The sequence below is a fragment of the Glycine max genome, chromosome 15 (assembly GCF_000004515.6).
Source record: "Glycine max cultivar Williams 82 chromosome 15, Glycine_max_v4.0, whole genome shotgun sequence".
Classification (NCBI taxonomy): domain Eukaryota; kingdom Viridiplantae; phylum Streptophyta; class Magnoliopsida; order Fabales; family Fabaceae; genus Glycine; species Glycine max.
Window position 1 is genome coordinate 50,070,354 of NC_038251.2, and position 144,179 is coordinate 50,214,532.

At 33.3% G+C, this 144,179-nt stretch overlaps 10 protein-coding genes across 14 annotated transcripts; 2 read left to right on the plus strand and 8 right to left on the minus strand.

Annotated features, from left to right (window-relative positions):
- Window positions 1–2,509: 2,509 nt before the first annotated feature.
- Window positions 2,510–8,465, minus strand: LOC100778032 (leucine-rich repeat receptor-like serine/threonine-protein kinase At1g17230). Of its 2 annotated transcripts, XM_006598114.4 has the most exons (4): window positions 4,545–8,465; window positions 3,946–4,093; window positions 3,704–3,747; window positions 2,565–3,013 (listed from the first exon to the last, which is right to left on the minus strand). In XM_006598114.4, the coding sequence occupies exons 1-4, from the start codon at window positions 7,483–7,485 to the stop codon at window positions 2,994–2,996; spliced, it is 3,153 nt and encodes a 1,050-aa protein (XP_006598177.2). In that variant the 5' UTR covers window positions 7,486–8,465; the 3' UTR covers window positions 2,565–2,993. The 2 variants fall into 2 exon arrangements, with proteins under 2 accessions (XP_014622912.1, XP_006598177.2); XM_014767426.3 differs by having other exon boundaries at window positions 2,510–3,013; window positions 3,704–4,093; window positions 4,545–8,460.
- A 19,974-nt stretch (window positions 8,466–28,439) lies between these two features.
- Window positions 28,440–31,155, minus strand: LOC100778383 (serine/threonine-protein kinase WAG1). Its single transcript, XM_014767509.2, has one exon. The coding sequence runs from the start codon at window positions 30,101–30,103 to the stop codon at window positions 28,667–28,669; it is 1,437 nt and encodes a 478-aa protein (XP_014622995.1). The 5' UTR covers window positions 30,104–31,155; the 3' UTR covers window positions 28,440–28,666.
- An 8,424-nt stretch (window positions 31,156–39,579) lies between these two features.
- Window positions 39,580–45,122, minus strand: LOC100779622 (kinesin-like protein KIN-14Q). Its single transcript, XM_006598115.3, has 18 exons — window positions 45,084–45,122; window positions 44,778–44,874; window positions 44,522–44,602; window positions 44,328–44,405; window positions 43,763–44,092; window positions 43,567–43,628; window positions 43,260–43,470; window positions 43,086–43,162; window positions 42,898–42,997; window positions 42,699–42,797; window positions 42,422–42,598; window positions 42,042–42,327; window positions 41,767–41,928; window positions 41,441–41,656; window positions 41,301–41,338; window positions 41,010–41,173; window positions 40,783–40,908; window positions 39,580–40,658 (listed from the first exon to the last, which is right to left on the minus strand). The coding sequence occupies exons 3-18, from the start codon at window positions 44,562–44,564 to the stop codon at window positions 39,837–39,839; spliced, it is 2,991 nt and encodes a 996-aa protein (XP_006598178.1). The 5' UTR covers window positions 44,565–44,602; window positions 44,778–44,874; window positions 45,084–45,122; the 3' UTR covers window positions 39,580–39,836.
- A 3,222-nt stretch (window positions 45,123–48,344) lies between these two features.
- Window positions 48,345–57,963, minus strand: LOC100778924 (translation initiation factor IF-2, chloroplastic). 2 transcript variants are annotated; one of them, XM_014767904.3, is made up of 13 exons: window positions 57,748–57,961; window positions 56,049–57,661; window positions 55,922–55,954; window positions 55,235–55,348; window positions 54,850–54,999; window positions 54,651–54,749; window positions 54,489–54,551; window positions 53,835–53,990; window positions 53,650–53,715; window positions 51,874–52,110; window positions 50,955–51,230; window positions 50,386–50,574; window positions 48,345–49,046 (listed from the first exon to the last, which is right to left on the minus strand). In XM_014767904.3, the coding sequence occupies exons 2-13, from the start codon at window positions 57,549–57,551 to the stop codon at window positions 48,885–48,887; spliced, it is 3,048 nt and encodes a 1,015-aa protein (XP_014623390.1). In that variant the 5' UTR covers window positions 57,552–57,661; window positions 57,748–57,961; the 3' UTR covers window positions 48,345–48,884. The 2 variants fall into 2 exon arrangements, with proteins under 2 accessions (XP_014623390.1, XP_040865456.1); XM_041009522.1 differs by having other exon boundaries at window positions 56,049–57,963.
- A 14,730-nt stretch (window positions 57,964–72,693) lies between these two features.
- LOC100780158 (uncharacterized) lies at window positions 72,694–80,005 on the plus strand. Of its 2 annotated transcripts, XM_003545853.5 has the most exons (7): window positions 72,694–72,935; window positions 73,112–73,313; window positions 73,401–73,521; window positions 74,516–74,862; window positions 74,984–76,736; window positions 77,142–77,392; window positions 79,636–80,005. In XM_003545853.5, the coding sequence occupies exons 1-7, from the start codon at window positions 72,853–72,855 to the stop codon at window positions 79,705–79,707; spliced, it is 2,829 nt and encodes a 942-aa protein (XP_003545901.1). In that variant the 5' UTR covers window positions 72,694–72,852; the 3' UTR covers window positions 79,708–80,005. The 2 variants fall into 2 exon arrangements, with proteins under 2 accessions (XP_003545901.1, XP_006598179.1); XM_006598116.4 differs by lacking the exon at window positions 77,142–77,392 and having other exon boundaries at window positions 72,720–72,935.
- Window positions 80,006–81,563: 1,558 nt separating this feature from the next.
- Window positions 81,564–86,209, minus strand: LOC100779452 (uncharacterized). Of its 2 annotated transcripts, none has more exons than XM_041009523.1 (7): window positions 85,996–86,209; window positions 84,254–84,364; window positions 83,890–83,952; window positions 83,748–83,795; window positions 83,614–83,667; window positions 81,968–82,022; window positions 81,564–81,845 (listed from the first exon to the last, which is right to left on the minus strand). In XM_041009523.1, the coding sequence occupies exons 2-7, from the start codon at window positions 84,341–84,343 to the stop codon at window positions 81,802–81,804; spliced, it is 354 nt and encodes a 117-aa protein (XP_040865457.1). In that variant the 5' UTR covers window positions 84,344–84,364; window positions 85,996–86,209; the 3' UTR covers window positions 81,564–81,801. The 2 variants fall into 2 exon arrangements, with proteins under 2 accessions (XP_040865457.1, XP_006598180.1); XM_006598117.4 differs by having other exon boundaries at window positions 84,254–84,370.
- Window positions 86,210–102,017: 15,808 nt separating this feature from the next.
- LOC100779992 (dnaJ homolog dnj-5) lies at window positions 102,018–108,495 on the minus strand. The gene is made up of 9 exons (XM_003546734.5): window positions 107,204–108,495; window positions 105,762–105,891; window positions 104,888–105,396; window positions 104,395–104,475; window positions 104,146–104,250; window positions 103,547–103,660; window positions 103,360–103,443; window positions 103,207–103,278; window positions 102,018–102,747 (listed from the first exon to the last, which is right to left on the minus strand). The coding sequence occupies exons 1-9, from the start codon at window positions 107,522–107,524 to the stop codon at window positions 102,478–102,480; spliced, it is 1,686 nt and encodes a 561-aa protein (XP_003546782.1). The 5' UTR covers window positions 107,525–108,495; the 3' UTR covers window positions 102,018–102,477.
- Window positions 108,496–127,030: 18,535 nt separating this feature from the next.
- LOC102665895 (cucumber peeling cupredoxin) lies at window positions 127,031–128,704 on the minus strand. Its single transcript, XM_006598118.4, has 2 exons — window positions 128,494–128,704; window positions 127,031–127,623 (listed from the first exon to the last, which is right to left on the minus strand). The coding sequence occupies exons 1-2, from the start codon at window positions 128,663–128,665 to the stop codon at window positions 127,298–127,300; spliced, it is 498 nt and encodes a 165-aa protein (XP_006598181.1). The 5' UTR covers window positions 128,666–128,704; the 3' UTR covers window positions 127,031–127,297.
- A 6,476-nt stretch (window positions 128,705–135,180) lies between these two features.
- LOC102664759 (uncharacterized) lies at window positions 135,181–136,038 on the plus strand. The gene has a single exon (XM_006598575.1). It carries the CDS (start codon window positions 135,181–135,183, stop codon window positions 136,036–136,038), a length of 858 nt encoding a protein of 285 aa, XP_006598638.1.
- A 3,226-nt stretch (window positions 136,039–139,264) lies between these two features.
- LOC100782320 (cold-responsive protein kinase 1) lies at window positions 139,265–143,568 on the minus strand. The gene is made up of 7 exons (XM_006598119.4): window positions 143,263–143,568; window positions 142,292–142,436; window positions 141,959–142,065; window positions 141,627–141,837; window positions 141,255–141,492; window positions 140,561–140,711; window positions 139,265–139,829 (listed from the first exon to the last, which is right to left on the minus strand). Exons 2-7 carry the CDS (start codon window positions 142,359–142,361, stop codon window positions 139,455–139,457), a joined length of 1,152 nt encoding a protein of 383 aa, XP_006598182.1. The 5' UTR covers window positions 142,362–142,436; window positions 143,263–143,568; the 3' UTR covers window positions 139,265–139,454.
- Window positions 143,569–144,179: the final 611 nt, after the last annotated feature.

Below are 144,179 nucleotides of genomic sequence, written 5' to 3' on the forward strand. Positions count from 1 at the left end.
AGTTTCTGTTTGCCATTAACAGCTCATGAGAACAACCACCATTTCCTCTTACATTATTTAATGAAAAGGTGATCACATTATTTATAGGACTACTTCTCTACTTTAAATTCTTTTATTGAGACAAAAGACAATAATTGGTCATCATCTACCTGAATAATTCGAAGTCAATATATAGCACAATAATCAACAGGTTCCAAGTTCATTTTGCAAGCTGAATAAATTTAATTTTCTATCTTCAGTGCTAAATAACCTACACAACTTGAAGACATTGGAGGTATCTTTTTATGATGCATTAAGGGTTGTTTTTGAAAAACAATAAGACACACTGGTGCTGCCCAGCACGACTTAGCAACTCATTTTTGGACTCTGATTTTAAGACGTGTACTAAATCTATAATATTTTTTTAATATAAGTAATAAAAATTTCTTACTTTTTTCTCAATTATAATTTATAACGAGACTCTCTCTAAAATATCTTTTATTTAATAAGATAAAAAAAATATATGCTTGATATCAAATTTTAATTAAAAATAATTTATAAAATATTTTTTTAATTAAAATAACACAATTTAATAAAATTAATTATTTTTTTTAATAAATACAAGTGTGTCTTTTGTTACTTATAACCAAGACAAGACAAGAAATTACCTTCGGAGTAAATTAAGATCCTTAAGGAGGTCCTCATATTTCAAAACCTCTACACAGTGGTTAATTGTCAATAGTCGTGAAAGCCTAGATCATGTGTTTCCACTTTCCGATCTCTGTGGCTGAGAGGCTTCAACAGTTCCAATGCTCAAAATATCCTAGTGATAGATAACATTATTGAAAAGAGTGACCATCATGATCATATATGCATGTTTACGTTGAAAATTTGAACGTACAAGGTGTCATAGAATGATTATTGAAGACTATAGTCTCATCCTTTATTCTATTTCAGCCTTTAAATGAATTATGGGTCATGGATTGGTAAATATATAACACCATCAACAATAACAAGTTTACCAAAATTTCGAATTTTAGCATATATTATTGTCGGGTGCTAGAGGAAATATTTGAAAACGTGAATGAGGACGATGCACTAGCCACTATGTAAGGTTTCCTGTGTTTACAACTCAGCAATTTGTTTATATCACAGCATCATATAGTGATTGTAAAAGCAAAATAAGTAATTTTAATTTTGATGAAAAATTTAATAGATAATAATACATCATTTACTATACATGATGATATAATATTAACAGTTAATTTTTCATGAACCACTAAAATTGAATACTTTACTTTCTAATAAGTTGTTTACTTTAGAGAATCCACATCCAACTTTAACTATATACATGTATTGTGATAGTGAAGTAAAACAGAGAAGTGCATAAAAGAGTATTGAAAAAGTGTAATTATTAAAAAGAAAGATTATGGCTTAAACATGTTAATAAGTGGGTCAAATGACATCTGTTACAGGTGCCAGCTGTTTAAAACACAATTCACATGTCATAATAAATTACACATGGCAGATGGGGAAAAGCGATTACTTTAAGAATAGTAATAAATGGCTTTGTATATGCTTTACTAAAACTAGTATTTTTAATTAGGACAAGATAGAAGCTTATTTTTATATAATTAAAATTTATAACAAATAAATATTTTTAATGTAAAAATATATTATAATTAAAATAATGGTATTTTAGTTTGTACATTATATAAAATAAATATTTATTTTTATATAATTAAATTTTATAATATATTTTTAAGTATATAAACAGTATTTTGAATCTATAATAAGTAAATTAAATTATGAAATTAAGTTATTTTTAATTATTGATAATTTATTTTTGATAAAAATGATTAAAAGTAATTTGGAGATAGAGATAAAATAATGTAGATAAGAGACAAAATAGGATAGATTGAAAGGTTAAGCAAGCGGTTAAGAATATTAAGTACACATAAAAACAAAAGAAAGATAGTTTAATATGATTAAAAGAAATTTTTGGCTACTTGGATGAGTAGTGTGTGAAATGTATCATTAAAAGAAAAAAATGAGATTTTTTTCAATAGAAATAAAGAAAAAAGGAAAAGAAATTCTTATGTAAATACGACCCGCTTAATTCAACTAATATTTATAGTAAAATAAAAGTGATTTTTACTTGATAGGATCTCATGGAAGGGAATGAGAGTCTTATTTTTAAATTGTATTTTAATTTATAATATAACAACATATTATATATCTATTGCATGTTTTAACGCTTTTATCGGTTTAGGGTCCAAAATAAGGTGGAAATTTTTTTTATAAGAAATTCTCTCATGTTGAATTTTTATATAACCATATTATGTAAAAAAATTATATTTATCAGTTTCATCTTAAATGTACTCAAATTTTAATATGACCCTTCATATTTAATTTATATGAAGATAGAGAGATAAGCACTGTTTTCACATTCGTTTGAAAATTGAAAACGAGAGTACCCCATTTCACCCAAACACTGACTGAAACACAAAAACCCTGTACAAAAGAAATATACATATAACTTTAAATAGCTTTAATGCTACAAATTAAAATCTCTACAAGGCTACTGAGAAAATTAGAAGGCGTAGCAAGAACTTTACAATTTATATGTTGCCAAATTTTGTGAAGTTATAAACAAAGATAGTCATCATTAGAAGTATTCAAAGCAGAATGAGCCTACCTTGGACGATCTTTGAATGTTCAACTCACTACCATAGACATCAAACAAAGGATATGATGCCTAGATAGAGAAGAGTGAGGTTTGTTGTGTTAATAGAATCATCATACATCTAGAAGGTACAATTGATTAGAGTAGCTTTACATTGTTGGGTTAATGCAATGCATTTGCTTCTCTGAAGCTGTTTGGGTCATTCTTTTAGATAAAGCAACTTATTAATTGAGCCAAGGGATATATGATTGTCCAAGACTCAAAAATGTAGAAATGAAGTTGTTGTACCAAAAAATTTCTCCATAGAGGACGAAGTGAGGCTTATAACTTACAACTCAAGACCACCATCTGCCAAAACCATGACAAGCCATTTAGTTGTCTAAATATCAATCACTGGTCATTAGAGGAACTTTGCAATAAAACAGAAGTTTAAAGATGTAGACAAATGAAACCCAAGAAAATATATATATATATATATATATATATATATATATATATATATATATATATATATATATATATATAACTTGAAGTTTACATTGCCACTTGCATGTTTCAGCTAACATGATCAAACTTAGATGTTGTGTGTAAAAAAGTGATTATAAGGGGGAATTAGTTCATGATTTTAATTTTACAAGTCTAGCGGTGTTTGAGGGAAGCGGTGTTATTGGCTTTTTTTTTTTTTTTTAAGTAAATTCTTGTTTGTGTGTGTGTATTCACTAGATAGCATAAACTATATGAATGATAATGAATTCTTTAACCTTCAGTACTCAATAGTTCAAGGTGAAGTATAGATTAGCAGATTGTAAACAGCAGAGAAATATCACAGCAAAATATGAAACAGCCATGACATGAGGAAGCTGAAATTCAAAATAATGCTATTGAATATAAACTTCAATAGCCTGCCCCCAGTATGTACCAAAATGCATTAGGTGAATTGATCCTTTTATTTATAAACACGTACCAGGGAACTGATAATATGAAATAGTATCATTCCACCAAAAGAAAGTATGATTATGAACATTTAAGTTTTCTAACCTTTGGAAGAAATGCCATCATCCTCATCCAATGGAGATTCTGATGTAGGAGAGGTTGGTGAGTTGCTGACATATTCCCTAGCATCAATTAACATTGCAATGACCTCTCTCATTGTAGGCCTATTAAGTGGAGATGTGCTGGTGCAGAACAGGGCAATTTTGAGAATAAGAGACATTTCTTCAACTGTTTTTGGTGCACTAAGATTCAATCTCTTGTCAAACAATTCAGATGTTGGTACTGATGCCTGAATTGCTCTTCTCACACAAGTCACTAAATCACCACCTTGTTCCAAAGGTTGAACAGGTGACCTCCCAGTAACTAGCTCCAGCAAAACTACCCCAAAGCTATAGATGTCACACTTCTCAGTCACCTTCATGGTGTAAGCATATTCTGAAAAAAGTAATCAAGCAATCATAAGAAAAACAGAAGGATTACAATGACTATAACTCTGCTGATGAAAATATCACTCTTTTTTTGTATGCATCAAGGGTATAAAAAAATAATCCCTTTTAAGGCAGAAAGATCACCAAAGCTTCTTTCGTACACACAGTCAAGTCTAAACTATTTACAAATTTTTCCAAACCTTGGTAAGAATATCGCATATTTAGCACATTATTAATATCAACTTTTGAAAATATCCATTTTAATGTGCATTTTAATCTGGAGATCAGTAACATTTTTATTGAAAACATCTCTTAATTTGCATTTTAATAAATTCTTTCCTCCAAAATCATTGTAACAATATTGGAAAGTAAATCACATCAAAAGATTAAAATGGGACTCAATTATTCTATTAAGTAAAACTACAACTACTGCACCAATGTAGTGAACTTATTCTTACCTGGGGCAATGTAGCCATATGAGCCAGCCACAGCAGACATAGATTTTGAGTAGGAAAAGTCAATCAACTTTGCCAAGCCAAAGTCTCCAACATGAGCCTGAAACATCTCATCAAGTAATATGTTGTTTGACTTTATATCTCGATGGATGATCTGAGGCTTACAATCATAATGAAGATAGCATAAGCCTTCTGCTGCTCCAAGAGCAACTTTATATCTACTACCCCAATCCAATGCACAAGTGGTTACACTTGAATGAAGTTGTTCTCCAAGGCTTCCATTTTCCATGTATTCATACAAGAGAAGATTAGAATCCTCATGGTAGCAAAATCCATACAGCTTCACAATGTTCCTGTGCCTGATCTTTCCAAGAGTTGAAATCTCAGCAAGGAAGCTTCTGTCAACATTATTTGCTCCTTCTCCACGCGAATTCAGCTTCTTAACAGCAATCACTTCACCATCACTCATAGCAGCCTTGTAAACAGTTCCACAAGCTCCTCTTCCTAGAACTGCAGCTTCCGAAAAATTTCCTGTGGCTTCCAAGAGATCCTGGTATGTAAAGCCTTCTTTAGGAAAGTAGTAGTTATCCAAGACATGAGTCTCTATTTGCCTTTCAAGTGAAACAAAAGCAGCACGGCTACCACGCCTCATGGCAAAACATATACACACTATGAAAATAAGAGAAACTAGTCCAACCACCCCAGAAACAATACTCACTATCTTTTCCCTTGATGAACCATTTCTGATCCAGCTATGTTTTGCAGCATGAGAGGGAGATAGAGATGGATGGCAGTGATTGGTACCAACACGGCACAAGCCGTTGTTCCCAGCAAAGTTTGTGAAATCCATCTTTCTAAATGTAGTGGTGTCTGGAACAGTTCCTACCAGCTTGTTGTTTGATACATTGCATATTACAAGACTGAGAAGGTTACCAATTGATGAAGGAATCTCACCAACAAGTTCATTGTCATTTAGATAAAGGGACTCTAGCATTTGCAAGTTCCCAAGGCTATCAGGAATTAAGCCAGAAAGTTTGTTGTGGCTCAGGTTAAGTGCAATCTGAAGAGCTCCAAGTTTTCCCAAGTGAAGGGAGATGCTTCCTGAAAACTGGTTGCCACCTAGTTCCAGGTCTGTGAGCCTAATAAGATTCCCCAAAGTGCCTGGTATTTCTCCTGAGAGCATGTTATCAGAAACTTTCAACAGCTCCAAGTTCACCAAGTTGCCAATTTGATTTGGAAGCATTCCAGTGAAGTGATTCCTGCTAAGATCAAGCCTCTGCAATCTTACACAGTTTCCCAACTCATGAGCTATACTTCCACTGAAACGGTTAGAGGAAACATTGAATGTCACAAGTTGTGTCAAATTTCCAATCTCAGGAGGGAGATAGCCTTCAAAGTAGTTAGCCGACAAGCCAAGCCTCTCTAGATTCCTGAGTTGGCCTATCCCCGGGTTTATTATCCCCGAAAATTGGTTCTGATAGAGTTCAAGTGCAGTGAGATTGTGAAGCTCATACAATTCAACAGGTAGGCTTCCTGTCAAAAGGTTGTCCCCCAGCATAAGCTGCACAAGAGATTTGCATGTTTTGAGGCTGTAAGGAATGTTTCCAAACAACCTATTTGAACCAAGGCTCAGGAATTGCAGCTTCTGATATCCACAAAGATTGATAGGTATCATACCAACAAGATTGTTTGCAGATATATCAAGAATAGTTAGGTTTCTAATAGCTCCAAGATGAGGAGGAATCACACCTTCAAGTTGGTTGTCAAATAGCTGCAAATCCTCCATGTATGTAAGGTTTTGAAACTCCAGTGGAATTGTACCTGTCAAGTTATTCAGTGACAGATCTAAATTTCTTAGCACCCTCAACTGACCGAGTTCCCTTGGAATATGACCCTGCAGATTGTTTTCAAACAGATGAAGCAAGCTAAGATTAGAGATCATTCCCAACTCCTTTGGAATGGTCCCAATCAAATGGTTCTCAGAAAGGTCTATCTCAATAGCTTTTGTGCAGTTCCCTAGCTCTGGTGGAATTGTTCCATTCAACATGTTGGTGTACATGTACAACCTCTTCAACTGCGACAGCTTTCCCAGTTCCTTAGGGACACCACCACTCAGTGAATTTTGGTGCAAAGCAAGCAGTTCCAAGCTACTAATGTTTCCAATCTCTGGAGGAATCTCCCCAGAGAAATAGTTTTGCCACAGAAGTATATTGGTAAGGTTCTGAAGCTTTTCAAGCTCCCTTGGGATTGAACCTTCTAGCTGATTCTGTGCCAACCCCAATATCTCCAAGCTCTGGCACTCACTGATTTCAGCAGGTATTGGCCCTGAGAGAGCATTTAGACCTGACCTTATAACTTTAAGCTGTTTCAACTTTCCTATTGATGATGGAATTCTTCCAGTCAAATTATTGCTATATATGACCAGTTCCTCTAGAGATACCAAATTCCCAAGCTCCGCTGGCACTTCACCATACATGTAATTTTCACACAGGTAAAGCTTTCTAAGTGTTGTGATTTTCCAAATTGGGTTCAGAAGGGGTCCATGAAGCCTATTTGTGCAAAGGTCCAAAACCTCCAAACCACCACAGTCAACAAAACCATCAGGAATGGGGCCAGAGATGAAATTTTTTGACAAATTCAACTCAAGAAGCTTTGGAAGATTACAGATGGCAGGAGCCAAAGTACCAGACAGATTGAGTTGGTAAAGTTTCACAGAAGTTACCACTGAACCTGTGCAATACACACCAGTCCAATTGCAAGGAGTCAAATCAGAAGAATCCCAGTTATAGAGATTGTTGTTTGGGTCAAGAAGGGAAGCTTTGAACCTCAAAAGACTCAAACCCTCTTCATTAACCGAATTTACAAGGACAATGCCAAGGCAAAAAAACAGCACCATGTAAACCCCATTTAGGAAGTGGAAACTACTACACTCCAATGCCATCATTTCTCTCTCAGACAAACCAAAACAGCACAAGGGGTTGGCTTTATTTGGCCAAGAAGAACACAATAGTTGAAATGATTAAGCTAACAAAAAGAGACAATAAGGGAAAGGTTTCACAGAAGTAGCAAGTGTTAACACGGGACAATTGAGAGGAGGTTCAAGACAAAGCAGAATATGACATAATAGAAAAAAAAAAAAAAAAAAAAGAAAATTAAGAGTAGTACCGTGTTGTGAAAGGAAGAGAAAAAAAACAAGGCTTGGTGGTGAGAACAAGTGAATGAAGCAGCAGAAGCCAATTTGAGAAATTATTAACACCCCATTTGGTTACAAAAATAAAAAATAAATAGACCCACAAAAGCAATCAATACAAAACACTAGGATAAGAGAGAAAAAGAGAGATAGAGAGAGACCACACAAGACAACTCAACACAGTGACGATAGAGAGAGAGAGAAAGAGAGTAAAAGATACATAACATTGATTGATGAGGGCATGAAAGTGGAATGAACCGTGACTTGAGGATGGTTGAAGTTTTGGGTCAACTCTACGTTGTTGTTGTTGTTGTGTTGAAGGCAATCACTTTACAGCGAAGTGGCATGAACTAGTTGTTGTTGTGGTTGTTGCTGTACGTGTGTTTAATTCTCTGGTGTGTGTGTTTGTTTTGTTGTGTCAAGTTTTTTGTTTTTTTCTCTTCTTTGTTCTTGCTTTGTGTTCTGGTAATCCGCCACCATAGACACTCCATGCACTGTTACTATCATTTCAGCGTTTGAAAGATTGAGTTGACGGGTTAACTATAAACGGTGCGGATTTGAGAAGGACGTGACATGTAGATTCCTTTGGATCATGATCCCCGCCATTGTTGCTGGGCCTGCCAATATGGGAAAATACTCATAACAAAGAAATTATGGGAGTTTTTCTGTGCTTCATGAGTTGAGTCAAGGGGTGTAATCATTTCACGTATGGACTTCTGTGGAGTCAGTGGCATAGTGCCTAATCACAGTTCAATTTCCTACCTATCTTTCCTTGCCTCACAAAATTGAATTTTTTTTCTTGAAAAAACATTAAATGTACACTTCACTTTAAGGTTGTATGTAGGGATGAATTAATGAAAGACGGGGAATCTCCATGGGGGGGTTGAGGAATTAGACTGTATAGTAAACTCAAATTCATTTGAAAATGCTAATTGAAGATAACAAGTGGTGCTAAAGGTTGCAAGAATAGAAGCTACATAACTCAAGATAATTGTCTTTAAGGAATTCTAGGTTTCGCGATTCGTGACACTTACTTAAGTCAAGTCTAACGCGCGCGTATATATATATATATTGAGTGAAAGTTTATGTTAACTTAAGTATCAGAATGTCTTTGCATGTATTCTCATTATGCTGCTTTCAATTAAATTCATGTCAAGTCAACCCCACTTGAAGAAGGTTCATCCAACCGTTTGAGTCACTAGCTAGCATTTGAAATATCACCTAGTACACCGGGAAAAAAATGAAGAAAAAGATATAAATAAATAAATAAATAAATAAAAGAGATATTGATTGTATAATAATCTTGTATACAAATATAATCACATGTTGATTAACATAATTTTTTGGGTTATGTATCCAAATATAAGCACATACGCTCATTATATAGTTTTAAGAATTAAGATGATGATGGCGAACTGCTCAGATAAGCGTATTAGAATATTATGTTATCGTGAGGTGAATTAACACGTATCAAATGTTAGGATTTTGAAGCTGGTTTTTTCCCCTCGTCTTTACGTTATTTAGAAGACGTACAATTATAGAAAAGTTAATAGTTAAATTAGTCTAGAGAAAATATAACACTAGTAATATTAACTTTTGAAAGATATAAATTATAGTATAAGTCTTTGACCAATATATTTTGACAGTCGAATTGATTTTACCGAATATTTCAATAAGTTAATTTCACACCTTTTAATTAACTACTACTAATTTCAAATTTGAACTAGTTAACAACTATTTTTGTCAATTACTATTATTTTTCTGAATATTTTTGTCAAATATTATGGAGGTATTTGATAGAGATTTTTTCATGCAAAAAATCATGATTTTTGGACATCATGAATCCTGATAATCATATTTGTTGGGGATGAGTAAAATCTATTTGTTTGGCCATAAAAGTAATATGATATTGTAAAAAAATTAAACTTGGGAAGTAACATTTTCATCTCTCCCGTGTAAAAGTTTTCGTAAGAAACTTGTTAAAGAACATCCTCAGACAACATTATTTTCCAAGAATCTTATTTTTTAAAAGGTTTAAATATGTTTTTCATATATGAAAAATAGATCATTTTCATTTTACAAATTAAACTTCATTTTTTCATCTAAGTATCTAATATTTTTTTATATTTCACTTTAGTACTTGTCGTCTGTATCATCCTGTGAAATGATGACGTGACAGACGGAATATCATGTCATCAATGCCCCTAATGACTAATCCATCAACAAATTTTCCACATGGATCTAGACTCCCAAAGAAGAAGTTGATGTGGCAAAAGAAGAAGAGGAAGACATACTAAAGGCGACGAAGGACCACATGGATTTGGACTCTCAAACAAAGAAACCCTTAGGCAGCCGCAACTTGAAAGGCATCTTCTAGTCCGTGGTTTCAATCTTCAGCCAGAAGCTCCAAAAGTGGAGGCAGAAGCAAAAGAACAAGAAGCGTGAGTGAAACGGTTCTCACTCCTGCGACACCGATTCGCAATTCTCACTCGACGCCGCCCGAATGTTGTTCAATTTCAAGGAGTTGCGCATTTCCTGGACAGTTATTTGATGACAAGAACAACGTTGTTGTTCGCTACAGTTCCTACGATTCAAGTTCTCAAAAATGATTCTCTTATCAGTGTCGCGGAGCCGAAATATGAGGACACTCTCACTCTCAATCTTAACCCTGATCCTTATGCTAACCTCCCTGGTGGTTCTGCTCAGACCAAGGAGTATTATTCATACTCTTCTTCGTGCAGAAGGAAGAGTCTTGATCGATCTAGTTCGATTAGAAGGATTATTGGTGTTGTTGTTGAAATGGATGAATTGAAGGTTGTTGCAAATGTTGGTGTTGGTGCTAATGTTATTGCAAGGTTTACTTCGGCTCCTTTTGTTGGTTATTGTGTTTGGCATTTTAGGGATCTTAATAAAATACCAATAATAATCGAAAACACATTACGTAAGATTATCAAGAGGGGTTGTGAAAAATATCGGGATCCATGATAAGTAGCGGAATTGATGAATCTGAGGAACTGTTGGTTTTGTGTTTTTCCTCAACCAAATCACCGTTTTCCTTTTGGGACCTTAGGTTTCTCATCGAATGGGGAGAAGAGAATACAATTTCTGATTTGGTGTATTGGGGACCACAACCTTGCTTTAGGTTTTAACCTGTTAGAGTTCTCATTATTCCCTAACGGGCCAAACTGGTTTCCGTTTATCAAGCACATATTAATTTCTGATGATAGTCCAATAGGCTAACCAAATTAGATCACTTTTATTGAGTCCATAAATGTAAATAACTAATATAAATGATAAATATAATATGTAGCTCACACTAATTAATTAATTAGGAATTATAAAATTCCTAACAATCTCCCACTTGAGCTTCATATTAACCTTAATCATTTATATTGCAAAAGTCTTTAGGCGCGCAACCGTATGTTATTTACTTTTAGACTTTTCATAAACAATCTAGTCCATCTTATATAGTAACACAAAACCATTGTAGTTTTCCTCACAATCCAACATGATTGAGCCACAATAATCACCAATGTCACATATACTTGATGACATAGATCAAATATGGATAAGCGGTATGAAAATAATATGCAATGTGATCTCATTCATGTTCATTTCCAACTAGTCCAAACTATATTCTTTATAGAGATCAATCCAAACACAATATAAATATTGCAAAAAAACAAGCTCAGAATGAAATGATAACCATCAACTTTATTTTATAGAAAATCAATCTATACAAATATCCGAAAAACATAAGGCATATATAGAACGTAAATGGGACTCCCACTAAACTAAGGTACTATAAGGAGTTACTCACATATGAGCAGTGTGCTCATGAAAAACTTTAGGTATCAAACCTTTCGTAAGTGGGTCAGCTAGCATATCATTAGTCCTTAAATGTTCTATGGAAATCTATCTATTTTGAACTCTTTCTTTAACAACCAAAAACTTGATGTCAATAAACTTTGATTTGGTTGCACTCCTATTGTTGTTGGAGTAAAGAAATGTTGAGTTATTGTCACAATAAATCTTTAATGGTCTTTCAATGTCGTCAACCACACACAAACTAGTGACAAAATTTCTCAGTCATATCCCATAAGCAATGAACTCTATGACCATGGTTGAAGAAGCTATGAGAGTCTGTTTAGCAGACTTCCAAGAGATAGCTCTTCCAGCCAACATAAATATGTATCCAAATGTGGAGTGTTTTCTATCTTGACATCCAGCAAAATCAGAGTCTGAGTATCCAATGATCTCCAAATTCTCAGACTTTTGATAAGTGAGCATGTATCCCTTTGTTCTCTTTAGGTAACACATCACATGTTTTGCTACTTTCCAATGTTGCATTCCAGGATTACTCAAATATCTACCCAGAACTCCTACTACAAATGCTATATTGGGACGAGTGCAAATTTGAGCGTACATTAGACTTCCTACTGCTGATGCATAAGGAATCTTTTGCATCTCTATTCTTTCAAGGTCATTATTGGGGCATTGTTTGAGACTAAATTTGTCTCCTTTAGCTATCGAGGTATCTCCTAGTTTACTATCTTTCATGCTGAATCTATCTAGGACCTTATCAATATAACTCTCTTGTGACAACCTTAGGATACCTTGAGAGAAATCTCTTAGTATCTTGATTTCTAATACAAAAGAGGCTTCCCCAAGATCTTTCATCTCAAAATCTTTTGCCAGAAATTTCTTAGTCTCTTGTAAGAAGCTTATATTGTTGCTGGTAAGCAGTATATCATCGACATATAACACCAAGTATCAGTATTTACTCCCACTAAACTTGTGGTATACACAATCATCAACTGCATTTGCCTCAAAACCATATGAGGTAATGACTTGATGGAACTTGTAATACCATTGACGGGAAGCTTGTTTCAAACCATAGATAGATTTATTTAGTTTTCAAACCATAGACTTTGGTTTTAAATATCCATTTTCAACCAATAGGTTTCACACTTTCAGGCAATTCGACGAGATCCCAAATGTCATTGTCTTGCATAGATTTCATCTCATCCTTCATGGTATTGATCCAGTTATGAGAGTTAGAACTACGCATGGCTTGACAAAAGTTAATCGGATCATCCTCTATTAAACCAATGACATCCTCATGTTCTTGGAGAAAGATAATATAATCATCAGGGATTGCACTTCTCCTCTCTTTATCAGATCTCCTTAATGACACTTCTTGAGGTTGTTGTATAGGTATTTGAGGAAGAACCTCATCGTTTTCTTGTTCTTGAACAATGTCATCAACAATAGTTTGAACATTATTTTCTATTACTAGATTTGTTTCTTTAACAGCAATAGGTATGAGGACTTGAGCACTGTCAATAACAGGTTCTTCCTCAAAGACAACTTTCTTATGTTCTCTTCCTTCCCAAACTCAACTTCCTCAAGAAATCTTGCATTTCCCATTTCAAATATTGATCTTAAAGTGGGATCATAAAACTTATATCCCCGAGAGTATTCAGCATAGCCAACAAAATAGCAGCTAATTGTTCTTGAATCTAGCTTTCTTTCATGTGGCCTATAAGGCCGCGCCTCAACTGGACAACCCCAAATATGAAAATGCTTAATGCTTGGCTTTTTGCCAGTCCAAAGTTCATAAGGGGTTTTATTAATGGCTTTACTTGGCATCCTATTAAGGATGTAAGTTGTGGTCTTTAAGGGTTCTCCCCAAAGTGACTCTGGCAAAGAAGAATGACTAACCATACTTCTTGCCATATCCTTAAGAGTTCGGTTTCATTATTCTGCAACACCATTCATGCTAGGTTTGCCTGGCATAGTGTATTGTGGAACAATTCCACACTCTTTGAGAAAAAGTGCAAAAGGTCCTGGACATGGTTCTCCTAATCCATCATATCTACCATAGTACTCACCACCACGGTCAGATTTGACAACCTTAATTTTCTTTTCAAGTTGAAGTTTCACTTCAGCCTTGAAACTCTTAAAAACATCTAGGGATTGAGACTTCTCATGTATCAAATAAAGGTAACCATATCTAGAGTAGTCATCTATGAACGAGATAAAGTACTGTTGCCCATTCCAAGAAGGTGTTGGAAAAGGACCACAAATGTTCGTATGTACCAGTTCTAAGATGTCTTTAGCTCTTTCGGCACCTAATTTCCTTATGTTTGTTCATTTTTCCTTTATGCATTTGACACAGACTTCAAAGTCTGATAAATCTAAAGGTTCAAGAATTTCATCCGACACAAGTTTCTGAATTCTCTGTTTAGAGATATGACCTAAGTGTTTATGCCATAAAGTAGCTGAATTCTCTTTTAATTTCCTTCATGTACCACGTGAATTTGTTTGCAGTATTTCATTATAGGAACAATTAACATCCAACATATATAGATTATCAATTAAGGAACTAGAACCAATCAAATTCGAATTCTGGTAGATACTAACTTTATTATTTCCAAATGAACAAGAAAAACTAAATTTGTCCAAACTAGAAATAGAAATTAAATTTCGTCTAAAAGACGGTACAACAAAAGTCTCAAACAAATCCTAATAAAATTCAGTCTTTAACTGCAATCTAAAATTTCATATAGCCTCCACTGCAACCTTTTTGCCATCACCAATAAATATGAATCTTTCATCATCACTTGGCAGTCGACTCCACAGGCAACCCCGCATGCTTACACTTATGTGAGTAGTAGTACCAGAATCTACCCATCAAGTATCTTTAGGTACGAAAGCCAAATTAACTTCGGAACAAACAAGAGCAAGAGATTTACCTTTCTTTACACGTCATGTGGTGTACTTGGGACACTCTTCCTCTTGCACACAGTGAGATATAAGCTCATTAAGGAACCATTTGTACTTCTGAGTGTTATAACTCACTTTGAATTGCCTAAAGTGTGCAGGAAGTGAGATCAAAACTAAATTCACGAGCAGGTCTTCACCAAGCTCTAACTTAAGTGCTTAGATACCAAGTTAGACATTTCCATTATGTACTCCCTTATATTACTTTTGCCCTTATACTTCATGGAGATGAGTTTAGCCAAAAGGCTACTCGTCTCCGCCTTCTCATTTTTGGCAAAGTACTGTTCAATTTCATCAATAAATTTCTTTGCATTTTCACCCTCAAAAATAGAGCCCCGAAACGTTTGTGGAATAGAGCGCTTCATGATCATAATGCACATTCGATTGGAACGATCCCATTTCTCAATTTTTTCCTCATTGGAGGCTTCCAGAGTGGAAGTGGGTTGTTTCGTTCTCAGTGTCAAATCCAAATCCATACAGCCGAGAACAATTTCAATGTCTTTCTTCCAGACCTTAAAATTTGTCTCATTTAGCATAGGGATATTGTTCACTTGAGCAGATACATTTGCAGCACTGGCAACAAAAACTGAATAATAATAAAAATAAAAATAATTACATGCTCACAAATAAGTCAATAAGTTATATAAAATATATACATAACAAGACATAGCAAAATAGTTCACATAACAAACTCATCACAAGATACCCAACACAACATTAATTCATAGTCTTTGGACAGAGAAATTAATTTATAATTGGTACTCTCAACGCAATGATCAAATATTGACAATAAATTCTATCAAATCATAGTCTTTCTTTGGACCGACTATAATTCACATGAAAATACCTTATAATTGTCACACATTTATCATTACAGGTACAAAATTATTTGGTCAAATTGTGTCTTCCTTTGGGCTGAGTTCAATTCGCATAAATAATTTTATACTAATATCTATGCAATTTTAATTAAATTAATTTACGCAATAGAGATTGCTTTGATAATATATTGTTTCAATCAACTCAATCAAAATTACCAAACATAATAAAAAAAAAAGAATAATTTTGAGAGTTTGTAATTTCTGAATTTACACCAAAACATAATGGGAATCACCAATTAATACACATAATTCACAAATAAAAACAAGGAAAATAAAAATAAAATGCAAAAGTCAAATTGTATTTACCGATACGCAACAAGGATTTTCTTATGATGATATAATAAAGCCAAAGATTATGTATCACATGTATATCATGTCATGGCATGTATGGCATGGATTCATGGCATGCATAAGGAAACAAAACCAACAGCCATAAAAAAAAAAAAAACAAACAAACACGTGAACGAGTAACAAAAATGGATGACTATTCTGGAGCGAGAAAAAAAATTTTATGGAATCCGAACGCAAAACATGAACGTGCATATGATGATTATTATATCGTGATCGAAAAGAAAACAAATTTTCCAAACTTACAATCATAATTATAATTGCAAATATAAAATCACAAAATAAAATTAGGGTTCGTGTAACAAAATAATATAGGTATAACACAAACCAAATAACTTTAATTCCCAATAATCTAACAATAATGATGGTTCTGATACCACTTGTTTGGCATTTTAGGGATCTTAATAAAATACCAATAATCACCAGAAACATATTACGTTAGATTATCACTAGAATTGATGAGTCTGGGAAACTGTTGGTTTTGTGTTCTTCCTTAACCAAATCACCATTTTCCTTTTGGGACCTTAGGTTTCTCGTTAGATGGGGAGAAGAGAATATAATTTCTAATTTGGTGTATTGGAGACTACAACCTTGCTTTAGGTTTTAACCTGTTAGAGTTCTCATTATTCCCTAACAGGCCAAATTGATTTACGCTTATCAAGCTCATATTAATTTCTGATGATAGTCCAATAGGCTCATCAAATTAGATCACTTTTATTGAGCCCATAAATGTAAATAGCTAATATAAATGATAAATATAATATGTCTCACACACTAATTAATTAATTAACAATTATAAAATTTCTAACATATTGTTCATAATAATCCTTCGAGGGACTCGAATTCGAATTTGAATTCATTGAGGGATGATGAGAAGGAGAGTTCTAAGAAGTCGTCGAGCCAGTACGGTAGAGCAAGAAGTCTAGTAGATAGGGATTGATACACCTGGTTCATGCTAGTGTGTTAGTGATTAGGTGTTGATGATAGGACATTATCTCTATCACGTCATTATTTCACTTCATGACATGAAACTAATAACAAGTACTAAAATTAAACAAAAAAATGTCAGATATTCAGATGAAAAAAATGAAATTTAAGTAGTAAATAAAAATAATTTATTTTTCGTATATGAAAAATATATTTAAGCTTTTTTAAAAATAAATACCAAACCATGAAAAATTAAAATTCCCAACTCAAGATTTTCATAAACCATGAAAATAAGTACCAAACGTTTCTTATATGCATAATATGTAAGTAAAACTATTTCTATATACCAATGAGATTGGACATAGTAAAAGAGGTCAATTTATGACTATGTAGCCGGTTAGTAATTTAAATCTCTTTTGAAGTGGTGTCACATTTAATATGCGACAGTAGTCAGTATATCAAATAAGATTTCTAAAAAAAATGAACGTGAGGGAGAAATTTTTTTCTAAAATAATGATTTAATATTTAATTTCCTAAGATTTTCTTCTTATACTCGTATAGGCAAATGAAACAACTTCAATGTCCATATATGCTTTACTCATTAGGTATTTACAACATGTTTTTGACGAACTAATAAAATATAAATGTTAATATTAATATATTACAATATAATAATAAAGATAGTATTAATTTAAAGAATCTATCATTTTATTCACGATTAATTTTTTGCAAAAAATTGAGAATTTGTTTGAAAAATTTAAGTCTAATTAATTTCACTCGGATAAATGACAAAAGAACTAATATTATTTAACTTCATCATAAATTAGTTAAAAATATTAATTCTAAACACATTTTCTCGGTTTTAGAATATGTGATATTTTAAAAAAAATATTCTAAAATATAAATCTTAATAAATACTTAGTGGAACTAACGTTAACTAGAGAGATAAAGAGATATTAAAAAATTATCTAATATTTTTATATTTTACTTTAGTATTTGTCGTCCGTATCATCCTGTGAAATGATGACGAGACAGACGGAATATCATGTCATCAATTCCCTTAATGACTAATCCATCAACAAATTTTCCACATGGATCTAGACTCCCAAAGAAGAAGTTGATGTGGCAAAAGAAGAAGAGGAAGACATACTAAAGGCGATGAAGGACCACATGGATCTGGACTCTCAAACAAAGAAACCCCTAGGTAGTCGTGACTTGAAAGGCAGCTTCTAGTTCGTGGTTTCAGTCTTCAGCAAGAAGCTCCAAAAGTGGAGGCAGAAGCAAAAGAACAAGAAGCGCGAGTAAAACAGTTCTTCCTCTTGCGACATCGATTCGCGGTTCTCACTCGACGCCGCCCAAACGTTGTTTGATTTCAATGAGTTGTGCGCTTCCTGGGACAGTTATTTGATGGCAAGAACAACCTTGTCATTCGCTACAGTTCCTATGGTTCAAGTTCTTAAAATTGATTCTCTTATCCATGTGGAGGAGCTGAAATATGAGGACACTCTCACTCTCAATCTTAACCCTGATCCTTATCCTAACCTCCCTGGTGGTTCTGCTCAGACCAAGGAGTATTATTCAAACTCTTCTTTGCGCAAAAGGAAGAGTCTTGATCGATCTAGTTCGATTAGAAGGATTGTTGGTGTTGTTGCTAAAATGGACGAGTTGAAGGTTGTTGCAAATGTTGGTGTTGGTGCTAATGCTATTGCAAGGGTTACTTCGGATGCTTTTGCTGATTATTGTGTTTGGCATTTTAGGGATCTTAATAAAATATCAATAATCACCAAAAACACATTACATTAGATTATCAAGAGGGGTTGTGAAAAATACCTGGATCCATGATAAGTAGCGGAATTGATGAGTCTGAGGAACTGTTGGTTTTGTATTCTTCCTCAACCAAATCACCGTTTTCCTTTTGGGACCTTAGGTTTCTCGTCGGATGGGGAGAAGAGAATACAATTTCTGATTTGGTGTATTAGGGAATAGGGACCACAATCTTGCTTTAGGTTTTAACATGTTATAGTTCTCATTATTCCCTAACGGACCAAACTGGTTTCCGCTTATCAAGCCCATATTAATTTCTGATGATAGTCCAATAGGCTCACCAAATTAGAACACTTTTATTGAGCCCATAAATGTAAATAACTAATATAAATGATAAATATAATATGTATCTCATACTAATTAATTAATTAAGAACTATAAAATTCCTAGCAATCTCCCACTTGAGCTTCATACTAACCTTAATCATTTATATTGCAAAAGTCTTTAGGTGCACAACCGTATGTTATTTACTTTTAGACTTTCCATAAACAATCTGGTCCATCTTATATAGTAACACAGAACCATTGCAATTTTCCTCACAATCCAACGTGATAGAGCCACAATGATCACTAATGTCACATATACTTGATGACATAGATCAAATATGGATAAGCGTCATGAAAATAACATGCAATGTGATCTCATTCATGTTCATTTCCAACTAGTCCAAACTTTGTTCTTTATAGAGATCAATCCAAACACAATATAAACATTACAAACAAAACAAGCTCAAAATAAAATGATAACCTTCAACTTTGTTTTATAGAAAATCAATCTATACAAATATCCGAAAAACATGGGACTCCCACTAAACTAAGGTACTATAAGGAGTCACTCTCATATGAGCAGTGCGCTCATGAAAAACTTTAGTTACCAAAACTTTCATAAGTGGGTTAGCTAACATATCATTAGTCCTTAAATGTTCTGTGAAAAACTGTCTATTCTGAACTCTTTCTTTAACAACCAAAAACTTGATGTCAACAAACTTTGATTTGGTTGCACTCCTATTGTTATTGGAGTAAAGAATTGTTGAGTTATTGTCACAATAAATCTTTAATGGTCTTTCAATGCCGTCAACCACACGCAAACTAGTAACAAAATTTCTCAGCCATATCCCATGGTTGGATGCCTCAAAACAAGCAATGAACTCTGTGGCCATGGTCGAAGAAGCTATGAGAGTCTGTTTAGTAGACTTCCAAGAGATAGCTCCTCTAGCTAGCATAAATATGTATCCAGATGTGGAGCGTTTGCTATCTTGACATCCAGCAAAATCAAAGTCTGAGTACCCAATGATCTCCAAATTCTCAGACTTCTGATAAGTGAGCATGTACCCCTTTGTTCTCTTTAGGTAACGCATCACATGTTTTGCTACTTTCCAATGCTACATTCTAGGATTACTCAAATATTTGCCCAGAACTCCTACTACAAATGCTATATTGGGACATTATTGGGGCATAAGGAATCTTTTGCATCTCTATTCTTTCAAGGTCATTATTGGGGCATTGTTTGAGACTAAATTTGTCTCCTTTAGCTATCGGGGTATCTCCTGGTTTACTATCTTTCATGTCGAATTTATCTAAGACCTTATCGATATAACTCTTTTGTGACAACCTTAGGATACCTTGAAAGCGATCTCTTAGTATCTTGATTCCTAATACAAAAGAGGCTTCCCCAAGATCTTTCATCTCAAAATTTTTCATCAGAAATTTCTTAATCTCTTGTAAAAAGCTTATATTGTTGCTAGCAAGCTGTATATCATCGACATATAACACCAAGAATGAGTATTTACTCCCACTAAACTTGTGGTATACACAATCATCAATTGCATTTGCCTCAAAACCATATGAGGTAATGACTTGATGGAACTTGTAATATCATTGACGGGAAGCTTGTTTCAAACCATAGATGAATTTATTTAGTTTGCAAACCATAGACTTTGAGTCACCTGATACAAAGTTTTTTGGTTGTATCATATAAATTGTTTCTTCAATATCACTATTTAGAAACACAATCTTAACATCCATCTGATGTAGCTCTAAATCATAATGAGCTACTAGTGTCATTATTGTTCTAAAAGAATCCTTTGAAGATACTGGAGAAAAGGTTTCTTTATAGTCAATACCTTCCTTTTGGGTAAATCCTTTAACGACTAGACGAGCCTTATATCTCTCGACATTGTCCTTTGAATCCCTTTTGGTTTTAAATATCCATTTGCAACCTATTGGTTTCACACTTTTAGGCAATTCGACAAGATCCCAAACGTCATTGTCTTGCATAGATTTCATCTCATCCTTCATGGCATTGATCTAGTTTTGAGAGTTAGAACTACGCATGGCTTGACAAAAGTTAATTGGATCATCCTCTATTAAACCAATGACATCCTCATGTTCTTGGAGATAGATAATATAATCATCAGAGATTGCACTTCTCCTCTCTCTATTAGATCTTCTTAATGGCACTTCTTGAGGTTGTTGAGGTTGTTCTATAGGTATTTGAGGAAGAACCTCATTGTCTTGTTCTTGAACAATGTCATCAACAATAGTTTGAACATTGTTTTCTATTAATGGAGTTGTTTCTTGAACAACAATAGGTATGAGGACTTGAGCACTGTCAATAACAAGTTCTTCCTCAAAGACAACTTTCTTTATGTTCTCTTCCTTCCCAAACTCAACTTCCTCAAGAAATCTTGCATTTCCTATTTCAAATATTGATTTTAAAGTGGGATCATAAAACTTATAGCCTCGAGAGGGTTCAGCATAGCCAACAAAATAGCAGCTAATTGTTCTTGAATTCAGCTTTCTTTCATGTGGCCTATAAGACCGTGCCTCAACTGGACAACCCTAAATACGCAAATGCTTAATGCTTGGCTTTTTGCCAGTCCAAAGTTCATAAGGGATTTTATTAACTGCTTTACTTGGCACCCTATTAAGGATGTAAGTTGCGGTCTTTAAGGCTTCTCCCCAAAGTGACTCTAGCAAAGAAGAATGACTAACCATACTTCTCACCATATCCTTAAGAGTTCGGTTTTGTTGTTCTGCAACACCATTCATGCTAGGTTTTCCTGACATAGTGTATTGCGGAACAATTCCACACTCTTTGAGAAAAAGCGCAAAAGGTCCTGGACGTTGTTCTCCTGATCTATCATATCTATCATAATATTCACCACCACGTCAGATTTGACAACCTTAATTTTCTTTCCAAGTTGAAATTCCACTTCAGCCTTGAAACTCTTAAAAACGTCTAGGGATTAGGACTTCTCATGTATCAAATAAAGGTAACCATATCTAGAGTAGTCATCTATGAACGAGATAAAGTATTGTTGCCCATTCCAAGATGGTGTCGGAAAAGGACCACAAATGTTCGTATGTACCAATTCTAAGATGTCTTTAGCTCTTTCGGCACCTAATTTCCTTATGTTTGTTCGTTTTCCCTTTATGCATTCAACACAGACTTCAAAGTCTGATAAATCTAAAGGTTCAAGAATTTCATCCGACACAAGTTTCTGAATTCTCTATTTAGAGATATGACCTAAGTGTTTGTGCCATAAAGTGATTGAATTCTCTTTTAATTTCCTTTTTGTACCACGTGAATTTGTTTGCAGTATTTCATTATAGGAACAATTAACATCCAACATATATAGATTATCAATTAAGGAACCGGAACCAATCAAATTCGAATTCTGGTAGAGACTAACTTTATTATTTCCAAATGAACAAGAAAAACCAAATTTGTCCAAACTAGAAATAGAAATTAAATTCCGTCTAAAAGATGGTACAACAAAAGTCTCAAACAGATCCAAATGAAATGCAGTATTTAATTGCAATCTAAAAGTTCATATAGCCTCCACTGCAACATTTTTGCCATCACCAACAAATATGAATCTTTCATTATCACTTGGCAGTCGGCTCCACAGGCAACCCTGCATGGTTACACTTATGTGAGTAGTAGCACTAGAATCTACCCACCAAGTATCTTTAAGTATGAAAGCTAAATTAACTTTAAAACAAACAAGAGCAAGAGATTCACCTTTCTTTACACGCCATGTGGCGTACTTGGGACACTCTTTCTTCATGTGTCCAGACTTCTTGCAGAAGTAGCAGGTAAATTCTTCATCCTTCTTTGGTTTCTTTTGCTGAGAAGACCCTTCAGTAGCACCCTTAGTTTTCTTTCTTTTCTTATTCTGAAAGGTGGAACTTAAATGAGCACTTTTAGATCTGTCTCTCTACAGCCTCTCTTCCTCTTGCACACAATGAGATATAAGCTCATTAAGGAACCATTTGTCCTTCTGAGTGTTATAACTCACTTTGAATTGCCCAAAGTGTGCAAGAAGTGAGATCAAAACTAAATGCACGAGCAAGTCTTCACCAAGCTCTAACTTAAGTGCTTTCAGTTTAGATGCCAAGTTAGACATTTCCATTATGTACTCCCTTATATTACTTTTGCCCTTATTCTTCATGGAGATGAGTTTAGCCAAAAGGCTACTCGTCTCTGCCTTCTCATTTTTGGCAAAGTACTGTTCAATTTCATCAATAAATTTCTTTGCATTTTCACCCTCAGAAGTAGAGCCCCAAAATGCTTCTGAAATAGAGCGCTTCATGATCATAATGCACATTCGATTGGAACGATCTCATTTTCGATTTTTACCTCATTGGAGGCTTCCGGAGTGGAAGTGGGTCATTCCGCTCTCAGTGTCAAATCCAAATCCATCCAGCCGAGAATAATTTCTACGGCTTCCTTCCAGACCTTAAAATTTGTCTCATTCAGCATAGGGATATTGTTCACTTGAGCAGATACATTTGCAGCACTAGCAACAGAAACTGAATAATAATAAAAATAAAAATAATTACATGCTCACAAATAAGCCAATAAGTTATATAAAATATATACATAACAAGACATATGCAAAATAGTTCACATAACAAACTCATCACAAGATACCTAGCACAACATTAATTCATAGTCTTTGGACAGAGAAATTAATTTGTAATTGGTACTCTCAACGCAATGATCAAATATTGACAATAAATTCTGTCAAATCATAGTCTTTCTTTGGACCGACTATAATTCACATGAAAATACTTTATAATTGTCACACATTTATCATCACAGGTACAAAATTATTTGGCCAAATTGTGTCTTCTTTTGGGCTGAACACAATTGGCATAAATAATTTTATAATAATATCTATGCAATTTTAATTAAATTAATTTACGCAATAGAGATTGTTTTAACAATATATTGTTTCAATCAACTCAATCAAAATTACCAGACATTAAAAAAAAGGAATAATTTTGAGGGTTTGTAATTTCTGAATTTACACCAAAACATAATGGGAACCACCAATTAATACACATAATTCACAAATAAAAACAAGAAAAACAAAAATAAAATGCAAAAGCCAAATTGCATTTAATGATATGCAACAGGGGTTTTCTTATGATGATATAATAAAGCCAAAGATTATGTATCACATGTATATCATGTCATGGCATGTATGGCATGGATTCATGGCATGTATAAGGAAACAAAACAAACATGTGAATGAGAAACAAAAATGGATGACTATTCTGGAGCAAAAAAAAAAGTTTTTTTATGGAATCCGAACGTAAAACATGAACATGCATATGATGATTATTATATCGTGATCGAAAAGAAAACAAAATTTCCAAACTTACAATCATAATTATAATTGCAAAGATAAAATCACAAAATAAAATTAGGGTTCATGTAATAAAATAATATAGGTATAACACAAACCAAATAACTTTAATTCCCAATAATCTAACAATAATGATGGCTCTGATACCACTTGTTTGGCATTTTAAGGATCTTAATAAAATACCAATAATCACTAGAAACACATTACGTTAGATTATCATCGGAATTGATGAGTCTGAGAAACTATTAGTTGTGTTCTTCCTCAACCAAATCACTGTTTTCCTTTTGGGACCTTAGGTTTCTTGTTAGATGGAGAGAAGAGAATACAATTTCTGATTTGGTGTATTGGAAACCACAACCTTGCTTTAGGTTTTAACCTGTTAGAGTTCTCATTATTTCCTAACGAGCCAAATTGGTTTCCACTTATCAAATCCATATTAATTTTTTATGATAGTCCAATAGACTCACCAAATTAGATCACTTTTATTGAGCCCATAAATATAAATAACTAATATAAATTATAAATATAATTTGTCGTCCACACTAATTAATTAATTAAGAATTATAAAATTCCTAACATATTGTTGATAATAATCCTTCGAGGGACTCGAATTCGAATTTGAATTCATTGAGGGATGATGAGAAGGAGAGTTCTAAGAAGTCTTTGAGCCGGTATGGTGGAGCAAGAAGTGGAGTAGATGGGGATTGATACACGTGGCTCATGCTAGCGTGATAGTGATTAGGTGTTGATGATAGGACATTTTGTCTATCACGTTATTATTTCACTTCACGACATGAAACTAATAACAAATACTAAAATGAAACATAAAAAAATGTTAGGTATTCAGATGAAAAAAAATGAAATTTAGTATATGAAAAATATATTTAAGCTTTTTAAAAATAAATACCAAACCATGAAAAATTAAAATTCCCAACTCAAGATTTTCATAAACCATGAAAATAAATACCAAACGTTTCTTATATGCATAATATGTAAGTAAAACTATTTCTATATACCAATGAGATTGGACATAGTAAAAGAGGTTAATTTATGACAATGTAGCCGGTTAGTAATTTAAATCTCTTTTGAAGTGGTGTCACATTTAATATGCGACAGTAGTCAGTATATCAAATAAGATTTCTAAAAAAATGAACGTGAGGGAGAAATTTTTTTCTAAAATAATGATTTAATATTTAATTTCCTAATATTTTCTTCTTATACTCGTATAGGCAAATGAAACAACTTCAATGTCCATATATACTTTACTCATTAGGTATTTACAACATGTTTTTGACGAACTAATAAAATATAAATATTAATATTAATATTAATATATTACAATACTAATAATAAAGATAGTATTAATTTAAAAAATCTATCATTTTATCGATAATTAATTTTTTCAAAAAAAAATTGAGAATTTGTTTGAAAAATTTAAGTCTAATTAATTTCACTCGGATAAATGACAAAAGAACTAGTATTATTTAACTTCATTATAAATTAGTTAAAAATATTAATTCTAAACACATTTTCTCCGTTTTAGAATATGTGATATTTTAAAAAATATATATTCTAAATATAAATCTTAATAAATACTTAGTGGAACTAACGTTAACCGGAGAGATAAAGAGATATTAAAAAAATATATAATATTTTTGAAAAAAAATTAACAAATTAATTATATTTCTTTATATCTGTACAAAAATCTTAAATATTATATATATATATATATATATATATATATATATATATATATATATATTTAGAATGGAAGAGAGTAATAAATATCTCAAACGTATAACATGCTATAATTAAATAATTACTCGTACTCAATCTCTAGACCCATTTAATGCATGTATATCCCTTTTTTTTTTACACAATGCATGCATATCCTATTCAATACGGGTACTTTTTTGCAAATACTGAGTCCTATTGCCACCTCAAATAAAATTGCATGACAGCATCATCTTTGAGTGTTATTGTTTGCATTTAACCACATTGGAACTTGCAACCAAAAGCCCAGTCGTGAATGCCGCAGTTATAGACCCGTTGAATATGCATAAGAAATACTCCTTCTTGACAAATCTCATAATAAATAGAGCAAACAAACAAAACTAAATTAGAGTCGTGTGGGAAATTTCTACTCTTCAACATAATTATAGGCCTTCTAGAAAATTTGAGTAGAATTTTTTCATTTGGTAAGCATGATTTAAAGCTTTCCCAAGCGGTGAAAGGTTGTAAAATGGGCTATATGCCTTAATGCGGGTTGCGATTTAGAAGAGGTCCAAATTTTTACTAAGCACACCCCTTCCCCTTTTATATTATTATTACAAATATACCCTTTTAAACCGTATTTTCACGCTCCTTATTTTGTTATTCTTTAAAATCTTACTTTCAACCCCCTTTTATATGAATTTTTTTCTATAATACTTGGGTAGAGCCAACAAAGTCTTGGAAAATACTAGTAGAGAACCACTGGAGGCTTAGAGAATACTAAAGTGACGTCTATAAATACTTTTTAAAAGAATACTTGGGTGAAGCAAGGAAAGACATTTTGGAAAAAAAAAAATACTTGGGGGATTCAATAGAGACTTGGAGAATACTAGTTGTAAGAGCTTGTGATGGCTTCAGAAGAAAGAATACTACAATTGGTGCATGTGTTAGTGAAAATTTTATAAGTGTAGGGATTGAACATTGATGTCCTAAGATTATGGGTGAACTAGTATAATTTATGTGTGTGTTTTATCCTTCTTTATTATTTTTTATTTGTTGCTTATTCGATTTCTATTTTAGAAAACCATATTTTACAAAGGTATATCATTGATATAACTCAAAATAAGATTTTGCAAAACAAGCTTCAAAGATCAAAAGCAACAACTACTTTTCTTGAGAAAAGATAAAATCAGTATCTACATTAGTTAGAGTATGAACTTTTAGAAGTAGCTTTAGAAGTCATATTTTATTATATAATCATTTTCATCCAAAGACTATATAGAAGGATAAGTTCCACTCCGAACAAAGCTTATGAAATTAATCCAAACTAATAGCTTGAGAATTTTTCTTTTATAAATTGTGTGTTCTTTTGTAAAGAAAATCATAGTCAGTCAAGTGTCATTATTTAATCTCTTCTACTGATCTTTTGATCCACTTCATTGATTATTTATCTTTGGTCAGGACTTGGTATCTTCTTTGCGTTCCTTTCTTATGAAATTATTCAAGTATATTGGAGAACTTTCAACTTTAGAATTAATGCTTCCAATCACTAATACATGTCTTCTAACTCGTAAGGTCTGGTGTGTGCTTCTAAGTAATGCAGACACGTCTGTTTTTACTAATCTTTGTTTCAGCTTCTATGATCCCTTAGTTATGTGTAGCTTTTGATCTTTATTCCTTGATTAAAACTACCCCAAACATCATGCTTTTAATCATATGCAACTTTTGATATCTACACTTTAATATGGGAAGCATAAGTGCCTGGTATCTACACTTTAACATGGGAAGCATGAGTGCCTTCGTAGCTTTTGAACAATTCTCCTTCTCATATAGTCCTGCTTCTGAACATGCAGAATCTATGTGTGAAAAGCTTCAATTGTAGACCTATATTTCACACCTTTTTCATGCTTTTGAATTTTAGTCTTATCTAATTAAGAATACTCAAAGCAATCATTAGTAACTAAATAACTTAAGGTTTGCTTCTTGATGATTTGACATTATTAAAACTCTAGCTTCTAGAGGAACTTTTTCTCAACAAGTAATTAGTACCCATGATAATTTTTTTAATAAATGTGGCATCTCTAGTAACTTTTGTAATCCAATAACAATCTTAATAAGCAAAATTACTTTTGTCTATGTTCTTGACTATACAAATATTTTCCAAAACATAATTTTAGGTGTGTATAACAGAGAAGAGAGTCCAATAAATAGAAGGAAACTCTAACTCAATGATTAAACTGACAGCCTTATAAATAGTTGCATTATCAATCAATTTACACCAAATCTGAGGCTCCAACCTTTATAATTATATCTCTCATTTGTTTGACAATGAATTCTTTATCTTTTACCTCGTTAGAACACTTTATAGCCTTCAAAAGCATGAATTCACTCTCTAAAACATCCATGAAATTTTCTTAATAGAGATTAGTAATTGATAAAAATTGTTGAATTGCGCACGATAAACCTAAACAACCTAACCTAATTACAAGTTACATAAAATTATTCGTAAAATAGCTAAAATGCTAAATTGAAAGCAAGAAAGAAAGAAAAAAAAAATAACAAAGACAAAGATATTAACAGAAATCAGTTTGATGTATATATATCATTTGTGATTCATGTACAACAGTAAACCTGTGTCACGAAAACTACACTCAATGCACACCCAAAATTGAAAACTATGGTCACAAACTATCCTCTATATCATGTATATGTATATATATATATATATATCTTCCAATGTCTATAAAACTCCATCCAAAACACAAACCGAATAATGAACGCAGAATTGCACGCTTATTACCTACCTAACCTTGTAATTATCATCAACAAAATGATAATAATTATTATTATTATTACTATAGTTTGAAAAGAAATTATATTTACCCCCTTTGGTCCTCACAACATGCCCTAGTCTCTTCCACCACCACCACCACCTCTTACTCTTGCAACTCACTTTTGACTTATTCCTTCTCATCAAACCCTTCAGCTCCGGTGGCCGATAAGTCCTAATCAAAGGCCACTTAATTCCATCAAAAAAACGGTGTCGTTTAATCTCAGTAGCACCCTTGGCGCATCCTAGCCTCTTCTTAGGGTCCTTCACCAACAACTTCTCAATCAAATCCCTCGCCTCAGTCATCCCAGGCTCCTCTCGCTCCGCCACGTGGACAAACCTCACATCCTTGCTCGACGCTATCTTGCGCAGCGTGCCCTCCTTGCTACACCCTTTAAACGGCGTCGTCCCGTACAACAACTCGTAAACGAAAACCCCAAAAGCCCACCAATCCACGCCGTTACCGTGACCGTTACCAGAAACAAGCTCGGGAGCTAAATACTCGTGCGTCCCAACGCTCGACCGTGAAAACGCCGTCACCGGTTCCGCCACGAACTCTGCAACCAATTTTTCTTTTCTCCTGTCTTGAGATCGATGACAGTTATAACTGAAACAACCGTTCGTGGGGCCCACTCGGCGTGGGGAGTGGGCCCGAAAGTCGACACAGGGTGCCACGTCAGATTTGAAGCACAAATCGAAATCTGAGAGCATGACATGGCCATCTTCACGCATGAGGACGTTCTCTGGTTTAAGGTCGCGGTAGACGATGCCGAGCGCGTGGAGATACTCGAGGGCGACGAGGACCTCGGCGGCGAAGAAACGCGCCGCCGCGAGGGGGAGGCGGAATTGGGGCTGCCTGCGGAGGAGGGAGTGGAGGTCGCCGCCGGGGCAGAAATCGATGAGGAGGCACGTGTAGTGAGACACGTCGATGCGCGCGTAGAGCGTGGGGAGGAAGGGGTGGTCGAGCGTTTGGAGAATCTCCGCCTCGGTCTGCGCGTGGGAGAGTTTCTTCGCTGTGAGGAGGTCTTTATCAACGACCTTGAGGGCGAAGTGGGCGCCGTCGTAGTCGCGTAGGCGGCAGAGGAAGACGCGGCCGAGGTTGCCGGAGCCGAGGTGGCGAAGGAGCTTGAGGTGGCGGAGGTGGAGGCGCCCGTCGGAGGAGAGATTGACGGCGGCCTGGATGGCGGACCAGTTAGGGTCGGCGCTCCGGTGGGGAAGGCGGTTGGTGACGGCGGCGGTGGTGTTTTCCGCGGCGGAGAATGTCGAGAGACGGTCGTTGAAGCTGAGGGTGAGGCTGCTGGTTCGGGCTAAGCTGGCTCTTGCACTGATGGTGGTGCGGTCGGTGGTGGTGCTGGTGAAGCTGAGATCGAGGTCGGTGTCGGGGAACAACAATGTGGGTTCGTCCATGGTTGTGGTTTTGGTTCTGAGAGATTAACGTTTTTTTTTTTTGTATTTAAAAGGACGGGAAGACAGACAAGGTGGGGCCGAAGGTTCAAGAAGTTGACCTAATTGGAGCATTATATATGAAGATATGACTTTTCTGTTGTTCCTCTTTATGTCCTTGTACTATCCCTTTAAAATTATATGGTTTTAATAATTTTTAAAATTAAATATTATTATTAAATATTAATGTAGCTGTGATCTAATGTTATTTTCATGAAATAACATCTAAATAGCATGGGAAGCAGCAGTATAGAAGCCAAATTCACATCGGGACATGCACTGATCATTCAGAGGTTAGGTTGACCAACTGGAGTTCACATACTCTATTGCTTTCGTTCTTATTATTATATCATTATGGAAGTTTGAATTATTACTGTATTTATTATTATTGTTATTAGCTAGTTTCATTTATTCATAAAAAACTAGGTTGATTCACTTGGGGTGAGAAAAAATTATAGGAGTAAAGATAAATTATTTTACCATCAACCACATAGATCAATTGGTATGCATACCAATTATTCCAAGCTTTCAGTTTAACTAGGTTTTGTGTTTAAATTCTAAATATGTAACTTGTTGTGTTAAATGTTTTTATTGCTCATAATTATCTTATTTAATTCGAATATGATTGTGTAAAAGAAAAATATTATTTTATGGTATAAGAAACGAGTGTCTATGATCTAGATTATTCTTTTCATGATATGTTGTTGAGATTTTTAATTGACAAGAACCTGTTAATAAAATTCTTTGTTTGCGTAGAAGGATACGTGCAGGGAAGAGAGAAATGATGGTGTAGTAATAAAATTCTGTATTTCTAACGTTGTTGTTGAATAGGTAATAGTGACGCTCGTAGTAGATAAATGCTGCTAGGTAGTGAGTAGTAGTAATTAATTGTTTGTGTTAGTTCTTTGGAAAATGGAATGTGGATCGAGTTGTATTAATTCTACAAAATTCATTTGAATATAATAGCTAGAGCAGATAAGGAGTTGGTATCATGTTCGAGGGTGGTATCTTGTTATACAGTGAACAGTCCTTAAGAATGGACTCAATTGTGATATTTTACTTCCATTGACATTTGGCCAAGTCATTCTTTTCCATTTTGGTATTTTGGGTATTAATTAAGTCATTCTTTTCTTTAAGGAGTTCTTACATCTTATCATATAATTTTGGTGAAATAGTTCATAATTATCCTAAATGCATGCATTGAGCTCAAACTATGATACCTTGACTTGAGTGACTCATCAATTATTAATTAAATAACTTATTAATTCTTTTTATTTTATGAAATTAATATAGTATACTATATTATAATGCATATAATTTGTAAAGTACTTTTTTTTCTCTCAAATATAAGCAAATCACATTTTCTTATATTTCATTTAATGGGACTATATTCAAAATAATTATTATTAGGATAAAAAAAATTATGTTTGATATCAAATTTTAATAAATGATAATTTAAGAAAAATATTTATTTATTTATATTGAAAATCATATAATTTAAAGAAGTCAATTAATTTCCTTAATAAACAAACGTAAAGTATGTCATTTTTATTATTATATATAATGGAGACCAGAGGGAGTAGGAGTACTAGTTGAACATCTATAAATTATATTTATTCTTTGGTGGATTCAATAAATTATCTTAATATCTTGATTTTTAATTATTTTTCTGTTAAACTAAACAACCATTATTAATTGTAACAAAAACATGATTAAATTAAAGCCTCAGTTGTATCTAACTAAACTATCCTAACCATTTGAAATACAATATCCTACAAAACAAGAGTAGAACAGTGGATTTACGATCAAAATCAACATGTTCGTAATTTAATATTGTTTTGTTTGTGACTAAGGTTAAGGTAATAAATGAAATAGGAAAATGGGTGACGATGATGGTCCCAAGTGACATGAAGGTGGGGTAACATGAAAGTGTTGAAGCTCATAAGGGGTTGGGACCTACCTGGGAAGAAAGGGGTTAGTGATGCTGTCTGGCACGTGGTCAACAATGGCCCTACATTGTCGCCTACACAATTTCATTATTCCAATTTTCCCCACTTATTAATGCATTAGTATTACTTGGAGCAAGCTTATAATTCAGAGTTCATAAATTAAAAAATGGGCTTCAACTTCCTTAATTAGGTAGCAGTAGTATTTAGTGCAGCTAAATTAGTAATGGAGGCTATACCAAAATTATGAACCTCCATCCCTCGTGATGAGAGAGATCCAAGTGGTATTCTTTAATGAGGAAATGTTAAATTTAAGAAAGTGTTAATATTCAATTGATAACAATAATGAAGGGGGATGGGTGATGTTCCCTAGCTTGCTCTTACTCTCTAGTAACCTTTTAGTCAACTCCAATTTTTTTTAGGGGATCTGATTCCCTCCAAAATTGACAAAATAAAGGAATTAAAGGATGTTATCTAAATTATTTTATACATATTAATAAAAATAATAATGAATAGATGAAAGATAATAATTATTTTATAAAATTAATCTTAGATGATCGATTTATTTTGTCAAACTCGTAACTATTAATTGAATATTAACCTTGAGTTTCATCAAACATGATCTGAACCTCTGGCTAGATGTGTATTGAGGTTAATTAGTATCTGATCTTGGAGGGTATATAACATTATGTGGTTGTAAGTGATAAAGATGCATGGACACCCCATGCTATTTAATATCTTGAGAGAGAAAGAAAAATAATTATAGGTATGATATATGATATGATTTGATAAAAAGAAGATTAAAAAAAAAAAGATCAAATAAGTATTTATGATATAAAGGTGTCTGTATATCATTATTCATGTTGTAAGTAGCGTTGGTGTCCATGCATCTTGTGAGATATATGGCTACAGGTTTCATTTTTTACGCAATTAATCAATTACTTTAGGGGGAAGAAAAAATTATTCGATGGCTATGCTAATTATATAATTTCTTTCACACTTGCAGCTAATTAAACTATAAATACTTTATCATAATGAACAATCCCCACAATATAAATCTGAAAACAAATTAATCATAATTTTATTATAATAAAAAATAAGCCTTAGAATTTAGAAATATCCTATACTAATTTGAAGCTAATTATTTGTTGCATGTCCTTTCTTTAACGCAGTGTTTAATATATATAACATCGGATTCTTCTTTTGCAAACAGTCTTCCGCGAATACTAAGAATAATAAATATCTCTTCTCTGAATGACCATATCATTGCTCAATATTTGTATAGACATATATTGCAAACAACTTAGTGCTTAACCATCCATGTGCATATGGCATGCCCATATATGTACACATATAAGTTTATTTATGACTGACGCATATTAATAGGTTCAACTTGCCCAAGTGTTTACTGGTATCCAAGGCAATGTTTAGTAGTTAATAATACTAATACTTATAATTAGTAATAATCAAAACATAATTCATAATACAAACAACAATTGATACCGATGGTAATGATTTGGATCATTAATCAAATAGTTTAGGGTTTAAATTTTAACTTTGGATATAAAAAACTGTACTGAGAAAGAAATATTCACCTTATATACATTCATGACTTTTAATAAAGACTACTTACAACTTTTGACAAAGATTATTTTATATTAATACCATGATTAAAAAAACATAATTGATAATGTATATCCAAAGCCCTCTACAATCTCCAAATATCATCATATATATGTCACAAAAGTGTTGTCCATAGTGCTCAAAATCACAATCCACCACGATCACTTGAACTAAACCACGATCTTCAAACATGTAAGGTCACGAACAAATTAAGTTTGAGACATGTGAAATCTTACTATCCTCAAGAACTTACCTGAGCGATGCACAAGTTCCCAAAGATTTAACAAGCTCTTCCTAAAATTAATTTGGAGCATCAAAACTAGCAAGTAATATACCAAGGAAAAGAGAAGGGAATAGACTAGACAACTTCAACTCAAAAAAAGGGAAAAACATCACTTTTATAGTTGAAAAATAGTCACATAAATCAATATAATAAAGATAATTAACTAAATATAACGAGCAATTATTACGTTTAAATGAGATATTAAAACCAATTTTTTTTATAAAAAAAAGCTAATTAAATGGTAAAAAGATGTCAAAAAATTGTTATTATATTGGAAAATATTCAAAGTTAAAAAGGAATAAAGAGTAACCTTTTGAAATACACAAATATTACAACAATCATCCACATATTTCTACAAGATTAAAATATTTCAAAAATTAAAAAGAAGTTTATGAATTTTCCTCTAGGATGTATTGTGTTGGACTTGGTGTAGTAAACTATATGAAGACTGATAGGAATTAACACAAAACATAGTTGGTGTAACAAGTTATATGAATAAAAAAACGCTTGATGTGCATTAGAGATCTACCAATCACATCACACCCCCACAATTCTTGTTGTTGTTATGCACAAATAAGTCATGTGCGTGTTCAATATTCATGAATGTTTTAGAGATCTTTTCAAAATCTCATACAAGCCGCCCTACTCAACACTCATGTAGGTGATTTTGTCAAGTGTATGCTGCAAATCATACATCGCCCATAAGAGATATAAAAATCATTAAAAGTTTCATAAGTTATCAAGCTCTCTCAAAACCATATAGAGCTTAACCTCTCACTAATGCAATACTTAACACTTTCTCACGCCATAGGAATGTACTAAAAATTAAAATCAATTTAGTACTAACAGAACTGACAATTGACTTGTTTTTTTTATTCATATGAACCTTTTTTATAAGATCTTCAATCACAAAGATTAAATTATCATCACTTGTTTGTTTTTAAGTAACTTAATAAAGTCTATTTCCCTTGATATTTCATACAATAACCTCTTTTCTGGGTTTAAGTCAAAGGATCAGCCAAATTTATTTTTCACTTCACATAATAAAAGGACTTCCATCTTTTAAGCATTTCTTTTTTTTTTTACAGAATATCTCTTTTCTTTAATTCCAAGATGTCCTCATGTGGTTATCTTTTGGAAATCAAAACATATAGACTACGCACTCTTCCATAAAGGATATTTGCTATGATATTTTCTTAGCTAATCAATCTCATATTCTACTTAGTCAAAACTCAATCTCCATAATAGATCAAATTATATAGGTCTATTTGGTTGAATTTCAAGTGACAACATTTCTAAAAGTAAAATAAATATTCTCATGAATTCTCTGTACCAAATTGTACAACTCACATATGAAATCATAAGCACTTTTTCAAAATAAATAGTGCTTTATCGCCTCAAAACACGTATAATCAATATGATCACAAACAAATTAAGCTTGAGACATGTGACATTACACTGACCTCAAGAACTTATCCACGTGATGCCCAAGTCCCCCAGGATTCTTACCAAAATTAATTTGGAACATCAGAACTAGCAAGTAATATACCTAGAAAAATAGAAAAGAATAGACCAGACAACTTCATCTCAAAAGAGGGGAAAAGCATCATTTTTATACTTGGAAAATAGTCACATAAATCAATATAATAAAGATAATTAACTAAATATAATGAGCAATTATTAAGTTTAAATGATATATTAAAACTAATTTAAAATAGAAATGATGACTAATTAAATGATAAAAAAGTATGACAAAAAAATTGTTACATTTCAAGTTAAAAATATTACAGAGTAACCTTTTAAATACACAAACATTACAACAAAAAACATGCGTCATTTTAACACTCCCAGGAATGCCCTAAGACTTATTGCCTTCATCTAAATGGACATAGCACTATGTGTGTCTGCATAACTCACATGAGAGCTAGGTTAACGTCTTTTGAACTCTTAAAAATCGGCGTGACCCATTTCGAAATGAATAAACTTTGGTCTATATAAAAGCAATTAATGGCATATATACGGAATTGATGCCATAACGAACTAATTCAAACTATGTGCCTGCCCTACACAGATATACCAGTGTTGTCTTCATTCATTTCGGATAGGACATAGTTGATAACTTAGGTGATGTACTTAATTGTCTATAAAATAAATCTTCAATACTAGCGGTGAGCTCTCTAGGGAGGTTTATAGTCTTTGGACGATTGAGAAAACCTTATACTAGCCGACTCAACAACTATTGCTTTATTTTGTTTTAATTAAGAAATTAAACAAAATTTCAGACAAATAAACATCCGATCCATTTCATCATTAGACTTTTATTCTCTTTCCTAAATAGTTTTTAAAATAAGAAAAAGATATATAAATAATTCTTCAAGTAAGTATTGATCCCCATGCTAGATAATTTTCCAAGAATTGAAAAATCTTTCAAATCAGTCCTTGATTTTTTTTTAAAGCTAAATATTTCATTAATAATATAAAATTAATCTTAAATTAAGCACGAGTTGTACAAAACTTAAGACTTTATGCAAGCATTAATACACACACAAAAAAAGCCCAAGTATAAGCCTATAAAAATGTGAACAATTAATGTATAATAATCCGTCCTTAATTATTAGTAAAATATATCAATTTAGAGACTAAATTGATTTTTTTAGAGAAATAAGATCGCTTTATTTCATTCATAATTAGAAGATACATACATGTTGGTATATGTTTAAAATTCTGGATGCTAGCATGGGATCTTGCTATCCTAGCCAACGTGTTTGTCTCCTATTAAAACTCACTAAAGAGTTTGGAAAATGAGAAAGAAGGACTCTGCATTTATTTAAAATACAATGAAAATCAAGAGACTCTCTAGGAACATTATTAACTCCATCAACTACCAACCCATTGGAGAGCTTGAAACAGTCCCCATGCTTTGGCCTCTTATCTCTGGTCCCACTAAAAAGCATGGGTCTAAAAGGTGATTAGTCAAGTTTTTTTATGAAAATTAGTCATCGTTGTACCAACATGGTAATCGAAAAAAGGAGAGTATCAAGTAATGTTTGAAATACAAAATTGATTATTTTTGCTCTCATTTCATTCACTTCTAACTTGGCACGCGTACAACGGTGAAACAAAATCATGCTGCATGCTGCTTCATGATGGATGGGCCGGGAATACACCTTGTATCCTTCATTTTTCGTAGACAAAACATGTCCCATGCATACATAGATTGTTGGTGCTTATCAAACATGCTAAACGCCACAGAAACACACACAAGAAAATAAGAAAAATTGATATCTAGAACAAAAAAAGTATAAACAAATAAAAAAATTAACTTTTAAACTAATCAGAATAAATTAATTATAAAGTAATCACAAATTTTACATCAGGTGTATATGGTCAAGGAGAAGTAGAACCTAAGACAGACATGCTATCGCCGACCTTTTTAATAAGGATTGATGCATTGTATTTGGCCATTATGCTAAAACTCCAATTATAATTGTTAGTTTTCATGATTATAAACAAAAACAATAACACCTGACCTTATTTCTTTAATGTTTCCAATTTCATCTTCTTTCAACACAGTCACATGCACATCAACTTCCATTGTCTAATATTATGCACCCTTTGGAGCTCTCAATCATTAACTCAGATCCCTTCACATTATTTAATCTATCATAAGTGTTCAAACAATCTTGAGAGAGAGAGAGAGAGAGAGAGAGAGAGAGAGAGAGAGAGAGAGAGAGAGCTCAATCATGTCCCTCAACTAAATTAGGGTACCCCTCTGAAACATAATGAAAAAAATGAGAATTGGTGAGATGATTATATACCTTTTTTGTATCGTACAGTTGGCCAAAGGCCCATGCTGTTTGATTCTCTATATTAACTTCCCCACTCCTTTATGTTGAAATGATTTTTCGAATAGACTGTGAAACTCTCGATTAATGTACGTTCTGTTTTGAAGGTTGGTATGCATCTATCATATGGATCTTGAAAGGCCATATGCAGATTTTAAATTTTGTGGAGCTTGTGATAAATAAGAGTAGCCTACATATATGTTTATTTTATGTCCCTCCATCGTGTTTTGACATAAGGGTAGTCAAAATTTTGCTTATATATAAGACATCTACTGAACCGAACCTAATTAACAACTAGTGTTTTATGTTGACATAGTGCTTTGAATAACTTCTATATTCTTATAGTAGTAAGTTTCAAACTGAGACATCAAGATTGGTAATTAAGTTGGTATTGTTTAGGTTAGGTAGGTTTTCAGTTTATTTGAACATGACCTACTCATGAAAGCAATGAGTTAGGTTGGAAAAATTTCTTCTATATATTTCTGACTTAACCCAACCAACCAATAGTTTTTGTGTAATCTAGATCAATATTGCACTAAATAAATGGCACCACGTAGCATAACTAACTTTGTCTTTATAGACCGTTGGGTTTTACATAAAATACATTAAATCGAATACGAATATTAAACTGTCCAAAGCCCAAACTCCAAATTACTACTTATGGAATGTATTAGAACGAGAATGGGCAATGATATGTTCTCTGATATATTTTTTCTAATTTATTGAAATTATATAAAATTATAACGACAAAGATGGTTATACACTAGTAGTGTAAAAAATTTTACACAATTATTCAATCACAACTCATCATGTATAATAAGTTTATTGATTTTTAAAATAATTATCTTAAAGTAATTTAAATAATAATTTGTGATTATATGATAACATAAAACTATTTTACTATGTCAATGTATAGATATTAAACTCAATTATAATTATAAGACACGTTAATTAAATAAGTGAAGATCACAATTTATTATGCTTATTTCTAATCAATTTTAGTGAAACTATAAAAATAAATAATTAATAATAAAGAGTGTGTTCAAAAAATGACATTAAAAAGTGTACTATCATTTATCATTTTTTTCTGTTGAGAATTCTATAAACACACGTACACGTTGATATGCAAGTAACATGAATGAGAGGATAATAGGGTATAGTGGGTATTGATCAAGGTATGTTTGTATTATTATTCAACAAGATACTTCTTATCAATAATTCACTTTTCTAGCCCCTTTCTCAAGGAATAAAAAAGAGTAGAACGTGGAGATAATAGTTTCTTGGGAGGAAAATATACCTAAAATAAATATTTTATTACCTCTTAATAAACATAAGAATAAAGTTACCCAACCTCATTTCCGAAATAAACCAAGATAACTTGAAACAAAAGCTCCATGTCATTTCTTCTCTTAACAAATGAGTTTCATACTATTTTTCATATTTCTTGAGAAGCCATTTATAGTCATTGCAAGTTTTGACACCATTGTACCTTAATGATGTTGGGATATGTTGGCCAACAACATACTAACATTTTAGTGTACAATGGATCATATTATTTTTACGAAACATTTCTTCATTTTATTATTTAAATAGCTATTTACATAATTAGCATGATAAACTCTTGAGCAATTTGTTTTTTACTGCAAGGCATCAAGTACGATTTAATACTGAAATGTTTTTGGCTTATTTAGAACTTTATTGTTCTTAGACATTCATAGACAATTACTATTGGAAATCAATCTATTATGTCGAGACTCAAGACTAGCATGTTTGTAGATAGATTGATTGTTCACACTTGTTATGGACGAGAATCATGAAATAAATTTTTCACATACATACACATTAAGGGGTACACAATAAAGTTTTCACACTTTTCTAACATTTCCCATATGAAAAACATATCATTTTTCACATTACTTGAAAGGGGTGACACACAAGAAATCAATTTCATCTATCCACACACACACACACACAAAAAAAAATGTAGATCAATGCAGCTTTTATATCCATCCCCTTTCCTTCTCCTTTTGACTATTCTTTTGTTGAATATCTTTAGCTCCTCCTCTTCTACCAGATCCTACTTGCCCCCTTGGTGCCAATCTCCCCCTACTTCCAATGGAAACTCTAACTTTCTCCATCCCTACATTTACACCAACCTTCCTCATGTGCTGCTGAAGTGGAGACTTAACCTGTATTTTCTTGTGAAGGCTTCTTCTTAGTATGCTACCAATCCTCTTAGCACCACTTCTAACTTCTTTGGGACTCTCACAATGAGTCTGTGCAGGCACACAGTTGGTTTCTGATTCCCCATTGGCATCCTTCTGATCAAATTGGTTTGTTAACTTTGGTAATAATGGTGATTGGAACTGTGTTAAGCTAGGTATACTTGGGAGTGGAATCAGAGAGTTTCTCCTTGAAGCAACAGCTGAAGGAACACGCGGTGTCATCATGCAGATAGAAGCTCTTCCAGGCCTTTTTGGCAGTAGGGCTTTGTCAGCCATGTCAGGATTGTTTTCTTTCTCAGCATGATCAATGCACTTGATGGAGCTCTCCATTGTAGAAAAAGGTATACGAGGTTTCAAGATGTTGTTCTCAGTGAGTGGTTTAGCTGAATTTATTTGTTGGTCTTTGAACCACCCACCACTAACTGGATCATTGAAATTCTTGAGACTTCCTAGTGGTCTACTTGCAAGTGCTGGTCTCAGAAGTGTATTGTTTTGCTCTTCTTGATGTTTCATTTGGTGCTGTTCAGCTATCTTTGAGTCTACATGTTGACGCGCCAGCTTTCTCTCAACCAGAAGTTGTGATTCCAGTTCCTTGACCTTAGAAGTGAAAACGGACAATGATGAGACATTCGCAAGTGAAGTCCAAGAGAATCCATCTACTTGGGGAAAGGAAGACTACTTATAAGGATATAAATTATAAATTTGTGCTTTGATATGATACCTTCTCTTGGAGATTTTTGTTCTTACTGTCTCTTTCCTTCATCTTGGACTCCAATCCATGGATTGTTTCCTCCAGCTTCTTGATTTGCAAATCTTTCAGCCTTACCTCTTGTTTGACTTTCTCAACCTAACAAAGGAGAGTAACTTATTGAAAATGAAACAGACTATCACAGTTAAGCAGTGAAATATAGGTACTTTATAAATACAACAGCATTACATCAGTCATACCATTTGTTTGTGTCTCAAAAGTTCAACAGTGTCTAACTGCTTTCTTGCAGGTCCCAATTCTATTCCTCTTACTCTACTAGCAAAGTTCAGAGAGCAAATTGTCTCACTCAAATCATTTTCATTAGGACTGATCTGTACAAACATGAGTGCCTTTGAGTCTCCTCCTAGAAAAACAAGATTGTCCATCAAATTTTCTAGTTATATTTGCATACATGTGGAGGATAGAAGTCAGGCATACACGAGCAAAAGAAGCAACCCTAGATAAGTTTCTTTGCATGGAGAAATAAGTACCTAATGAGTCTTGTAGTAAGTGTGTAAGCTTGGAGTTCCTGCAGCATGAAGAACAAAAATTTCAAAACCAACCAATAGACCAAAAAGATATTTCAGCATTTGTAATCGAAAACATGAGCTAAAACTTATGTTGACATAACCTGAAAGGAATGTGTGAACTTTTTGTTGCAAGAGCTGATATGACATCACCAAGTGCAGAGAGAGACCTATTAATATTTTGTGTCTCCTTTAGTCTATCGCCATGCACTTCTGTCTTTGCTACTCGCTCACTGCCTGCTAGGTCCACCAGCCATAGCTTGCTTCTCGTGCATTCCCCATTCAACAAATTCTCCCCCTTAACCATAACACAGTGAATGCTGTATACAGAAACAACAGGCCATCATAAGCGGTGTTTATCCAACCAGATGGTTTAGAAATATGATTCAAATATGGTTTAGGAATCTAATTAAAAAAAGTTTAAGCTGACCAGTGAGATCGGCTGCTATGCTCATTGGAATTGGTTGAGCTTACTGCCCTCGCATTGCTACCGGTTTGTAGGACTTCCCAGACTTCAGTCATATTGTTCACATGTGCCTCAACCAACCCTGGAATGTGATGCATTCCTTCACCAGCTTGCCTTATCTCAAGTCTACAATTAACCACATTTTAGTGACTATATCAGTTACTATTCTGAAAAACTTATAGAATAAGCTAATACTAAGTTTCACTTTAATTTCCTTGTCCAACTAATTTGTGGTATACCTTTTTGCAGCTGTTCCTGGATGATTTCCTGCTACCAGCAAATCTCTTATTTGCTCATTGTACACTTCTAAGACACTTACAGAAATATCATAACAGTAGAGCTTCTGCCTCTCCTTGATTATGTCAAACATTTTCTCAAGAGTCCTGAAATTAACACCTCGAGCCTCTTCTGTGCCCTCCATTGTGAAAGTTTTTCCTGTCCCAGTCTGACCATATGCAAAAATGCATACATTGAACCCATCTAGAACTGAGGTTGCAAATGGTGCTGTGTCTTTAAAAATATCAGCTATAAAGAAAACAATACAAATCTGTCAAAATGAGCATTTGTGTTCATTTCAGAATCCCATCTTAAAGAAATCATGGCATGAAAGCATCAATACCTTGCTCAGCTTGGGGACCAAAGACAGCATCAAACTTGAAAGTCCTCTTAGGAGCTCCATTTGACATTACAGTTAAATCACCATCTTTCGCAGATTCAAAATCTAAGGCCACTGTTGCTCCTGCATATATCTCGTCGGTGTTGAGAGGCCTACAACGGCAAAAGACCCTTATGTTTCCTGTGAAGAAGGATAATTAGTTAGTGATCAATGATCATGCATATTATTTATATCCCATCCAATCCAAATCTATGAAAACAAAATCAACTGCACAACTTACCTCTCAACTCCAAAACCTTATTGTAAAGATCTTTCCGTTCCGTAGCCCCTTCAATATATTTGGACTTGAGATCTTCATGTGACTCCAGCTGTTCATTTACTATAACATAAATAGAGGAATTAGATTATGCACAAATGCGGAACGGTAAACTATTAACGTGTGTAAGATTGAAAGCTATGTTGCAACAAAATCTACTTACTTTTGGACTTAATAATAAGCCCCATTTCTCTCATATCTGCTTGATATTTTTTGCTTGCCTCTGCTTCCTCTAATAGCTTGATGTGTTCCATTTTCATAATCTATGCAATGAAATTGATTAACATGTTATAAATATATCTTTACCCTTCTTAATTTGTTTGTCACTCAACTTTGTTAAGATATCAGTACCTTCAATTTCCTCGTCAAGTCTCTCAGTGATGAAAACCACTTACTTTTCTCCTTCACTTGCCCCTCAATGGCAAATGCTGCAGAGCCGAAAATATTAGTTGATCAGATAAAAAAAACCTCAAATGTTTAGTTTTATAATAGTGTAATAATAAATACAGAAAGGGTTATGCATACCCAAAGATCCTACATGCATGGACTTGCGCATTAGCTCATTTTGAAGCTCTTTCAAGGAGTTCCAAGCTTCTTGGCATTCTCTACTCTTCTGTTGATTCTCTCTCTTGATCTCCCCCAACTCCCTCCTTGTTTCCGTCAGCTCCTTTCTCTGACTGTCAAAGTCTCTTTTCAGCCTCTTAAACTTCGCTTCCATCCCAATATCCTCGGTATCCTACAAGAACATCATTGTAAATGAAAGCACATATTATCACCCTACATTTTTCCTGCTCAAAACAGCAAATCTATCCCTATTCACAAAGAGGCATACTTCGGAGGACTCCATTTCTGCCTCCTGAGACACTCCAATGTCTTCTAGCATCTCAGTATCTCCTGAATTTGAAGCAAAATGTTGTTAAATAAAAATCTGGAGTTTGGACTGTAACCAGCAACTTCACTTCATGTATAACCATGTTCAAATTTCAAAACCTTTATTCACAATCAGAGATAACAAGAGTTGAACTCACTAAGAGGGAGATCTTGGGGTGACTCATTCTTGGTTACAAGAGGTGGAAGAAGCTCAAAGGAGGCTTCAGGGGATAGCAGCTCTTCCTCTTGCTCAAAAGCTTGACAAAAGTTTGAGAATTTAACGGTTGGGATCTTATGGCCATTGTCAGCTTCAACTTGAGACCCCTTGATTCCATACTCTAGAGAAAGCTCCATAGATTGCTCCACATCCTTGGAATGTTTGTTCTTCAACAACTCAGGGGAATCACCATAGCTGATTCCAGCAATATCTGGTGAGCCACAAATGACCAAATCTGGGGATGTAAGAGAATACCCCAAAATTGATCTTCCTGAAACAATATATTCCCATTATATTTTATCAGATGATCAGATCCCAAGAGACACTCAAACACCACAAAAATTAAAAATACAACAAAAAAGTCTTATCCCATTAATTGAGGTTGGTTACATGGATCTCACACGATGTAATTCGGCTTAAAAACCGAAGTTTCAGGAATTAAAAAACCACAAAAAAAATTATAAAAAAAAATCTCGAATTGTGCTAGCAAAACCCAATCCCATTACCATCAAACACATTTTTCACAATTGGGTCATCGAATTTCACGCTGTTCCCTTCAAATCTTCCATTTTCCTGAGAAAACCCTGCAGCAGCAATTCACAACCCTCATCAAAATCACAAAATGGGGTTCATCCAAGACGAGAAAAGATTTAATTTTTAAACAAAATTTTTCATTTTCTCTTCAGTTCAGTGTCCTAACCAATGCTGGGGCTGTCACCGCGAGACACAGGCTTGTCCGCCATAGCCAAACTCCGAGAGCTCAGTGATGCTTGTGAAAGAGCTGTCGCGTCAAAAAGAAAACAAAAAGTGACAAACAAGACAAAAGGGTGCACGAGGATATCATCAAATTCAAAACTTGGAAGTTATAATCAATTTTTTAAAAAACAAAAATTTGCTGTTTCCACAAGAGAGAGAAAGAGAAAAAATTAAAATGAGAAAAGTTGAAGGGTTCTTACAACTGGAGCAGTGAGTATAAGAAGAGGATTCTTGTTGCAAAGAAACGTCTGTGAGAAGAAGTGGGTCATGGTCATAGAGACACCATTGATTATTATCCTTCATTGATAAAACGACCAAGTTTGAACGTTGAATTCAGCAAGAATAATAATTATAAATATAAAAATAAATAACAGCGTAAATTAAAAAGAGGGAGTTATGTAATGGTGGTGGTGACGATAATGATGATGAATAAAAGGCAGAAGGTTTTTCCGAAATGGAATATTGATTTCGTTACAGGGAAAGTGTGTTTGAAGATTGAAACTTGCCTTAATGAAAATTCGACCGTTGGAGGGTTTGAAATTTGAAATGCGGTAAGCGGGGCAATATTCGTAGAAATCACCTTACAAAACATGGATTTGGATTCTTGGTGGAATTTCTGCTTTCTACTTTGGGTTCTGACTTTGGACAAACCAAAGTTATTGGAACATAAGACACGTCAGTTTTTATTTTGGATTGAAAAGTGAGAGAGAGACTATAACTCTGACAGGCTAGTGGGGGGTAAGGAATGATGATGATAATTTGTTAATTAAAAAATTAAGGTAAACAATTAAGGGTGAGAAAATGATAAATTAATTTTTTTGAAAAGTGATAATTTTAAATTTAATTTTTGAATATGTAAAATATATGACAAATTAGTAATACAAACAATTTAATAATAAGTTAATTTTTAAACTTTTTAACATGACTTTATATTAGTCTTTAAAAATATAATTTATTGTCAAATTGATTCTTAAACATTATAATTTAATAATAAAATAATTTCACAATTTTAATAATAAAACTAATTTGTCACATTTTTTATACATTCAAAAGTTAAATTTATATTTTTTTTATCTTTAAAGACCAATTTACATCACATTACTCCAAAAAGAAATATGTCAAATTTTATTGGGTCTTTTGGTTCAAACTTGAGATAAGTTAGTTGAGTTGGTTGTATAGAATAAGTTGTTATACACTTTACAATATTATTGGAGTTTGATTCATCCCTTTAAATAAAATATATTTATATATTTTAGTCTCAATAATATTTATACCAACAATATATCAAAATAAAACTATTATTATGTTCCTAAATTTGGGAAATCAAGAAAATGTAGAAGGAATAATAAAGAGAAATCATTTTATTTAATTTTTCTAAGAAAAAAATGAAATATGGTTGTGAATTATTAATATGCTGAATTTATGATTTCTTTTTTTTTTTTTCAAATGCATTTAAGAATTTTAAAAATGTTATATCTGTTTCCATTCTCCCCCCCCCCCCCCCCACACACACACACACACTTCGTTTAGCATTCAATATTTTCCCTGATTTTGCTTATTCCTTCGATTTTACAAAAGAGATTCAATTCTCTTTGTTCGTTTTAGCTTATCTTAAGTTCCTCTTTTCTTTTCAAATTAATTTTTCCAAAAAAAGAAAGTTATCAAAACTAATATACTATTTTTGAATTTAAGATTGGACGGCGGATAATAGGAATGATATTTGAAATTTGTCAATGCTGAAATCTATTATTCAAGCTATCCCAGCTTATTGTATGAGTATATGCCAATTCCCTCCACCTCTTAGTCTTGGTGATGAAATTAAAAAATCATGAATTCTTACGGGTGGGGATCGTGCAAAAGAGAATTCAAGGAATTAAATGGCTAACGTGAGATAAAATGTGCATTGATAAGAAAAGAGGAGGTATGAGATTTCGCAACCTTTATGCTTTCAATGTGGCTATGTTGGAAAAACAAGGTTGGAGACTTTTGTCTAAACCTAATTCTTCTGGAGGGAGGATTCTCAAATCTATATACTATCCTACGGAGGACTTCATGGATGCATCTCTTGGTCACTACCCATCGTTCTTATGACAAAGTGTGGGGAACTGAGGAGGTAAATACGAGAAAGATTTTTTATAAATTGGAGTTTTACGGTTTTGAGTTAAGGTGTGGTGTCAGATTCATTTATATGGTTGTTCATGGTTCATTAGTATAAATCTTTCCAACGTTTATCCCCCTTGGTTCCCCAACAATTAGTATCAGAGATTCCATTTGAACACCGGAAAGATTTCCATCAATGGGTCCTGAATAAACATATAAATAAATTTGACACCACACCTTAACGCAAAACCTTAAGACTCAGGTTTATGAGTTTCTCCTCACTCATATGGTACTCAACTTTTTTCATTTCTATCATATATGGAATTCCATCTCATACTTGTACTCTAACACGGAACTTGTTTTCATCAAAATTGGTGCTTAGGGAAGGTTGGAGATGGGGTTTAGGCTTGGGTAACATGGTCAACATTTGGCAGGAGCCTTGGCTTCGAAAGCAAGGCCATAGATATGTGGAAACTCCTATGGTGGAGGGTTTGGAAGATATGACAGTTGCTGACATTGTTAGTCATCAAAATGATTCGTGGAATCTGGATATCATTAACCAGATTCTTATCCCTGATGATATTATTGATGTCACTCACACTATTGTGCCATCTTTGATGGCTGATGACAAGCTTAAATGAGCAGAAACAAATGGTGTTGTCTATACGGTCAAAAGGTGTTGCAATGTATTGACACAATCGACTCTTTTGCACAGTTCTATTTTAAATTTATGCAGATGTTGGATGAGCCAAATCAAGTTCGAGCAGCTATATCATTTGGAGCTTGTGGAGGTGTGGGGGAAAAAAGTCTAGATTATAAAGCAATAGTGCAGCATGGTGACTTCTTCTATCAGGATGGGATCAAAGCTCAAGAGAAGATAATCATTAGCCCAACTGATCCATGGGATCATCAGAAGCAGCATTGTGGAGCAAGCCTCCAACAGGTTCTTACAAATGCAATATAGACAACTTTTTTTGAGGAATATAACTGCACTAGTATAGGTATATCTATCAGAGGCAGTTCAGGTGTGTTTGTAGAAACCATCACTCAGTGGAGATCCCCTAGATTGTACGTTTTGGAAGGAGAAACCAGGACTTTGTGTGTTGCCCTTGATTTTGTCCTTGGCATGGGTCTCTCAAATGTAATCTTCGAGATGGACAAGACAATCGTTGACAAAGTGCATTACAACAGTCTTAATGAAACTGAGGTGGGAATATTTATTCGGGAATGCAGAATAATTTTGGATAGTAATCAAACCTTCAACATAGGTTTCTTGAGGAGACAACACAATGGTGTAGCCCATGCATCAGCTAGGGTTGCCCCATATTTCTCTTGTAGCCAGTATTCTAATCATGCTCCTACTTGTGTATTGATCATTTGATTATTAATGAAATATTATAGTTCTATTTCTGTAAAAAAAAAAATAGAAATGATAATTTATAAATTAAAAAAAAAAAGGCATTGCCTCAAACTCTTCCCTACCATCATTATCTTTTAAAAAAATAGACTTCCATCAAATATATTAATACTAGTATTTAATATTTCATATTTCCTTTACATTTTACATCCAAAAATTTTAAAAACGTATAAATTAATGTGTAGATTGTTAAAACATCAACCAATATGCTTTCTCAATTTCATTTAATCTAATCATTAGGAGACAAATCAAACTGCAAATATTTTTTAACCAAAGTATTTACATCGGTCCATAACCTTGGATCATCTAACTATATTTCATCTAGGAGCAAAACACAATAGAAATACAAATTTCCAGACCCCAGTGTAAGATGATGCACCTATTTTTTACCTCCTTTTTATCAAAAATAAGATGATGCATCCATTATAGAGCATCATACAAAAAATGAAGAAAAAAAAATGCAATTCTTCCCTTGTCTTATATGTGGTTGTTACAAGTATTTTTGGGTCAAGGCATTGAAACTTTTTCCCTCTCTACAAGGAGCTGAAACTGATATACTTTGTTATATACACTTTTACAGCCAACAAGGAACAAATCATTTTGAACTCAGATCTTCAGCAGTGGTACCCTCAATATCAATATAATGATGAGGGAATTGTTACCTTTCCACTTTCATAACATCAATTGGAGAGAATACATTGTTTTTTCAACTGGAACCTGGAATGCATTTGCACTGTGCTCAAACACAAGATAGGAACCAATCTCATAGTGGAATACATCATGGTTCATTCTACAATGCAACTCCTACTCCCTCCACAGCAGCTGCCATTGATGCTGAGGCCTCTTCAAGGGTCCTCCTCTTCTGAACTGTGTTGAAGACTTCAAGAATGTCACCCTCTTCCCAATCATCAAAGTCTTCTAACCCAAGTCCACACTCGAGACCGGCATTTACCTGCTCACAAGGGAGAGAAAAAGAATGTGCATTCAGGCAGTAGCTACAATGACATGAAGAAGCAACACCAAGATATTCAACACAGAAAAAGTAATCATGGTTAAAACAGTAGCAAGAAAAAGCTATTCTACATCAGAATGTTAGCGTCTAAACAAGAAGCTTTTATTTGATAGAAGACATCTTAGGAACAACAAGCAAAATATCATGAGTTTAAATCTGATTCACTGCCCAGGAATAACATAATACAAAACCATATATACGAAAGTGCACATTGTAAATGTTAAACTAATTAAGGCACTTGCAATAAAAACCTATTCCTAGTCCTTCAAATTCATGGCATCATATTTTCATTGACAACGCAAAACTTAACAATGGATTAAAATTGAATCCATTTCATTAATTCCCAGTTCAAAAGGTTTTAATACAATGTTGATTTTCAATAGAAGTCAATGAGTCGGATCCATATAATGGATCCCACCTAATGGAACTTTGTTGTTTGGTCTTATATCCTGGTTCTGTCCTATATCCTCACATTTTTCAACTCTGAGGAGCAACCATTTGACATTCATACCAGAGAACAAAACAAGGTAAATGAGAGATTCGACAATGGTCATCATCAAAAGAAAAACATCATAAAGGAAAATTGGGTAAATCAGAAATTTCTCTTACAAAATCATATGCGTAGGAGATAATGATTAAGTCTCAAATGTTAAATGAGGGAATTTATTTGATGCATGCGAAGTACAAGCTGCACTTGAATAAGATGATTCTTACTCTACAACATGATTGCAAATCCACAATTGCAATCATAATTAAAAACCCATTGCTATATAGATATACTGATTGAAAGCAATCAGTCGGAGTAACAACTATGAGCAATTGAGCAATATCGTCCAAAGGTTCATTAATGATTAAAATATATTTTCATTACCAAAACAAAGGGTTAAAAAGCAACTCATTTTTTGGGAATTTACAATCAACAATCTAAATTTAATTAATTAGAGTAGAATGTTGTACACAATAAAGCAGCAAATATAGCATTCTACTGAAAACCCCATATTATTATCACTCTCCATCACATATTTGATAGGTAAAGGTCAATATATTTACAGATGTTAATTTCTCAAAAAAAATTAAAAACAACACAGCTAACTCCCATTCATAATAGCCAAATGCAAACAAAAATGGACAGACAATAATTGGCTTCACAACTGGTAAGTTTTTATAGATTAAGGAACATTTGTCCAATAATCTACATACTTGTACCATGCAATTGTTGCAGTGATATTCTTATGAATGAATCCTAAAATGGCAAGTAATGCTGGAAGTGGAGTCTTACCTCTTTAACAATCTCCTTCACCCGTCTCAAAGAATCAAGAATACCAACATGAACTACTTTTCCCTTCCGCTTGACTCGAATACCACAGTCTTGTAGTATTTTTCCCTCTGTAACCATACATCCAGCAACACGACCACTACCGCTGCTAAATACGGCCCGTACTACTGCTGAACCAATTGTTACATGTTCCTACAAAAGATAGCAGTAAGTCTTGCAGCTGAAGCTTCAGTAACTCTTTCAAAAAGAATACAAAAGTGATAAGAAATGAAGCATGCCCTACTATGTTGGACCATAATTGCAAGGGAAGGACCAGTTGGCACTACCTAATGCACACTAGAGTACTAGACAACATATACAGTGACAATATTTGATTATAATGTCTTAGACAAAATAAAAGAGGAACTATAATGGAAATCTACAAGTATCCTTTAGAAACACAAATTTATGTCACTGAGATATTTTTACAAACTCCACTGTACTTAAATGTCATGTAATAATTTGTCTCGAACAAAAGCATGCATATGCATAATTTACACTAAGGTTACAAATTTTAAGATATCTTGATTTACCTCAACAGGTTCCAGGAGTCCTTCCATTGCATTTCGTACATCATCAATCAATTCATAAATAACTTTATATAATCTAATCTCAACAGCTTTGTTCTCAGCATAGCTTTTCACAGAGCCTGGTGCTTTCACATTAAATCCCAAAATGATGGCCTTGCTTGCAACTGCAAGGTCCACATCACTTGTGCTTACATCACCTGTTGCCTCCAACAAAAACTTCAGAGTGACATTGTCTTGTGGTAGAATCTCCAGAGCTTTTCTGACAGCTTCAATAGATCCCTAACCATGACCAAGAACAATGACATTAATTGCATGTGAAGCAATAAACACAGTGATGATCCATAAAACACATTGAAGTTGTAGCTATTTAGAACAATACAGTAAATGCAAACTTCATTGTATGTTTACCTATTGTGAACATTAGGCCAGGCATACAACAGATTTGCATATTTACCATAAATGATAAAGAATTGGATAGGTTATTGACACTTCCATACAGGCTACACTCAAAATTACATGAACACACACATGCTTAACACTTATTTCTTGATAGATAGATATCTAAACATGTCTAGGTAAGTAGCTTGTGTCAAAGTGTTGGGCCAGATCAACTTTGGCTAACTATTAATAACCCTATCAAAGTAGTCTTCTTTCTATTGGCATAAACATGTTTTCCTGCAAGAAAAAGCACTCAAAGCCCTCTTGGGGTAGTTAAATATGATAAGTTCTTAATTTAAATTTCAAGGTAAACTGGTAAGGTACATACTACATAAGTTATGCTCTTATTTCAATTATTCAATATTATATAAAATCACTGCATGATAATTGATTTCACTGACAGTCATCAATTAGTTCAACAAGGCAAATTTAACATCAACCGGAACTGTACAAATTCAAGTATCACTAGTAGCAGTGATCATACCTGAAGATCAACCTTCAAAATAATATTTAGTTGATGCAAATCTAGTCCAGACAGCTTTCCTGACGAAACTGCTGAAGCTAAAGAAGAAAGGGTGACCTTTCCATCCCCTGCCTTTGCTGAAATACGCTCATTACGCAATGACTCAGCACGAGTTTCTGCCCTTTCACGTGCAGTATCAAGGGATTCAATAACCTCAAATTCATCACCAGCAATTGGAACATTATTCAATCCAATAACCTGTAGAGAAGCACAGAGGACACAACAGAAAATTTTGAATTAGGTTAAATTTTGGCATTTATGAAGAGCCTGACAATTATGGCTCTTAAAAAGTGGCTGATGAAGGTAACTAAGAAACTTCAAAATCTAAATGTGTTTTATACTTATATTCTCCACCATCATAGATCTTTTCCCATGCTACTAACAGCAAAATTGATGCCACCAAAAGATTTTCATCATTTGATTCTTTAATGTGGAAAGCATTGGAAATAATGATATTAAATGTAAATAGGAAATAGTATGTCCATGTCTCTCATATTTATGTGCTGTTAGTGTTCACGGATATTAGTGTTGAGGAAGTTGCATCAGTTATTATAATCCTGGTGAATAGTATCCACTATGTCTATCAAGACTCTACATATTTGGATACCCATTCTACTGAATAAGAAGCTGTTTCATTCTCTAAGTTCTCTTTCTCTCTTAATTCTCCCCCTCTCACTAAATTCAACTGAGAACATTCCCTTTAATCAGTAAGTTGTAACATGACACATCAATCTTTGGAGAATTGAAATCCACACTGAGTGAGACGTTTTTATAGTGATTACTAATTCTACAGCTAGGCAGCTCCACTTATTCTTCTCAGGCCAATCCCTCTAGTGCCCCAAAGGAGAAGTCCAGGATCGATATAGAAAGAGACTGATCAAAGTAGCATTTGGTGTGAAAAACACATTGCAAAATCTTTTAACGACAGCCTTTTACAGGAATTCCTCACCCCACACCTTAACTAGACACAAAAGTTAGCCAGAGCACTCAAATTGAAGAAATGAATTGGTCATTGAATACAGGATACCTCACATTTGTATTCTCCAGCTTAATTAATTTGTTTTTGGTTGTAGGAACATTTGTGTTGTTCAGCACACATCAGCATATGGATGTAATTGTAAATGTACAACAATAAATATAATAGACATGCACATGTGCGAGGAAGTAATTTCCATTGCAATTAGAGAAATGTCATGTCAACAATTATACTGCCAACTAATGAATTCACATCAATATTCTAAACGAAGATGATAGAAACTGAATCAGAAACTAGGAAATAAATGAATTTTATTGAATAATCAGGGTATTCAAGAGACCATGTTCTCTCCTCTCACTTAACAGTAAAATCCTTTCTCAAATGATAAAGTAGCTCTGTCTCTCAACCTCCCTTCTTATAGGCAACATGCCTTATTCAAACTATTTCAGCCCACTAACTAACTAACTAATGGGTACCTAAAGGAAGATGAGTGAACTTATTCAGCATCAAATAAGCAAACTGATATTTGATGTATATGCAGTGATTCAGTGCATGTACATGTCGAGGGAAACCACAATACTGATGTAGCAGAGTAGTTGTCCACTTGAGCTTAAGATGCTTGATGCAAAATGATGTCCTCTACTTCACACCTCCCCCCCCCCCCCCCCCTCTCCCAGTTATTTTGTACTATGAATTCTTTATTTTCCTAAGCAAAAGTAGTAATGCATCATATGCCTCTTTTGTACTATGAATTTACAAACCTGTACAGGTATAGAGGGTGTAGCTTCATCAACCCGCTTTCCACCATCATCAAATAAAGCCCGCACCTGAAAGAAGTAAATAAAAGATGTTCACCAATGCACAGGGAAGCAAAGTAGAATGGCAGAATTCAGTAACCGATTGTTAAGATCATATAGTATTGGATTTTAAGTTTGTGTCTACCAACCTTTCCAAAAGCTTCTCCACAAACTACTATATCTCCCCGTCTGAGGGTGCCATTCTGCACAATAAATGAAGCGAATGGTCCCTTTGATTTATCTAGCCCCGCCTCAACAACAGTTCCCTTCGCACTTCTATCAGGATTAGCTTTCAGTTCTTGCAACTAAACCATTAATGCTAAGTCAGAAATAATACCAGAAAGATAAGAGAAAAGCCCAAACAAGTGTAAATTTTAACCGAAGACGTGCATTGTCAATTAGTCAATAGCCTTCTCAGTCCACAAAAGCACAAAAAATTAATCAAGGTGTCTCCGACATGGAGGAGACTTCAGAATGCTAGGACACAATAACTTAGTTTTATTTTATACAATATGCATCAAGGAGAATCGTATATTTATTAAATTAAATATGGGAGGTGAGGGTTAAACTCCATCTATTTTTGAGAAAATATCAAGACATTCTAAATGTGTAAAATTACTCTCAGAGATTTATTTCCATCTATTGATCACAACTTACAAGTATATGTCAAAAGCAAGATTTTCTATCAGTACACAATAACATAAGAACATTAAAACGTATAAATTGATCAGATAAAGGGATAAAATAGGTGTAAAGTGACTTAAGCTAGTTAGTAGTCGTGGCACCAAGAGTAAACAAGTTACCTCGGCAACAAGCATAACAGTTTCCAAAAGATCATCTATGTTCTTTCCTTTGAGAGCACTTATCTGTTGGACATAAGAGAACGAGAGAAAAATATAATTTCTTGAAAGTTAAAAAAGCATAAACAGGATACAAAATGGTAGCAAAAAATAAGAAATACAAACCGGAACCATTGGGATGTCACCGCCCCAGTCTTCTGGCATTAAACCAATTGAAGAAAGCTCTTGCATGACTCTTTCTGGATTTGCTCCATCTTTATCTATCTGTTTCAAATAAATAAATAATTGTCAACAATTCCTGAAATCATCACCAAGTAAAGCATAAAAATTATAAAATGAGGTTGGACACTTCATGTTGGCATGCCTTGTTTATTGCAATGATTATGGGTACTCCCGCTGCTTTGGCATGAGCTATAGCTTCATTTGTTTGAGGACGAATCCCATCATCAGCAGCCACAACAATAATAGCAATGTCTGTTACGCTTGCTCCACGAGCTCTCATTGCTCCAAATGCCTACAGGAATGCATATAATATATATCATCTAGACTTCTAAAGGAAATGAAAGTGAAAAGATTACTTATAGTTATAGTTAATAATTCAGTTAAAAACTACATGCTAGCATAAGTCAGCAAGTCATTACAAGGATTAAGGACCCAGCCATGATCCAGCAGAAGGAAATGAACAATTAGTTTTGCATATTTATAAGGGAAAAGTTTAGAAGTGGAAAATATATTAAAACTGAGAATACCTCATGCCCAGGAGTGTCAAGGAAAACACATGGCAAGTTTTTGCCATCAACAGGTACTTCCACTTTATAGGCCCCAATTCCCTGTGTGATCCCACCAGCTTCAGAAGCAGCTACCTGAAATTAGATAATTCCATCATATCCTGGTGCTAATAACAAGATGCAGCCAGCATAGCAAAATCCAGAAAAGGAAGCAGGGTACAGAATAGCATTTCATAAACACATAAAGAACATCTATTATGAATTATTGGTAAAAAGTGAAGCAATTGTCTCTTATTATATATTATGATTTACTAACTAGCAACCCTTTTACTTTTTCTCAACTCAGTATCTATTTTCATAAGGTCCCTCGAAATGCTTTGGTTTTGAAAGTTATACTAATCCCTAATCCCGTATTGAAATCCATGGATTGCATATAACTGGCTTGGAAATTTAGGATCATATCCATCCTAGAAACCCACAGCAGTCCAACCAGCATAGGGAACAGTTCTGTTATAGGTGAGACACCAAAAATAAAAAACAAATACGCATATGTACACTATTGTACTAACCTAATCATACAACATAAATGTTGTTTAAAACATGCTAATAATCACTCACACAAGTAAACATCCACATAAAATTTATATGCCCATGCTTGCTTAAAGATACTGAAAGAAGCATAATGATTTTATTAAATTTTCACCATACCTTGCTCTTCCGTATATAATCCAAAAGAGTTGTCTGCCAATTGATCACACCAAAAAATATTAGAAAATGAAAGACTTCAAGGTAAAAAATCAGAGATAAATGAAAAGTAAAGAGTGGCATCACTTACCTTGCCATGATCTACATGGCCCATAATAGTAATAACAGGAGGCCTGTCTTTGAGTTTGTCGAGGTCATCTTTATCAAGAATTTCTTTTTTCTTCACCAAACCTTCAACTTTGAATGGATCAGCATCTATGACTTCCACATCATACTCTTTACAAATCATCTTTACCATATCTTTGTCTATTGTTTGTACCCCATCTGGTTTAATTCCCTTGGAGTACAGATAACCCAGGATCTCACCTTCACTGGTTGCCAAACAGTAGGCTAATTCCTCCACCAGCATACCTTTGTCACCAACCTCTAGAATTTCTACTTTGACGGGAGCGGCATCCCTGGCAGCCTGGAGTCGTGCTGCCCTTCGACTTGCTTTACTCCATTTCCTTCCTTTTCTTGCTGTTGCAGCACCAGGAATAGAGACATTGAGTTCAGATGCGTCCTCATCATGAATCACATCATCCTCTAAAATCCGTCTTCTTGGTCCCCCAGTCGTAGCACCTTTCTTCCGGAAATCATCTTTAAACTTTCCCGGGGGAGGTCCCTTCCCTGGTTTTGGAGGGGCTAGAACTGCTTGCGCAATTAGAGGATCTACTACCGGTTTCTTGGAAGCAAATTTATCAATCAAGATGGGTGACTTCTTTTCTTTAGGTTTAACTGATGTTGTTTCAGATACTCCCTTGTCCCTCAAAACAACAGGTTTTTTGACAGGTGGGGGAGCTATCGAAGGTTTTGATAGCAACGCCGGTTGAGGTTGTGAAGGCGGTTGAGGTTTCAAAGGCAGTTGAGGAGCACGAGTTTGGGATACCACCTCCTCCCCTCCCCTTGTTTGAGTCTTCTCCCCTTCATTCTTGTTACTATTAGGCTTTGGCACTTCCTTCACTACCTTCTGCACCGATGCAACCGTGTCCCCTTTACGCCATACACTCTTCATGGTTTTAGACTTCTGATATGCCGCTGAATTCACCAGTTTATCAGCCCTAGGACTAGCATCTGCATTACTCCTTACCGGTTTATTCATTGAACCATTATTCCTTTCACCATTCACCTTAGAACTCCCCAGCTTTTCCGCCTTCTCCAACACCTCCCCAAGTGATTCAATCACCTTATTCTTCTCTTCCACATCCCCAGGGTCCCCAATAGTCCTTGAGGGCCCCAAAATGGGGTCACTCTTATTCTCTGGGGACTTCAACACAGGCTTAGGAGGAGGCTTAAGCACAAAACCAGCACCATCATCTCCACCCTTACTACTACTACTACTACTGTTAGAATCAAGGGACACTGAGTTCCCTTGGTCAGCAACAAAATCAGTTGTGGTCACTGAATATCTACACACAGACAATGACACACAATGCCATCTCTTTCTCCCCCTACAGTTCCCTCTTGAAAGAGAGACCCTCCTCACCATAGAATGGGCCCTTCCAGATGAACTCACACCCATGAGGCTCCCCAAACTCACTGGAGAAGCAAGAGAACTCATTGTTCCCTGCACGTTCCCCACCAAAATTAACATATTGAGCCCCACCTCACTATACCAAAACACTAGAATGTTCCAAAATTAAAGTATCTTCTAAAACCTCATCAATACCCCATTACACCACACACTTCAATTAAGAACTCAACCTACCCAGAAACAAATTTCAATCAAAAGTAACAAATAAGAGTAATACAAATACTTCTGGCCCAATAGAACTAAAAGGGTATGGTACCTCAATTCAAAGACAGAAACTTTGGATGTCAAATTGAGGTAGAACATGCAAAAGGGAACTTGTGAGAGAAAAAGAGAAGAAGAAGATGAAAAGAATGAAGTCAGGAAGTGATTTTGTGGCTATAGAAAGTGATGAGTGGTAGGCTTATGGCATGTGTTCGGAGGGGCATGTGTGGATGGTTTTGTGCCTGTCGAATTGTGTATGTGATAAGGCTTTTTTTTAATTTTCTTTTTTCTCTTTTTTCGTGGTTTTTGACGTACTTCCCTCATACAAGGCAAATTAAATTAAGCATACGTTGGAAAAGGTTTCTAAACCAAAGATATAAAACGTTGTGGGGAGGGACACGTCCACTGTCGTCGTGATTGTGGAGATTAATTATTAATTGTTATTATTTAGAGTTGTTAAAATTCCAATATTAACGTGAATTTCTTTTATCAAATTGCGTATATTAATTGAAGTGTTATTATCAAGTAGAATGACTTACACGTCATTGGCTGTAATATAAAATTAAATAAATAAAGAGTTCTTGTAATCATATATCTATATAACTAATGCAAATTAAAACCATAATATTGATGATTTATATGAATATTAAGATTAAGATTAGGATTTGGATTGCTCTGTTTATTTTTTTATGAATTAAATGGATTCATCATTTAATATAGTTGATAAAAGGAAAAAGATTTAACTTGAAAGCTTTTTTTTTCCTTTTGTAACAAGGAGGCCAAGACCACTACAATCTAATAGTATGGGGTAAAGACACCCCAATAAAATCCTGTCATAACAGTTTCATACAAAAAATAGGCGATTGGAAAAAGAAAAAAAAACAACCAACTTGAAAAGCTTAAAATTTGTATATGAACAAAAAATAATTTCTCAAATTGAAGAATTGAAACGTGAGGCCAAATTGAGTTGCCTTGTAACTCATTTAAAATTTGGCCAAAACTAAACTTGTTTAATATGTGGCTTATAATACCTAGAAAAATGTATGTGAGAGCTTGTAAAAAAAAACTTGAAGTGTCATCTCCACGGATAGGAGTGAGCAACAGTCGAGTTCAGACACTTTCAAACCATAAACTCCCAACCCAAGGCAAAGCAAACAAGTGAAAATCCAAATTGAATCTAATTGTTTGATACATAGATTTGATTGGGTGGTGGGTCAATCAGGTTACGAATGCATCATATGGGTATATGTGGGTTATAATCTTTGGAATGGTCACCTTGACATTTGGTGAAATAGATCAAAGAAGAAAAATCAACAAACATCACATGAAAACTCTAAAACCCCAACCAAATCAAAACTTACGAAAACTCATACCAAGAATATGAATGATAAAGATGAAGAGAAAGAATAGCTAAAATATGAAAGCATATAGCCTTTGTTGAAAATTGGTTGTACTGCCTTTTTCTTGGTAACATAAAAAGAAATGATGGTGAACAATGTTAGCCATATTTTTCGTGTGTTCGAGATTATTCGTGCTATCTAATTTGTCTACACTTTTGTGAAGTATAGACAGATATGAAGTACCCCACCTTTATGCATGTTCTTGTGTGAACTTCTATAATTGAATGCGTAAAAGAAGAAAAAGGAGTAAATGGACATTTTGGTCCCTGTCTTTGTAGTCATTTTACATATTAGTCTCTATCCTATTGAAATGTAAGAAATAGTCCTTATGTTTGCATAAGTCTTGCAAAATAGTCTTTGCCATTAAGTTCGAAGGCAACGCCATTAGTGAGGTGCATTGTTGGCAATTACAGTGCCACATAGACTGTTGTGTTGACTTTGTTCTTGAGGTTCACGTTTGGCCCATTACGGGTCACTGGACTTGTGTTGCGGCGGCGCCACGAGGCACGAACGAAGCACCATGCGCCATGAGGAGGGACTTGTAGATCTGGATGATGGCCAAGCCTAGCATCATCCTCACGTACGCATCCCGAACCCACAGCACCATCTTCTTGGGCAATGGGATTTTCCTGATTCGGATCTTGGGTGGGAGTCTGATCCTCCACCTCCAAAACCGACCCTTCCCGATTCGGGTGCTCCACCCAGTTCCTTCTCCTCCAACCCGTTTAGTATTAGCAACTCAAAGTCAATGAGGAATAGATATGTTGGTGATTGTTTTGCTAATGGAATTGGATGTTTGCAGGGTCAATACTTTTCATCATAATAATCAAGATTAAATAAGAGTATTTCTTTTGTTGACATCATATATTTACAATTATGTTGTTTCTATTTTTTAAAAGGAAATGTGATGCATGTGAGTAATACTCTATGATATAATTCTTTAAAAAATTTGATTTTCTGTTTCTCATTTTTGTACTTTAGCATCTACATTGGCCTTTTTTGCTTATAGAAAACGCCAGCAACAGGTTGTAGAAAGAGAAATAATAGTATAGCCCTTATAGTTTCTCACATGTCTATTAAGATTATATTAATTCAACGTTCTCCATTCACGTTTGACCATTTTCTTCTGGTTGTTGTGTTCCTGGCAGCCTGCATAAAGGATGGAAAGGAAGCATATGGAAGTGACTGCTATATCAAAAGACATGATCAAAGGAAATTTGTTATGATTGCCGATAAGTAATAGAGCATTGTAAAATTCAAGTAATTTTATTAATTTTCCTGAAGTCTTTTGAGGGTGTCAAATCACAAATTACAACGTCATCAACCTAAAGGATTCATGACTACCAAATTTATTTTCAATTCTTCCCCATTTTCCTTCATCTATATAATATGGTAGTCATGTTCAATTATACTTAACATTTATTGTGTCAATCTAATGGCATCCTTAACTCAAAATGTAGGAATCATTGGCCTAGTTCTCATTGTTGCCTCCCTGGTTGCACTATTTTATCTTCTTAAAAGGCCAACAAAACCAGGGATGTTTGACACAGAGCAGGCTTACTATCAAAACATTACAATCCCCAAAGCTTGTAAAACATGGGTGTGTTGCTTGAGATTATCTCAGGCTCAAATCAGTTGGATTCACCAACATTGGCCTTACAGTATATAAGGGCTGGAAAATTTGAAGAAATTATAGACCTATTTCTTTGCTATGATGAATAGCCACATTATCAGCAAGAGCAAATGCAAATAATTGCAGATCTTGCTACAAGCTCCACCCAGTTCCTTCCTCTGCCCTCACTCCCGCCTACGCTGCCAACCCTTGCCATTTCCTTGATGCACTCAAGGTGTTCGACGAAATGCTCCAACCAAATGTGGCATCTCTAAATGCTTCACTTTCTGGCTTTTCGCGAAACGGGCATCACGGAGAAGCTCTCCGGGTGTTCCAACTCGGTCACTATTGCGTGCATGCTCGACGTTCCTCGTGTGGGTGCCAACCACGTTAAGATGATGCATTGCTGCATGGTGAAGTTAGGGGTTGAATTTGATGCCTATGTTGCCACCTCGCTTGTAACTACGTATTGTAAGTGTGGAGAGATTGGCAAAGTACGTGAACGACAATGGTGTAACGGCAGAAGTGATCGAAGATTTTGCTGAAGCTTTGAAGTGGAAGGAAGATGGAAGAAATAAGAGGTTGGAGGAGATTGGTAAAGAGGATATACATTTGAACTAAGACTTGCCACATGGTTTGCTAACATGGATTCAAATTTGCCCCGTCATGGACTAAGACTTGCCACATAGACATTTGGCTAACAGAGGAAATTGGATTTTAACAGTAGGGACTTATTTGCATAACGGATGTAAAGATAGAGATTATTTTTTACATTTTAATAGGATAGGAACTAATATGCAAAATGACTACAAAGATAGGGACCAAAATACATATTTACTCGAAGAAAAAGTGTAGAATGTAGAATAAAAGAGTCACACTAAATGAAGATGGAGTGACGTGATGAATGAATAAAAAAATGGTGTGAAGTGAAATGTAGAGACGATGAAAGAAATGAAAAATGATGCATGGCAAAAGGCACAAGACTCCTTTCACTTTTGTCATGAATGTGTCAGCTTTGTGAATCCAATTGTATTCATAATCAACGTCTTAGATTGGATTTTATACAAAGTTAAGGAATTCAATGGCTATGCTTATTAAAATTTTAAACGCAACTATTTAGACAAGTGTGTGTTTCAATGGGTTTGTTTTTTCAAACCCGTATTCATCTTATATAAGGGGTGGGTAAACGGGCTCAGGTACATGGACCGGCCCGCAGAACCCACGGTCCGTACGGGCTATGGATCAATTTTTTAAAAAAATTCATGGCTATATAGGATTTTAGGCCCGTCCCGCATAATCTACGGGCTATGCAAGTTTGACCCGCGGGTTCATGGGTTGGCCCACAAACCCGCAACCACCAGTTAAGCCCAACCCAAACCCAATTAATCTTATAAGCTGGTCCAAAATTTCTTTGCATTTATGTTGAATATTTATTTGGTTGTGTTAAAACTTTTGTAATTAAGTATTTGTTAGAGATCTATTAAGACTTTTTAAAAAATACATATATAATTGAGTGTAATTGACTATTTTTTTAAGAGAAAAAAATATATTTATTTTAAAATTGTATCCAAAATTTGGTTTGCTTAAGCTAGCTCAGTTGCTTTAGAACTCTTCAAAGTTCTCATGCTTCAATTATAGCGCCTCAAAGCATCTCTCCAAAGTTTCCTTCAAAGTGATTCCTTCAAAATGAACCAGTTTGTTTGATCCCAAGTGCATTAGGTGACATGAGAATGTTTAATCACTAAACCAACTTAATTGTTGGAAATTTAGTGCTAACTAATTCATGTTAATTGCTATGTTTTCATATTATTATACTTAGGGGTGTCCATTAATTTTGATTTCAATTAATGAGTATTTATTTCTTTTGGCAAAGGGGTGATATAGTCATTAAGTTAAATTGTATTTTGATTCTTGCTATATGAAATTAATGTCCTTTGGTATGGTAGATATGCTTATCGGGCAGCTATGTTCCTTATATTTTGATATATGAGTTGTTGTTATCACGAGGTGAATTAGAAAACCTTGACCACTATAGAAAATTTTGTTGTTGATTTATTGATTGTTGAATATATTCAAGTGTGCATATATGTTAGTGTTTGGGACATTCCTTTTTCATTGTGTTTCAATGTCAGTGTCGTATATTCAATTTATTTTTTCGTTGCTTAGAATTTATTACTATTCTTCATTTAGTTGAAGATGCTTCAATATATAACATATATATTAAGACAGTTTAAGTACAAAACATGTTCGGAATGCAATTAATTAATGTATCACCAGTAAGGGTGCTCTTTGGTGATGCATTTGTCTCTTGATTGAGTCATGATTTAGGATAAAATAAAATTGATTCCTATGCAAGAATTCTCATGGGTTGTTATAAGTCGTTACCACCCAAGTGAGACCACTTGTATTAGTTTATGGAAATTTTTTGTAGCCTGAGGAATGCTTTTGATTTTTTCATGTCATTGTCTGCCCAAAGGGGGTTGTCACATGTCTGGGTCAAAAGTTAAGAATGGATGGAGTTATTGGAGAATGCACTAGGATAAGGGTTGTCCAAAGGGAACAATTTTCTGAACTTTGTCTGTACTCATGGATTAACCCATTTGAGGTGTTGACCTAGGCTATGATCTTGGTTTATGCATTCTACCAAAGGGGGATGTATTATTAAGTTATATCTTGTCATATTGCATGTTTGGTGCATTCATGTTTTGTATTAATAAAAATTTTTTGGTAGAGTTATTGTAGAACAGATTGGGTTAGGGAATTTGTTTGCCCAAGTGGGATAATTTTTTTAATCTAGTATATACTCATGGATTAACCCATCTAAGGTTTTGGCTTAGGCTATAGCCTTGGTTAATGTATTTAGCCCAAAGGTAAATGTGTTATTATATTGGCCTCATCATTGATAACTCCTTCCGTCTTACACTATATCTTGCAATAATATATATGTTCATATTAACTTTTTGGTAGGTAGTAGTGGTTTTGAAACCCATAACATGAAGAATATACTTTATGTACCTTCTTTTAAAGGAGTATTATGGTAAATGTGGTGCCATGGGACAACGTATGGGATCATTTATTACATACTCATAGGATAGTAGAATATTTCCTTTATATTCCATGCTTTGGAGTCTTTAGCGATGTTGTATGGTCGAAAGGCATGACTGCACACTCAAGGATATGACGAAGAACACTAAAATTGTGGAATATATCATGAAGCTCATGTTGGATCAAGTGGTCTCGAAATAATTAAGAATGGGGGGTTGAATTAATTATGAACGTGTCTTGACTAATTAAAAATTATCCTTCTTAATGTTATTAGATTCAATTAGGCTTTACTACTAAGTTATGAGGAAGTAAAGAACAAAAACAATCACTTAGACAAAAGAAAAGCGGAAATAAAAGTACACAACGAAAAAGTAAAGAGTATAGGGAAGAAGAAGACAAATACAAGATTTATACTGGTTAGGCCACAACCCGTACCTACGTCCAGTCCCCAAGCAACCACCGGTTCTTGAGATTTCCAATAACCTTGTAAAATCCTTTACAAGCAAAGATCCACAAGGGATGTATCCTCCCTTGTTCTCTTTGAACAACCAAGTGGATGTATCCTCCACTTGAACTGATCCATAAGAGATGTACCATCTCTTGTTCTCAATATTACAACCCAAGTAGATGTACCCTCTACTTGTACCACAAAGGATGTACCCTCCAATGTGTTAAGACAAAGAATTCTTAGGCGGTTAGTCCCTGAAATCTTTATAAGGGGAAACAAAAGGTATCTTAGGAGGTTAGTCCTTTGAAATCTTTTGTTTAAAGGGAAGAGGAAGAATCAAAAGAATTTTCAGGCAGTTAGACCTTTGAATCTTTTGACAAGAGAGAAGGAATGAAGAAGAAGAATAACACAAGTTTTTTGTCAATGAACTTTTCTTGAAAGAGAAAGTATTAAACAAAAACTTTTAGAAAGATGAAGAGAAATGAATGAAAGAAATTTGTTATGCATTCTTTGAAATTCGTGCCATGGTCACATATTTATAGTCATTTAATGACTCAAGTTAAAAGTTGTGACTCTTGGCAATTTCTTCAAAACTAGTCACTTCAAGAGTTGTGACTTTTGTGAAAACTAGTCACTTAAAATTTGTGACTCTTAAAAAATCTTCAGAAAACTAGTCACTTTAAGAATTGTGACTTTTGGTAATTTATTTTTCAAAGTAAGTCACTGGTAATCGATTACCATCATAGTGTAATCGATTATACATCAACAGATGTGACTCTTCATGCTTAAATTTGAAAATCAAAACGTTTAGAAACACTGATAATCGATTACACAAGTTTGAAATGATTTAAAAATATTTTATTACAAGTTGTGACTCTTGAAATTTGAAATCTAACGTTTTAAAACATTGGGTAATCGATTACATGATTATGGTAATCAATTACAGCATTGTAAATCAGTTTGAAAACAATGTTGGCTACTGGTAATCGATTACCAGAGAGTAAAATTCTTTGGTAAAATTTTTCTTTTGAAAAATTCTTTTGAACAAAATTGTGCTATTCAATAGTTTTTGAACAATTCTTTTAATACTTATCTTGATTGAGTCTTCTCTTGATTCTTGAATCTTGAGTCTTGATTCTTTACTTGAATCTTAAATCTTGAATCTTGATCTTGATTCTTGATTCTTGAAACTTGCTTGACTCTTGATTCTTTGGCATCATCAAAATAATCTTGGAAGACATTGCTTCCACAGATCAATGTAGTAGACTTTATCATTCCATCAAATAAATTAATGTTGCTTTAACCAATATTATTTCTCTATTGCTACATAGCCCTAATAGTAATGTTGCATCTATTATCCCTGATTAAATTTACATTTCCTATTATAGATGTGGGTAATCCTTGAGTTGATGATGTGGTTGACTTTTTTTTAAATGGTTGAGGTTTTGCAACCTATTTAGTTAAGTATATTCATGCAAAAAGGTATATTAGACACATGAAGTTTGCAATTGGTGATAACCTTATGGTCTATCTTAGTGAGGATGCATATGAGATTAAGATAAAATTGATATAAAGAGTTATTAAGAAGTAATTTCTTGCCCTCAACCTAAAATGTTAAAGTGTAGAATGACTCAAAAGGTGTAGTATATGTTAGTTAATGAGATATGTGAATTGATTGAGAAAAAAAAGTCATATTATTAAGTAACATTGAGAGATTTTAAGGTTATACAAGTCACAGGGTCTCATGTATACATGCAACAACATGAGGATTTCTATATTGATGACAACAAATAGTTTATTTGTGGACTAAAGAAGTTAGTTTATGGTTTGAAATAAGGTTTTAGATAGTGGTATCTAAAATTTAATGATGAAATAACTTCCATGGGGTTTAGAGAGAATAAAGTTGATTAGTGTATATACCTTAAGGTCAGTGGGAGCAAATGTATCTTCATGTTATATGTGATATATTGTTGCCTATTAATGATCTTAGCATGTTGCACAAGACAAAACAAATGTTGATTGGATCCTTGATGTGAAATACCTTGGCAATAATTCTTTTGTAATGGGGATTAAGATTTACAAGGATATATCATGTTGTACACTAGGGTTGTCTCATAAGGCTTGCATTGATAGATACTTAGAGAGATTTAGTATGTAGATTTGTAAACCCAAAGATGTGCAATCATTAAAGGTGATAGATTCAAGGTCAATGTCCTAAAAATGTAATTGAGTGAGTAAACCTTTTGGAAGTGTTTTGGGCAGTCTTATGCATACTTAGGTATGCACTAGGTTTGATGTCTTCTTCCTACTTGGCCTTCTTGGTAGATACTAGTCAAACTCTAGGAATGATACTAAGAAAGTGACGAGGTGCTTGTACAAGACCAACGAGTATATGCTTATATATAAGAAAGTTGATAACTTGGAGATCATGGGGTACACAAATTCATATCTTGGCAACTTCTGGATATTTCCTTGTGATGGTCAAAAGTGTGATGTCCTGTAAGAGTAAGAAACAAACTCGTGTTGTGTCTTCTATTACGCAAGTAAAGTTAATTGCTTCCTTTATTTTTGCTACTCATGTCGTTTAGTTGAGGAGTCTTGTGATGGGACCTCACATAGTGGACTATATTCCTAGGCCATTGAGGATTATATATGATAATGGTGTTGTAGTGTTATACACAAAGAACAATAAGACTTCTAGTGATTTTAAATTCATGGAATTGAACTTATTAACTATGAGAGATCTTTATAAAGACTATGCCATAGTTGTTTCACATGTAGGCACAAACTCCTTGCTAACTGATCCCTTAACCAAGGGACTCAGGCTCGTGATTCTTAAGAGACAAATAGATAATATGAGCATTATGAATTCTTTTAATCTTATAATGCTTGGTTATGGGAGTATGAGTAATATGTTATTTTCCCATATGTTGACTAATCTTTCAATTCTGGGCCTTTTTTGGTGATATTTTCATTTTATTTGAATTTTATTATTATGTACATCAGTGTGATAATATTAAATTTCCATGTCATTAAGACCACTATGTCGGTGGTCAACACTAGGATTGAAGTTGTGGCATAATAATGTGTTGATAAAATCATTATGCTGGTGGTCGACACCAGGATTGGAGTCAAGACATAATAATATTAAAGCTTGATGTCGTTAGGATCATTGTGGCACCGATAATCAACATCAATATTGGAGTTGAAATATAATGATATTAAAACTTGATGTCGCCAGAATGACTATGTCGGTGGTCAAAACCAAAATTGGAGCTAATGATGCAAGCTCCATTGGAGCATGTAGGCCTAGGATCTTCTTCATCAATGGATTCCTTTGCTTCTTGGAAGATGAATGACGCCACTTCAAGGAGAAGATGAGTCTAGAAGAAGCTCACCACCATAGGAGGCCATGGATAAGAGCTTGGAGGAAGGAGATGAATGAAGGGAGAGGAAGAGAAGAGCACGAAATTTTGTGCTCTAAATGAGCTTTGAAATCTGAATTTTAATATTCAAATGATCAAAGTTGAAAAAAAATGCACACACATGACCTCTATTTATAGCCTAAGTGTCACACAAAATTGGAGGGAAATTCAAATTTCACTTGAATTTGAAATTGAATTTGTGGAGCCAAACTTTGGAGCCAAAATTTCACTAATTATGATTAGTGAATTTTAGTTATGGTTCAGCCCACTAATCCAAGATCAATTCCAAGATTTTTCACTAAGTGTGCTTAGGTGTCATGAGGCATGAAAAGCATGAAGGACATGCACAAAGTGTGACTATATGATGTGGCAATGGGGTGTAGTAAGCAAATGCTCACCTCCCCCTCTAAAATTTAATTGGATTGAGCTTCCACCAATTCAATTAAATTTATTTCCAACCACACACATCAAATATCCACTTAGTGCATGTGAAATTACAAAACTACCCCTAATACAAAAACTAGTCTAGGTGCCCTAAAATACAAGGGCTGAAAAATCCTATATTTCTAGGGTACCCTACCTACATTATGGAGCCCTAAATACAAGGCCCAAAAATAATGAAACCTTAATCTAATATTTACAAAGATAAGTGGGCTCATACTCAGCCCATGGGCCCGAAATCTACCCTAAGGCTCATAAGAATCCTAGGGCCTTCTCTTGCATCTCTGGCCCAATCTACTTGGAGTTTTCTATCCAATGCCCTTGTGGGGTAGGATTGCATCAGCTAAGGCATAATGATATTAAAGTTTGGTGTCGTTAGAATTATTGTTTTGGTGGTCGACACCAAAATTGGTGCTAAGGCATGATGGTTTCTTGATCAACCATGTAGGGCTTTCAAGCATTTGAGAGATTGGGGACTAACGAAGAAAATGATAGTATGACTGTTTAATGACACTGGCATGTTGTTTCCTTGCTACACTCCACATTGATGACTAATTGATTAAATATGTAATATTTGTAACCACAAAAGGTATTGCATCAATGAGGGATGCAATTACTGTCATGATTTGGTGTTACATGGCTTTTGTTTAATAAAGTCTTAATTAGGTTTTGTATCTGGGGATCATATGTTTTGTGGTCACATTATGTTGTTAACCTGATAGTCATTTTCAAAAAAAAAAAATAGAAAAATTAAAGATACACAATTAATTTTGCCTAAGTGGGAAAACATTAGAATTTTTTCATAAATTATTGTGGACTATAATTAATTGTAATATTTTGTTTTGTAAAAAATTGGCTATTGTGATTTATTTGATGATACTCAAGCCCACAAATAATGTGATAAATTCTTGACGGGTCTTGAACACGTAATTCTAATTAGTGTGGGAAACAATATGGGCCTAATCTCTAGATCGATGATGGGAGGTGTCTAAGATTAATAAATAGTGTGGCTAGGTTCCTTTTGTTGTCACAATAATCAATTGTTCTCTAAGGGTTGTCCTATTGAGAACTTTAGAATGCAGAGCGTGTGATCAAGCAAAGGAAGACTTGACTACTTGATTTAAAGGATTTATGCGACTTAGACAATTTCGATACTTCCAATAATGTCTACAACAAGTAATTCTAATTTGTGTTATTCTAAATTCATGTAAAGTATGTGTTCTTGGAAATATTTTTCCTTACAAATTGGTCCAAAAGTTTTTAGAATTTACTAGAATATTTTGTGATTATTTTGGTGGCACATGTCGAATCTATTATGGTGCAGGGACAATTTTGTTTTGGGTATTGTTTATGCTAATTTAAGAAACTTAAATCTTGAATCATGAATTGGTACCTTTTTCCCTATTTATATATATATATATATAAAGGGTGCAAAACCAACCTGACCCCAAGTCCCTAACTCTCTTTAAGCTAAAGAAAAATTAAGAGAAGAAAACTATGCCTAGGAGACAATAATTTCCTTACTAGTAAGTTGATATATTGAGACCAAAACTGCCACTAATCTAAAATAGATTAGATTAAATCCTTTGGTGAGTCTCTAAAACCAAGTCCTAGTTTCATATACAATTGGTTTCATTCAATTTAGAGTTTCCTAAAATTTTTCGTATTTTTTGTACTAAAATAAAACATAGGACTATTTTGATGTTTTGTATCTTTCTAAGTGAATTTGAGTCTTGAGCTACTTGAGATACAACTCTTGAATGATTTCCTCTTGAATGCTAGCTCTTTTGATTTTGTTTTTAAGAAATCACTATACAAATACTCACGCTTTAAAAATTTGATAAAGATCTTAATTAAGGATGAAGAAAAATATTTGTGAAAAGATAGATATTTCATGGATAAGGGCTTATCTCTTAAAACCCATCTCGTGTCCTCTCATTGTGGTTGCTAGTAAGTACTTAATAATTAATCATGAATCATGTCATTCCATGACTTAATGTACACCCCAGGCTAGGTGCCACATCCAGGCTTAGTGCCACCCCAGGCGAGATCCTAGGCTTAGTGCCACTCCAAGTCTCTGGGTTATTCCACGGTTTAGTGCCAAAGGTGTCATATAAATACTATCATCTGGTACCCGCATGTATCATGCATTAATCACAAGATAATTACTGATTGAATCTATAATCATGCATAGCATTCATATTAGGTGACTAACCTCTATTAAATGATTGGATACCCCTATGTGTGATGGATGTATTTTGTAACTAGATTATATTATTCCATGTTGTTGATAAATGTGATGGCAATGCTTGTAGAATGGTATTGGTGCTTAAGGTGTTATGGTTGGTAGAAAATTAATTATGCTTAGAGAATTATGACCATGAATGATAATAGTGACTCATAACTGGATTTCGTACTATAGCATAACCTCTTAATGCTATGATAATCTTTGTGTGTTACCATGGTGATTAATGTATTATGCTTGATTTAAGTTTGACTAGAGCTGCTAGTTATTTATATGGAACCTAGTGATGGATGAAAAAGTATTATAAGCATGTTGCCATAAATAGCATTTTATTATTATTCTAATTATGTGTATGTGTGGGATTGCTATTAGAGGCAATGTCATTCCCCTAGTCACTAACTTAACTTAATTGGAGGACCATCACACATTCAACAAGACAACAAGGTACACAATCACTACTCTTCGGTTTGATAAGAACAATAATAAAGAATTTTCTTTTTCTGAGGTCATTCAATTTTAGAATTAAATAATAGAATACAAAATAAAAATCTAGCAAATAAAAAAGGTTTTTTTTTCTTGTATTTGAATTTAATTTTCAAGATAAATTTGGTGATTAAAATAAAAAGATTTCTTTCTTTCTTAATTAAAATTATATTTGATTTGATTGCAAATATTTGTTTGATAATTCATCAACACATTTGTTTTTTTATTATTTATAAGTTTTGATTAATTAATATTATGTTATTTTTTCTTTGACTGATATGGGTTTTAGATAATGTTGGATACAAATGTCTGATAAGATGAATCCTTTATACTTGTAAATTTCTTGAATTTATATTTAGTGATTTTGAAGAATAAAATTTACATTGTTGTCCATACAACAAAGCAATAATGATCTACATTGGTCTCAAAAAGTTATATATCATCACTTAATCATAAGTACAAAAAAAGAGAGAGACTATGTTATATGAGAGTATAATAGATAAATGGTGAATGAATACAATAAGACAAATGATGATGATGATTAAAATAATGTAGTGACGAACATGGTGAAATGTTCCATGACCTTGGAGAAGTATTAATATTGAAAGCATTATAAAAAGTAAGATAATAAGTTATATAATTAGCATAAATTATTTTATGATGTTTTGAATATTGATAACACTTCCAAGACCATGTAACATATTATGAAGTCCATCACTAACAATTGTTCTAATCATCATCTTTATCATATTGATGAGAATCATTCACTACTTCTCTATGATGTTCTTATAAAATATAGTATTTTTTTATTGTGATTATGATCAAGTGTTCATATATAACCTTTTGAGACCAATAAAGATCTTTATTGCATTTTATGTATGGACAATGAAGTAACTTTCTTTCCTCAAAACCACCAAATGCAAATTTAAGAAATTCACTTTCTAACATGAAGGAATTTTACTATCAAGAATATGTATCTAACTCTTATCTTATTGCACACAATGAATTTGTCAAAGCAAGTTGATTAAAGAAAAAAAAATGTTTTTTTTAATCTTATTGCAAAGAAGGTGTGTAAGATAGGAACAAATAAATGAAAAGTTTAACAATATCATAAAAAGAATGAATGAGAGTAGATGTTTCACCAATAAATTTTTCAAGAAATTGACAATTAATATATTAAAAATGAATCTATATTTCTTATAAACTGAAAAATACTCTTATTTATTTTTATATAAAAGATCAAAATACATTTTTATTTTTGTATTACATTAAAAAAAAACTAAAACCAGTAAAAAAAAGGAGTTCAAGAACTAAAACTGAAAAGTTTAAAAAATTATGAGACTAAAACAAAAAAACTCTAAACAAATACCTCTGAATATAGAATTATATAATAATTAAAAATTGTAATAAATGTTTTGTATACAAATAAATAAGTATGTTTTTAGCATGTGAATTAAATTTATATTTATGATAAATAATTTATATTATGATACTATAATATTATTTTAATTATTGATAATTTCATTTAAAAATATATTAAAAATCAAATTAGAACTAAATATATTAAAAATGATAAATTAAGAGAGACAATAAATTTTTTTTAAAAAAAATCTCTAAACATGTTTATTAAAGAAAAACTTTTAACCCAAAAGATTAATATAATAGTGTAAGATCATTAATATATATGAGAATGATTTATTCAAGAAAGAAATCATATTTAATGATAAATTAAGATACACCCATGATGTATAACTAAAAACAAATTTCTAAAAACACTCTCATTAAAAATAATTATAATAATTTATTCTAATTTATATATGCAGAGAAATTAATGTAAAAATGCATGAACAAAATATAAAAAAAATAATAATTAGAAGACAAAAAAATAAAATAAATTGTTGACGATCCATCCCCACAAGCCGCAACCGCAAGTGGGAGAGTGAAGGGAATTTATTTCCTACGTTAATAACGTGTTCCCGAAGTTCACACTCAAACAAACAGGGGTTAGAACTTGGAAGCAGAAGAAAACGAGAGAGAGAGAGTGACTGAAGAAAATTGAAGATGAACGAAGATGGCGTAACCTCTGCGAATCTCAATCCCTCTCTTCCCAAACCACCCTCTTCTCCTCCAACTCCTGCTGCCAGGTCTTTCTCTTTCTCTCTCTAGGGTTTCTCACTCTAACCTCTCTCTCTCTCTCTTATTTTGCATAATTAATGTTAACCGTAACTCGATTTCAAGCTCTGAAATTTTTAGGGTTTCGAGTTTTCGCCTTTTCCCTTTTTAATTTTCTACGTATTAATTTACTTTTTCTTCCTCTCAGCTCTGCGGGGGCGTCGTCGCCGGCGTTTCCGGCGAACGCCGGCAACGGAGATGCTAGCCGGCGCGACAAATCGAGCGCGGATTCGCACGCGGTTCTCGGTTCGGTGCTGCTAGGGGCTTCGGTTCCGTCCTGCCGGCCCTGGGAACGCGGCGATTTGCTCCGCCGGCTTTCGACGTTCAAGCTCGCCGGAAAATTGCCCAAGGTTGGCTTCTTTATGGTTGGATTATGCTGGAAAATGATGAGGTTAAAATAATCGGGGAAAAAATAATTGAGCTTGGCCATTTTGCAGGTTGCTGGCTCATTGGCTTGTGCCAAGAGAGGTTGGGTGAATGTTGATGTCGCTAAGATTGAGTGTGAGATATGTGGTGCCCAGTTAGATTTTGCTCTGCCTTCAGCTTCCTCTTTTGAAGGTGAGGCTATTATGGAAATGATAATTGTTAAAAAAGAGTGTTTTAGTGTGTTCCTAGCACTCCCCTTGTGTAAACTTGTGATGGCTATTTATTTGGTGTTCTTTTTAATGCTGGGGAATGGGGATTGTTGATTCTGCTAGATTACAGTCCAACTCGAAGCTCTGTTCAGTGTATTATATTAATGTAGATTGGTGTATGTGTTAGTCGTGGCGAAGAGTTTGTGTAATTTTTGTAGGACAGGCGATGTAATGTTTGTATGCATGTTTTGTGTCTGGGGTGAGGTGATTTCGGTAACTGCTTGCAGTGTATTGTTTATTTGGTTTTTAGCTCAAGTTTTATTTTTTTGGTTGTTAACTCAATTGGTTGTAATGGGCTCTTCTGGCAGATAGTTTTCCATTATAGCCGAAGATGCTTGATTTGCATGACTGCATGGATGAGCTCGCTCTAATTTGTCAATTTGAGTTTTTTCTTGTGAGTTACCAATAGAAATTGGAATGGAATAATATCAATTCGTATAGGCACAGAAGAAAGGGTTCTCTATTGAATAAAACCTTATACCCGAGATAAGGACAGAGAACAAGGAAAGGCCGAAAATTTTACTTGGTACTTTTGAACAAAAAATCAATGTGATTTATTTTGTACTTCTCGCTTAATGAGTGAACGATCATGTTCTATCCAGTTGATTTCATTGAAGAGACTTTCTATAAGGGTTATGGGGAAGCTTGTTAGGCATTAGAATTTCAACTAGATAAATTTTATTTGAGGTTGTTATTTTACCATAATGTGTATTTAGTAATTTGAACCCTTTATAGTGTCAATTCTAGTTAATATTGAATTAAAAAACCACACACTTCCTTCCTTCTTTTTGGGTAAACTTTTTTTTTTTAAATCGTCTGGTACTTCATCATAAGCCCTCTTTGTCTTGACTTTTATACCACTTGATTTGATGCTTCTTTCTGGGCCTTGATTATTGGTTCTCATATGTTTGATGAAGCTGATGCCTCCAGTGAAGAATTTTCTGAACAGCTTGATAGAGGACACAAAACCACCTGTCCTTGGAGAGGCAATAGTTGTCCAGAAAGCTTGGTGCAGTTCCCTCCTACTTCACCTTCAGCTCTAATTGGAGGTTTTAAGGATCGGTGTGATGGACTCTTGCAGTTTTATTCCCTCCCCATCGTATCTTCATCTGCAGTTGAGCAGATGCGGGTTACACATAGCCCTCAAATTGATTGCTTACTTACTCAATTGCAAATTCAGACTGCTGGAGAATTGGGCTGCAGATCAGAAAATGCATGTGGAATGGGCTTAACTGGTGAACAGGCTCCTCATCCATATTCTCATGTAAGATTTTTTTTGATATGTTGTTTTATCTTAATTATTTATCACATATAAGTGTATTTTTGCTAATTTGGCCTTTTGGTTTTATTATTTCCATTCTTACGTTAATTTTCCACTTCAATAGGCTCAAAAGCTCATAAGTCTTTGTGGATGGGAGCCACGGTGGCTTCCGAATGTGCTTGACTGTGAAGAACAGTCAGCTGAATCTGCTAAAAATGGTTACAGCTCTGGTCCAGCCAAAGGCTCTGCACATGATCCAGCTCCAAGCAAGAAGGAGTATTCAACTTCGTCCAGGAAAGATACTGGGGATAATGATGTACTGGGTTCAGAGTTTAATTGCGAATCTAGGTCACCTTTGTTAGATTGTAGTTTATGTGGGGCCACAGTTAGAGTGTGGGATTTCTTGACTGCCCCTCGTCCAGTTCATATGACTCCTTGTGGGATTGATACCCCTCAAACAAGCAAGAAAATAGCATCAACACGAGGAATAAGTGCAGCTAGTGGTATCAATGAATGGGCTACCACTGATGGTGTTGAAAAAGAGAGGACTGGCGACCATGATGAGGCTACAACATCTGATAAAAGGCAACTTGTATCTAATAAAAGTTTAGATTTAAGTCTTAGAATGGCTAGTGGGCCATCCTTTTCACCAATAAACTTGACTTCAACCTCAGGTCATGTTCAAGGTGCTGGTGAAGGGAAATATTTAATGATTGGTCGGCCTTCTGGAAGCGAGGTTGGTGACCTGGCAACTTATTATGAATCACAAGGCCCCAATGCACACAAACGCAAGTTGGATGATGGTGGAACAACATATGACAGGCCCCATCTAAACATGCAACAGGCAGACAGTGCTGAAAGAACTGTAACTGACTTTGATAATAATGAAGTCATGGGTAGTCAACAGTATTCAGCTCACCCTTTTAAGCGTGCCCGTGATACTAATGTATTGGAAACATCCCAGTTTCCATTAAGAAATTCTTCTGATGTACCTAGCCATTCACTGGATATTCAAATAGAGCCAGATGCAAACACCACTAACCAGTTAAACCCAGGAAGGGATCATGCTATCGGCATCCTGTCTACAAGAGATTCTGCCCATGCGTCTTCTATTATTGCAGTGAATACGGTTTATCAAGGTTCAGATGATGAATCAATGGAAAGTGTTGAAAATTTTCCTGTTGATGTTAATAATAATGTAGTCAATTTCCCTTCTGTTGATTTGAATGAAACATCTGAGTTAAATCAAGCACAACAGAGTGTTTGTTTCCAACCACTTTTAGAAAGGGCAGGAGGGGAGACAGGTGTTAGCAGTTCAAATGCTTGTGGGGAAGTTTTGAACACCGAGATATTGACTGCACATGCTAGAGATGGACCTAGTTTTGGTATTAGTGGGGGAAGTGTGGGCATGGGTGCAAGTCATGAGGCTGAAATCCATGGAACTGATGCCTCAGTTCATAGAGGTGATAGTTTAGGTGATGTTGAACCAATTGCTGAAGTGATTGAAAATCAGGGCCAAGCTGGTGAATTTGAGCCTTCTCATGGACTTACTGGGGATTTTGTGCCTGGGGAAATGAGTAGGGAAGATCCTCAAGGGGATAGTCAAGCTGTGGTGTCTCAATCTACAGCAAGGGCTGATAGTGGCTCAAAAGTTATAGCTTCAGCTAAGGTTGAATCTGTTGAAAGTGGTGAGAAGACCAGTAGTAGCATGCAGGTGCTAGGCCTTGAAAATGGTGCCCATCCCTCCCTTTCTTGCAATGCTGTTGTATGTTCTGCTTATGAAGTATCCAAGGAAGAAGTTACTCAGACTAGGAAGGCATCTCACATTGACGATGGTGCATCTCATGAATCAAGCCGTTTAATTACTGATGTTATGGGTATGTCTGATTTTTATTTTTATTTTTTTAGTTCTTTTTTTTTTTTTTCCATTTAACCTTGAAGATGCTCTTCCCTCTTCTCCTCATTCACTCTGATGCTCAATGTGACTGGTAAAAGCTGTTACTCTTTTCAATTTTGAATGATGTCATCGTAATATTAATATATTCACCAATTTCTCTTCTAATGATGTAATTATTTGATATTCAATTGCACAAAGCTATTTGGCTATTGAAGTATCCTGAGGTCAATTACAAACATCATAATAATATCAGAATACCTTATTTCAAATTGTCTAATTATTGTGCTGCGAGGAATAACTTATAGATAGAGCTATAGGGGGACAAAATGGGAAGGGAGGGGGAACTTGTTGTGCATTAACTAATGCACTTGGTTCTAATGATCAGGGACTCCTTACAGAGACAACAGTAATGGGGGTGTTGAATTTGATCCAATCAAATTACATAATGACTACTGTCCTTGGGTGAATGGGGATGTTGCTGCTGCTGGTTGTGATAATCCCTGTTCCAGTTCTGGTGTGGGTAGTGTAGCTCTATGTGGCTGGCAGCTGACTTTAGATGCCCTGGATTCTTTCCAGTCTCTTGGGCATCTTCCTGTGCAAACTCTTGAATCTGAATCGGCAGCATCCATGTGCAAGGTTTGTTCTGTATGTTTCACTGTCATATTATCCTTGATTTCATGGAGAACATTTTATTTAAATGTTGATATTTTAACGATTGTTTCCCATTTTCAAAATCCAAACAGTCCTTGAATAGTTGAATTTATGATTTAAAAAATGATTCTACAAGATACAACAACAACAACAACAACAACAACGCCTTATCCCACTAGGTGGGGTCGGCTTATCTCTTATTCTACAAGATAGATATAGATTTTATTCTATAGGTTGGAAATTTTAGCCAATCATAGGCAAGAGATGTACCCTATGTTAGGATGAAGAGAAAGAAATTTTTGAAAGTTGAAATTTTCTATTGTTTGGTTAAAGTGAAAATTACATGAAATAAGAGATAAAGGAACAAAAATTTCTGCCAAGTTTTCTCTCCAATGAAAATTTCAAAATTTCTCTCTCCTGTCATCGGAACAGAGGGGTAAGGAACACCAGAACATGTGAACAAAGATGCAGAACATAGTTAAGTTATTGCTTATGTTGACATGTTTGATATACCAGGATTCTCATATCATCATAAATCCTAATCTATAAACCAGATACTCCGAAATGCCAAAGTATAGGTGTCATGCGTGTCTTTGATACTTACACACATACAATATGCTTAGATACATATCCAAGAAGTATCCTCCTATTTTTACTTTTACCTTTAAATTTTATTGATACACTTGGGTTACACACAAATACATAGAATAGGACTAGAATTTTATGGCTCTTATATAGAGCCAATACTTCTTTTGAATAGGACTAATATGTTTTTTGTGACATTCTGACAATGGATAATGGATTAGTCTTACACAAAGTAGTCAATTGCTCCCACTATCGCGGGAGGACAGAAGTGGAGTGACTCCCTGCTACAACTGAGGCACTTGATGCAGATGCCTGGTTGTCATGGTTGCTGCAGTGTGATTCATGAAAAATCGCAGCAATATGCAGGCTTTACAGACGATTCTCCGTTTGTGCCATTTCTGGACATGCCCTGTGACTTGTGCCACTGCTGAACTGGCTCTGTTCTGCAATTTCTGGTGTGACAATGGTTGGGTGAGTAGGAGATGCTGGCTTATGAGAGAGAGAGAGAGAGACTAGATTTTTTTATTGGGGCAAGAAGGGGTGACAACAGTGGGAGAAACTAGAAAGTGGCTATAATTTCTTGGGTCAGAAGGAGTGTTTGGGCATGCAACCAAATTGGGCAACTCTCCATCCCAAATAGTCCTACAGTTGGGGAGTTTTTTTTTTTTTTGCTGTTTTTTTAATTATTAATCATTTACTAACATTATTCTATTTTAGTGCTATTAGATACTCTAATATTTTAAAATATATACGAAATATTAATACATAATGATATATTATAGCATAATATGTGTGTGTAGAATTTAGAATAGCAGTCAACCTGCTATAGTGTTTTTGGGTTGCTACTCCAAACTGCTATCTGCTATTGGCCACTATAGTCTTACAGATATAAGCGGTATTCTTTGCTTCTCAGTGGTGAGCTGTGAACTTCCTAGAATTTTGAGAACTCATGTCATGAGGTAGAGCCGAGAGAAGTACTTGGCTAAACATTTAAGTTTTGGATTTAATGCCGGGCAAGGTCTCCAACCATAGGCATGTCTTGATGTGACTTTTTCTAATGTCAACCTTCTCACTGTAAAATGTTATGTATTAGGAGGTGCCACCTTTGACAGTGCTTAAATATATAATGTTATTTGTTATTTATATTTTAGAATTTTATTTACTATTTATTTTGCTGAGACCTCTTGGGCCTTTTTAAGACTTAAGATTGTGGTTTCTTCTGTTGTCTATTATAGATTTGAATTTCATCGTACTTTTATTTTCAAAAGCTACTAGATATGATGCAAAAGAAATTGCAATGGAATTATTCAACTTATTTAAGATGTTTTCTATATGTTGGATGTGGAAATTTCATTTACAGTGCAAGCACTAAGCAGCTCACTGTAAAATCAGTAGTGACATATTCAAGTGTTGCTATCTTTGAGAGCTTTTTCGACTATATTTGTTGGCTTGGAATTTAAGATTTTTTTATGTACAATACAAGATTGCAGTTTCTTCTGATAAAGGGCTCCCAATTTTTCCATAAAGAAAACCATTTTGATTCTGTAGTAAGGCTTGCAATTTAATGGTGCAGCATGCTAGATTATATTGTCTTGTTGGATGTGTGGAAGATTCCTGCCTCTTGACATATATGCTTCTTGCAGGGTGATCGGTTCACTTCCAGCCAGAAATTGTTAGCACGCAACTCCTATGTAAGAAACCATGGAAGAAACTGAGATCTGTATGAAGTTGTCAAATGTTTTGTTGAGCTGTTTCTGAGAATGAGTATTATTCCTACATCGAGTTATGTTTTTAACAATCAGATGTCTATCCATTCTTGTTTTTTTTTTTTTTTTCTAAAGTCAGTTTTGATTATATAATTTTTGCTTTTATTATATTGGATTTTGGATTGTATTGTTAGTTTAATAAAAATATCATTGGCTCATTGCCTGAAAAGCCTCTTTGAACTGTAGAAAACTGATATTGGATAATAGAGAAATGTTAGCTAGTGATGAAGTAACCTTATTGCTGCAACTTCCAATGTAATATTGCAGATTTGCAATCTTGCCTTAAATGGCCCGTAGGATATTGTGTTCTATTTTGGAGCCTGATGCCTTTCACGTTTTTCAATCTGTACCATGGTTTGAATATCTTGTTGATGCTAGCTAATACCCTTTTTTAATGGTTAGCATAAAATTATTTGTGCAGCAGCAATAGAAGACCTCATTATACATTATAAATAGATCAATAAACCAAGTATCCAAATTACTAGCTTCAAATCTGTAATTTAATTGAAGATGCTAAATCATGTCAAATATTTTGAAATTAGCTAAAATCTACAAAATGAAATAATGTCATGCTTCCCATAGTTAAATTCTGTGTGTGAAGTGTTAAGCAGTGTGTGATTTGTGAAATGATGGAGAATCATGCTAAAATAGAACTGAGTCAACAGCTTGGTCTAATGGTTTCCACGCAGTGAAAAAGTGCTGCACTGTAAGTGCTAGGTGATTGCTCGTTGCTTTTGACCGGCAAAAAATACTGTTTGGAATAGATGTAAAATAGAGAAAAAAAAGTAGAAAGCTGAAAACGTATTGCTTGAATGGATGAGAGTAAGAAAAGATGAATTTCTCTTGTTCAAATGAACGAAAGAGTGTTGATAAATAAATTGTATAAAAAACATTTTATATTAATTAAAAAAAATAGATTTAACCAAAAAAGTAAACTTTCTAATATATTATCTTTTTAATATCTTTTTTTGGTATAAAAATATTTAAAATTTGAAAATACAAAACAAAGACTTAAATGGATCATGACACATTTCTCCATAATTAAATTTGTAATTTAATTGAAGATGTTAAATCATGGCAAATAATTTTTAATTTGATTATACGCAATTCGAAACTTGATCACATTTAAAGTTTCTTGTTGCTATCTTGTAATGTATTTGTTCCTATCTTGTAATGTATTCTTTAAGGTCCCTTTCCCACAAACCGAGGTGTGTTGAGCTGGGAAGAAATTTGCATAGCTAATTAAAAAGTTGCCTGAACACTAATTTTTTGCTCAAGGGAAAAACTTTAGTCCATAATGCTCATTATCAGTCTAATTTATACTAAAAAAAAATCACTCCAATACCTACACGAAAAAGTTCTTAAGTAACTCCTAACCGTCTAAAATCGTTATACTATTAAAGATTTGACCTTGCATTATTGTGGAGACATCTAACACGTATCACCATGTTTGGAGGTGAAGATGCAACTTTGCAATGATGACACTCCATTTCCTTGAAGGAAAGAAGAATGGAGAGTGACTGTACATGTTTGTTTTTCCGTTGAAAGTGCAGTAGCGATCATTCCAATGCATAAGTTACCAGGGAGGTCTTTTGGAAACGTAGGTTAGAGGCCGTTGAAGGTAACACAAACATGTACCAGTTTTTTCATGTAGAGACTAAAACGAAAAATAGTGTCAAGTGTAAACCAAATTTACAGTTAAATCTTTTACTCTTTTTATTCTTCTTATCTTGTACAGTTGTACTGCCTTCCTAAAAAAAAAAGAGACCAGGGTAGTTTGGGAGAGAAGAGAGTAACACAAATCATAATCCCAAGTAAATGTCTATTGTGTAGGTGTAGATCAAATCACTTGTCTTGTGCTAATATGAATACATGATAAGCTTCCTTTATTGTTGAAAAGGACAACAACACATGGCAATTTAGTTAGTTAATGAATACATGATAAGCTTCCTTTATTGTTGAAAACAACAAAAAGTGATACCTACTCACTCAGGGCAGGAATGAGAACAATTGTCAGCACATCATCAAAAGACTGACTACTGCTTACTCGTTCGAAGGCACATCCTCGGCTGGAACACTTCCCCCTTCTATGATAAGGACAACAAAACATGACAATTTAGTTAGTTAATTAATTTTGAAGATGCTAAAGAGAAATATTATAAGTTCAGCCATCTTAACTGAACACTGCACGCACCAAAATCAAACATACCTTCTCCTGAAGGAGCATATGGAGATTTCCGGTAACGTGTTTGCTGCTGCGTCGGCTGAAAAGCAGAAGCAAGCAGAAATTTGTCATGCACATTACATGAAAACAGCAGGTGCAATTAGATTTATTACAACAAAATTTTATCCCACGAGGGTGAGTGATTCATGTCTGGTATATTGACGGTTTTACGTTGATTGTCGCCTAACAACCCACAGGCCTTTTCTTTCAAAAAAAATAATCTGATCATAAAATTGTTTAGACAATTTTTAATTAAAAACTACTTTTTCTAAGAAAAAAACTTAAATAAACATGCCATTAATTTTGTTCTGCTATGAAAATTGCATGGGTGTTCATGGATATGGATTGCCCGTGAATCCGAATCGATCAAAATCAACCCAAACAATTTGGGTTGAGTATTTTTTTGTGATTGAGTCAAACCCAATTCAACCCATTGATCCATTAATTTGTATTAAATTATATATATATATATATATATATATATATATATATATATATATATTTTTTTTTTTTAAATAAAAAAAATAAATTACTATTATTATCAAACTTAGTAATTAAGCATGAGACCATCTTTTCTTTTCTCAGTTCTCACAAATTCACTCAGCCACTTTAACAAAATTAGGATTTCAACTCCCGGCTGGTTGTAAAACATCTATGTTGCTTTTTAATTTGTTTCAAACTATTTTAGATTTCGTTGAAGTTTCAGTTGTACTACTCATTTGACTATTTGAGTACATTGGACTTTTCAAACTATGCTGTAATAGTTTTAGTTTTTGGGTTTCTACGCTTCGCGGGTGTGGTCCTTGAACTTGTTTATTATATATCAATTTTTAAACCATGTTCAACATAATCTGTTAACCTATGTGATGATGATAACAACAATGCAATTCCTCCCCCGATCGTTTCTTCCACTATTTGACAACACGTAACAAATATAAGTAATGTATTCAATAATTCATTTAATAAAAAATTTAGCTTATAAAAAATATTGGATTTGAAAAAATAACAGACAAATTTAAATACTTTGACCCATTGACCTAACCCAAACCATTTACAAACGGAGTTGGTTTGGGTTGGGTTTTAAATATTTTTCTTGGGAAGCTGACCCAAAACAACCCATTCAAATTTGGTTGGGTTGGGTCACAGATTATGTCAAACCCAACCCAAACCCAACCCAAACCGACCCGCGTACACTCCTAGAAAATTGGAGGGATGATTACAGATTTGATGCTTTCACTTTTCAACAACCGGTAAAGAGGGCGGGTAAGGGACAGGGGAGGCTATGGAGCAGCAACTTTTATGATGGTAAAGAAGTCAGTGACTAAGGCATCATCCACTGGATTTTGTAATCCTAAATTTATTACCTATCTATTTTAATTGTAATGCAAAACAGTTAACATGAACAAAGCCCTTATATAGCAAGTGCTGGTCCAAACAGTTTAATTTTCTTGAGACAACCAATTGTTTTCTCTCTGTATTAAAGCAGCAAATGATATATAACATTTTCAAGAAACAGTCTAAGACCATCATCAGGTAGCACGCAATTCACACATCAGAAGAACAACTACTAATAAGCCATAGAAAACAGTGTCACTATATCTAGATCAGATAAGAGAATATTGGTTAAATACCTGTAATTTAGGCCGAAGAGCTTCAAGTGGCCCCTTAGGCTTGTCTCCGCCTTGCTGTTACAAGTGAGAGCACAGAAAAATGTCAGAAAATTCAATATAAGCAACCATTACAGAGGTGTGGTTTCCAGAAGTACCTTTCCAAGTGCCCAATCCGCAGAATCAAAGTAAGCACGCTCATGGTCCTAGCATAAAGTTGAATTTTAAATGAAAAATCAAATGATTTCCTAACGTAAGTGACAAACAAATTTACACACAGAAATATGCACATGCACGCACCTTAGATATGAGTGGCGGCTTTTTGGGCAGCATTCCTCCATACTTTTTCTTTACAGCCTCCTCCTACGAGGTTCATAAACTTGTAGGTCACAAAATAAGAAATTCTTTTGGCAGTAAAACAACCTCGTAATCTCATAAGGGCAGCCTAGTATGCGAGGCTTCCACCTGAGAGGATCTGGGGAGGGCAGATGTACATAGCCATAGCCTTATCGTACATGTGTAAAGGATATTCCCAGGATTTGAACCTGTGACCTCCACTTCAAATGGCAACAAACTTACCACACCCTTACTAAAGTGATTATCTCATCCAAAGTGAAATTTAAATTTAAATTTTAGCATGCAAAAAGGCAGATCTCAACACCACCTGCTTTTGGGATGATGGCATGTTAGCTGACTTATCAGATGCATTCACGTCCATCTGTCCTAGATATTTGTTCTCCTCTATGTTAGACATGAGGTCTTTTTGAGTGTAAAACTGCAGCTGCAACAATAGGCCATGTTAGAAGAAAAATCTCAGTTGCGCAAAATATCACATTTATAAATAAGTTCCACACTCTAGCAATGGTTAGAACTTAGAATACATAAAACTCTTCAGACTTCAGAGTGAAAACATCAGACTCTAGCAATTAAAACAAGATTGTTTCTTTAGAAGGGGAATTCGAACAAATTACCAATGTTGTCATACATGCAAAGCATCACTATCAAACTTCATTAAAAGGTTGTGCACAAGAGATATAAAGTAGAGCTAGGAAAACCAAAGACAACTCCCTGTTGACCCATTTCAAGAGGCATAAATGATCTTCAAATGTATAAGGCGACCAAACCACACACCTCAACAAAAGGAAAGATCTCTATGAACAGTACAGCAAACAAATATCTCGTCTAATTCAAAAACCCACAACTAAGATCAGTTATACATGTAGTACAGACTATACAGTAGAGAGATTCAGTAAATCAGTTCAAACCCTTAACATATAATCAGGAAATTTGGTTTGCAAGGCACAAGTGAGACAGAGAAAACATTGGCTGGAAACTTCATTAAACCTACCAAGTCAACAAAACGCAGTGCTGCTTACATTAAGATGAACTGGTAATAAATGCTTTGGAAAATCATAACATGCCATCATCCTCATTCAAGTCTAGTCATGTGATTTAAAAATTAAAAACACAGGAGAAAGCAATCAAAATTTACAAGGAAAACACAAGTCAATCTTTAGGAAGTGAGATTCTAACGATTCTACACAAGTTTCTTTCATTTTATTTCACCTTGTTTTGCTTCTCCACGTTGGTATCCACACTGCAAGGGAGACAAATGTAGAGACACATATTCTAATATCCTAATCAAAAGTTAAGGACTTAATGCTTCCTCAAAGAAAATCTGTCTGGCTTACAAGTTACAAGTGATCCACTTTAACTATAAATTTATAACTAAGCGTGGCTAATTGTGCACAACCACAAAAATAGCCGAATCATTAAATCAATCCAACAAGGTAGCAAAACCCATTAGCTAACTTGCTAGCACACACCACCCCACTCATCAAATGAAGCAAGTCAAAAGCTTTTTGTGCAAAGTAACACACACCTGAGCATTAAATAAACTGTCCGAAAATGTTTTTTTGATAATTTGATTAGAAGGCCAACTGCTCTTAAATAAAGTAAATTCCAAAACTACTACATATACCGTTAATTTCTAAAAATAAGGACCAATGATTTCCATACAGTAAATACAAAATCAAACACAATACTATTTAATATTGTCTATACAACAAGTACTCTATTCAGGCCTATCCTCAGAGATTCGGACATAAATATTGGTTTTTGTAGCTCAATAGTAAATAACTCCTCAACCCAACAAAAATTCTACAGCCTCCATCTTCCCTTAATTGTACCCGGTGGGTTGAAATCATTGCAATTAAATCATCAAAGTTAAATGGGTATTCAGCAAAACCCAAAAAGATTAAAAATTTTAAAAGAAAAAACTAAAATTTATAATGGAGTGTGGAAAAAATGGAGCAGCTACGAAACTGAAAAAAAAGGGGGCAGAATATGAATATGAAGATCAAGTTGAAGAAAATGGAAAGAAGAAGATCTAAAGTAGTCACTCACCGGAGCGCTGGGGCCACAACCGTATTCAGCTGAGCTCCGAACGGTGTCTCTGCTCTCTCTCTAACTATGTCTCTCTTTCTCTCTCTTAACTATTAGTTTGTTGGGTTTTTCTTTCCTATCTAAACTGGTTTTTTCAATTTAATGTTCTAAGTATGCTATCCTTTGAGTAGAGTTCTCTATCCTTTGAGTAGAGTTCTCTTTTCAGCATCCGATTTCCCATCTTTGTTTTATTTTTTATTTTAGTTAAAGGAGTCGGATTGGACCAACCCTTGGTTTTTTTTTTTTCCTAATGTTATTATATTAAATTTAATTTTAAAAAAATAATTTTTTTATATTATTTAATTTTTAAAAAATAATAATATTTTTTGTTTAATAATTTATTTATAACAAAATAGATTATAAATAAAATACATAAACAATATTATTGCCAAAAAAATTGAAGATGAAAATATGTTGGGATAATTTTTATCTGTTGTGGGATTTGTCTTTTTTGGTATTCCATTCAATTTCTTCGTCCACTTGTTGCCAACATATTTCACATTTATTTCTAATATTCCATTTAATTTCTTCGTCTATTTTGATGGGAATGCGAGATGTGAACTCAGACAATTCTTTGTACTTCTCCTTGGATCATACCCCACTGATCTCCTTTGAATTTTTGTCACATTTTCACGTGCTAGTAAACCACCAAAGAAGTTTTCGTAGGCGTGATGTTCAGTAAAATAAATAGTAGCGACACATAGTTCATGAGATCGATCAACATTGGTAGATTTATAGACATCTATTATGTGAGAACACAGTAAGTGTTTAGCATGATATTCTCACCATAATCACAATTTTGGGATTGTTTGTAACATGACCCTAAACCTTACAAAGGGCTTGGGTTTGCTACAATAAATGTGTGGTTGTGTCTATTTGTTAACAATGTGTCTATTTGATTATTGTTGACGACTATTTATTGCCTCAGAGGCGACCTTGGAATAATGCAAGCATAAGTTTATCATTGCTTGGGTTTGTCGACCTCTAGTAGCAAAAAGTGTTTCGAGGTCTTGAAGTATGTCTCCTCAACCAACGGTGACACTAACATATATCTTGTGCCTATGAATGTGGAATTTGTAGTCATGTGTCCCCAATGTTTCCCCTCATCGAAGCATTGTACCCAATATTTTGTTGGGTAACTGATCAACTTGTTCAGCTGCACTAGGCTTATTCGCACGGATATCCCTAAGATGTCGTCAGTGCATCTTCTCCGTGTACATGTACATGTAAATATTCAATCAATTTAATATGTCTATGAAATTTGAATTAAAATATAGTTTAACAAAAAAAAATAGTAAAGATTCTCAACCAACCTGCATGAGTGGTTTCTTTAAATGTTACTTTGCGGAGTAACACGCCTTCTCAAAATTCTTCAAGAAGAACCCCACACTGAAGTTGTCTCTTCTTCTACGGGGAAGATATGGTTAACATTGTCTTGTGCTATAGCCATCAATAATGTGTCAGCATACTTCCCATATGCCATGTACCATTTGCTTATACGATGAATTTACAGAATACAAACCCATTAATGCATGAACTGAATGACCAAAAGACACGTTTAAGTATTTTTTTGGCAGGTATCATTTCTCCCTATTCAAACACCAATATTATTTGAGCAGTGGCCACAATCATATTGCAAAGCTCCTATAACTTTTGGTCGCTTGAAATATGATTCTTCCTCGTTTGCATGAATCATCTCCAATGTTGTTTGCTTTGCTAAGCATGTCTTTTTGTAGGATAAAGTATAATTCATGAACGTTTTGATCTCTGTCATCAATGTTTTGATGGAGACTATTGGGTTTATTTTGACAATGGGTTGGATGATATGCGCTATTACGTGTTTGTCGAATTGCCTATGATTTTGTCTGAGCATTGGTGCGAGACATGTGTGCTAACATCGTATACTTTTGATAATTCATTTCTTATGCGTCTTTGAATTGCATGCACCTAAGTTTCATGTATAACCATTTTCATGTGATTTGCACACGAAGTTTAACATTTTTTGGTCAGAATATATTGTTTTGTAGTCAAAATAATTTCTGATGTATTTTCTGACTGCTTGAATACATTGTGCTCTTTTATCGAATGACATGCCAACCTTGAGTGCACCAGTTGGTGGCTGTACACGGTCTTGTTGTTGAATGAAATGGTGGTGATCAATCTATTGTGGTAAGTGGTCAAGGTTCAACTCCACTAGACACCTAGGTTTGTAACGCCCGAAAATTTTGATAGCTGAAAATAAATGCTTGATGTATTTCTTGTGTTATTTGATTATTTGATTAATTTGGATTAGTTGAAGTGTTGTGTGGATTACCCTTGTGCAACTGCTTGGTGTGGATGTTAGATTATGTGGAGTTTGATTGATCAGTGTTAGAACCATGTGATTTCGAGATTGACCCAAAACATGTTTCAGTAAAACCACGATCTCAGACTCGTTAACCGTTGGATCATCTTCAAACTTGGACTATAGTTTTGCAACCCAAGTTTTCACATTTGAACCATTGGGATTTGTGAAATAAAAACTTTGGACACCTCACTTAGCCTAACCTACTCACTAAGCACAATTTCACCCAAAGGAAATAATTTGCTCAACGAGACCACCTCACTAAGCGAGACTTGCAGACAATAAATAAGTCCATCAGAGGTGAAAAACATATTTTTCACCTCTCTCTTTCTCCAAACTCTCACCAAACCCTGGAAACCCTTCCTTCACCACCCATAACCATCCGTGGCTGCCACGAGTCATTGTCGTTTGCCGTCAGACCACCGCATAGAGAGGAACACTTTAATTGAAGCAAAATCTTCAAAACTCAACTTAAGAATTCGATAGAGAACAGAGCCTCCAATCCTCCCTTTGCAGTTTCTTCAAGGTAACCGTGATTTCTATGTTTTCTCCTAATTAGTTTGAGCTTTTTTTTAGTATCTTTTGTGATTTGGTTACTCTTATTGGATGTTTCTATGTTACCTTTGAAAAATCTTTGAAAATGAGACGTTGTAAAAGTTGCCTTTTTATAAAATTGATTTAGTTTTCGTGATCTTCGTTGAACCTCGGTCACAATGGCATGATTGAAATTTCAAAATGATGTTTCTTTGATGTGGACCCCAAAACACCATTTTAGCCCCTTTTAAAATCAAATGAGTATTTGATCCTGAATGTTAATATTAACCTTGTCTTTGAAATCTATACTAAATTGTCTTTCATTTGGTATATAGAGTTCTACATTTGGATCAAAGGACGCAAACCTAAGAGATCTCAGAACAACACCGCGAAGATCTAACAGAGATATAGATAGGTGAAAGGAGTTTATGGTTTGTTTAGAGCTTTTGATACCATATTTGGGGTCAAGGAACCCAATTATGAGGTTGTATGATTGTCCCTGTTCCATGCTGGTTTTTCAAGAAAAAATGTGTCTTTAACTAATGGGATGTGATGTATTTGTTATTGAGAATGATGTTGTTGTTTTAATTATTGAAATTTTTGGGAAAAGTCTTAATTACAGATTAGACTCTACCCAAAATTTTATATATGTCCTTATATTTACTTATTTATCAAATTTTAAATGGGCATAAGAGTTTGTTTTGTATACCATAGTTCTTCTCTTTAACTTAGAATTTTCCCTAAAATATCAGTCTCATGTATTATGGATTGTTTTTTATGAAATTTGTGTTGTCTGAAGACCCGAAATGTGAATTTGACATGAACTTATTGCATATATGTGGAATGAATTGTTGTGATGTTGATGATATTGAGATGGGATGATTGTTGATGTTGATGAAGATATTGAGATGAGATGATTGTTGATGTTGATGAAGATATTGAGATGAGATGACATTGATGTTGATGATATCATCATGATGGATGTATGTTGTGTATGTATATAAGGGGTGCAGTAATCAATTGGATATCCCTTGAGAGGGAATGAGATTGGTTTAAAAAAATTTCAAGCGTCTTTGGAGAATAAAGGAGATTGCTTAGGATTTTTAATTATCCACGATCAGTGCATTGATGATATCCATGTTTCATACTTCATAATTTCATGTCAATAGTATAAACTTTGTTAGTAAGTAATTGTGATTTTTCATGAGGAAAAATGCTGGTACTTAGGGACATATGACTCGATTTGAAACTCCCCTGAGACTCATGCTGATCAACATGAGGGGGGGGGGGGGGGGGGAGTGGCCTGTGCACGACAGGTTGACCTCAAAAGTGGTTGCCTAGTTTTCCCAAGTGAGAGTGTCATGAGGACATGTGCAGGCTATTTCCTAAAAAATGGTACCGCATTGCATTTAAGAGTTGAGTCAGATGCATACATTATTTTAAGCATAATCGATTGGAATTGTGGAAAAAGTTGATAACTAATTTATTAAATGTATGTTAAACTGATGAATTATTGAGAATGATTGTGATTATTGTTATTGTTCTCTTGCTAATCATTGTCATCTGGTGTTTGCTGATCTTTTATAATAAACTCACATTTGCAATTTTGTACCGAGTGGTTGGTACCTGTGATGATTGCAAACCTTTGTTCATGAGAGCAGATGAGCAACAATAGGTGATGTTGGAGGGAGATTCTTTTGTTGAAATAGTCAAGCCGACATGATAATATTGAAATTTATTTTGTGAGAGTTATGTTTTGTTATCAACTCTTCCTTAGTTAGTTCCTTGATTCTTTTTGATTGGGCATGTAAATCCCAAGTTTAGATACATCCAAAAACTGAATTATGTTTTGACATGTTAATTATGTATAATGATTTAATATATGTATGTATGTATGTATTTAGTTATGTATTTGTGCATTGTTTGGTGAATGTATATTGCGAAAAATTTACCCTTATTTTCATAATCAAATTAAGGGAATTTTCACTTAAAATTGAAATGTCGCGTTTAGAGTAGTGATATCGTAGCGAAAAAATGAGTCGTTACAAGGTTGGTTATATTGCAACAAGGGTGACGTTGGTACAAAAACACCCTCGTCATCGTTTTGGTCATTGTTGTGATGAAACAACTCTTGATCCTCATATTCACTAAAATCATCCATGCTTTCTTTGTGAAATCGTATGATGGGATCTTCATTGGTGATGAAATCTTCATTTGGGTTTGATGTTTGTGGTTGTTGTGATGGGGTGATGTTGTAAAATATTATGATGAATGATAGTTTTGTTGGTGAAAAGAGGTTTGTTGGGCATAAAAAAACATTTTGGGATAATAGTTGTGGGTATAAAGTATAAATGTCAAAGACGTCTTGTGTTTCAAGATTGTTGTATGACGACACAAGATCATTGACGTCAAGGTTATTCTACGATAATGGTTGTGGAGACGGTGGCTGTGGTTGAGGAATAAGCTCAATAACATCGTACAATTCGACGGAATTCAATTCTGGATTTTGGACAATTGTTTCCAACATGCTTCTAAGATCATCATTGATGTGTAATTGTGCTGAAATAAAACGTGTTTAGCCATGATGAAATGATATAGGGACATGATATAACAACTAAACAATTGTTTTTTTAGATTCCTGAGGAGGGAGACATTGGTTAATTTTCCGAATCAATTGTGTTAACGTAATAAACCTACTTATGTATAGAAATATTGGGTTTGTACATGAGTCTGCCCATCCATGAACCAAGTCGTCTGTAATCCGACCATGGTGGTGAATGAAAATTAATATTTCTTTATGTGGAGCCATGGATGGTGTTTGGGGGATGCGAGTAGGAAGGCTATGAGAGTTAGAGATAGATGTTACATTTGTGGGAAGGCTATGGGAATTTAATTAGATGGTTTGGTGGGAGAGTTAAGTATGAGAGTTTAGGGTTTAGGGTAAATTAGGTAGAAGAGTTTAGGGTAAATTATCAACACATTAATGTGGCTGTCAGTGTATATGAGTGAACAGTGTGCACCTGCACACATCACAGACAAAAGATTGTTCGTTGCATCATGTTTAGCTAGATTGACAAGTGTACCAATTCGTTCAAGTAGTAATTAAAACGGTAAGTCCGAGTATCGTGTCCACAGAGAATTTGTTATACTTAGATGTGCATATTCAGTTTGTAACATTTCAATTGCAGTAAATAAAGTGAAGAACTCATTCATGTTTCAAATTCTTGCATTAATTTTTCTAAACTTAAAAATGCATGACAAGACAAACGCAAAACTGTATAATAGAACAAATACCAAGATGAAAATGTCGGAGAGTATTCTACTAAACTTTCTCTTGCATAAATAAATAAGTTTTTCTCTATTTAATATTACTCTAATGTTCTTGCACCGTTAAATTAATGTAACCGTAATTCCTTATGTGAAAGAGTCTAGCCCTCCTAGTTTCGTTCTTGATTCCTCAACAAACTCATTCTAAGCAAGTTGCACTATGCAAAAGATGTAATATTTACTATATTACTGCACACTATTCCTAGAAATGCAGACTTCTAGTTGCTCTATCAAGTTTTAAGGAATTTAAGCATTTTCCAATACTCAAAACCTAACAAAGCATATAAATAGGTGATTAAGCCACAAATATGGAAAATAAACACAGATAGAAGCAGAGAACACTAGCAATAATATTAAATAGATAGTTAGAGTTTTTACATCAAGAGTGCTCAGTGGAAAAACTCCCCAACAATGAAGTGTTAGCCCTCCATTAGCAAGGAGGGACTCAATACAAGGGTGAAAAGATGTAGGAATGAATGATAAAGTAAAATGTGAAGAAAATGTCTCTCTTCAGCCTTGGTGCTTGTTCCTTCCTTCCACTGCTTGACGCTTCATTTCCCTTCTTTTCAGTTTTTAAAGACTTTTGGGCTTCTCAGCTTACGAAGGCGCGCTCAGCGAGCATGTCTAGCTGAGCGAGAATCAGTGGTTGTGCGCTAAGCGCGAGAAGAGACAACATCCTCGCTGGGCGGGTTGGCTGCGCGCTGCTCTCTGACTCAACATTCTCTAGGATTTTGTACTCGCTTAGCAAGCTGACTTCCTCGTTAAGCGGATGAGCCTTGCTTAGCCAATCTGACTCGCTGAGCAAGCCCTTTAGCAGCATTTCCAAATCTTTTCTTCTTTAGCCTAAAAATCCAAATAAGTTCAACATTAGTCATCAAAATGGGATTTCCACTGTATAAATTCACACAAGAATAAATTATTTACAAATCTCACAAAAGAAACCATAAATTAGAGGTACATTACTACTTTTTATCCTATTTTTAATGCATTTAATACTCATGAATAGCAATTAACACATCATGACCTCACTTTTCTGCATCGCTCATCGATTCCATGCGGATTATTGAGATTTGCATTAATGCGGTTGTTGGTGCATGTGAGTGAATAGTGTGCACCTGCGAACATCACAAACAAAAGCTTGTTCGTTGCATCATGACTCTTAACCACACTGCATCTCTCACCGAGCCCACACAGATTATTAACATATCCATTAATGCAGTTGTGGTTTAGTAAATGATCATATTATTAAAATAAATTGAAAATAACAACTAAAAAACACATAGACGTAACATCATTATCTCTAATTGATGACTGTATTGTGGTGATTATGTCTGACAACGTCATTGTTGGATTCAACAATATCGATTTTGTCTTGTAACCTTTGGAAACATCACTTGAACCATGGATGATCTCACCATTGATATAAACATACACACAAATTGGCTCTGAACTCATTTTACTTGCTCTCTCTATTTTCTCGCATAATGTGATTTGATACAACTATGTAAAGTCTATGGTGATATAATGTCTTTATATATACAATCAATCACGAATTTATGGTTCACATGATTTGGAATCTCAATGCATGACAATAAGACAGTGGTGTTAACGTGCCTTGAAATCTAGAGATCTTAGAATAAGAAAAGATGTAAACCTACCACATCAACAAAAAAGTGTTGCTTACACTAAGATGAATTGGTAATAAATGCTTTGAAAAATCATAACATTCCATCATCCTCATTCAAGTTTAATCATGTGATTTAAAAATTAAAAGCACAGGAGAAAGCAATCTAAGTTTACAAGGAAAACATAAGTCAATCTTTAGGAAGTCAGACTCAAACGATATTACACAAGTTTCTTATCATTTTATTTCACCTAGTTTTGCTTCTCTACTTTGGTATCCACGCGGCAAGGGTGAGAAATGTAGAGACACATATCCTAATCAAAAGTAAAGGACTTAATGCTCCCTCAAAGAAAATTTGTCTGGCTTACAAGTGATCCAAGCAAACTTGCTAGCGCACACCAACCCACCCATCAAATGAAGCAAGTCAAAAGCTTTTTGTGCAAAGTAACATACCTGAGCATTAAATAAACTGTCCGAAAATGTTTTTTTTTTTTTTTATAATTTGATCGAAGACCAATTGCTCTTAAATAAAGGAAATTCCAAAACTACTACATATACCGTTAATTTCTAAAAATAAGGGCCAATGATTTCCTTACAAGTAAACAACAACAACAACAACAACAACGCCTTATCCCACTAGGTGGGGTCGGCTACATGGATCAACTTCCGCCATAATGTTCTATCAAGTACCATACTTCTATCCAAATCATTAATTTCGAGATCCTTTTTGATAACCTCTCTTATAGTCTTTTTGGGTCTTCCTCTGCCTCGAATTGTTTGTCTTCTCTCCATCTGGTCTACTCTCCTCACTACAGAGTCTACCGGTCTTCTCTCTACATGCCCAAACCACCTAAGTCTATTTTCCACCATCTTCTCTACAATAGGCGCTACTCCAACCCTCTCTCTAATAGCTTCGTTTCTAATTTTATCCTGTCGAGTCTTACCACACATCCACCGCAACATCCTCATCTCCGCTACACCTACTTTATTCTCATGTTGGCTCTTGACCGCCCAACATTCTGTTCCGTACAAAATCGCCGGTCTTACCGCAGTCCGATAAAACTTTCCCTTTAGCTTGATCGGTACCTTTGCATCACATAACACCCCCGATGTTTTCTCCATTTCATCCATCCTGCTTGAATGCGATGATTCACATCCCCTTCAATTTCCCCATCATCCTGTATTTACAGACCCAAGATATTTAAACCGTATGACTTGAGGGATAATATGGTCTCCTATTTTCACCTCTGAGTTAGAAACCCTCCTTCTTTTGTTGAACTTACATTCCATATACTCCGATTTGCTTCTGCTTAGGCGAAAGCCATGTGTTTCTAGAGCTCGTCTCCAAGTTTCCAACCTCTCATTCAACTCCTCCCTCGACTCTCCAAGGAGGACTATGTCATCTGCAAAAAGCATGCATCTCGGCGCTATCTCTTGGATTTGTTCCGTGAGGACATCCAGAATTAAGGTAAAAAGGTAGGGGCTAAGGGTTGACCCTTGATGTAAACCAATTGTGATGGGAAAATCGTCTGACTCTCCACCCTGTGTCCTAACACTAGTCGATACCCTATCATACATATCTTGGATAGCTCGAATATATGCAACCCTAACCCCTTTCTTCTCTAGAGCTTTCCACAAAATCTCTCTAGGCACTCTATCATACGCTTTCTCCAAGTCAATAAAAATCAAGTGCAAGTCTTGTTGGGCCATGCGATATTGCTCCATCACCCGCCGTAATAAATAAATCGCTTCCATGGTCGACCTTCCCGGCATGAAACCAAATTGATTCTCAGTAACTTGAGTCTCCTTTCTTAATCTCCGTTCGATCACTCTTTCCCGTAATTTCATGGTATGACTCATGAGCTTGATTCCCCTATAATTTGCACAATTTTGTATATCCCCATTGTTCTTATAGATTGGCACTAACGTGCTTCTCCTCCATTCCTCCGGCATGCGTTTTGACCTCATAATTTCGTTAAAGAGTTCGGTGAGCCACTCAAGACCTCTATCTCCAAGAGTTTTCCACACTTCAATAGGTATGTGGTCTAGCCCCACCGCCTTACCATTACTCATTCTTTTCAACGCTTCCTTTACTTCCTATTTCTGAATCCGACGATAGTACTTATAGTTCCGGTCCTCTTCTCTTGTGTCTAGACTGCTAGAGTCATATCCATATCCATCATTAAATAAGTTGTGGAAATACGTCTTCCACCTTTCCTTGATATCTTTTTCATGCACTAAGACTTTGCTTTCTTCATCCTTAACACACTTTACTTGATCCAAATCTCTAGTCTTCCTCTCTCTACCCTTAGCAAGCCTATATATAGATCTTTCTCCGTCCCTGGTTCCTAGAGCTTGGTATAGTCCGTCAAAAGCTTGGGCTCTTGCCTCACTCACCGCCTTTTTGGTTTCATTTCTAGCTATCTTATACTTATCCCAAGTTTCAGAATTTCTACACCTAGACCACTCCTTGAAACACTCCTTTTTTACTCTAACTTTGCTCTGAACATTTTCATTCCACCACCACGATTCTTTACCCCTAGGTCCAAAACCTCTAGATTCACCCAACGTCTCTTTAGCCACTTTAATAATCTTTTGAGACATCTTGTTCCACATATCATTTGCACTTCCTTGTGATTGTCCACACCAACCCTCCCATATCTTTTGTTGGAAGATTCCTTGTTTCTCACCCTTCAAGTGCCACCATTTGATCCTTGGTGCTACCAGAGGACTTCTTCTCTTTGCCCTATCTCTAATTCTTACATCCATAACCAAAACTCTATGTTGGGTAGTCAAGCTCTCTCCCGGGATAACTTTACAGTTCAAGCAATACTTCCTATCAGACTTCCTGATAAGGAAGAAATCTATCTAAGAACATGTCCCTCCACTTTTGTAAGTGATAAGATGTTCCTCTCTTTTCTTAAACCATGTATTGGCTATAGAAAGATCCAAAGCCTCTGAAAACTCCAAGATGGATTTACCCTCCCCATTCATCTCTCCTAGGCCAAAACCCCCATGCACCCCCTCAAAACCTCTAGCCACGCTACCTACATGTCCATTGAGATCCCCTCCTAGGAAAACTTTCTCTCCTTAGGGTATATCCTGAAGTACCCCTTCTAGATCCTCCCAAAATTTTACTTTAAAGTGTTCTGCTAACCCAACCTGAGGTGCGTACCCACTAATAACATTAAAGGTGTCCTGTCCCACTACCAATTTTAAGACTATAATACGATCTCCTACTCTTCTTACATCCACGACATCCTTCTTCCACTCCTTGTCCACAATAATCCCTACCCCATTTCTTAATCTGATTTTTCCCGTATACCACAGCTTAAATCCCGAGCTGTCTAATTCTTTTGCTTTTTCACCTGTCCACTTAGTTTCTTGTAGGCACATAAAATTGATCTTCCTCCTCACCATAACATCCACTATTTCCATAGATTTTCCAGTAAGTGTGCCTATATTCCATGTACCAAAGCGAATCCTCCTGTCATGAACTAGCTTCTTTACCCACACCCGTTCACGAAAATGTGGGAACCCTTGCTTACTTTTCACTACATCCGGGCGGCGATGCAGCGGCCCTTGCTCTTTTGACACTGTACTCGAGCCATACAGCGCGTTGCTTCCGGGCAACTACCTAGCATTCACATTATTACGTAATTGATCCATGTCATAGAGGTTCGACAAAGTTTAACGTTGGCTGTCGAAAGCCTAACACAACCCTCTCCTTTTATCCAGGCTTGGGACCGGCTAAGAATAGCAAAGCTACCCTAAACAGGATTGATTTCCTTACAAGTAAATACAAAAAAAATCAAACACATTACTATTTAATAGTCTATAACAAGTACTCTATTCAGGCCTATCCTCAGAGATTCTGACATAAATATTGGTTTTTGTAACTTAATAGTAAGTAACTCCTCAACCCAACAAAATTCTAAAGCCTCCATCTTCCCTTAATAGTACCCGGTGGGTCGAAATCATTGCAACTAAATCATCAAAGTTAAATGGGTATTCAGCAAAACCCAAAAAGATTAAAAATTTAAAAAGAAAAAACTAAAATTTATAATGGGGTGTGGAAAAAATGGAGCAGCTACGAAACTGAAAAAAAAAAAAGAGGGCAGAATATGAATATAAAGATCAAGTTGAAGAAAATGAAAAGAAAAAGATCAAAAGTTGTCACTCACCGGAGCGCTGGGGCCACAACTGTATTCAGCGGAGCACCGAACGGTGTCTCTTCTCTCTCTCTAACTATGTCTCTCTTTCTCTCTCTTAACTCTTTGTTTGTTGTCTCGGTCTCAGATCCCATGCTCTTTTACATTCTATTATTTTTTGTCTTCTTTTATTTGCTTCATTTGATTTTGATCTTTTTCTTTTGTTCCATTATTGTTATTACTTATTAGTATTGTTTACTTACCAATGCAATTTTGTCATATAGAATGGTGTATTGCGATTAAAGAATTATTTTACTGTTTTCTAACAATTTGTTGATTACGCAACATGCAGTGCACGCAATTTTATATGGGTACGAAAAAAAATGAAGTGTTAGTTGTATTCATATTCATATTTTTCCTACCAAGGTGTTAGCACACTCATGTAAAGTCACGTATGTTTACACGAGTCAAACGATTTATTTAAGAAAAAAATTATATTTGATTTTTATCTAGTGTAGAATTTTCTTTATGAATTAACATCAGTCAGGTACTGTGAGATTAATTTAATCTCTAATCTAATAAGTTGGATAACATCATAGTCTTTAACTCAGGAAAAAAATATATTCATATGTACTTTTTTAAGTTTGATTAAACCTTAATTATAAGTTTTAATAAATAATGAGAATTAGTTAAGTGAGAAAATAACTTATAATTAATATTTTTCACAAAACTTATAATTAACTTTTTTTTAAAAAAACTTATAATTAAGGCTTTTAATTAAGGGTATTTAATTATAATGATAAGATTTTAAATCAAGTTTTTTTATCAAAATTATTGTCAGTAAAAGTTAATCTTTTTTATATAAAAATTTTTATGCAAAGGAGATGATATCCCAGTCTAAGACACTATGCATCAAAACATTTGCGGTATTTTTTTCAAATCTTATAATTGGTTTACTCTGATGACAATTATATAAGTAATAAAAAATTAATTGATAGGAAAATTAAATTTACTAATGATACACAAACATAGTGACCAATAAGCCTTAGTTAGTTGGAGTGGTACTAAATTTATTTTCCTTAAACAAGGTTTAAAGTTTGAACTTAATTAGATTTTCCAAAGAAGATTAATCTTTAATAAAATTGATGTATACTTTGCAATAATAAGAAGGTAACTAAATAATGCATCGACAAACTAACAACATTTTCTTATCAAAATAAGTATTTATTTTAAAAGTTAATAAACTTATTATATATGATAGTTTGTAATTAGATAACAATATAAAACATTTTTGTATTGCCAATACATAATTTTTTTCTCAAAAAAATATTAATATTTTCTTAAACTTTAAAATCATAATTAAGTAAAAAATGAAAAAAAAAACCTAAAGATAAAAAGCTAAAAAAACATGGAGGGAGTAATTATTTGTCAAATGAACATTTTGAAAACAAAATAAATGTAGTTTTCTTAAAAAATATATATATAATTTAATAAATCATTAATATTATATATTCAAAGTCATTTCTCTAGGAAAATAAAAAAATTACGTTTCATAATTTTTATACAGATTTTACTAATGAGTATTCTTAAAATACTAGCTAAAAATACTTAATATATTTTATTAAATATTTTACCTTTTATAAAAAAAATCTATTAGAAAATAAACATATACATCCATACTTAAAATTAGGAGTGTTCATGACTCAGTTTAGTTCAATTTTTCATAAAAAAAGTCACCCAAATCAAATTTATAAAACATAAATGATTTAGTTTGGTTTAATTTTCATTTAAAATAAAGTCTGAACCAAACCAAACTAATATTTTGTAGTTTGATTCGGTTTGGTTTTTGTGATTTTTACTAAAATGTTATTTCATTAAAATTTATATACTTTTTTTTCATCTATTAAATTAAATTAAATTACATTATAAAATTAATAACAATTTATGAAACTTATTAATATGTTAAATATTCTACAATAAAAATATATCAAATTTTCATTTATTTTAAATCAAACATATCTTTAAAAAGTCATCTAAAAAAGATACATTATTTAAGTTTCATATACATAATACTATAAAATAATATGAAATTCAAGGAATATACACATAAAACGTATAATATTAAAATAATATAATTATTAATTTAAGTATTGTGATTTGATTTGGTTTAATTTCAAAATCACATATCACAAACTAAACCAAACCGGTTAGAAAAAAATCATTCCAACAAATCCAAAAATTTGATTTGATTTTCATTTTTTAGTGGTATTTACAATGTTTCTTTTATCTACATGCGATTATCAAATGCGTTAAATATCATTTTAATCTTTGTAATTTAATATATATTTTTTATTTTTAGTCTTGTAATTTTTTTATCCTTTACATGTTTATTTTATTTTTAATCCTTAAAATATTTTAAATAACACTTTTAACGATATATACTTTGGATCCATCAAGATAGCTTCAAAGAGTCTTGAAATCCTCATGTTTTCTTGTAGCGAAATTGTCCATGTTGTGATGACTATTCCCTTGATAATATTAGATTAAATAACACTAAATTACAAAAACTAAAAAATTATTTTGTTCTTAATAAATTTAGATAATGTTATACGTACAAGTGTTATGTAACCTAAAAATATATATTCATGCAAATGTTAAAGAATTTCCACCAACAACAGATCCAATCCAATGCATCAAAAGCACTTCGATCGATCTGTTCAAACCGACGGAATGATAAACCAAGGAGATATCTGAGTCATATTGAATCACTTTAACCATTTAAAATTATATTTAATAAAATCATTACAAACATTATTTACATGCAATAATATAATTTATAAAAAAACATGGGAAAATATTATAAATAATTTAACGAAGGTAGCATAATAATAAACAACTTACACTCACCATAATTCAAGTTTTATAATATATCATATTAGTTAAATTCTATAATGTAGCATATTAGTAACATTCTTTTTCTTTCAAAATTCCTCTGAAACATATAAATCTGAATCAGAAAAACAATTGAACTTGGACCGTAGACAGGATTGCAGATTTGCAGTGAAATAAAGAATGGGTCTTATTTCACATGACGTCAGTTCTATAATTTTGCTGAACGGATGCATATTTGGATACGAAAGGCTGGTCTAGTCTAGTCACTCACTAAATGAATTATAATAATTATTTTATTTTATTTTTCAAAAATATTTCTTAAAAAGAATTGGTTCCCAAACATGTCTTTAAGAAAACCAAGTGGGAGCAAGGAAGGAAAACAATTATTTCTTAAAAACAACAGTATATTGAATTTAAAAACATTTTCTATAAAAAAAATCGTATTATATGATGAAACTTACAATGATAACAATTCAACATTATATTTTAAAATTAGACCAATTGAATAATAATGTGAATTCAAAATTGTGAAAATAGCTCAATAACAATACCTAGTCTGATGGCATTATACACTTTGTCACCATGGTAGTGCAAATCTAAAAAGGAACTCATACTCAAAATAAAAGGAGTATAGAATCTCCCTTGCTAACACACTTGTAGCTCCCAAGATAAACTTATAACAAACAAATTCTACTTTTGACTTCTTTTTGAAAAGAATATATGCATAAACGAATATATTCTCTTCCCTTCATTTGTATTGCCGTATTGTATTTGCAAGTTGCAACGAACAATCCCCAAGTTTCTCTTTTCAAATACCAAACCAAAGCATCATATACTTCATTTTCTATGATTTTGAATCCACTAGACACATAATATCCTAAAAAAATGAAATTACAAACATTATGGAACAACCCATCATTATTTGTTTTGAGAGTTTACCAATCTCTATAGGTGGAAGCACTACCAATCACATATGGAAAGCACTGTGTTTCATCAGATCCCTCTTCTATTAGCTCCAAGGATTAAAATTAAGAAAAAATTTCTTTTTTTCTTTTTTCAAAGTCATGGATGTTACATGGTTCTAAAATGAATGCTGATAATCAAGTAGTCATTTACCAAATGAGAAATTTTTATTAGCCGTATGTACAAAGGACCAAAAGTAGGAGTCCTTTCCTTGGTAACCCTAAAAAAACCCACCTTCTAATGAATGTAACAAGAATACACTAAGCCACAGATCCATGTCAACCAGCTCATGCTGGATTCTGTAAACCTGAACGAGCAAATGAGCAATGAGGGAAAAACCTAGAAACCAAGGTTCTTTTGAACTTCTAATACCTTAGTACATATATGGGATGTGGTTAAGTAACTTGCCAACCTTGGTTCTCTTCTCATAATTTAACCCATGGCTCTCATCTATCTTTGATAAGGCATCTTTTTGAGTGTTGCTAGTCCTTGCTACTTGTTTTGATATCAGCAATGCATCCATCACTTTTCTTATACAAAATGTTTAACTCCATCAATCCCTTGAGGACATGCAATGAAATATGAATTTTCCCAACAGACTTCAAGCTTCAGCACGATGTTCTTCTCCATTGCTTCTTCCCTTTCTTTTGATGCAATTTGAATGGACTCCAACTCTTCCTGCGTTTAGAGGTCTCGCAGAAGAGACCAGATGCCAGAGCCTGCTCAAGCCACAGGTCAAATGCCTCTTCATCTTCATCCATCATTTCAGCATCAAAATCCCACGGGAATCTACTCGAGTTGCAACGTTGGCTTTTCTCCAAGCCAACCATGTTTACATGGAAACTCGGTCGATGGGTATTTGGCCTGCAAGCCATTCCCTGCAAGAAATAAAATAAGCTGTCAGGTACATAAGTGGAGTAAAAAATGATGCTTTTTAATCATGATTTCTCTATTTTTAGCACAGAGATAACCACTACCTTACATAAGAGACCAAAAGAAGGAACCCAATGAATTTTTATTGTCAGTATAAGCAAGAATTCCTAAGTTTTCACTCTTGATAAGATGTTTAGGATTTCTATAAATTTGTAATGTTCACTATCAAAAATAGCCAAAATGCAATCAGTGTAATTCCAATCAGTTGGAATACATCAAAGAATTTAATGATTCTCCTCATTACTGTTCTTAACCATCAACCTTACATTTGCATGTTTTGCCTTTTCTAATGGCATGATGTTTTGATTTTCTTTTTCTCTATTTTTGAAACTTTAGATTAAGCGCTAAATCGGATAAAGATGCATTGTATGTATGCCAAAAAATGCTGTCAGGAGGACACTAACCTGACATATAGCCCATTCTGACACATCAAAAATTTTGCTCTCGGCACAAACAAAAGCACGTGGAATCTCCACCTATGAAGACATGATCAAAATTCAGAAACTAAATGTAAAAAATATAAGATGAAGTCAGGAAAATTCTTTGCCATGAGCAACCTTTTGGGGCCTGTCAAAAACCAAAGACCCTTTATATTCAACCCATCCATCTCCATCCTTGGCTTGATGAAACTGACAGCAGTCCTGTTTCCAGAGGAGTATTGAAATTCAGAAGACAAAGTAAGCATACAATAGAGAGAAATAGGAAAACATGTAATACTCAATATGTAAAGGAAAGAAATCAGACCTGACACCATCTTGCTTTGGCCTTGTTCCTGTTGGTGCATACCCAAATATGTGAATTCCCACACTTGGTGCACTGTATTCGTCTGGATTCTTCAGAACGATAATCAGCATTATCCTAAGGAGAATACATTACATGTATCATCACTATTTTGTTAATAAGTACTTAAAAACATTTTAGAGATAATGGTTCATATAAGAAACATGAACACAGTAGATCAACAAACCAACATATTAAACTTCAAAGCATCCAATTAGAATTTTATATGATTTGACTTGGACACATATCTTTCCTCTATTAACAATCTTAAGGAATTGAAAGAACAATTTTGAAAAATCTAGTAAATGTAAGAATACTATGTCTGAACAAATAAAGGAGCAGCTTAATTATCGCAATTTATTAAGGAACAATTCTTTCGTAAAAAGAGGGTGAAGAAAACTCTAGGCATTTAGAATCCATGTCCATAGATTTAAAAACTACCAAAACATTCTCGATTTCAAAAATAAAAAACTACAACTTATAAGACGTGTGGACTAAATATACACAGAACCTGAGAAGAACATGTCCGTCATTTACAATTACAAGAATATCATTATATTTACCTGATGTGAACTACTATGGGATCTCTGGCAGACACTCTTAGCCATGGATTCTTCTTTTCTTAATTGCTCATCATAGTCTCGCTTCTTTACGGAGTCAGAAAGAACCTGGAAATTTGATATAACTTGTTAATAGGAGAAACCAGTGTGAGTGAAAATTATTCATGTTTTATACATTATATATCAAATATGCATTAAATGCTTATCCATCAACTATAAGAGAGGCTCTGCAGCTTATACATCGAAATTTACCTCGTATGCGCACTGAAGCTTCTTAAATGACTCACTTGCCAAAGAACTGCCCATATTTTTATCAGGATGAACAAGCATAGCCTACATCATTAAAGGAAAAAATGGGAATATTCCACATAAAACATCAGATGATCAGGATATAAGAGGTGTTTTTTACCTTGTTTTCAAATGATGTTTTAACTAATAATAACAACAACAAAAAATCATCATTTTGTTTCTGGTTTTCAAGATTGAGAAGCAAATGGTGAATACAGAAAACAAAATGAAGACATGGTGGCATTTTTTGTAATTAATAAACGAAATGAATGAAAACAGAAAACAAACCAAACACTCTTTAAGTAGGCTAGTAATCACATTATAAGTTAAGTCCTAATGTGATTCCTTATTCATTGCAATATGATACTGCTTAAACACATAATAGCAGCCTAAATAAATATTTTGTAACATTGAAGTAAAATAAAATAGACAAAGCAAAAGAAAACTAAACAAATACCTTTTTCCTGTATTCCTTTTTCAAAACAGCGGCATCAATCTTCTTGTGGCGGCTAAATCCAAGGGCATCATAATGATTCAGACTCTTGAGGATCCTTTTCATTTCATCAACCGAGCTTGTTGTTGTTGTTGTTGTTATTTGCTCTTTAACAACTTTGTTAACAGAAAGTTCTTTCTTATTATCAACAACTGCTGTGGTAACAGCAGGTTTACTGGATGATTTACATGAATGCAAATTCTCAGATTCATCAGTAGGGATAGGATATTCACACTCTTCAGAGAAATCATCTTCCACAATTGTTTCTGATTGCTTTTGCTCTTCAGAATGTGAACTCTCACTCACATTATCAAACCATTGGAGCAGAAAATTCAAAATGTCATTAGAGAGGAATGCAAGGTTAATAGCAAGAAAAACACCCAGCCATCCCACTCGTACTTGAACACAGTATATAGCATATATAGTTCCAATTAATACCACCAGGCGTGCATGATTTAGGGAGAATAAATAACCTGCACTTGTATAATTGAAAACAAAATTTCAGGATTAAAAAAGGTAAAATATTCAATTAAGGCAGCAAGAATAGGAGTCCTACATTGCCCTTATAGAATGTCGAATGAATTAATTTTTATGCCAATGATAGCCAATATAAGAGCCTCTTGATTAGAGGAAAATTAGTGAAATGAGGAAAGAAAATAGGGCAATGGTGCGGGATCATAAACACAACTGAAAAAAAATCACCATAAGTGTGAACAGATTAATAACAGTGTATACATTACAAGAGATATAGAACAATAGGCAGCATGCCTCCTCTCTTTTATTCCGATCATTAGGAGGATACATCTTGTAACACAAAAAACAAGAAGGAATATCATACCTCCAACTACGAGTAATGTCCCGGTTATCCAGAAGTTAGCATACATCCACAAAATAAGGATGGCAAAAAGGCCCACAATAAAAAGCCCAGGAGTATAACCCAAGTATTGGACAGCTACTCCAGCAACACCCTGAAGCATTCAAATGAACTGTGGGAAGCAATGTATAAAATTTTATATGCAAAAATTATTTGTAACTGAATTGAACTGAAGCAATCAAATACTACAGAATAACTATAAATACAAGTCCCAACTTAAGATGGTAGATCACTAATGAAGTGCAGCGTTCCTCTTAAACTAAAATTTAAACCAACGTCAAATTGCCAACAGAACCTAGAAGCTGAATAATGCAATTCACATACACACTGTTAAAAGCCAGGTTTTTGTGTAAATGAACATGTTCATACAATGAATTCAAATAAAGGTAAAAAGAGTTAGTAATTTTGGAATAGAATATTAGATGGAAACAATTAGTAATTATCATGTTTAGCTCAAGCCAGGAAAATAAATAATCCCCAGTTATACCATAATGCTTCTCTTCCTGTCATCATATGCAAGTTCTACATAAGGCGATAGAGACTCTACCGGCAAAAAGAAATTCCATCAATGTGTTCTTGTAAGGTAGATCAAGTAGTAAGTGCTCAAATTCATATTAAAAAAATCTACCATAATGTTTTCAACCCACTTTAGAAAAAATAAAAAAACATTTTCCCCTAGAGGGAAATTAAATTCAATGCAACTGAATAAACTCAGAATCAATTGACTTTAACATCTAGATAATACTAACTATCACATCCACATTGTTCGTTACTATCCCAAATTTTGAGAGTCTAGTTTTAATAAAAAGCAACACCATTCTTTAAAGCTTGAAACTTATTTCTGTCATAAAATTCTTATAGAGCATTCCAACATTTTTAGAATGACTATTAAAACCCATAGTAAGCTCCATGTACCAAGCTATAATTTAGAATGACCAATAAGATAGTTGTAAAAGCCATCCCATCATACCACTAAATGATAAGCTAACTGCCACTACTCTAAAACTGGTATCCAACTGACGTATGCAATAGCAATTACTCAAGGAACAGCTAAAAGTAAAAATAAGGACAAATTACACTTAAACCCCCTAAGTTTTAGCAAAATTTGACCCGAAATTCTTCCCTTTTTTGGCCATATGCAAACCTCCTTAATTTATAGAACAACATAGCACATACACTTTCTGCTAAAACAGAGCTACCTAACTTCATATGCAGTTATATAGATCGAGGGAGATCAAAGTAATGTCAAAAAAGAGAGGGGCAACCAGTGTAATTTCATTAAACCTCAGAAGAAGTGGGTGTAATTTTCCCTAAAAATAAATAACTGGATAACATACATAGACACACAGATCAGAAACCCAGAACTGCAAGAATGGAAATTTAGACAGGTTAAAACAAAGACATACCATGCTAACAAGCACGTAAACCAAGCAATACATCGAAGTCAGACTCAGAAAGCAGCTCCACATTATAAGCAGAAGCATCACTGGACCAAACCTAATGAAGGACTGAAAGCCCCTCAGAGCAGAGTCCTTCCAGAAAATCACTGACAACCTCAGTAAGCTCCCCAATCTGGAGCAGCCCCTGCACACCATAGGCCAATGCCGTTCAATGAACACAGCAGTCCTATCTCTGCACCATGTCACTGTGGTTCGAGCACGCCAGCCGGCGTCCTTCTGCGATCGAAACCATTGCCAACACTGCTTGAACAACCCTATGTCCTCCATCACCAAGGCCTCCTCAAATTCCCCAGAATCTTGGTGAAACCTCACTCCTATGACTACAAATGGAACCTCATATCATCATTCCTAACAAAATAACAAATGGCTAATGCTATTGATTCCCATCACCATCGATCCAATGCCCCATATATCCAAACCATTGTGACCCTAAATCATCAATGCCATCCATAAACAAACCACCACCCTGATCTACCAAAATTCACTAAATAAATGAAATAAATAAGGCCTGCTACTCCAACTCCCTACATAAATCCACCAAATTCACGGGTTTCACAAGTCCAATGGCTCCTCATCAAAAAAGGGAAAGAAGAAAAAAAAAACACAACCCCCACTATTGATAAGACCAAAAGAGAACATTGTGAGAGTCCATGAGAGCACTAAATACAATCACGTTCAAAAGGGGAAGAGTAAATTGCTTCCAAAATAAGCTTCCAAAAAGCAACCACTGTTCACAGAAGCCCCACAAAAAACATAAAAACACACAAAGTAATAAGAAGATAAAACCCCTCTCTTTTTGACAAATTTAATGCGACGACCACCCCTTTTCTGTTTTCCACGCTCCCACTTCAACTCACTCCAGCCTCGACGACCCTTTAGCGGGTTCAAGACCTAGCACTACAGAATGGGGGCGAAAAACACCGAAAGGAACGAACTTGAAGGTGGCCCAGTAACCATGGAAACCCTAAAACAAAAGGGTATGAGCCATTTGAGGAGAAGATCAAAGTTGAGACTCTGAAGCACCGACGGAGAATGAGGAAAAGGGAAGAAGAAGGGGTTATTGGGTTTTTTTTTTTGCAGAGGAGGGAGAAAACCTTGGCTTTTCTTTCTCTTTTTGATTTTTCGTTTAATGAGTAACTTTTATTCCTCTCGTATTGCTTGTGATAAAGAGAGAGTTTGTAAAAAGTTTCAAAAAGTTTCGTAAAGGGTGGAAGGAGGAGTGAGAGAATTGTTTTGTTGCAGAGGAGGAGAGAGAAAGAGTGAGTAAGAGAGAGAAAATTTGACATCATTTTTTAAATATTATTTATTTATTTCTTCTAAAAATATTAATTGGCTTGCTTTGTGGATTAGGGCTGGAGAGGTGTGTAATAATGAGGTAGTGGGGTCCATCACACAACAATTGAGTTTTGTCATTCTGTAGATTTCATTCTTAAAACCTTTTCTTCAATTAAAAAAATTAAGAAAATTAATTGATATTTTTTTGGTACAATACGTTAGCTTTTTGTTACAGAAAACTACTAATTGATTTAAAGTATTAAATTGTCAATAATGCATATATATTTTTAAAATTTTAAAATTATTAAAATTTCATTCTATTAGTTCTGTTACTTAATTAGTTAATATATTTGCAATCAAAATATTTTTTAAAAAAGTAATTAATATAGTATATAATTTGAAAGTAATCCTGTAAAAAATTAAGGTAAGTTTTCCAAAAAAATCTTATAATAAAAATTAGAGGTATTAATGTTAAATCATATGTAAATTGGAGGAATACTATTTATTGATTGACAGATGGTTTGGTTTTAGAAAAGAAAACAAAAAGATGATTTAAGTATTATTTTTTAAATGTAGCTAATTTGAAGGCAATTCGAATTGGATCATGAAGTTTTTTTTTATATTTAGAAGTATGAGTTATTCTTATTTTTATATATAAATAAAATAAAATAATAAATGAAAGGAGAGATTTTAGCAAAAATATTATAAACATACACTTGTTTTCTTTTTCTATATCATTCTTTTCTCATTTGTTCTTATTTTTATATCATATATACCACTTATATATCACATTTATCATTTTCTTTTTTCTTTTTTTCTTTTAATTTGTCTAATATTCCCATTTCAACCCACCTTATTTTGGAATAGATGTTTATCATGACTGAATTTCAGTAAGCAACCAAAGTACTACTATAGTTGTGATCTAAAAAAAAAAAGAAGACACTACAATTATGGTGAGGAAAAACATGTTCTTACCATATACATCAAATTTCCTCAAATGCTTACTATGCCCTTAGATGCTTGTTTGTTATCATAGATGCTGTGTGGGGATTGAAGAGCATAACAAAACTACTACGTCAACTCTGAAATTACTAGTGGCAGTTTGGAAATTGCAGAGCCACTAGAATTTGTCATTACAAATCTGTTAAATTGGTGACACTCGTGACAATATTTGCACTCATTGTAACAATCACTGGACACTAGTAGTCGATGGTGTCGCTGTAGTGGAGTTGGTTTTGTTGGTTGGTGGTCAAGCCTGAGGTGTTGAAAGAATTTGGTTATGTTTAAAAAATAATAGTTTAAAACTTGTTTTATTTAATCAGCTTGTTCTTCTGTCCAAAGGTAAGAATTAATCTTTAATTTTAAGATATTGAGATTTTTGTCAGAAATTAAACTCATAACTAGATACTGACAAAGTTATTTATCATCCATATTAATAGTTTAGAACTTGTTTTTGTTTGAATAAAATATAACTAAACTTGTGTTTCTAAAGATGAAATTATAAAAATATTAGAATAATGAAGAAAACTACTCTTAAAAAAAAACTATGATAAAAATGAAGAGAAACATGATCACGTGTTATGAAGAGGTAACCATGTGAGTTAAAGATCACGTGTTTATATATATATATATATATATATATATATATATATATATATATATATATATATATATAAAATATTATGTTTTATCTTAAATAGTCTCATTTATTTTGTAAATATAATAAAGTCTAAGTTTAATAAGACTTATTTGAAGATAAGTCATGACTTTTTAAAAGTTTTAGTTTATTATTTTTTGGGTTAGATAGATGTGTTTTTAATCTACATGGTCAGACATTAATCATGTTTATTATACACATGGTTGTTGCTAATTCAAAATTTTTTACATAAATAAAAATTGAATACAAATTTTTTTGTTAGATAAATTATTCTCACAAATATAAACGCGCTTACACATTAAGTTAATCCTTTGGATTTTGATTTTGAAAAGTCTATTTAAATGTTTATTACGTAACTAGGCCTTTTAAATAGGTTGTTATTCAACTGATTTTTAAATAAGCTAATAATATTTTAAGTAGATAGCTAAGACAAATTGCATTCATACTATCTTCAGCTCAAAGTATTATAGATTACTACTGTGATAATAATAATAAATAATAGTAATAAAAATATTTTTTTTGTATTTAATTAAAAAAGACTAAGTTTAAGATTTTTTTAATAGCTTTTTAACTAAATAGACAATATAAATCACATTCACACCCCCTTGAACTCAAGTAATATTGCATCTAATATCCTTTTTTTTTTCTTTTACTTTGCGTAGACCGGCTTAACTAATAGATTAGGCAAAATTTGTGTTATAAATTAGGAGAAGTTTGTGTTAATAGAAGGAATACATAGTGTTGTATGTTGTTATATAAATTAAAGGGATTTATGTAAGGTAAAAAGGGAAAGGTATATCAAGCATAATTCAATAAGTTTAAGGTGTGTCAATGTAATTTCTCCTTTAAAAAAGCATTAGCCTAAATATTTTGTTAATAACTTTAACTTGATCTAGGCTTAATGTCGGTCAAAGCATAGACCCCTCATAAGCCGCAAAGACCAATTCGATTCCTAATGGCTTTTTAAAAAATAAAAAAGCTACTCATAATATATAGTAGTATCAATTATTGTCCAAAATTTGGTTGTGATCAAGTATATAGAAAATATTTTATCGAAAAAAGAAAAAGTCCATTTCGATAATCTCTAAATTTTGAAGAAAAATAAAATCTTCAACTATTAATTATGAGATGTCCGTATAAAAGAAATGACTATATAATTATACATTTACATGTGTAATCAAGTTAAACATATGCCATTTTAAAATTATTTTAAGTTACACAGACAACTCACTTCATTACCTACTGACAAGCCTAAATTAAAAATGGTCATTTCTAAGGTTTGATCAATAGCTGATTTACTGACTTATGAAAAGAAACAAATGATGAATAATATGAAAATATGTTATCTGAGATACCCACTAACTATTAGCACGCAAAATGGTCATTTCTATGTTTTGATCATATTTGAACATTAGGAGAGAGAAAGGGAACATGGTAGCTGAGTTTAACTATTGGGTAAGTAAGGAAAGAGACAAATGATGAGCAACATGGAAATATGTGTTAGGTGAGGTATCCACTAACTATGGCAAGTAAGGAAATAAATAAATGATAAGTAATATGGTAAAAAGATAATGAACATTTAAACAACAAAAAGAAATATCTCTGCCTATGATGCCTTGAGTAAAATTCCTTTAACTCACTACAACACACTTCTAATTTTTAATTAGTGCAAATTTTATGTAAACAAAGTAAAAGTTTTCAACTCACATTTACGATAATCTTAAGGTCCAAGAAATTAAATCAAATAAGTATTAAATCTAAGGGTATATTAAAAAACAGTCTCCTCAAACTAACAAAATATATGTTTGAATCAACCAAGTTAAACATGATTTATACACAATTAAGTGCATGTACGTCTAATTTGGTGGTGAAATTAAATCATGGTGAGTCAAGTCAAATTTGGTTTATATAGCAATGTTACCAGAAAACTGAAAACATTTTGATCCATGTCGAAAATATTTTAGGAGGTCAAGAACATCTTGGTCCATAAGAATGTTCCTGATCCATTTAAAAATAAGACATTAAGATGCTCTATTCATCTTATTGGTATAATTACCAAATAAAATTATATTAAAAAAGGTAACAATCACAGGGATAAGGTTCATGGATCCCTTGGTTCCAATTAAGGTTTGTAAAAAAGAATTACATTTGCAAGATAAAAAAAAACTGTTGATTCTCATAAAATTCAAAATTTTGAATGTAGTCTCTATTTTTATATTTTGTGAATTTTATAAGAATTAAAAGCATGTTTTTTCTAATTTTAGGATATATATATATATATATATATATGTATATATATATATATATATCAAAATAGTTTATTAAAATAAAAAATATATATATAATTAAAAAAATTACATATGGACATTTCATTAAAAAAAATACATGCATATTAAAACCATTTTGTTAATTACACATCGAAAAGTAATTTTCTTTGAGTATCCGAACAATAATTTTAAAAAAAAAGACTTAAATAACATATATTATCTAAACAAAAATCATATTATTTTAAACTCACTTTTTATATATAAATTCACATTCATCCAAAATTAATTCTATCAACACACACAATCAATCAATCCACATCGTGCTCCAAATTCTTAGAGTCTCGTGTGATCCTTTTCCTTTGAATAAAAAGAAGTGTACTAATATTCTATTTGATCCTTCCCATTCCATTGAATAAATAAAAAAAGAAGTATAATTGTATAATAATATTCTATTTAAAGATCTTGTTTCGATTAAGTACGGTTCTAATTCAACCTATACGTTATATATCCAACCTAATATGAATACTTGTAATGGATATATTTTTTTTACTGGACTTGTAATGAATATTTAATATATTATAATAAAGTATTGTATGAAATAGTTAATCCTATATAAAATTATTCACAACAATATATATATATATATATATATATATATATATATATATATATATTGATAAAATTAATAATTACTTATATAATCTAATAATTGTATTAGTACAAGTTTAATTAAGTTCATATAATTTAATTTTCAAATAGTCCCTCGCAGCCAATAACGTGCAATGGTAATTGTATAGGTATATTATCTCTCTATATATATATTGATAATTGAGTTTGTCTTCATGTTGATATAGATGTAGCTCACATTTGGAATCTTGGTACATGTCAATCACTATCAGTTATCACTTTGTAAAGTGACTTTCATTTCATCAACTATTGAGAGTGTCGTGACACATCTCTAATTATAATTAAGCACCTTCACATCCCCAAAGTACATAAATTCTCAAGTGATCTAGAAACATAGGCTGCATTAATTATTTGTTCCATAAACAAAATTTCCTTGATGTTCCCCAATCATATAGAGTAGCTTTGATCAATAATTTCCAAAAATTCAATGGTTTTTACTTCTCTATACGGTTGACACCACCAAAATTAAAGACACTGATTGTAACCATACTTCATCCTAGAATTGGTGGAGGAATTTATTCTCTTATTGTGTGTCAGTATCCTCAACTTAACTTAAGAAAATAGTCCTCGTCACCCACGTGATCTTAAGGAATTTATTCTATTTGACCTTTTTTTTTTACTTGAGGTTTTGGCTAAACAGTTTCATTCAATAAAATGAAAACCAAACTAGGAAGCACCATTAGTTTTGTATCTTCTCTTTTGTACTTCATATATAATACAAGAGTAGTGTTTCTTGCACAAACTTTATTTTTTAAATATTCTAAGTTAGATTCATTTGAATCCTTAAAAAAAAAAAAGGTATAATACCATCCGAGTTTTATCCAATAGTTTGCACGGACTTTATTCTTACATATTCTAATGTAGACTTTATGAGAGGCTTGCTTGTACAAGTATAATTATCCATAATAAAATAAGAGTTAATTTAATTACATTGTAAATATAATTCTCTTTCACTATTAAATAATTAAATATTATCTTAGATATAATTTTAAAGTAATTATTCTAAAAATTAACAATTTTTAATTATATGAAAATCTATGTTTAGATAACAACAGTGCATGCCATTAAATTCATAAAATAAAACAAAGAACAAGAAATAGAAGCAATAGCTATTGAGGGAAGTGAGATGGTGGTAGCTGGCATTCCATCTTTGATTCCATTACAACTTACAAGCCTTGAAGACCCAAATTAGGAGGCACATGCTTAACAAAGTTGAGTTATTTAAAAAAAATGCCACAGCACATTATTTAACATTGATTTCCATAGAATTGCATATTGTTTAACATTGATTTCCATAGAAGCAATATTAATTAGACGATGCTTAATGCATATTTTTTAGTAATGTCTATGTTTGTTTCTTAAAAAAGGTTGTTGCAACGGGAGATCTCCGTGGTGTTCAACCATATTTTCATATGAACATCTTACCCTAGTGGTTAGGTTATTTATTATGTACAATGATGACCTTAAAAACTTTACCAAACAATTATCCAAATCAAATGGTGAGATTTAAGGACTATTTGATTGGAGAAAATATTTTCTGATTACTCTCTCACTTCCTCTATCATTTTCTTTTTTACTCTCTCTAAATCTTCCTCCTAAAATGGATGGACAAATAGTTTAAGTTATGCATTCAGTTCATAATAGAATCGTTGTTACTTGTATTTGGCTAAAAGGATTTCATTTTGGATTTTTCAACTCAATTTTATTTGCGATTGTTCCATGACCTGACCATAGCTGTAATTCAAGGTAGGCATGATCCGCATAATTTTTTTTTAATGAGTTTCTACTAAATTTAATGTTTTTAGGGGATAAGTACTTGTAAATCTCATGTTGAAGTTGACAATGGCAGTAAGATCCCAACTGTTAAATTCTCCAACTACGGTCCCCTGAAGCCTCCTTTGAGCTTCTTCCACCCTTTGTAATCAAGGATGAGTCATCCCAAGATCCACTACTACAAAAAATACAATCTACATCGATTATTTTAAACATACTACGTCGGTTACACAATGTCGTTGTAGCCTATGTCGTAAAAAACTAATGCGTCTACGACGACGGTTAAGCACAATCGTCTTAGAATGTACTGTGCATTCTAAGACGATTTTAGGCTACGATCATCTTATAGAATGCAATACATTCTAATACAATCGTCTTAAAATGTAATACATTCTAAGTCAGTCACTTTAGGAGACCGTCTTAGAATGTACTACATTCTAAGACGATTATCTGTATAACCGTCTTAGAATGTAATTTTTTATTGAAGCCAATTCTCTATATATAAAGTAAATACTAAGGTTATCAAGTATGAGTGAAACACATCAAAATAAAGCATTTTCACCAAAAATTGCAATTAAGGCAAGTAAATACTAAGGCTATCAAATAAGTGCTGCAAGCTGGGCCAAACATGTTTGTACCAATGCCTTCAAAATTTTGCCATTTTATTGAAGATGAAATATGCATGTTGCTTCAGCAATGACTGCAAAAGACAATAACAATATTTGTAAGAAAATGAAACTTCTAAAGAAAATTTCAGATATCAAGTGCTGCAAACAGGAAAAATGCAAAGAAAATTGCAGATATGAAAAAAAGAATTGGTTCACCAGTAATAAGGAAAAATTGAATCTTTTTAAAATTTTATACTATACATTCTATGGTTGTACTTATCATGAGTAATAGTAAGCCATATTTTTAATGTGATTGCAACCATGGCCAGAATTTTAAAATATAATACACAGATTACTTGGTACTCTATTTTCCCCAAGGATAAGTTAATCTTCTAAGTTGTAATTGTTTGGTACACTTCTAAGCTGTAAGCTAATCTTACAAGGATAAAGTTCCCTTGTCATTCACTTGGTACTCTATTTTCCCCAAGGAAGCTGCATGCGTTCATCACTAAATTTAGTTATAATTGGCATTATTAGGAATATGCTGAAGGATAGAGATATGGGTACAAATTCAAAAGCAACATCTACTGCATACCCCATATGGATGTTGATGAAGATAATGGAAGATCAATGAATTCCAGTACTGTAAAATCAATAGAGAAGGTAGAAAAAAAAACCATCTGGGAGCTTAGGTGCTTGAATTATTGCTAAGTGCGACATGATAGTCAGTAGCTGAAACCATCATGATTCGTGGCATTGCAGGAAGAAGAATTCAATAAATACAATAAAATAATAAAGGCAATAAAATAACTTCAGGAAATTTTCATTACCAGCAAAAGACTATACCGAAACACATATGTACTAAACATGATTAATACAAGAAAAAAAAGGCCCAGTAATGAGGGAACAAGAAGAAAAAGAAAAAGTTTAGATAACAAAAAAATAGGGCCCAATAATAAGGCTGGGTCTTTCTTTTGGATCTACTTGAGGTGTTCATCGGCTTCTCCCACAGTGAGCTTGCCTGAATTACATTCCCAATTTTGCAAGTATAGATTAATTAAAGGATTTTAAAACAATTATTTGTGATTAAAAAATTCTTGTGATATTCAATCAAGACTTTTAAATAACATAAATGATAAATGATCATGGTGGTCCATAAATGTGTAAATTGAAGTCAATTTAGTCCTTGAAAGAATGAAAAATCTGATTTAGTCTGTGAATGCATAAATACGCACTACAATTTGTCTTGCTAGAACCATATATATTTTATAGAAAAAAAAATTATATGGACCTTTATAGAAAATAAAATGAGACTTACACAGAAATGGATGAATTTGCAAGTAAGGATCGATACATGGGGTCCATTGAGAGCTTCATAAGGAACAATATTCAATAATATAAGATACATATGGCTGACGAGGTTATTAATGCTCGACTGTTTGATCAAAGAACAACACATGAAGAGAGACATTTGACTTTGGAGACATTATTACATGAGGAAGAAAGGTATCAAGAAACTGCTTTTCAATGTTCTGTCACTGCAGGAAGTAAATGGCATGATTGCCAGGAGTAAAGACGAAAATGAAGTGTTTGATCAAATGGATGATGAACTTGATTGGATTTAGGAGATGACACGTTATGAGCAGGTGCCTAAGTGGCTTCGAGCCAATACAAGAGAAGTAAATATATGTTGCTATTGGTGCTCTATCAAAAAGGCCATGAAAGAATACCTTATTGGGTGTCAGTATGGGCATGGAATCAAGTGAATTTGGTTCTGAAAGGAAAAAAGGGACAACCCAAAGGAAAAAAAAAAGCATCCTAATTATAAAGAGTTTGATATTGAAATTTTGGAATACTGTGAAGTAAGTTCTGATGAAAGAAATGAATATGCACATGAAGAAGAAATAGGAGAATTTGATGATGATGGGTATAGTGTGGCTCATGGAGCTCAGACTATTGATAAAGATCAATTGGAATATGGTTTGCTTTGTGATGCTGGATATGAATTTCCTCAATCTTTAGAAACTACTAGAAATAATCAGATGGTTGAAGAAGCTGGCTCCTCAGCATTGTCCTAAGACAGTGAAGGACTGAGACAGATAGTATCACCATCACTCTCCTCTCACAATTTTGGTTCCCTCTCTGCATTACATGCTTCGGGTTATTGTATGTACACCTGACATGTAACAGCTGGTGGTACGCTTAGCTACTTTTGAGGGGACAAAATCCTAATTCAAATTTCCTTGTAACCACACATTTTGGTTTGAAATCACTAATTGGCAGTTGAAACTTATACATTGTAATCTTCTGAAAATAATTTTATTTCATTTGATCTCTGAATTTTTCACAATTTTCCTTTTAAGTCATTTATTTAATTTATTTAATATTTTTTTGTTAAAAGATTACATCAGTAGCTATTCTAATATTTCTAACATTAACATTTAGTGTCCTACAAGAATCGGAAAAATCTCATTATAGCTTTATTATTCTCAAACAAGTAGTACAATTTAACTCATATATTACCTTTTGTTGTTTGTTCAAATTGATTATGTGCAAAAACATCAACAAGTGTATCGGCAGTAATAGTTTGAGTCTCAGTTGCCTCGTCTACAACAAGTGGATGTAGCTTACATTTAACAAAAAATTAACAAATTTAATTAAAACTTAAAAGGGGAATTTTTTAATATTGTAGAGATCAAATGCAATGAAATTATTTTTAGAGAAGTAAAAAGATTATAGGTCAATATTTACAGGATCAAAATCATACTTTATCCTAATATTTATTAGGTTTAATTATTTTGTGGGTCCTCATACTATTACCAATTTTCATTAGGTCTTTAAAGTTTTTTTTAATTGGTCCCTCAACTTTATTATTTTTTTAATTTAGGTCATCCCATGTAATTTCCATTATGAAACATTAACTGTAGAAACCTAATTAGAGGTACAAATAATGATCTAGTGTTTTAACTTAACAATACTACTATTAAATGACTATTCTGAAATGAATATGAAAGAAGGGTGAGAGCAGTTAGTAGAAAAAGCAAACCTTGTGCTTTACGCCATGTATATATCCTTGCGGATTGTTGTAACTGCTGCCTTTGCTTTTAATGCCTGCAACAACTGTGCTTGTGTGCTCCAACTATGAAATGAACCTTCCTACTTCACCTTAATTTCCCTGCTTGCAATCAAAAAACATATATGGGTTATACTATAACAAACAGACTTTCAAATAAAAAGGTTTTATTTGAAAGACATGATGTGAACCGCAGGTAGGCCACCTCACGTTTGACCCTATAGTAGCGACATGCACAACCTATCACTATGCGCTTTCAATTATTTTCAGCTACCTGCCATAGACTTTTAGTGTAGTGGATGACATTACATTTATAGTCAGCTAAGCTAAAACTGGTTTAACTTAATGATATTTTTAATGTTGTTAAGGGAAAGCAAAGAAAAAAGGCGAGTTTGGTACATATATAGGTAGGGTGCAAGAAAGAGGAAGCAAACATAGATTTTGGGTGATCAATTCTGTTAGAAATGGTTTGTGCTTTTGCCAATTTTGTTATTTCCTTTAGTGCTCTATTACTGGATAGCTCATTCTGTTATTTTTTATTTTGTCTGCTCCAGCGCTGCTGAACTGACAAAATGTGATTGAAAGATTTTTTGGACATGTATATATGTTGGAATGATATTTTATCAATGGGAGATGCTGGGTTTATGCTGGAGTTTGTTAAGTTTCTCAATGCAAAGTCATTCGAGGTTCGTGAAATGGCAGCCGAGGCACTGTCTGGCATGGTTATAGTGCCTAGAAATAGAAAGAGGTTTGTGCAGGATTACCATAACATAGCCCTTCTTCTGTAGTTGCTTGATCTAGAGGAGGGGAATTCAGGTAACAAAAACTTCTTAATCTCTATATTGATGTCCTTAACGAGTTGCACTAGTGGGAGGAAAAAGATTGTTAGTTCTGGATATGCCAAAAACATAGAAAAACTTGCGGATGCTGAAGTTTCTTCTGATGCTAACAGACTTGTCAAGAAGTTATCCACAAATCGGTTCCGCAACTTGTTGACTGGAATCTGGCACTCGTGAATGTAATTCAATTTTTCCTTTTCTTCACCCTTTTTTTAACTGTATATTTACATAAGTGTCTTACAAGTTTTGCTAATTTGTGTTCACATTCTCCATATGCTTTCTGTTTTACTATTTCATTGGCCTTGCTTACCACCACAAGAGTAGCACAACTTTATGTTGAGAGATTGTAACCAAGTGTAGTGATACGTGATACCATAAAAGTCTTGTTGTAGATTTTCTGCAGGATACGCTGCCATTGTTGTTAGGCCATTAGCCATGGCAGATTGTACCAAAGAAGTAAAGAATTATATTATGTTATATAAAAAAAAGAACAACAATGTAATTACTAGTTACATACAATTATTCTTGTTTCTTAATTTCTCATTCACCTACCTACCTTAGTTTTATTTGGCAGTGTTCCAAAAATATTATAGTGTATGCTTTTGTGTTGTGCTACCACATGTTGAAGACATCAATCCTTGGCAAGCATGTAAGTAGTGTAAGCCTTGCTTTTTCTCTATCCAACATTATATATACAAAAGATAGTGATAGATGAAGTTTCCATCTGTATTGCTTTTCCTTGTAGTAAGGCAATGTCTTTTGGCTATAGCTACTTCCTAGTTGTTAATGAACAATGTGAGCACGTGGCAATTGCCAATTGTTCATATCATGTTGCCTGAGAACTCTTGAAGATAAGAGAACAAAATGAATCCACATCATTCCCCCTTTGTTTATTCTTCTGTTTTAAGTGGTTTCAAGTTATAAAATACTATACTAACATGGGGAAAGTGCAAGCTCCTAAATCTGGGTAAAGGTTTATGCACTTGGATTCCGTGAATGAGTGGAAATCTATCATATATCATCTTGGTTGTGTGGTGGTTGCACAGTGGAAATCTATCATATGTCCTAATGACCCAAATGTCCTACAACAAGGTCAGTGTTGGACATTGGGCCTCGCAAATATGAAGGCTCTGACAATATGCATAACATAAGTAGCACAATGGATAAAGGTAACATTTTTTGAAAAATAGAAAATGAAGGCATTTCATTGATAATATTGTTGTACATACAAGTACCAATAGTATGAAAAACTGTGAGTCTAGCATGATATATTGCAGGCTTTGCGAGAACATGAGCTGCAATATTATCATGTTGACAAGTATATAAAACCAGACTCAAACATGACCTTAAGCCTATAAAACCAGGCTCAGACAATATCATCCTACTTCCTACCAACCTTAATCGGCTCTTACATAAAACAAACTTAAATAAAAAACAACCTAAACCACTTACAATATACTCTAAAACCTTCTACGACCACTAACTTACTAAAATAAATAATAAAATCATTTCCTTATGCATGTCAAGATAAATGAATCATTTATTTTTTGTCTCCAAATTTTGACGATGTTGATATGAACTACGAAGGACACTTAACATGGAAAAACAAAAACCAGGAGTAATGCATCATTTAATTAAATAATTAATCCAACCTGCAATTTGCTTTGCTTCTGAACCCTAAATTGGGGCTGAGCTTCAGTCAGGTTATGACCACGGCGAAGCAGCACGGGAGACGTCGAAGTGGCCTGGGGTTGATGGACGATACGATTCACGGGAGAAAACTAGGGTGTAGACGCGTCATTCTCTGGGGTTGGTGGACGATAGGATTCACTAGCTAGTGAAGGTTGCGTGCGAGTCAATAATGAAAAGTAAATCAATAACCAAACAAAGACAGGTTTTATTTAAAACCGTTTTTGTATAAATGCAAAAATTTACAACCTTGCCATTGGTTAAACGTTTACACACTATTTAAAGACGGTCATCTACAAACGTCGTCGTTGTGTTCGCATTTATTACAAAAATGCCACCGCCAATCATTCTAAGACGGTTGTTTAGAATCGTCTTAGAATCACCGATGTAGATTGTGCCTTTTTTTTAGTAGTGATCACTTTCCCAGCGACTTCACCTCTTGTTATCTCTAATTGTTGATAAAGGTTTTGACATTTGACTACATGGCTTTTCATGATGTGATGTTGTTGGTTAGAGTACAAACCCCATATTGTTAGTTAACTAAACTAGTTAGTCCCTCGTGTCTTGCATGGGTGAAATTTAATACTAATAATATATAAATATAAATAATTTTCTATAATATGAAATATATCTCCTTTCATATATTTTTTAGACCTTTTTTCTCTTAACATTAAGAATGTAGTACAATTTAGATTCATATAGATGCATTTTCATTAAACATGAAACTTTTTTGTTTGTTTTATGAGGCACTTCATCATTGCTCTTTTTAATAATTTTGAGGATGACAAATACCTTTATATTTTTTCTAGTAGTGATTCTATGTCATTTACAAAATCATGCATATGTTAGTACAAAAGCTTGGGCACAATTAATTAATTTTATTTTGTTTGTAATATCCAAATTTGATCAGCCATATCATCCACGATATAATACAACAACATTAATCCAGTTAGATGATTTGTATTGTAATAATCAGTAGGAGAATTGCACAACAAATAGACATTACAATATTATTATTATTATTATAGAGAAAAAGATTACTATTCAAAATCAACCATGAGCATAAGATAAGATGGTGACAAAGAAAGTAGATAGGATACAGGAATAAGTAAAAGGAAAAAATTGTTCAAAACACACAACGGGTTAAAAAATGATTTATTTTGCATCTAAATTATATTTGAATGGGCGATATATTTTAGATGTGTACCTGTTGATGAGCTCTTGAAGCATGAAAAAGATTCCATGGTATTTTCAAACGTGCGTGCAACTTAAGAATGTATTTACAGCACACTAAATATAATAAATTTGTGATAAAATTGAAACAACCATCTTATCTTTTAAGCCATTTTAAAATATTATTTCTTGATATTTTTTGTTGCTAACCATTTAGCAATTTGAAATTAGAAATAATAATCAAAGTCCAACTTGTGTGTAACAACTTTTCAAACCAAATTCCAAACATGAAATCCTTTGATTTGTTTCTTTTCTTTCATCAAATATTCTAAATTATTTATATTTATAGTGCTAGCAAAAAATATAATAATATTTCACTTAGAAAATTAATTAATCATTTGATCACATTAAATTCTCTAATTTAATTGATCATCAAATATTAAAATAATTTTCTTAATAGAGATTATAACATTCATTTGTATGTGATCTCATAGGTTCAATATATTAATCAAGATAGATATCTAACAACATTCCTTAATGTCCCAATAACATAGAGTAACGTTTTACTTTCAAGAACCATAGTATAATAATTTCTTCCATCTTTACAGCTCTGAGTTAAAGCTAGAGTATGATATGTCAAACTCTTATGAGTTAACTTATAATGACTTAAGAAACTCATTTCTTCTTTCATTTAATTTTCTTGGTCAAGATATAATTTTATTCATAAAACTCAAACTCATTACAAGAGTTGATAGATTTCTTCTTAATTAATCATTAATTCTACAAGTATTTAGTCATATCCAATATTCATTCAACAATTGTTTTAAAATATTAGGTGTTTAGAATCAAAACATAACAAATAAACGGTTAATTATTATGACAATTTTAGGTTAAAGAAAACTATTAAACCTTTTCTTGAGAATTTTCTATTGACAGTTTAGGGTAAATTTAATCATTAAAAAATTTCAATTGATTCAGTTCAATGATCACATTCACATGTGACTTGTCTATATATGTAAACTAATAAATGATATCTATTATTATTTATCCAATAAATATTATTACATATATATTAATCCATCTGATTATTGATATGATTATTGATATCTTATTTACAATAATCTTATGATAAAAAACAATTTACACTAAAATTATAAAGGACTTGTTTCTCATTATCATAATCTCTATCATGATAACATACCTCTAATTTTAATCAAGGATTTGTCAAATTAATAATTTAATAAAACAATAAATATGATACTAAAATAAAAAATAATTCTTTATTAAAATTGATAAGAGATTGAATCTTTAACATATATATTTATCCCCGACACAACCTTATAGAAGCTATCCAATGTTCTTACGGGGTAGGATTGCATCACAACCTTCACTTGTAATGATGTTGCTTTCATTGAGATAAATATCCTGACGGGTTAATGCACCAATCCGAAAATAAAATATTTGGATTCACCATTTTAACTCTAAACCATAACCAAGAGAAGGACTTAATGGAATCCATCAATTGTATGCTGTCAAAAGTTCCCTGCTGAAATATAATGTTGTTTCTCTGTTGCTAAATCGACCAAACAACCACATGCCAAAGTAACATCCGTGATCTCTTCAGTTTCTTGCCCCTCACCAACCCTTTATGTTGGAGGTAGTGTGTTGCACTTGTGGAAGGAAACACGACTTGGAACCTTGTCCATGCATATAAAGAAGACCACATTTTTATGACAGAACTTACAAAAAAAAAGTGATCAATGTCTTCACAAGTCAAGTTACGCAAAGCATAATCATATATAATGCCAATTTAGTTGGTAATGTATCCAAAAGCAACCGCCAAGAGAAGATCAAAACTTTCAGAGGGGCAATACCAGATCAAAATAGGTATTACAATGAGTTGATCTCCATGAACATAAGTTATTATATATAGAATTAGGACGGAAAACTTGGACTCAAATAGAGTCTTAGACCAGGTTTTTCAAAACTTCTCCCATTCCTCTGAGATGATGAGTATTTTGAGAGTGTCTTGATCTAAATTGTGCAAAAGAAATTTAGTAATGTTGTACCATCATGAAGCTTGGCAAAGAGTGCAATTCCATTGGTAATCACAATCATGGGCGACATGATGGCAGTGTCAGTGTCAACAATGCAATCATGTCCTTGCTTATCGATCTCCTCATTTTTTTCTTCTCCAATTCTCTTTGGTTTCCTCCAAAACTCACGTAAAAAAAATGAAGGCATCTCGATCGCAGATGAATGGGATCTTTTGACATGAAGCTAGTGTGGTCTTCATGTAGGTAAGAATGAGTTTGGAGAGTGTAATTTCTTATTCTTCCCTTTCCAAATGTTGAGTTCATTTTTTAGGATAATTAATAATTCACTAATTGTGGAGGTGAGAGTTACAAAAGTTTTTAATATTATAATGACAATAACACAAATTGAGATTAGTTCTCTTGATTTCCTAGTAGTAATATAATTTCTATCAACATAGAGTGTAATGACACAAAATGCAGACATAGGGTCATCGGGGTTACAAAAGTTAGAAAACACGGTAAATGCTAAAGAGAGAAGTAAGGAATTGCAGTGGGAGAATGACACATTGGCAAAATATTTTGTGTTGAGAAAATAGATTTTGCTATAAATTTTCAGGAGATAATGAGATGCTAGAAGATAGATATCGAATAGTTGGTGCCTGGCTTCAACCGCCAACACAAAGTCCTAGGTCAATATTTTGTGTTGGTTGCAATGACAAGACCCTTTAAATATGGTGAAAATTTATGTTGTCATTTTTGCATAAAGGATAACTAGCTTGTCGGATTACAAGGAATTGCACACAATCTTTCCTTGGTAGAACAAATCATTCTTTTAGCAAGCATGAACTCGTTGAGCAAATCCCAAAAAAATCCTCAAATCTACTCCTGTTAGAGACTTTAATTCGCTTAGCAAGAAGTGTGTCTCGTTGAGCGACCTTGAAACACTAACACGACTTCTAGAATTATGCCATGCATGTGGTCTTTCTCTATAGCAACTGCCTTGCTGAGTGAGTAGACTGGCTCGTTGAACGAGCAACAAATATCTTTAGATCTTTAGATTATCTTCCAAATCAACTAACACTCTACAAAACACAATAAAGACTAATAAATTTCCTAAGAATTAATTATCTACATGAAACTAAAACTTTAAAGAACAGTAAATCCAATTTAAATGGGATCAAAACAAGCAATAAAACAATGGTGGGACTCCTCTAATTTTTTGCTTTACTTTGCCCCATCCTATTGTGATCCTGATTGTGACAGAGTAGAGACTTTTACGAGTCAAGTCTTTCAAAATTAATTAACCAAAATTGTGACTTTTAATTTACTTATCTCGCTTTTTTTTCTTTTTTTCTTATGAAAAAAGTGAGATAATTGTTGTATAAATTAGGTGTAACAGTAAGTGTGCACAACAATTATGAACTTTCAATCATATATATGTTAACAGTTTGTCGGATTGGTATTCTGAAGAAAACAACATTTGCAAATGTATAATGAGAGAGGAAATAACATAACAACCTGAATTAATTGTGGCATAGCTTTAATATATAAAGTGCTTTATCACATAAGTACTTCACTAGTTTATCAATTAATCTATATAAGTTCCTAATATCTAGTGAGCATAGGTCAGGAATTTTAAGTCCAGATTATGAATAAGTCATAAGAAAGACTTGTTTCTTCAGAAAAGAAGAACTGAAAGAGTCCTTTGACATTCTGATACAAACTGGATCAAAACACATTCAGTTATGGTGAATCTACTGTGTTATATTCTTCTTTGGATACTGATATATATATCAATCTGAAATCAGTAGCTGTGTGGAGGCTTTACAAAGGAATTCAAAGAACTGAAACAGAAAATAGATAGCACAGTATTTGAGAAATCCTGCACCCTCCCTCACTCTCCTCTATTTTTTCTTTATCCCTCTATCTTCTACCCTCTCATTTTTATTTCCATACAGAGGTAACAACTTCCCTCCCAGTTCCCCTTGATTTCCTCACCGAAACTGTTACATTAATCATTCCCTCCTTGAGATCTCAGCTCCCCTTGATTACTTCTCTAGCAATTTTATCCATCCATGCCCTCCTATTATATGTGCTCCTTAGTCTTACCTAATATACACCTTAGTAATAGGTGGCTTCCTAACATATTCCTATAAGAATTATCGGTGTATTTGCCTAGCACAATTAATTAAAACTAGAAGTACATAGGCATAATTCTGATATCATTTTATTTTTTGGTTTATGATTAAGGAACAAAATAAATTACAAATGGTTTGGCTTGCATATCTTTTCACATGAGTATGATTCCGTACTTTGCTAGCAGTTCAAACCAGATGGGGAGTTTAACTTTTATGCGTAGATGATCATACACGGTTTAACATTGGGGGACTTCAGGTAAGTAATTAATTACTAAATGAATAGCGTGAATTAGAGTTCGGTTAGAATAGATGAAGATTAAAAAATAAACCGGTTATAATAATTGATGCTAGATTAAATAATGTCTTCACACATCAAATATTTTCTTTTCATATCGATGCGTACGATATTTTTCCAGCAATATATGAGACAACAGATACTTTCACTTACAGTTTTTTCTTTTTAATATTGTATTTAATTTTTTTAATAATTAATAAAAAGAAAAAGTTGTAAATAAAATAAAAATTTATAAAATCTATTATCCTAACCTTTCTCTCAAGTTATAATATGTTGCAGGTAGTAGTGCAACATTTATTTATTTATTTTTCTTAAAAATAAAAAACAATACAACATTTATTGAATGACAAACAACCCAACAAGCCTAACCATTGGGATTAACCTAGTGGTGGGAGGTTGAGATAATATGCATGAGATCATAGGTTAGAACATTGATATAATCATTGTAAAGCAAGAAAAGAGAAAAAAAAACCAACAAGCCTATAAGATCAAAAGAATGCAACCATCCAAGTCACAGTCAAAGTAACTAACTACCGGGTAAGGGTGAAGAAATACACAGCCAAGCTAGACAAAAATGCAGATAAGATTCCGAAAGAGGGTGCAGGAGCAGGAGCAGGAGAAGAACCAGAATGAGACTGAACGTTGATACTAAACTTCTGACCTAATTCACAGTGATTACCAACGATGCAGTAAAAGTAGCGATACCCAATTGGAGCATCAATAGTATGTATAGACATAGCCGTCCCATTTTTTGTGACCAGGTACGTGAGAGCATCAAACCAGCTGGAATTGCAACTCTCGTAGTCAATAGTCTTCATCGTAATTTTTATCGAATGATTCCCGTTCCAGTTGAAAACTGATCGATCCAAGAACCATTGTGCACCAAAAGTCAGAAGATTGAAGCAACAATAATCATAATGCAGTAGTTTCTGTGCAAATTAACTATTAATACATTATAGACTCTTAATATTTTTATACAAACTATATGCTTTCCATTTGAGGACGAGTAGTCTTGATATAGTGGTAAAGGTATGCTTTGGTGATTGGTTCTTATGGGTTTGAATTTGGAAATAACATCTTTATATGCAAGGATAAGACAGTGTTTAATGATCCACCCTTTTCTAATTTGTTTTTCATTTAGCAAAGACTATTTTTTTTTTTTTTTTTAGAAAGGATTCGAACTCAAATACTTGGTAACAACTCATATACATTACTAAACTAACTGCACTAAAACTCATTGTTCTTTTGCAAAGACTATTATATCCTTAACACTTATTTTCATTAATTTTTTTTTGCAAAAGACTATCTGAACATTTAATGTTTAGTTTCTATTAGTAAGCAATACTTTCTTTTTCTGATAAAATATGTATTTTATTTTTATACTTTTAGCAAACTTAGTTTTTGTAGTTTCAAACAAATCAATTTAGTTCTTATACGTACTTTAAAGTATAAGTGAATTTAGTTTATGTGAATTAACGATCGACTAAATCTACCTATTTATTTAAAATATAGAGACTAAATTCACTCATTTTTTTAAAGTATATGGATCAAATTGATGAATTAAAAACAATAGGATTAAAATCAAATTTGAATCAAAGTATCTGAACCAAAAATATATTTTGTCTTTTTTTTCCACATAAATGAACCAACTTTTAACATATTTGTTTCCGGTGAAATAAATGAATGAATTTTAGCAGGATGAGGATGGGCACTGATTAAAACTTACTAAGATTGTCACCAACGAAGAATTTCTTGGTGCTAGCCCAGTCTGTATAGAAACTCTTGTTGCTGGGAACGCTCCATCCGAAGCTGTCACCAACCGTGTAATTTGTAGCTTCAGTCACACCAATTATGAAAATCATTGCAAAAATGGAGCTCCCTATCAAATTGAAACCCATTTAATTTTTTGTGTTCAGCAGGATAAGATGTTGTGTGTTATGATTATGAGATTGTTTTGTGGTGGTGGGCTAGCTATTTATAATATATAGGCCAGGGAGAACACTGAAATAGTTAGAATATTCAAATGAGTTGTTTCTTTCTTTGGACCAAGTTTGTGTAGGGGTATTGGCTTGTTGTGTTAGAAACTTAGAATTGTTCCCACAATAATTTTGATAGATTACCTGTTAGAAATTAGTAGGCACTCTTTGACAGTCATAAATGTCTTTTTCAAATTTATGATTTTTTGTTTTATTGTAAGAAAATTTGAAGATGTACATTAATGGTGATAATGTCTATCAGCATCAAGCTTGAATCCCTGCTGCATTGCCTATTAATTAAAACAAATACTTCCTCCATCTTATTATAATTATTGCGTAAAAAAAAAATTGTCTCATTATAATTATTATTTTAATTTTTTAATGTGACATCAAGGTTAAATTACTCATTTGATTTATATAATTTCACGATTCATACCTAGTTTTTATAGTTTAAAAGTGGTATATTTTTAGTTCTTATCATTTATATTTTAATTCTCTTTTAATTCTTATAATTTGTATTTTAATTTGTTTTAGTCTCTATAGTTTGACAATGATCTTTTTAGTCCCTATAATTTGTATTTTAATTATCTTTTAGTCCTTATTACAAAAAATATATATAAAAATAATTAGTTACAATTTAATTATAAATTATCAAATATTTTTTATTATAAATTATCTTGTAATAAATTAGTTACGAATTATTTGCTAATATTTTTGTAACTAATTATAATTGATAATATTACTCTTATTTGATGATAAGGACTAGAAGGGAATTAAAATATAAATTATAGGAACTACAAAATTACTTTCAGAGACTAAAAGAAAATTAAAATACAAATAATAAAGACTAAAAAAATTATTTTCAAACTACATGGACTAAAAGAAAATTAAAGTATAAACTATAGAGACTAAAAAAGAATTAAAATGTAAATTATAGAGACTAAAAAAATTACTTTCAAACTATTAGAACTGGAAATATACAAATCCTAAAACTATAAGAATCAAATAAGTAATTAAACCTATCATGAATTACATTTTTTCACTTATATTTCTTATCATATTAATGATAAACAATAAAACATATAAATGAATTAATAATGATATAAAATTAATTTTGTAAATTTTTTTATTTTATTTTTTACCTGTGTTAAATAATTTAAAATGACTAATATTTTAGGATCGAAAAAATAAAATTCATGTGTTAGACTAGGTGTACCACATTAGCCATTACGAAAGATGTACTTAGCTAGAGTCATAGAAATAGTCTCATAAAAGGAGTGACGGGTGCAAGGGGGCTCCCTCTTTCTCAACTTCTAAAAAATTCATCAGTACTCTTTCGTTCCATTCTATTTTTCAAATGGACTTGGAGTTAAAAGAAAAAAATAAATGGCATATAATCCATACACTAGTTAAAGATTCTCACCATCATTTTAATATGTTTTTTTAAGATGAACGAAGCTTAAAGCCTTTGTATGCTAGAATTCCATCATGCTTGGATCTCTTAAGCCTTCAATTATTATTATTACTATTATTATTATTATTATTATTATTATTATTATTATTATTATTAAGGAGTGTTTTAAAAGAATGAGAGAATGAGGAGAATTGCTAGCATTCTCCGCAGCTGCTTCTCGATTTATAGAGTGAGGGAATGTTAGACTTTAGATAAGATCACATTAAATGTGATTTGATCTTTTTTAATTTCATTTTCATAGTTAATTTGATACTTATGAGTTATCACTTATGCATTGCATTGTATAATTTGTATTAGAAGCTCGCTCGGTGGAAATTCCCTCGCGTGCACGTGAGGTATTAGGCACTATGTGTCAACGTTAAAATATCGTGTAACACTTATCTCATTATTTCACGGCCTAAAATAATATGTTATAGGTTCTTAATATATTAATAAATTTTGTGTTTTTTTTATAAATTTTTCTAAAATATTTTATAGCTAATTAATTTTGTGTTATAAGTCTCTTTAAGATTAATAACAAATAAAAAAATTATTAGGAATAAATACAAAACTTACTAATTTATTAAAAATTATAAAAAGTGTCAAAGATAAAAAAAAATTATTTTATCATAGATTCAATGTAATAATTTTTTACTATCAAGAATTGAATATAAAATTCAGATATTTATTAAAAATCAAAATCATATTTTAATTTATTTAAATTTTTTAATGTAACATATATTATATTTTTTATAATATTAATGATAAATAATAAAATATATAAATGAATTAATGATGATATAAAATTAATTTTGTAATTTTTTTTACTTTTGTTAAATAATTTAAAATGACTATTATTTTAGGATAGAAAAAATGTGTTAAACTAGGTGTATCACATTACCCATTACCAAAGATGTACTTAGCTGTCATAAAAATAGTCTCATAAAAGGAGTGACGGTTGCAAGGGGGTTCCCTCTTTCTCAATGTAATAATTTTTTTTATAAAAAAAGAACACAAAATCCAAATATGTATTAAAGATCAAAATCATATTTTAGTCTTTTTTTATTTATTTTACTTTTATCTACTTTTAGTTTTGGCTGGGTAGGACTGATGTATTCATTCTCCTTTTAGTTAAATACCACTCTTTCATATAGGGTTTTTAATGATCCTTGTGTTCTGCTTGAATCTTTTTGAATGTTTTTTTTTTCATATTCCAGAAAGTATTTCTAAAACACAAAACAATATTCCAAAATGTATTTTTTGAAATAAAAAAATGTATTCCAATAAGTATTTTTCAAAGTGTTAAAAATATAATTTTATTTCAGAAAATACTTTCCAAAATATTAAAATTAAACATTGTTCTTGAAAGTACATTCAGAATCCCGAATAAAGGTTATGCATCAACATTATGAGTATAAAGAGTATATGATAATAAACACTTGAAGAAGAAGAAAGTAGGAGTATACTTAGCAACAAAAGGAAGCCTAATTTATACGTCCAGCCCACAAAAATAGACCCAAGTTTAATCTTATAAACTTATTTTGAATTTCTTATATTAGTTTTTTATTAAAATAATTATCATATTCATCTAAATTAATTAGTTTTATTATTCTAATATTAAAATTATAAATTTCCTTCTATCCAATATTATTTTAAATTAACATTTTTCTATTTGTTTTTGTTAATAATAATTTGGCTTAGTTTCTTAAAAATTAATTAAAAATCTCTTTTCGAGACTTTTATACTTTCATATTCAACTATCAGTCATAATTTTAACATTTTGACTAGTTTCATATTAATACTGAGAAAATAGAAAAACATATAATTTACTTAAACAAATATTAGAAGAAAGTAAGAGTGTTACATAAAGAATTTTAGAATATGGAAACGTTGGATAGGAAAGAAGTTTTGTTATATTCGAGAATCATGATTTCCTAGAATCATGGACTCTAGAATTGAGTACAAATTCATTTGGTCGGTTATAAAAAATAATTAAATAAATTTTTAGGAATTAAAGAGTTAAGTAATATTTTATCAATTATTTTAATAAGAGTAACAGAATATTTTTATTGTAATGAAAAAATTAAATTAAAAAAAATAAGATTCTCACCCTTTCACATGTGAAAATTTTCATGAGAAATTTGTTAAAAAATATTAAAAATCTTATTAGGAAAAAAATAGATAACAAACATGGAAAATTAAGATTCTTGACCCCAAAATTATCAGGAAACTCAAAACTTTTCCCCACCAAAGAATACTAAACATAAGAAATTAAGGCCCCTACCAAAGAATACCAAACATGAGAAATTAAGGTTTTGGAGTTTTTTTTTTCTTCCGTAAATACACTTTTTTTCTTATGCTTTTTCCCAATCTGCACTACTTTACAATTTAATTTCTAATGTACACTATTTGGAAATTAAATAATAAAAAAATAATTATATTTAATAATATCATTTTCTTTAAAAAAATAAAAACAAAATTATAAAATTTAATTTAATAAATAAGTAATTTTAAAACCAATTAAAAGATTATATAATATAATTTATATTTTATAATATTTTAAATTAAAAAAAAAACAAAAAGGAGAGAGAAAGTCTGATACAATCCTCCCTAGGAAGAGACCAATCACTAGAGCCATGAGCGAGAGGCTCCAAGAGGATTGGGCTAGAGCTGCTGAAGAAGACCTTAGGGTTCTCATGAACCTTAGGGTAGATTTCTGAACCCATGAGCCAAGGTTAGGTCCAATTATCTTTGTACATATTAGATTAGGATGTCATTATATTTGATCCTTGTATTTAGGGCTCCATAATGTAGATAGGATACCCTAGAAATATAGGATTTTTCAACCCTTGTATTTTAGGGCACCTAGACTAATTTTTGTATTAGGGGTAATTTTGTAATTTCGCATGCACTAAGTGAATATTTGATGTGTGTTGGGAAATAAATTTAATTGAATTGGTAGAAGCCCAATCCAATTAAATTTTAGAGGGGGAGGTGAACATTTGCTTACTACACCCCATCACCACATCATATAGTTATACTTTGTGTATGTCCTTCGTGCTTTACATGTCTCATGACACCTAAGCACACTTAGTGGAGAATTTTGGAATTGATCTTGGATTAGTGGGCTGAACCATAACTGAAATTCACTAATCATAATCAGTGAAATTTTGGCTCCAAAATTTGGCTCCACAAATTCAATTTCAAATTCAAGTAAAATTTGAATTGAAATTAAAATTTTCCTCCAATTTTGTGTGACACTTAGATTATAAATAAAGGTCATGTGAGTGCATTTTTTGGAACTTTGATCATTTGAAAATTAAACTTTAGATTTCAGAGCTTTTTTATAGCACAAAATTCCGTGCTCTTCTCTTCCTCTCCCTTCATTCATCTCCTTCTTCCTCCAAGCTTTTATCCGTGGCCTCCTATGGTGGTGAGCTTCTTTTAGATCCATCTTCTCCTTGAAGTGGCGTCTCCTTTCTCTCTTCCTTCTCCATTCCGCTGCCATTCATATTCCAAGAAGCAAAAGAATCCATTGATGAAGAAGATTCTAGGCCTACAAGCTCCAATGGAGCTTACATCAAAGTCCCAAGTAGTGTATATTGGGAATTAAATTGCAAAGTAATGTAGATTGGGAAAAAGTAGAAGAGAAAAGGTGTATTTACGAAAAAAAATCAGGTTTTGGAGTTCACTTGAAGCGCAGTAGTGAACCATGGGAAAAAAATCAGTGTAGATGAGTACACTGTGGCTTAATAGCCAACTCTAATAACATGAATATCCTATATCTGTAATACTAACTAAGACTTGGAGGAGATAAAAATATGATGCTTTAGTAACTATTCTTCTTCAGGAAATATAAGGGTCTTTTGTTGTTGTAGACCTCTCAATGCCGAAGAGATAGCAATAGGAGCAATAATGGTATTATATTTTGAATCTGCGAAAGATGTTAATTAAGTCCCTTATTTGGTCATAAAAAGACTTTCAAGTTCAATGTTGTATTTGGTCCCCAAGCTGATGGCATCAATTCTTTAGATGGTTCTGAAAGGAACATAATGCTAATTTTGATAGATTTGTATTGTTTTCTTTTATAGCTGATATTTTTGAAGACACAACACCATTTGCACCCTCAGTTCTAGAAGGGTACAATGTATGCATTTTTGCATATGGAAATAGAAGAGAGACTTGTGTTAGTTTCATTTTCAGGACTCTTGAAAAAATGTTCGACATAATCAAGGAGAGACAAAAACTTTATCGTTATGATATCTCTGTAACTGTCTAAGAAGTGTACAATGAGCAAATAAGAGATTCACGGGTTGTAGGAAATCATCCAGGAACACCTGCAAAAAAAGTAGTCTATAAACCAATTGAGTGTTTTTGTTGAATGTGTGTATCAGCAGTTGCCTATCATGAATGCTTAGGACTGTTTATTTTCAGTTACAATTGTCTTTTATGATTCCTTTCAGTTACAATAACTATTATGTTAGTGGTTATTGTTTAGGAAGTCAGTTATTACTTTTATAATTTCGTTCAGTTACAAAAATCTCTATTTAAATAGATTATTATTCAATAAAATGTGTGCATTCATCTCTCTTCATTCTGTGAGTTAAGTTTTTTTTTTCCAACAGATTGGTATCAGAGCCTTCTTCTTAAGAGGGACCTGTGAGTGAACCGAGTGAAACCCACCACAAAAAGCCAACACACCTTGCTTCAATTCATCAAATAGATGGATTCTAAAACACCGTACACAGCACTAGCACCACCTATGTTTGATGGTGATAATCATGAAATCTGGGCAGCAAAAATGGAGGCACATTTGGAGGCAAATGATCTCTGGGAAGCGGTTGAGGAAGACTACGAAGTTCTTCCTTTACCAACCAATCCAACAATGACTCAGATAAAAAATTAAAAGGAGAGGAAAACAAGAAAGTCAAAGGCAAGAGCTTCTTTATTTGCTGCTATCTCAAAAGAAATTTTCACTAGAATAATGACCATCAAATCAGCATATGAAATCTGGAGTTTCCTTAAGAATGAATACGAAGGAGATGAAAGGATTAAGGGAATGCAAGCCCTGAATTTAGTTAGAGAATTTGAGATGCAGAAAATGAAGGAGTTCGAAACAATTAAAGAGTATGCTAACAAGCTTCTTAGCATTGCCAACAAAGTAAGATTGCTTGGTTCTGAATTTTCCAATTTAAGAATAGTTGAAAAAATACTGGTGACTGTCCCTGAAAGATTTGAGGCTACTATTACAGCCTTGGAGAATACTAAGGATCTGTCAAAACTTACCTTGGCAGAACTTGTAAATGCTTTGCAATCCCAAGAGCAAAGAAGAAGAATGAGGGCTGATGATTCTGTGGAAGGAGTATTGCAAGCTAAATTGCAAATTAACCAAGGAGAGAAAAGCAAGTGGAAGAAATACAACAAGAAGAATTTCAATACACAAGAAGCAGCGGGTAACACTAGCAACAAAAGTGGAGACAACAACAAAGGATTTCCTCCTTGCAAGCACTGTGGCAGAATGGGTCATCCTCCTTTCAAATGTTGGAGAAGACCCGATGTTAAGTGTGAAAAGTGCAACAAGTTGGGGCATCATGTGAGAATTTGCAAAAGCAATCTTCAACAAAAGAATGAGGCTCAAGTTGCAGATCAACAAGAGGAAGAAAATCAATTGTTTGTAGCAACTTGTTTTACAAGCAGTAGCTCAACTGGATGTAGGTTAGTGGATAGTGGTTGTACCAACCACATGACCCACGATCAAGAGCTTTTCAGAGAGTTAGACAGATCACATGTATCAAAAGTTAGAATCAGAAATGGTGATCCTATCATTGTTGAAGGAAAGTGAACTATAGCCATCGAAAGTTGCACTAGTACAAAATTAATTTATGATGTTTTGTATGTACCTAAGATTGATCAAAACTTGCTAAGTGTGGGACAATTGGTTGAGAAGGGGTTTAAAGTCATCTTTGAAAATAAGCACTATTTGATTAAAGATGTCAATGACAAGAAAATTTTCAGTATCAAAATGAGAGGCAAAAGTTTCTCATTTGACCCACTGAAGAAGGAGCAAACAACCTATCCAACTACGAAAAACAGTACAGAGACTTGGCACAAAAGGTTAAGCCATTTTCATCATGCAGTTGTGCTGAACATGCAACGCAAGGAGTTAGTTCATGGCTTACCTCACTTAGATTCTAAATTACCAAGCTGTGAAGCATGTCAATATGGCAAGCAAGCAAGATTACCCTTCAAACAATCAACCTGGAGAGCAACAGAGAAGCTGCAGTTGATTCACATAGATTTGGTCAGACCTCAAAGGACTGCTTCGCTTAAAGAGAGTAAATATTATATCATCTGTATAGATGATTTCACCAGAATGTGTTGGATTTACTTTCTCAAGTCTAAGTCAGAGGTTGTAGGTGTATTTTGGAGATTTAAGCAGTGGATCAGCATAATTCACCATGTTTTGTGAGGAAGCAGACATTGAGCATCAATTAACAGCTCCTTACACCCCTCAACAAAATGGGGTTAGTGAAAGAAAGAATCAGATGATAATGGAAATGATTAGATGTATGCTTCATGAGAAAGGGTTACCTAAGGAATATTGGGCAGAAGCTGCAAACACTGCAATATTCTTGCTAAATCGACTTCCCACCAAAGCAATAAACGGGAAGACTCCTTTTGAGACTTGGTATGGTTATAAACCTTCCTTGAAAAATTTTAAAGTATTTGGATGCTTGTGTTTTACTTATGTGTCACAGATTAAGAGAGACAAGCTAGACAAAAAAGCTGAACCTGGTATCTTTGTGGGATATAGTTCAGTATCTAAAGCTTATAGAGTTTTTCAACCTCATACAAGGAAAATTCTGATAAGCAGGGACGTGTACTTCATGGAGAATGAGAAATGGAGCTGGAATGATACTGAAAAGATGCTGATAGCTGATCCTTTGAAAAATCAAGATGAGTTAATTGATGATGCACCCGTGAGAGGCACTATATTGCTCTCAGATATTTATGAACGTTGCAATGTAGCAGTTCTAGAACCTGTAGGATATTGGGATGCAAAGGAAGATCCAAAATGGAGTGCTGCAATGCAGGAGGAGCTTGTCATGATTGATAAAAATCAGACTTGGAAACATCCTTGACCAAAGCTCTTCCGAGAAGCAGATTTGAGTTACTAAGAGAGAAACTTGGACTTGTCAACCACTGATACAAGGAGGAGTGTTGAATGTGTGTATCAGCAGTTGCCTATCATGAGTGCTTAGGACTGTTTATTTTCAGTTACAATTATCTTTTATGATTCCTTTAAGTTACAATAGCTATTATGTTAATGGTTATTGTTTAGGAAGTCAGTTATTACTTTTATAATTTCGTTCAATTACAAAAATCTCTATTTAAACAGATTATTATTCAATAAAATGTGTGCATTCATCTCTCTTCATTCTGTGAGTTAAGTTTTTATCCCAATAGTTTTCAACCTAACAAAAATTTCCAATTAAACAATAACAAAGAAATAAAGTGAAACTATAGTTTAGCTTATTTTATAAGCTTTTCAGAATAGTAACTGATATTGTTCAAATTGTAAATTGTAGACTTTGAAGTAAAACGACTTTTGCCGAAGGACAAGTGTGAGGTAAAATTTCATATCGAGTAAAAGTAGAAAAATTAAGTATTATATAAGAGATAGATCCAACACCCGTCAACGATAATTCTTTTTATATGCTGAAGTCTTTTCAGTGTTAGTAAGATTAGGATCAATTGATAAGGATATTTTTCGAAGAAGAATCTCATAATTGCCATAAATACTTAATTGTGAGAAGCATCTTTAAGCAATTATGTTATTTTCTCTTATTTAGAACAATGTTTAGTTAAGTTAGTTGTAATTTGATAAGTACTTCGTTTTTCAATTTTATTAATCTCTTTTATATAATAAATTGATGGAACTTTTTGTAGGAATGGAGATTGGATAGAAAAATAATTTGGAGCAAGGAACTTTGACGTTTGAAGAAGGAGCCTCCGAGCAAGATTCGCTTAAATGAATTCACTCAAATGAATTAGCCATTTTGGAGAATTTGAAATCTTGGGGGATCCACTTGAGCCATTTTTATTCACTTAAGTGAATTGTGACTAAAATGCTAGGATATTTTGGCTTGTATATAAAGGATTTACCCCGTCATTATGAAGATATTGGCTTCGTGAATACATTGTTTTGTCAAGAAAATAATCTCCCATTGCTCCTTTCACTCATCTTTTTCCTCCATTATTGTATTTTGGATGCTATGCATGGAAAGGAGTAGCTGAATTTCTTCATCTTGTTCTTCAATATTAATGTTTTACTTTCGTGTTTAATGCTTGTTATGATTTAAGCTTGTTTTTATGATAAGATTGTCATTAAAAAATATTCTCTTTATCTAGAACTGAAGTAAAACTGCAAAAATAATGAGTGTTTGGTGGAGGAGAAATTCCATGTAAAACTATGAAGTTGTGTTGTTTTGAGGAGTTCGGATCAGATTATGAAATAATATTGAAAAGATGAAAATAATATTTGAGTGTTTGCTGGAGGAGAAATAAGATAAAATAAGTTTTAAAATGATGAAATTCCCTTGTAATATTTCTTACTTATTTTCATTCATATCTCTCTTATTTCTTCTATATTTCTCTTTAACCAAACAACTCAACTTCTCATTTTATTTCTCACCAATTTTCATTCTCCATTTTTTATTTCCATCTACATTATTTCTCCTCTCAATACCAAATACACCCTTAAAGTTATCTCTTGCAACGTTATTGCTGAGTGTGTTTTTAACCATTCCCACTCTCCAATGTTCAACAACACTTTTCTCACAGTGAATTGGTGTTGAATGTGATCCACGGAGATGCAAACACACCCTAAATCTGAATTCCTTGTTCAAGACAAATCAAATGACATCGTGTGAAAAATAAAAAATGTGTGTCTATAATCTGAAGTTCATATGGACTTACAAAGGGCTTTTTTTTGTGACGGTTTTTGGTTTTGAGAAAGACAAATAATGAGACAAGCAGAATACATAGAAAACTAAAAGATCTTCAAATTTATCATCGAACACAAACCCCGTTTATATTTACAGAACAGCACATAGCAACTTCCTAGTCATGGAGGACTACATCCAGGAAAAAAATCACTCAAAAAGTATCTAAAAGGTTGCAAAATTTACATGAGATACATGCCTAAACAAATCAAAACATTTTTTTTAGTAAAGGACAAATCTTATTGATCAATGTTTACATGCTTTCATCATATATTGCTGCAAAGGTAGTAGTTGTGGCAAATGACATGGTACTATCATGGTTGTCTGAAGAAGAGGTTGTATACATAGATGAATTCTTCATATCAATACTACTTTCTTCGTTCCTTCTAACTTTAAGGTCCATAAAATCAGAAATTAAGGCAGGTTTTGTTATCTTACTGTCATTAACATCCATTTTTCCAGTGAGCATCTTGACCACAGAAGACATCGATGGCCGGAGCTTCGGGGATTCTTGAGTGCAAAGAAGGCTAATCTTCAGAAACTTACAAGCCTGCTCAGCATCGAATTCCCCGTTTAGTGATATATCCACCAGTTCAACCAATTCCTTTCGCTCATAAAGGTCCCATGTCTGCAAGAACAGAAGCTAATTAAGAGAAGGTCCATAAATCTCATATAATCCTTTAGAATATGATCACACTTATGCAATGAAATGACAGCCTAGAAAAAAAAAAGTGAAGTTAGCAATTCCAGTTTATGTATGATAAGACTTTCTTCTCGAGAGAGGGACAACAGACATAGTCCTTCAACATTCTGATAAAAACTGGATCAAAACACACTCTGTCATGGTAAATCTACTGTACTATTCTTCTGCAGATACTGATAACAATCTGAAATCAGTACCTGTGTGGAGGATTCACAACCATATTCAAAGAACTGAAACAAAAAATAGATAGCACAGTATTTGAGAGACCCTTTGCCCTCCCTCACTCTTAACTAATTTTTTCCAACCAGTTCCCTTGATTGTTTCTCTTGCAATCTATTATATCAACATGCCCTCCCTGAGCCCTGGATTCTCTGTGCTCCTACCTAATATGCGCCTTAGTAATAGGTGGCTTCCTAATATATTCCTATAAGAATCTTATAGGGAGTTAAAACCAAATAGGGAGCTAAACTTTTACATGTAGATGAGCACATATAGGTCCATTAAACATTTGGGACTTCAGGTAAGTAATTACTAAATGAATATGGTGAATTCATGTTTAGTTAGAATAAATGAAGATTGAATAAGCAAAACTGGCTGTAAGAATTGATGCTAGTAAAAGATACGCCAATACGATGGAGAATATGAGACATGCATACCCTCTCCAGAAGAAATTGTTCTTCTATTGGTAATCGTGAGTTTATGTTACATCTTCCACTGATAATTTCCGCAAGGAGGACGCCAAAGCTGTAAATGTCTGCTTTCCTTGTTAGCTTCCCCCCTATCGCATACTCTGGTGCCAAATAACCTCTGAAAGAAAACCATGCATTGATGCATCAGCAAATTTCTGATATAAAATAGGTGATTAAAAACTGTTACATGCTTATGAAAACAGAAAAAGAGAAGCATTCCTCTCTACCAAGTAAGAAGGGAAAAATATAGAGTAAATAGTCATATATAACATCATAATATCCTAAAGCAAATATGAAGTTTTCATTAACATTCATTAATAGTTTGGTAGCACTGTCAAAGATCTCGGGGATTTTGTTCAAACAGATGAAGTTGGAACCAGTCAGATTATGTGTACATTGCAGTTTTTGAACTAAATATTAGTGCACAGGACTGACTCAATCTTGTGTCACCACTAAAACAGTATATTATACAGGATGTGATCAGTCTTGTTAACATCGATGTGCAAGTAAAAGATCTTGAATATGAAACTTGGAAATTGAGGGGGAGGGTTCAAGTCTTAAAATTTGGAATTGTGAAGTTTTCTTTACCATTTCAAGGGGAAAAACAAAACAAAATAAAAATTTTCCAACTTCTTCAGTGAATGTAATTTACAATACTTACAATGTTCCTGCTACACGTGTGCTGACATGAGTCATGTTTGCTGGAATAAGCTTTGCAAGACCAAAATCTGAAATCTTGGGTGTAAGATCTTTGTCAAGGAGGATATTGCTTGCTTTTATATCCCTATGAACAATATGAGGCCTCACTTCTTCATGAAGATAGGCAAGCCCACGTGCAACCCCAATGCATATTTTACATCGAGTTCCCCAATCAAAGTAGAGACTATTGTGACCTCCACCTATAAATAAAGAGAGCGAAAAAAATTGATTAAAAAGAATGAGACAACTTTCCATGTTTCATGCTAAGCATCAACAGAAAAATAGACAGTTACCCAAACCAAAAGAAGAAGAAGAAAAAAGAAGCAGCATTTACCTAGAAGAGTTTGTGATAGGCTGTTGTTCTCAAGGTAATTGTAGACTAATATTCTGTTATTTTTTTCCACACAGCAACCATATAACTTGACCAAATTTTCATGCTCTATCTCGGAGATCACATTAATCTCTGTCAAGAATTCCTTCACCCCTTGTCTTGATTCAGCTGAAAGAACTTTTATTGCAGCAACTTTTCCATCTTTAAGCCGTCCCTGATCATGCACCATAATAAGTTAAGATTTCATTATCAATTTTGTCATCCATAAGAAGGAGGAGGAAAACACAATGATCAGACCAATTGGTGTGATGATGCATGCAGCGTGGTCTAATTACCTTGTAGACAGAACCAAAACCACCCTCTCCAATTTTATTGGCTGGACTAAACTTTTCAGTGGCATTTCTTAGTTGTTTGTAGGAGTAGAGTTTAACATTATGAATGCCTGAAATATTTAATCAAAATAAATTCAATTAGTCTAAGTATCTAACATTCAATTCAGAACCTGATATTCAATTGAAATCTAATATTGTAAGTAGACTTTTTTTATCAATGTATCATATAACAGATATCTCAATTCAAGTCCCTAGAAAATTAATCAAATTTAAGAAAGTATACAATGCCATCTTGGCATAACCTACTTTAATTGGTATAGCATGTAATTAAGTTACCTTCATCAATTTCTGGATCGTGTCTCGCTGAAGAAGACGACTTACTGAATAATAAAGGAAAACAAGTCATAACTGAATTAAGTACAAGTAGCTTCAAATATCAAATGGTATCAATTGCTTCTAATGAAATCACTTCCAAGATCACCTGGTTGAATCATAAAAGTGTTAACATTTTGACGAACAATAAAGTGGAAAGTACATACAATTAATTGATGATAAAAGATAATGCAAAAATCTCAGGCCTTGCAAGAGCATAACAAAGTACATTCATAGTTTTCCATAGCAGGTCTGACATACATAATTGATAACTCAAGTTTTGCCACAAGTGTTCTCAAAGCCATACCGTAAGACACAAATAAAAAAATGAAAAAAAGATGCAAACTGATAAAATTGATCAAAAGCACAAACGTTCTCTCTCAGTTATCAACTCAAATCATGCCTTCTATCCTCACTCATTTAATAACGTTCCATTAACCATATGAATTATAAATCCATCTCAACCTCGGAATTCAGAATTTTCACAAATATTGTTGCTCAACACTTAATAGTTCAATATTTCAAATGAAAACCGTGCTTTTGACAATTCCACAACTTCTCATGCTCTAACCTCTAAGTGCTATCCTTTGCATCTCAAACTACACTTAGGGACCAAATGTTAATATCTTCACACAAATTCAATTTTGTGCAGCTTTTTCACAGCTCAAAGAAGATCAATAATGAAAAACTGAACTAAATTCACCAGTGGCAGAAACAACATTAAGAAACCAGAACTCAACCCCAAAAAACCAAAAGAACTTCTTAAAAAAATGTTCAGAACTACCACTTCCCACAAACCAAAAAGGAAGAAAGATTGCAACTTTCCCAAGGACATAGGAGAAACAAAACATACCACAAACCCGAGATCAAAGGGTACCCAAAAAACAATAAAAAAGAAAGAAAGAAAGAAAGAAAGGAACATGAATGAAACAAACCTCAGAAGTCAGAAGGTGGACGAGGAAACAAGTGAAGAAACAAAACAAAGATGGTTTTTTATAGAAGAAGTTGCAGAGAAGACTCAGTTGAGAAAGCGTGGAGATGGAGTTGAGTTGTGTGGTTGTGTTGGTTTTATCAGTTAAGGTTACATCGTGACCATGATCAAGATGAAACCATGAACCAACGCGTACACAGCGTACTCGCTTTGAATCTTCTATTTCTTTCCTTTTCGTACACGACCAAGACCAAGGCGGTTTCAACTGTTCGGTGTCTCATCGTACACCTATAACTAACAAACATGTTTCTGTTTTCACACTATCAAATGGCTCCTTTTCACACTCTTAATTAAGCATAAATTGTATAAGGGTGTTACTAATTAATGTTATATTAATTAAGGAATAAAAAGAGTAAGTATTAACTGTGGAAATAATAAAAAAATATTAAAAATTATAAATAATATAATTTTACGTATTTTAATAAAAATTTCTTTAATTTTTTAATTAATACTCTTGTCATTGTGTAATTAAGTAACTATGACGCATAGGATTATGCTTTACTCTTATTTTAATTTGACCGGTACGAATGTCTTTACTGTACATTGTAGGTCTATTTCTATTGTAATGGAAAATACATGAGCCGTTTTATGGTGTTTGTAACTTCTTTTTTTTTTTCAGAAAGTATAAATAGACTATGCTGTAAAGTAACTTACTCGAAGATTTATAATATCTATGGTTAAATTTTGGAAATATAAGTTCGAATTAAAATATATTATAAATTTTTGTTTGAAAGAATGAGTTTACTTATAGTTTTTGTTCTCAAGATAAGAAATTGTATTTTTTAATCTATGTGAAAGAATTAAAAAAGAATATTTTTTAAATTTGAGAAACTAATCCTTTTCGAATGGTTTTAATAGGTG

Bases quoted from the DNA above. Each gene is read 5' to 3' on its own strand.
- LOC102664759 (XM_006598575.1), top strand. From the start codon at position 135,181: ATGACCATCAAATCAGCATATGAAATCTGGAGTTTCCTTAAGAATGAA.
- LOC100778924 (XM_041009522.1), bottom strand. From the start codon at position 57,551: ATGTTAATTTTGGTGGGGAACGTGCAGGGAACAATGAGTTCTCTTGCT. The intron at 55,349-55,921 runs GTATGGTGAAAA...ATCTAATTTCAG, and splicing joins ATTATATACGGAAGAGCAAG to GTAGCTGCTTCTGAAGCTGG. The intron at 53,991-54,488 runs GTAACTTGTTTA...TTAATGGTTTAG, and splicing joins CTGTTATGCTTGTTGCCGAG to TTGCAAGAACTGAAAGCTAA.
- LOC100778383 (XM_014767509.2), bottom strand. From the start codon at position 30,103: ATGGACGAACCCACATTGTTGTTCCCCGACACCGACCTCGATCTCAGC.
- LOC102665895 (XM_006598118.4), bottom strand. From the start codon at position 128,665: ATGGGTTTCAATTTGATAGGGAGCTCCATTTTTGCAATGATTTTCATA. The intron at 127,624-128,493 runs GTAAGTTTTAAT...TGGATCGATCAG, and splicing joins CTTCGTTGGTGACAATCTTA to TTTTCAACTGGAACGGGAAT.
- LOC100779622 (XM_006598115.3), bottom strand. From the start codon at position 44,564: ATGGCGGACAAGCCTGTGTCTCGCGGTGACAGCCCCAGCATTG. The intron at 42,599-42,698 runs GTAAGTTGTGCA...CCTTCTTCACAG, and splicing joins TAAGGTTTTGGAGTTGAGAG to GAAACATAAGGGTCTTTTGC. The intron at 40,909-41,009 runs GTATGACTGATG...CTCCTTTGTTAG, and splicing joins TTTTGAGACACAAACAAATG to GTTGAGAAAGTCAAACAAGA.
- LOC100779452 (XM_041009523.1), bottom strand. From the start codon at position 84,343: ATGTCTAACATAGAGGAGAACAAATATCTAGGACAGATGGACGTGAAT. The intron at 82,023-83,613 runs GTATTTAACCAA...TCTGCTTTTCAG, and splicing joins CTCTTCGGCCTAAATTACAG to CCGACGCAGCAGCAAACACG. The intron at 81,846-81,967 runs GTATGTTTGATT...TCCTTATCATAG, and splicing joins ATATGCTCCTTCAGGAGAAG to AAGGGGGAAGTGTTCCAGCC.
- LOC100778032 (XM_014767426.3), bottom strand. From the start codon at position 7,485: ATGATGGCATTGGAGTGTAGTAGTTTCCACTTCCTAAATGGGGTTTAC. The intron at 4,094-4,544 runs GTAAGAATAAGT...TACTTTTTTCAG, and splicing joins ATATGGCTACATTGCCCCAG to AATATGCTTACACCATGAAG. The intron at 3,014-3,703 runs GTTAGAAAACTT...TGGTTTTGGCAG, and splicing joins TGATGGCATTTCTTCCAAAG to ATGGTGGTCTTGAGTTGTAA.
- LOC100782320 (XM_006598119.4), bottom strand. From the start codon at position 142,361: ATGACTTGTTTTCCTTTATTATTCAGTAAGTCGTCTTCTTCAGCGAGA. The intron at 142,066-142,291 runs GTAACTTAATTA...TAAATATTTCAG, and splicing joins CGATCCAGAAATTGATGAAG to GCATTCATAATGTTAAACTC. The intron at 141,493-141,626 runs GTAAATGCTGCT...CTTTATTTATAG, and splicing joins CCTATCACAAACTCTTCTAG to GTGGAGGTCACAATAGTCTC.
- LOC100780158 (XM_003545853.5), top strand. From the start codon at position 72,853: ATGAACGAAGATGGCGTAACCTCTGCGAATCTCAATCCCTCTCTTCCC. The intron at 74,863-74,983 runs GTAAGATTTTTT...CCACTTCAATAG, and splicing joins CTCCTCATCCATATTCTCAT to GCTCAAAAGCTCATAAGTCT. The intron at 76,737-77,141 runs GTATGTCTGATT...TCTAATGATCAG, and splicing joins TTTAATTACTGATGTTATGG to GGACTCCTTACAGAGACAAC.
- LOC100779992 (XM_003546734.5), bottom strand. From the start codon at position 107,524: ATGGAGGACATAGGGTTGTTCAAGCAGTGTTGGCAATGGTTTCGATCG. The intron at 103,661-104,145 runs GTAAATATAATG...TATTCTCCTTAG, and splicing joins CCCATAGTAGTTCACATCAG to GATAATGCTGATTATCGTTC. The intron at 102,748-103,206 runs GTTAGTGTCCTC...TATTTCTTGCAG, and splicing joins CAGAATGGGCTATATGTCAG to GGAATGGCTTGCAGGCCAAA.